This window comes from Tursiops truncatus, chromosome 6 (genome assembly GCF_011762595.2).
Source record: "Tursiops truncatus isolate mTurTru1 chromosome 6, mTurTru1.mat.Y, whole genome shotgun sequence".
Taxonomy (NCBI): domain Eukaryota; kingdom Metazoa; phylum Chordata; class Mammalia; order Artiodactyla; family Delphinidae; genus Tursiops; species Tursiops truncatus.
Window position 1 is genome coordinate 54,107,802 of NC_047039.1, and position 144,179 is coordinate 54,251,980.

The 144,179-nt window shown below is 36.1% G+C and overlaps 1 long non-coding RNA gene across 1 annotated transcript; it reads left to right on the forward strand.

Moving 5' to 3' along the window:
* The first annotated feature begins 12,843 nt into the window (after positions 1–12,843).
* LOC141278972 (uncharacterized) lies at positions 12,844–100,853 on the forward strand. The gene is made up of 7 exons (XR_012332499.1): positions 12,844–12,958; positions 44,627–44,741; positions 77,951–78,007; positions 94,262–94,343; positions 96,618–96,698; positions 98,548–98,675; positions 99,453–100,853. It is a non-coding gene; the product is annotated as an uncharacterized lncRNA (long non-coding RNA).
* The last annotated feature ends 43,326 nt before the right edge of the window (positions 100,854–144,179 follow it).

Sequence of the window (144,179 nt, forward strand, 5' to 3'; positions counted from 1 at the left end):
GTCAAGTAGAGTTCATTCTTTTTACATGATGCCATTCGTCTTTGAGTGCTTCTTGCCTAACAACATTTATCAGTTTTATTTGCATTTTTTTCGTGCCAGAGAACTATATTCAGCTGTATCTTCAAAGCGCGGGCTTTCTCTAGCTGCAGTGAGCGGAGGCTACTCTTTGTTGCGGTGCATGGGCTTCTCATTGCAGTGGCTTCTCTTGTTGCCAAGCACGGTCTCTAGGTGCACAGGCTTCAGTAGTTGTGGCTTCCAGGTTCTAGAGCGCAGGCTCAGTAGTTGCGGAGCATGGGCTTAGTTGCTCCACGGCATGTGGGATCTTCCTGGACCGGGGCTCGAACCTGTGTCCCCTGAATTAGCAGGCGGATTCTTAACCACTGTACCACCAGGGAAGCCCAGAGTCCTAGTTTTTTAAAGTGTCAAATGGCTGTTGCAAACCAAGACCTGGGTGCTAGGTGTGCTAATTGCTCTTGGAATATCATAGCTTTTAGAACTTTTCAGTGGACAGATGTAGGATATATTTTTTAAATAAGTTTTATATTTTAGAACACTTTTAGATTTACAGAAATATTACAAAGATAGTACAGTTGTTATAAACTCTGCACTCAGTTTCCCTTAAAATTAACATCTAACTTTAGTATATGTTATAATTAATTACTCCATATTGAAACACTGTTATTAACTAAAGTCCACATCCTGTTCAGATTTTATTAACTTTCATTTAGTGTACCTGTTCTGTTCCATGATCTCATCCAAGATACCATATTGCATTTACTCTCATGTCTCCTTAGGCTTCTCTTGGCTGTAAGTTTCCAAGGCATTTCGTGTTTTCAATGACCTTAAAAGCTGTGAAGAGTGCTGTTCAGGTATTTTATAGAAAGTTTCTCAGTTAGAATTGTCTCAATTAGAGTTAGAAAGTCTGACGTTTTTCTTATGATTAGACTAAGGTCACGGGCTTTTGGAAGGAAGACCAGAGGCGACGTGCCATTTTTAGCACATCACATCAAGGGTATGTAGGATCCTGACATTGTTGCTGTTAACCTGATCCTCTGGTTGAGGTGGTGGTTTGTCAGGTTTCCCCACTGTCCAGTTACTCTTTTTCCTTATTTCTATACTGTACACTTTGGAGAGAAGTCACAATATGAAAGCAACACTTGAAGATTGTGGAATGAATTTCCACCTCCAATAAGGCAAATTAACTACATAAATTAGATTTCATTCTGCACTGGAAATTTGTGTCTTATCCCTCATTTGCTTCTTTCCTTATTCAACAACTTATTTATAGTAGTAAATATTCATGAATATTTATATTCTACTTTGGGTTAGAAGGCAATGCTTATATATTTTGTTCAAATTGTTTGGGAGATCTTTCAGTTGGTTCTGGTTCCTTAAATTCCACATTATGTGGAATTTTGTTTTGTTTTTAGAACTCTTTTTGGCACCACAAGATTTTTTCCAGGCTCATTTGGTATATTTCCTGCCTTAGTCCTAGAATCAGCCATTTATCCAAAGTTCTAGTTCCTTATTTTGGAGGTTTGGAGTTTGGACTTAGAAACCAAAATCTGGGCAATAGGTGAAAAGATGATTAATTTCATGTATCAACTTGACTGGCTTAAGGGATAACCAGATAGCTGGTAGAAATATTTCTGAGTGTGTCTGTGAGAGTGTCTCCAGATGAGGTTAACATTGAATGGGTAGACTGAGTAAAGAAAGACCTTTTCCAATACAGATAGATGTCATCCAATTCATTGAGGCCCTCAATAGAACAGTAATGCAGAGGAAGGGTAAATTTGCTCTCTGCTTGAACTGGGACATAAATCTTCTTCTGTTCTTGGACATTGGTTCTCCTGATCCTTGGACATTTGGACTTGGTCTTACTGACACCATTGACTTCCCTGGTCCTAGGGCCTTTGAGTTTAAACTAGAACTACACCACCAGCTTTCCTGGGCCTCTAGCTTGCAGATAGCAGATGGTGAGACTTCTCAGTCTCCATAATTGTGTGAGCCAATCCCTCATTTTAAATCTCTTTCTGTATGTCTATGTATATCCTATTAGTTCTGCTTCTCTGGAGAACCCTAATACAGGTTTAGTTAGTAAACATAGTTAGTAATATAGGTTTAGCTTAGTAAACCCTAATATAAGTTTACTCTTTGCTACTGAGGTATCTTTAGGCCCCCTTATCAGTGTCAGTGCAGGAAAAATATATATGCGTATATACTAACCTATGTATATATACATATCTATATTTATAGAGACCTTATGTCACCATATATATCGATATTTAGCTAATGGGATACTGATGTGTCCCATTCTAATTTATTACCACTTCATTCATTTTGGTTCCTTCCTGTTGCTTATCTCTAAGCTACCACTACAAAAGTGAGGAAACTGTTTTTTCATCATCCACCTTCCATTTACTTTAATTCTAGTAAACATATGTATTCAGAATTGTTAACTCATACCTGATGGGATATACCTTTTTCAACTCAAGTTCAGTGATTTTGTATAGTTTATTTTTCCCCCTGTAGTTTTCTAGTCTCCACTCATTTCCGAGGTTACTTACCTCAGAACATTTCCCCCACCCCATTCAGTGAGGTTGCTTCATATATTTGTAATAAAGTTCAATTGTTTTGTCACATTCTGCATTCCATTCTGGGAGTCACTGACCTACTAAATTATTATTTTTAAGATTTTTGAGTATTAAGGTTCACACTTTGTGCTATGTTGATAAATGGATTTTGAAAAATGAATATTGTCACTTATCCAAAAATATAGTATTATACTTAATAGATTCACATTCCTAAAAACTCCCCGGTGCTTCATATATTAAACCCTACCTCCCCTTTCCCCAAATCCCTGGCAACACTGGATTTATTGTCTATGTAGTTTTGGCTTTTCCAGAGTGTCATCTAATTGGAATCAAAGTGTATAGCCTTTTTAGCCTTTTACTTATAAATATGCATTTAAGATTCGTACCTTTTTTTGTGGCTTGATTGCTCATGTTTTTATCACTGAATACATATTCTATATTTTGGATGTATCACAGTGGATTCTCCACTTATCTACTGAAGGGCATCTTGGTATCTTTTATTTTTGGCGGCTGTGAAAAAAGCTGCTGTAACATTTGCATGCAAGTTTTGTGCAGACATAATTTTTCAAGTCATTTGGGTAAACACTGAGGAATGCAATTAATGAATCACATGTTAAATGTATATTTACCTTTGTAAGAAACTTCCAAATGCTCCCAAAGTGGTTGTACTATTTTGCATTCCCACAAGTAGTGCATGTAACTGTTCCTTCACTTCTGCACCAGAAATGATATTATCAGATTTTTGGTTTTTGGTTCATCTAATAGGTGTTTAATGATATCTTGTTTTAATTTGTAACTCCCTAATGGCATTTTATGTATAGAATCTTTTCATATGCTTATTTGCCATCTGTATGTCTTCTTTGGTGAGTTCTCTCTTCAGGTTCGTTTCTATTTATTTGGGTTCTTCCTTTTTCTTATTCAGAGTTCTTTTGTAGTTCTTTATTAGATATGTGTGTTTTGACAGTCTTTTCTCCCAGTATGTGGTTTTTCTCTTCATTCCCTTAACTGTTTTTCACAGAGAAAAGTTTTCACTTTAAGAAATCCATCTATCAATTTTTTTTCATGAATTGTATTTTGGATACTTTATCTAGAAACTCATACCCAACTCCAAGGTCACTTAAATTTTCTACTGTTCTCTCTCCTAGAAGTTTTGTGGTTTTGCATTCTTTTATTTATATTCTCTATTTATTTTTTGTGAAAATTGTAAATTCTGAGATTAGATTTATTTATTATATTGGTATTATTTTATTATCATTATTACATATCAATATTTAATATTCCAGCACCATTTGTGGAAAAAACTTTTCTCCATTGGATCATCTTTCTGTGGGTCTGTCTCTAGGCTTCCTATTCTGTTTTATTGAATTATGTATCTATTCTTTTGCTAGTACTATGTTGCCTTGATTACTGTTAGAGGAGGTCATTGGGAGGACATGACCACTGGTTGACCAAGAGCTGAACCCAGGCAATAAGAGACTCCTTACCCTTTCTCCTATAGTTGGAATGTACATTCTGCCCACCATTCCCATAGCTGGACCTGTATCAAAAACATAGACTTGAGAAAGTGCTGCTGAGACCGTGTGGACTGAATATGTTACTGAACCCAGTTAAAGTCTCTATATAAACTTTTAAGATTCTGGTGGGTGGGTGCAGAGATATACTCATCTTGCAGTCACCCAAGATAAGCCTTGTATGCAAGTTCCCTTGTTTACTAAACCTGCCACCTACCAATCTGGAGTGGGTTTCCTCTTTCTTAGGTCTCTCCTTCCCCTTCGTGTACGGGGACCAGTTTCAGATTTCACCTGGGGAACGCACACGTTTTTGAAACAACAAATACTGCAGTTTTATATTAAGTATTGGAACTGAGTAGTATGAAATCTCCAAGTATATTTTTCTTCTTTTCCAGTATTGTGTTGATTATCTTAGGTCCTTTGCATTTCTGTATTAACTTAGAATAAATTTCTCAATATCAACAAAATATCTTCCTGAGATATTGATTGGGATTGTATTGAATCTATAAGTCAAGTTGGGAAGCATTGACATTTTTAACAGTACTGAGTCTTCCAGTTCATGAAATATCTTTCCATTTATTTAGATCTTGCTTTCTCATTAGACCTCTATAGTTTTTTACATAATCTTTACATAATTTGTTAGATTTATACCTAATTATTTCTCTTTTTTGGTTCTATTATAAATGATATTGTATTTTTAATTTCAGAATTTGTTCATTGTTAGTATATTGTACATAGAAAGTAACTGACTTTTGTATAATAACTTTGTGTCCTGTGACCTTGCTGTACTTGATTATTACTTCCAAGAATTTCTTTGTTGATTCTTTGATAATTTCTACAAAGATTATCCTGTCTGAGAACAAAGACAGTTTTATTGCTTCCTTCCCAATCTGTATACATGTTATTTCCTTTTCTTAGCTTATTGAACTAGGCAGAACTTCCAGTACAAGGTTGAATAGAAGTGTTGAGAGAAGACACCCTTGGCTTGTTCTCATCCTTGGGGGGAAAGCATTAATGTTTCACCATTAAATGTGGTGTTTGCTGTATGTTTTTATGGATGTTCTTCAGCGAGTTGAGAAAGTTCTTTTCTATTCCTAGTATGCCGAGTTTTTATCATTAATGAATATTGAGTTTTATCAAAAGTATCTTTATGCTTCAACTGTCAATGTGGTAGATATTATACATTGATTTTTGAATGTTGAAACAGCCCTGAATACCTAGAAAAAGCTGACTTTGGTGTAGTTTATAATTGTTTTAAAATATTACTGAATTTCATCTGCTAACATTTGGTTGAGAATTTATTGCATTTACTTTCATGAGAGGTGTTAGTCCATAGTTTTCTTTTCATGTCATAAGTCTCATTTGGCATTAGGTTACTGATTGATGAATTCATAGAATGAGCTCGGAAGTATTCCTTATGATTCTATATTCTGGAATATATTGTGGATAATTGGTATCATTTTTTCCTTAAATATTTGGAAGAAATCACCGGTGAAACCACTTAGATGGGATGCTTTGCTCTTTAGAATGTTACTGGCTATTAATTCAGTTCCTTTAATAGATATTGGCCTATTTGGATTATTTATTTTTCACTGTGGGTTTTGGTAGTTTGAGTCTATCAAAGATATGTTTCATTTCATCTGAGTTATCAAATTTGTGAGCATAGAAGGCTGTTGAAAATTTTAATTATAATAGTGGATTTGTCTATTTTTCCTTGAATATATATGTTTTTCCTCATGTCTTTTGTCTCTCTGTTGTTAGGTGTATAGTCATTAAGGATTTTAATCTCTTCTTTTTTTTTTTAACATCTTTATTGGAGTATAATTGCTTTACAGTGGTGTGTTAGTTTCTACTTTATAACGAAGTGAATCAGCTCTACATATACATATATCACCATATCTCCTCCCTCTTGCATCTCCCTCCCACCGTCCCTATCCCACCCCTCTAGGTGGTCACAAAGCACCGAGCTGTTAATCTCTTCTTGAATTGACGTGTTTATCACTCTTTAATGTCTACCTTTATCCCTAATGACTTTCCTTGCTCCAAAGTCTAATTTATCTTAAATTACTATGGCTACTCCAGATTTCTCCTGATTAGCATTGGCATGCTATACCTTTCTCTAACACTTTTCTTTTAACCTATATGAAACTTCATATTTAAATTGGATTTTCTGTAGGCAATATATAATTGTGTCTTTTTAAAATTCATTCTAACAATCTCTGTTTTATAATTGTATTAATAGTATTTAGACCATTCAGATTTAAAGTGATTAATGATTTAGTAAGACTAATACTACTATGTTTGTAACTGTTTTCTGTGCCTTGTGTTAGTTCTTTGTCTGTTTTCCTTTTGTTTTCTGCCTAATCTGATTTGACTTAATATTTTATATTATTTAACTTAATCTCCTCTCTTAGACTATTGGTTGTATTACTTTCACTATCCCTTTTTTTGCGTGTGTGTGGTTCCCCTGTAGTTTACAATATACATTTTTACTAATCTAATCCACCTTCAAAAAACACATACTGCTTCTCTTGTAATGGGTGTACCTGATAACAAAATATTCTCAATCCCTTCCTGCCTCATTCCTTATGGCATTTAGTCATTCCTTTCACTTATCCATACCCTATAATCACACAATACATTGTTACTTGTTTTACTTCAAAGAAGCAATTATCTTTTAGATTATCTTAATTAAGAATAAGAAAAACAAAATATTTTATTTATATTTAATTCTTCCATGACACTCTCTCTTTCTCTGTGTGGATCTGAGTTTCTGACATATATCCTTTTCTTTCTCCGTGAAGAACTTGTAACCTTATTTGCAGGACTGCTCACAATGAATTCCCTAAGTTTTGTTTAAAAGAAAGTCTTTGGACTTCCCTGGTGGTGCAGTGGTTAAGAATCTGCCTGCCAATGCAAGGAACACGGGTTTGAGCCCTGGTCCAGGAAGATCCCACATGCTGTGGAGCAACTAAGCCCGTGAGACACAACTACTGAGCCTGTGCTCTAGAGCCCATGAGACACAACTGCTGAGCCTGTGTGCCATAACTACTGAAGCCTGTGCTCCTAGAGCCTATTCCCCAGTAACGAAGAGCAGCCCCTGCTCACCACAAATAGAGAAAGCCCGAGTGCAGCAACCAAGAGCCAATGCAGCCAAAAATAAAAAAAAAAAATTTTTAATTAAAAAAATATGTCTGGGAATGTTTTTAAAAAAAGGTAAGTCTTTATATCTCCTTCTCTTATGAAGGATTAGCTTGCTGTGATATATATTACTCTACTCTTTTCTTCTTTGTATGGTTTCTGATGAAGAGTCAACTGTATAAAAAAATCTCCCTGTTCCTCTATAATTAAGATAATGCTTTTTCAAGATCACTGATTCTTTCCTAGGCCATGTTTAGTATACTGAAGGGCTCATTGACAGCATTCTTCTGTACTGTTACAGTGTTTTTTATTTCTAGCTTATTCTTTTGATTCTTTCTTAGAATTGCCATCTCAATCCTTACATTTCTCATCTGTTCTTGCATGTTATTTATTTTTTTCCATTAGAGTCTTTATTATATTAATTATAGTTATTTTAAATTCCCTGTCTGATATTTCTAATATCTGTGTAATATCTGTTTCTGATGTTTTTTTTGTGTCTTCAGACTTTGTTTCTTCTCAACTTTCTAGCATGTCTTTTAATTTTTATATTTTTCTTGAATGCCAGGTGTGATGAAAATCGATTGAGGTAAATAGCCTTAGTGTGAGCATTTATGTCATTCTGACTAGGAGTTGAGGTGTTTATAATGTTTGTTATACCTGTAGGCACATTTGAATTCCTAGCCTATTCCTGCTTTGGTCTTCCCTGTTGTCTTTGAGCTTCCCTAAGAACTACTTCTTAGATGGAGTCTTGTAGATCTTTACTGTAATCCCTGTTACTGTACAGGCTCTCTGCTGGTGTGGTGATCAGGTATGGGGAAAGAAAAGCATTCTATAATATTATGATTAAATCTCAGTGTTATAATAGAACTGTGCCCTGAACTGTGGTTTTTAATAAGTATTTCTTAGCTCCCTTGCCCCACCCTCCATGAGACATGAAGGACAGATATTTGGGGAAATATTCTCTCCGCAAGTCCAATAAGGCTCTGACAAGGTCATTTTTCCTTGGAGAGTAGGCCTTTGTTATGGAGAAAGCTCTAACCTAGTTCACAATGGTTACTTTCCCCCTTCCTCTGACAAACTGATAATGGGAATGGCAGCTCTTCACCACAAGAATCTGGTTGCTTCCTTGGAGATAAATCTACAGAAGTTTCTGCCCTCTCAATACTCTAAACCCCAGGAGTTTCTCACCTTCACCCTCATGCTGGTCTATATTCAGACTCCACCAATTCTTCAAAATGTCCTTTTAACTCTCCCTACCAATCGTAATGGCTCCAGCTGTTTCTTCCCCTGGTAAACAGCTGTGCCTCCTTCGATTTGTCTGTCTTTCTGACTTTCAAAGTGGCAGTTAGCCTTTGCACCCTCAGTCCTCTGGTGAGTCCAAGATAGGTCATTGATTCTCAATTTGCTCAGCTGTTTCTGGCTGTAAGAAAGAGAGTAAAACTTCCAAGTTCTTTACATATTGAAGCTTAAACCAGAAATCCCTTGATGTATATGTTTTAAAATCTGGGCTTTAATTAATATTTCCAATTTAAATACGGTATGCAACATTTTTCATACCTTTATTGATTTTACGTTTATCTTTCTTTTGTCTAATATGGAACATTTCTTTGATTAGTAACATTATTTCATAAGTATGTACGGATGTATGTTTTCCTATGATATGCTTAATAGAATTTTAAAATTGTAATACTAACATTGTAGTTTAAGATTCCTTAGTAATTCCTTTTGTCCTTAGAGTATGCCCCACAAAGAGTATTTAGTCAGTGTACTGTATTCAAATTTATTACAAAACACTTATTGTCTTTTCGTAGTTATGTTAACTACCTGATATATAGTCCTGTTAATTTTTTCTGTTTTATTTTTCTTTGGTTAAATTTTTTTAGGCTTAATTTTTCCTTAAAAATTTGAAATTTATAGTTTTAATATGTAAAACTGACATGGTCCAAATATAAAAACTTTGAAAAAATGGTATATTCAGGGAAATATTACTCCATTTGCATCTCCTTAGCTCTGTCCTCCCCATTAACAAATCATTTTCAGTATTTTGTACTTTGTCCTCTTTTGTGAGAATATATATTTTTCATACTGTCCCTTATATTTTAAACTATTTTAGCAAACTATACAATGTATCTGTAACCTGCATTTTTAAATTAAAAAATGCTAGAAATAAACCCACAATGAACATCTTATTTCTTTTTATAACTAATTAGTTCTTTTAACTGTGATAAGTATGTGTGTATTGTAGTGTACCCAGCTAGTTACCTATTATGGTATTGAAATTGCAGATTTTTTCCAATCTCTGCTATAATATGTAACGATATAACAATATACTTACATATTATATTGTTTTATATTTACAGAATTGAATCAAACTCTATTTAATAGAGGTTCTAACATTTTGAAATATTCCCACAGCATATAAAATTCCTCCTTTCTACAACCTGCCAACAGAGGATGTGTTTGGTCTTTCTGATTTTGTCAATCTGATAAAAGAGAAATGGTGTCACTGTGTAGTTTTATGTATTGGTGTTATTATTATGTTAAACATAATTTCATGTTCCTAAGGACCATTTTCTTTCCCCCAGTTAACTTCCTTTTGCCCTTTTATTCTGTCAACTTGTTCTTTTTTTCTCTATTTATCAGAGCATTTTACATAATGGGACTTTGACTATGATATCAGTGGAAAATATTTTTTAGTTCTTCCTTCTACTACTGATTTTTCTGCAGTTCCATTTTTATTGTTTTTATTTTTAGGTTGGTGGTACACCAGAAACTAACACAACATTGTATTACACAACATTGTAAATCAACTATACTTCGTTAAATAAATAAATGAATAAATACTGGAAGGTTCCATGAGCACGTAAAAAGTAGCTGGATTTTCTACTATCTGAGTTCAAAATTAGATGTTTCAGTAAGAGCCTCTTTATTGATTGCTATTCAGATGTTTTTCATCTTTACTCAATATTGTATCAATTTTATCTGAAACAAAATAGTGTGCTGGAAGTATAGTAAAAAGTGCTCCTGGGATCAATATTTACTGACAGAAATGGAAACAGCCAGAATAGGCCAAGGAAGTAGTTGAGCTGTCATGCAGTCTCTACAAAGACTTCAGCCAGCAAACCTAAGGGGAGCACTGAAGCTGGGATGGGCCTTCAGAGTTCTCCCATGTTACATCCGTGGGTCAGGCATTTATATTCTTACATTGATGGGTCTCTGGATGTCGTCTGTCACCAGAAACAGGGCTTTTCTTAGGAGAGCCAACTCTCTCCAGCCAAGACAATTTCCAGAAAGGGCTAACAACTGGGAGTTGGCAACTGGCAGCATTCCAAGCAGCTGAGGGAAAGGTCTCTCAATCCTGAAGAGAGTTTCTGGGCAGTTTCTGTATCTTCTTCCTTGTATATCTTCCAGTGTCTTCTTTTTGAAGGTGGCTGCAGATTTTTTAGTGCACAGCTACCAGCAACTGTTATCCATTCATTGTGAGTTATAGTTATTATACTATAAATATATTATTATTAAATATGTATTCTTTTACATTAGCACCATGCACTTTCTTCTTAACTTATATATGATTATTTTTATGCATTTCAATGTCCTCCATGTTGTACACTAAACAAGTATTTTTTTTTACATCTTTATTGGAGTATAATTGCTTTACAATGGTGTTAGTTTCTGATTTATAACAAAGTGAATCAGTTATACATATACATATGTTCCCATATCTCTTCCCTCTTGCGTCTCCCTCCCCCCTACCCTCCCAATCCCACCCCTCTAGGTGGTCATAAAGCACCGAGCTGATCTCCCTGTGCTTTGCGGCTGCTTCCCACTAGCTATCGATTTTACGTTTGGTAGTCTATACATGTCCATGCCACTCTCTCACCCCGTCACAGCTCACCCCTCGCCCTCCCCATATCCCCAAGTCCATTCTCTAGGAGGTCTGTGCCTTTATTCCTGTCTTACCCCTAGGTTCTTCATGACATTTTTTTTTTCTTAGATTCCATATATATGTGTTAGCATATGTTATTTGTCTTTCTCTTTCTGACTTACTTCACTCTGTATGACAAACTGTAGGTCCATCCACCTCACTACAAATAACTCAACTTCATTTCTTTTTATGGCTGAGTAATATTCCATTGTATATATGTGCCACATCTTCTTTATCCATTCATCCGATGATGGACACTTAGGTTGTTTCCATCTCCTGGCTATTGTAAATAGAGCTGCAATGAACATTTTGGTACATGACTCTTTTTGAATTATGGTTTTCTCAGGGTATATGCCCAGTAGTGGGATTGCTGGGTCGTATGGTAGTTCTATTTTTAGTTTTTTTAAGGAACTTCCATACTGTTCTCCATAGTGGCTGTACCAATTTACATTCCTACCAACAGTGCAAGAGGGTTCCCTTTTCTCCACGCCCTCTCCAGCATTTATTGTTTCTAGATTTTTTGATGATGTCCATTCTGACTGGTGTGAGATGATATCTCATTGTAGTTTTGATTTGCATTTCTCAAATGATTAATGATGTTGAGCATTCTTTCATGTGTTTGTTGGCAATCTGTATATCTTCTTTGGAGAAATGTCTATTTAGGTCTTCTGCCCATTTTTGGATTGGGTTGTTTGTTTTTTTGTTATTGAGCTGCATGAGCTGCTTGTAAATTTTGGAGATGAATCCTTTGTCAGTTGCTTCATGTGCAAACAAAGTGGAAGCAAAGCTATACAGACAAAATCTCACACAGAAGCATACACATACACACTCACAAAAAGAGGAAAAAATAATAAATCTTGCTCTCAAAGTCCACCTCCTCAATTTGGGATTCATTGTCTTTTCATGTATTCCACAGATGCAGGGTACATCAGGTTGATTGTGGAGATTTAATCCGCTGCTCCTGAGGCTGCTGGGAGAGATATCACTTTCTCTTCTTTATTCTCACAGCTCCCAGGGCTCAGCTTTGGATTTGGCTCCACCTCTGCGTGTAGGTCGCCTGAGGGCGTCTGTTCTGCGCTCAGACAGGACGGGGTTAAAGGAGCAGCTGACTCGGGGGCTCTGGCTCACTCAGGCCGGGTGGAGGGAGGGGTGCGGATGTCAGGCTAGCCTGTGGCTGCAGAGGCCAGCGGAAGTTGCACCAGCCTGAGGCGCGTCGTGCGTTCTCCCGGGGAAGTTGTTCCTGTATCCCGGGACCCTGGCAGTGGCGGGCTGCACAGGCTCCCGGCGGAGGAGGTGTGGAGAGTGACCTGTGCTCGTACACAGGCTTCTTGGTGGCGGCAGCAGCAGCCTTAGCGATTCATGCCCGTCTCTGGGGTCCGCGCTTTTAGCCGCGGCTTGCGCCCGTCTCTGGAGCTCCTTTAAGCAGTGCTCTTAATCCCCTTTCCTTGAGCACCAGAAAACAAAGAGGGAAGAAAAAGTCTCTTGTCTCTTTGGCAGTTCCAGACCTTTTCCCAGACTCCCTCCCGGCTAGCTGTGGTGCACTAACCCCTTCAGGCTTTGTTCACGCGGCCAGTCCTCTCCCTACTTATCCAACCAAAGCCCAAGCCTCAGCTCCCAGCCCCGCCCACCTCGGCGGGTGAGCAAACATCTCTGGGGCTGGTAGTGCGGGTCGCCACTATCCTCTGTGCGGGAATCTCTCCGCACCCCTGTTGCTGCGCTCTCCTCCGCGGCCCTGAAGCTTCCCGCCTCCGCCACCCACGGTCTCTGCCGTGAAGGGGCTTCCTAGTGTATGTAAATTTTTCCTCCTTCACACCTCCCTTCCACTGGTGCAGATCCCGTCCCTATCCTTTTGTCTCTGTTTATTCTTTTTTCTTTTGGAAAAAACGTGGGGAGTTTCTTGCCTTTTGGGAGGTCTGAGGTCTTCTCTCAGCGTTCAGTAGGTGTTCTTTTCCACGTGTAGGTGTATTTCTGATGTATCTGTCTACACAAGTATTTTTATTACTGTTTTATACAGTCAGTATTTTTATTAAATTTACAACTATGTGAAAACTTTCTATTAATCATATATATTCTTTATCTTCAATCTTTGTTCCAGGTTACATTTCTTTCTGAGTGAAGGATAGTATTTTCCATTATCTTTAGAGCAGGTCTGTTGCTGGTGAGTTTTCTTTATTTAGTTTGCCTGAAAATGTCTTTATCTAGGCTTCATTTTATCTTTAAACTCTTGAAGCAAAGGTAATGTAATTCTATAGTGTTCTGGTGTCCATTCTTTCTTTTGAGAAGCCAACTATCACTTTATTGATATTCTTTTCAAGTTCCTCCCTGAGCCTATCACTGAACCCCTTCCTTTCAGATTGTGGTCTTTGGCTTTTATTTTTAGCAATTGTCATATTGTCAGACTTCCTCTGTGACAGGAAGTGTATTTTATTAATATTTTTGAAAACCTTTCAGCCGTTATCCCATTTGAATTTTGCTTCTGCCTAATTCTCACTCTCATCTCCATCAGGAACACCAAGAACATGTCAGTTAGAGCTTTTCATGCTATTAAATAGGTCTTCTATATTCTTTCCTGTATTTTCCTTCTTTTGTTTATGTATTGTGGATATTTTCTTTAAAACCATAATCAGTTTTACAATTTTTTTCATTTAGTGGTATCTAATCTGGCATTAATCTACCCACTAGGTTTGCAATTTCAGTACTTTTTAATCTCTATAATATCCCCAACTTATTTTTTGAACAGTTAAAATTTTTTTCTGACAGAATTCTTGGTACTCTGTTTTTTATTTGTGAAAATAATAAGCATAGTTATTTTGGCCTGTGTCTGCTTTCTTCATATTCATTCGTGTGACTTATTGTTTTTATTTTTTGTTTTATATGTATATATTTATAGCAATTTTAGGTTTACAACAAAACTAAGAGGGAGGTACAGAGATTTGTCATATATTCCCTGCCCCCATGCATGCATAGCTTCCCCATTGTTAACATCCCCTACTAGAGTGGTACATTTGATAAAATTGATGAACCTACCTTGACACACTATAATCACCCCAAGTCCACAGTTTACCTTAGGGTTCACTCCAGATGTATACATTATATAAGTTTGGAGAAAAGTTTAATGTCATATCCATCATTATAGTATCACGCAGAGTATTTTCACTGTTCTAAAAATCATCTGTGTTCCACATATTCATCCCTCCCTCCTCACTAACTGCTCTTGGATTTTCTACGTAGACAATCATGTCATCTGCACATAAAGACAGTTTTATGTATTCCTTCTAAATCTTTATACCTTTTCCTTCTTTTTCTTGCCTTATTATATTAGCAAGCTCTTCCAGTACAATGTTGAAAAGGAGTGGTGAGAGGAGACATCTATGCTGTACCTGATCTTAGTGGGAAAACTTTGAATTTCTCACCGTTAAGTATGATCTTAGCTGTAGGGTTTTTGTGGATAAATTATCAAATTGAGAAAGTTCCCCTCTGTTTTTAGTTTATTGAGAATTTGTATTATGAATGGGTACTGGGTTTTATCACATGCTTTTTCTGCATTTATTGATATGGTCATATACTTTTTCTCCTTTAGCTTTTTGATGTTATGAATTGTATTAATTGATTTTCAAATACTGAACCAGCCTTGCATATATGGAATAAATCCCACTTAGTCATAATGTATAATTCTTTTTATGCATGGTTGGATTTTATTTGCTAAGATTTTTTGAGGGTTTTTGCATCTATGTTCATGAGCAGTATTAGTCTTTACTTAGTTTTCTTGTAATGTCTTGTCTGCTTTTAGTATTAGAGTAATGCTGCCTTCATTAAATGGGATAAGAAGTATTCTCTCTGCTTCTATCTTCTGAAAGAGATTGTAGAGATGATATAATTTCTTCCTTATATATTTTTTTAATTAACCAGTGAAGCCATCTGGACCTGGTACTTTCTGTTTTAGAAGGCTGTTATTGATTCAATATCTTTAATAGATATATACCCATTAACGTTGTCTATTTCTTCATGTGTAAGTTTTGGCAAATTATGTCTTGCAAGGAATTGGTTCATTCTAAGTTATCAAAATTTTCAGCATAGAGTTGTTCATAGTTTTCCTTTAATGTATTTTTAATTACCATAGCATCTGTAGTGTTGTCCTGTTCTTTATTTATGATATTAGTAATTTGTATCTTCTTTTTTCTTCATTAGTCTGTCTAAAGGCTTATATACTATACTGACCTTTCCAGTGAACCTGCTTTTGATTTTTGTCTAATGCTGCTGGATAAAGTTTTCAGTAAAAACCACAAAAGGCAGAAAAAGATTGGAAGACATTCATTTCTAATTTTTATTATTTTTTTCTTGTGCTTACTTTGGATTTAATCTGCACTTCTCTTTTCGTTCTAAGGTGGAAGATACTTCTTATCTAATAATATGTGCTCAGTGTTATAAATTTCCCTCTATGAACTGCTTTCACTGCATTCTACAAATTTTGATAAGTTGTGTTTTTATTTTTATTTAGCTAAAATCTATTTAATCTCTTGATATTTCTTCTTTGACCTATGTGTTATTTAAGAGTGTGTTGTTTAGTCTTGAAGTAGTTTGAGATTTTCTCTGTATGTCCAGAATGGCATCTATCTTAGTAAATGTTCTGTATGAACTTGAGAATAATATGTATTCTGCTATTGTTGGATGAAGTAGTCTATAAATGTTTATTATATCCAGTTGATTAATGGTGTTGTCGAGTTCAGCTATGTCTTTACTGATATTTTGCCCACTGAATCTGTCCATTTATTTCCAAGAGGGGAGTTAAAGTCTCTACTGTAATAGTGGATTCATCTGTTCCTTCCTGCAGTTCTATGTGTCCAGTTTTGGCTTCACATATTTTGACACTTACCTTTTAGGCACATAAACTTCAAAGGTTGTAACATGTTTTTGGTTATTTGATCCCTTTCTCATTATAAAATGCCCCTCTTTTTCCCTGTTGACTTTCCTTTCTTTGAAGTTTGTTCTATTTGAAACTGATATAGCTACTCCCACTTCCTTTCGATTAGTGTTAACAAGGTACATCTTTATCCATCCATTTACTTTTAATCTATACATGTATTTATTGTTAATAGTGGTTTTCTTGTAAATGAAATATATTTAGGTTTCTTTTTTGATCCACTCTTAACAATCTCTATCTTTGTGCATTTAGATCACTGATGTTCAAAGAAATTATTAAGGTAGTTGGATGCATATCTACAATATTTGTTAGTTTGCTATTTGTTGCCCTTGTTCTTCTTTCCTATATTTGTCTTCCAATTTTTTTCTGCCTTTTGTGGTTTTAACTGAGCATTTAATATGATTCCATATTCACTCCTTTCTTAGCATATATGTTATACTTTTTTTCCTCCTTTTTTTAAGTGGTTGCCCTAGCATATACAATATACATTAACATCTAATCCAAGTCCACCTTCAAATAACACTATACTACTTCACCAGTAGTACAAGCACATTTTTATAACAAAATAATCCTAATTCCTTCTTCCCATATCATTGCTGTCATTCATTTCAATTATATATACTTGTGTAATAATATATAAATATATATTCATGCATAATTTAATACATTGTTACTATTATTTTGAACAAACTTTTTTTTTGCGGTACATGGGCCTCTCACTGTTGTGGCCTCTCCCATTGCGGAGCACAGGCTCTAGACGCGCAGGCTCAGCAGCCATGGCTCACAGGCCCAGCCGCTCTGCGGCATGTGGGATCCTCCCGGACCGGGGCACGAACCCGCGTCCTCTGCATCGGCAAGCGGACTCTCAACCACTGCGCCAACCAAGGAAGCCCGAACAAACTGTTTTCTGTTAGAAAAAGTAAGAAGAAAAAAAGTTTGTATTTTACATTTGCTTATTCTCCAGTGCTATTCCTTTATTTATATATATCTATGTCTCACTGATGTCATTTTCCTTTGTTGTAAAAAAAAATTTTTTTAACATTTCTTGCAAGGCAGGTCTAGTTGCCACAAATTTTCTCAATTTTCGTTTGTCTGACAAGTGTTTTATTCTTTATTTTTGAAGGATAATTTCTCAGGGTACATAATTTTGTGGGTTTTTTTGTTGTTTTTGATTTTTTCCTCTGAACTATTTAAATATTTCGCTCCATTCTCTACTTGCTTGCATTTTTTTCTCTAGAAATGTGGGATGTAATTCTTTGTTTCTCTATAGATAAGGTTTTGTTTTGTTTTCACTTCCATCTTCTTTCAGGATTTTTTCTTTATTTGTTTTCCAGTATTTTGAAACTGATATGCCTAGGTAGAGTATTTTTGACATTTTTCCTGTTTGGCATTCTCTAAGCTTCCTGGATCTTTGGTTTTGCATCTGACATATACCTTTTGTGGTTGTCTTACTTGTAGTGGATATTCTGTTATTTTTTTGACCCTTTTTTTTTTTTTTTTTCAGTTTTGGAGGTTTCTATGATGAAATGCTCAAGGCCAGGGATTCTTTCCTTAGTTGCAACCACTCTACTAAGCCCAGGCCAAGGCATTCTTCATTTGTTACATCTTTACAGTATTTTTGATCGCTACATTTCTTTTTATTTTTTTCTTAGGATTTACATCTCTCTGCTTACTTTATCCATTAGAGCCTTTAGCCTATTAATCATGGTTGTTTTAAATTCCTGGTCTTATAATCCTAACATCTCTGCTATGTCTAGTTCTGTTGCTTGCCCTGTCTCCTCAAATTGTATTGTTTTTGTGGGGGGGGGGGGTTGGTTTGTTTTTTGATATTCCTTGTAATTGTTAATAGCTGGACATGATGTACCAGGTGAAAGGAACTGCTCCAGTTAGACCTTTAGTAATATGGTGATGAGGTATTGGGGGAGTGGAAGTGTTCTCTAATCCTATGATTGGGTCTCAGTCTTTTAGTGAGTCTCTGTCTCTGTACTGTAAGCTACACATGTGCTAGTCAGGTTTTTTTCCCCTCCTTAGTGGGACAGGATGGCTAGAGTGCGCTGAAATTGGGTAGCCTCCTAGAGCTGGATATTTCTCTTACCCCAGGTCAATTAGTCTCTGATAATACCCCCCTGATTAAGATCTGGTTAATTAGTTTCTCCTGAAGGCCGACCTTATTAAGAGGAACGGAATGCCCTGGTGTATTTCAAAATAGTTCCCTTTCCTCTCCCTGTGCTGGAAACACAAAGGGATTTTTGTCAGATATTCACTGAGAGAACCTAGTTAAAGCTTCAAAAGTGTGGAGAGCTCCCGATCACTGGGTCCCTCTGAATTTTTTAACACTCAGTGTAGTCAGTCCCCGCTGAGCCTCCAGGAATTTGTCAATTACAGTTCTCATTTCCCTACCAGTCATTGGTTATCGGCATGTTTCTTCCGTGTTGTGATTTTCTGTAATTGCCTGTGTTTCCAAATTTTAGGCAGTGGTTTGCTCTGTGTCCTCACTTCTCTTAAGAATGTAAGAGTGGTTGATTTTCAGTTTGCTTAGCCTCTTGTTAGGACAGCTTGTCAACTGCTAAGCCTCAAACAGTCTGGGTTTGGGTTTATAAACGTTAAATTATTAAAATTTATAAAAATGTGTATGTAAGTAGCTATGAAGGCCAAAGAGGACAAAACTCAGAACTTTTTTTCCTTATTCAGCATTTGTAATACATTTGACAGCTACATATAATTTGAAAGATGAGAAATTATTTTAAAGAAATGGAAGATAGTGGTAACAACATTTTATTTCCTTTTATGTTTCAGATGTAACACAGTAGAATTAAAAGTTCACAGTTTGGAATTTGGGGGAAATACTCAAATGCTAGAATAAGAGTCTCTTACACATGCACACACACACAAGAAAATCAAATTTGGTAGAAATGCAAGCATGGTCAAAATCTTAAAGAGTAGAAAAGAATTTTTTTCAGAAATCTAAGTTTCACATCTCTCTGGCCAGTTGGCCCAGCTGACCCCTGGTCCCCACTGTGAAACCCTCTCCAGGCTGAAGCCAAGAGCGAGGCACCAGGGGGGCAGGGCAGGCAAACACTCTCAACCCATGCATGGCTGACCCCAGCCCTTGCCTATAAACTTATGCTGGGAAAAGACCCCTCTCCCCATCTCATCCTCCTTTTTCACATACAATGAGCTCTCCACTCCCCTCCCTGCGGCCTTCTCTGAGTCTTGTCTCCCAATCTGGTCGGGAATCTGTTTGCAAGGGAAGCAGTATTTTTTCTTTTTTTTTCTTCTTTTTTTTTATTGGAGTAAAATTGCTTTACAATCTTGTGTTAGTTTCTGCTGTACAATTTGTTGTTCTGTATATAAGACTGCTCTTATAAACCTTTGATGTTTTGTTACCGTAGACAGATTCTTTCATATTTATTTGTAAGATTTAGGTCAAATGCTAGCTCTCAGTCTCTTATTCTCCCTGTGACCCCTGTGCTGTTGTTCCAGTGCCTTATTGTTCTCAGCCATTACTAAAATATGTAATCTGACTTCCTGCCAGAAAAAAAATGTATTAAAAGTAACTGGTGTTCTTAAAGTCCAGTGGAGATTGCAGAAGTAGGAGCAGAGGAGAATTGAAGCATTGAGACAGAAACTTTGATTAAATACTTTGCTCTCCTAATATCAACTAATATTTTTATACAAATAGTCTAATATGACAGAAATAGTAGAAAAGTGTGTTCAGGGTTGGAAGAACTATTGATTTCTGCCCATATTCTAACCTTATTATAACATGCAAGGAAATTTCTGTTGAGTCTTTATGTTAACTCGTCCTCCCCAAGGGAACTGTGTGTAACCTGATTGATTAGAATGTGATCTTTAGTAAAATGTGGCCAACTTTTACTAATTTGTTTCAAAGAAGGATCTGAAACACCCTTTTTTTTATCACCTCCTTCACTCAAATATAACATTCTCTCTATTTTGTTCTCTCCTGGACTGGACACAATCTCCCTCTATCTATACTAATCACAGCATTCCTGAGGCTCTGGGTGGTAAATTTGATCTACTATTTTATAAGGGCTCTTGATAATTCAAAGGCAAGATTTATGGTGAGGACTTAGGCAAAGTAAAAGGTATAATTTGCCTCATCCAACTGAGATTTTACAGAGCCTCTTTCATATGAGGTTACCTGGTTTTTACATGGATTAATAGAGTTGATAATTGTTTCCCATTTGATTATATGCACTACATTACAAAAATTTTGAGGAGTCCAGCGGTGATGTCTCAGAATACCTGATATTTATAGTTGGAATGGCTCTTTGAAAGACAGTAAGAAAACATTATATCGAATTTGTTTTTATCTTAAAAGGAAACACTTAAATGCATATTCATTACAGATGTTGTAATTAGACTTAATCTATATATAATATTGGTGATACGGACTGCAGAATTTCATGTGTTGTTTTTTCAGTGTAAAGCTGCTATTAGCTATGGCATAAATAGAACGATTTTAATGATTTAATTAAAATTGCACTTGAGTTGTTGAGTTTTCTTTCTTCTTCCTCAATGCTCACAGGTTTCTTGGTATTTCTAGTGGAGCTTTAATTATACACACCTGTTTGTCAGTATTATTTACCTTAGCACACACTATGTCTCAACATCAACATGATTGCCTTTAAGTGGGATGCACTTTTAAAAAGTCCAATATGTCTTAAGATAAATTTCCAAATATTTTGGATTCTTTTACATTCCTGAAGTGAGATTTCCTTTGTCACATTTCAGATTATCTCAGTGAGCACAGTTTGAGGACAGAAATGCTTTCAGTGTTAAAGTACAGTTCTACAAAACATCATGTAAATTATTTCTCATTCCAGATATTCATGATAGTATACCATTGACGTAGAAATGACTATTCTCAAGTTTCTTTATTCCTGATGAATTTTGTGATTTAAAAAATGATGAAGCAAATAGACTTTATCAACCTAAAATAAATGAGGACATTTAAAAAAATTCTCCATGCTTTTTCTTGTGATACACAAGATGTTTTCAAAGTGTTTATGTTACAGGAAAGAATAAAAATGTGAGGAGGTAGAAAATGAATATGTTTATTAGATTTAATTTAATTAAACGAGCAGTGGCCACATCAAAACTGTGATGTGTGTACTTTTTTTTGGATACTGTTCAGTGTAAAACTATAATTGGACCACAAGACAAAGGGAGGGATTTGGGGTCCAGTGCAGCCAAATCAGCTCCTGATAAACTTTCTCAGTTGGATGGACTTGAACCAAGAATTTAGACATCTCAGGTACACTTTTTTAAATTATTCAATTTATTTAAACTAAAAAAAATTTTTTTAAAGTAGTTCACTCATTTCTCCCACCCAACTCCCCATGCCCCGTATCTGGCAACCACCAATCTCTTCTCTGTATCGCTGAGCTTAGTTTTTTGCTTTGTTTTATTTTTAAGATTCTCCATTTAAGAGAGATTGTACAGTGTTGTTTGACTTGTGTCACTTAGCATAATGCCCTCAAGTTCTATTTGTATTGTCACAAATGGCAAGATTTCATTCTGTTTTTAATCTGAATTAAAAAATGTGTACTTCCAAAATTAATGAACTTAGTTTTCTCTGAGACTGAGAGGACTGAACTGACAGTTTTGAGTTTTGCTTGAGATCACTTAAAATGTCACTCAGAAATATTCCCACAAAAGAAAGAAAATGCACAGGGAAGATTAAATTCACACAGAGAAAAGCCACTGAAATAAAGCCTGGCATGAGAAGTTATTTATTTTAAATATTATATCTTTATATTGAAATATGATGTGAAATTTGTGTTAAAATGGTGAAGGGTGAATCAACATTGATAGCCAGCTGAGAAAAAGAAAGGATTGTAACATATTGATGGTCCCATAAAGTTCAGTTAGTAACATCCCAGTTTTAAAAATGTTTGAAATCTTTGCTGAGTGTCAGTTAAATCTCTAAGAAAGATACAAAACCATCTCATAGAAAAAGGGAGACTTTCAAATTAGCCCAAGCTGAATATAGTCTGAATAGATATACTAAACAAATCTGGGAAAAAAATGTACTCAGAAGGAATGTCCCTCAGCTGCTGAAGCAAAAGAAAGGCAGAACTAATTTGTCAGAAGCAAAACAAGGCTGGTAAAGAATATCAGACCCTTTTTCTGCAGTGTCTGCAGGTTCATTGCACAGATCTTGCTTACTTGGGAAGAGTAGATTTCATTTGTGGGACAGATTATGTGTATTATGTAATGGCTTGGTCTGCTATATTGACTGGCTTCTATTAAAATTCAATTCATCAAATTTGTCACATTTCTTTTTTAGCTAACAAGAGCAAGTCTCCACAATCTGATCAGTATATAGTTAACAAACTGCTGACGTTAAAAAAAGAAAAAAGGCAACATAGGGAAAAATCAAACTTGCAAAAGAAATCAAACAACTTATGGTATCTATGGAAGGAAACTAAAGTAATAGAAGAGCTGTTTCCCCATGTTAGCTATTATGAAGTTTTTGCTAACACAAAGTAAAGAAGATACATTTCAAAATTGATGTAGATTTATGTATCCTTATGTTTCTTCAATTTAACTTATATTTGTACCAGAATTACACAAATTCTTACGTAAGTCTTTCCATTGCTCTTGCTTTCCTCCCTACATGACTATTTCCCAGAGGTAGACTTTTAGCCACTTCTTTTGGCATTTATCTCTCTGTCTCTAGACAACATGTTTATAATTTTAGTGCTTTGTATTTTAGATTTAGGTATTACGTAGGCACTTACCACTGCTTAAGATAAAAATATAACTCTTTGTCCATTACACCTCAATAATATATATACACATAGGATATGTATAACACTATCATGTTAAAATTATGAATGAAACCATGATATGCATAGCTGAGCCATGTGGCATACTACTTGGCACATATGACATGTGTGTCTATGTGTGTGTTTATTTAGTAGAAATAATAATTACATTTCTTGAGATACAATGCTAAACTCATTCTTGAAACAAAAATAATTGTGAGTTTTTAAATTTTTTTAATTTTTGGGAAATTTTTTAAAATTTTTTAAATTTTTGGGGGGAAAAATACTTTCACAAATGCACTTATATGTAAGTGTATTTGTGAAGTATTTATGGCTATGATAAATGAAATTTACCAAGTAAGAAGCATATTGCATAGGGTCTACCTTTTTTGTTTGTTTTGGTTTTTTTTGTTTTGTTTTGTTTGTTTCTTTTGCGGTACGCGGGCCTCTCACTGTTGTGGCCTCTCCCGTTGTGGAACAACAGGCTCCGGACGCGCAGGCTCAGCGGCCATGGCTCACAGGCCCAGCCGCTCCACGGCATGTGGGATCTTCCCGGACCGGGGCACGAACCTGTGTCCCCTGCATCGGCAGGCGGACTCTAAACCACTGCGCCCCCAGGGAAGCCCCGAGTCTACCTTTTTAATATTGCACTGCATTAATAATTTTCTCATTTCAAATACTCACCTTTATCCAGTCAACACAAATATCAAATTTATACATTTTATACAATATATTTTTGACTAAAGATTCATAAATTTATTGATGAATCTTTTCTATCAAATGTTAAAATTTTAAACACTATTAACTTTTACATATGTTACAATTTGTGACCTTTGAAATGATCTGAAAATTATTTTAACTGATTTTTAAAAGAGGAAAAAACAAAAGTTCTTACTCTTCATAACCAAATATTTATAAATATGTTTGTAGGAGAAATTTTCTCCCTCTCAAGACAATTATCTGGTCTTAGTCTCCATACAGTAGTTCTATTTAGCATTTTATTTTTTAGAGTTTTTCCAAAGAAACTTTTCTATAACATATATTTTTTTCCCCTTGTTCCCTTAATGAATGTAATATTTTCCCACACTTAAAAACTATTTGGTATTACTCTTTCAACATTTAGCCTCTTTAGCATTAAATCAACATTTAGTATTTCAAGCAAGCATTATCTTATTAATAGTATTATGAAGAGTGTTATATAATTATTTTTCAGTCTTCAGCGGGCCAAGAATTAAAGGTACAATTTGTAATTTAATAAATTTAGCCAAATAATTTGGCTGTTCACTTATTATTATGTAACGTGTTTGGCTGTTAAGATAATTTCTTTGGTTCCACGACGAGATTATAGAATTTAATAGTTCTCTCTAATTGTCCAATCATTATACCTGTATAAAGTCAAGAAAGTATCTTATATGGGGAGTAACCTATTTTATTATCTAATAGACCCATTGTTCATTGATATGATTAGAAAAAATTGTACAATTATTTAACAGGTGATGTATTTTTTAAAGAATACATGATACAGGAATAAGCTTTTTTATGGCCAATATGCTCTCTGATGTGAGGGGGAAAAAAGTATTTTTCCTTCAGAGATAGAAAGGTGATTATAATAGCTTCTCTACATAAAGAATGTAAAGCTGGATTAAATTTTTAGGTGAGCAAAGCCTAAATGTGATTAATAATCAAGTTGGGAAATTTGTAATCTGATGGAGTGGAACACACCCTAAAATAGATGAAGTTGTAGAGAAAATTAATGGTCACACAGAGGAATAAGTTTATCAGCCCAATAAAGATTTACACTTGACACTTAAAATAATTTAGCTCTGATAGATTAGATATAGATTTCTAATCCAGGCTGCCAATTTTGACAAATTCCTTTGGATTTAATGGAAAAGTCACTTGAAACTGTAATGACAAAATTTAACACACTTTAAGAAGAAAGTGTAATTAGTTCAGTAATACATAATCTTTACTTGGTAAGTCAGTGGCCACCATGTTGTCATATAAACCTTACTTTTTCTGATGAATTCAATCCACTGTTGGTTGACTCTGTGGGTGCAGAACACATGGATATATAGTGCCGACTGCACTATGCCATTTTATGTAAGGGACTTGAGAATCTACGGATCTTGGTGTCCCCAAGTGCCTTGGAACCAATGTCCTCCGGGTAACAAGTGGCAACTGAATTTTTATTTGCAAATGATGTTCTCCACTTCTTCCTTGCAGAGTTCTTTGTAGCCATTTTTTTAATTTGAAAAAGCTAATTTTCTTGCTCAAATTTCTAATACATTGATTTTTTTTTTCTTTTTTTTGGCCAGCAGAATCTCTGTTCTGATAGGGACATGTTAACATCTCCCACTATAGCCCTGAATTTCTCGCTTCTCCTTGTAATTTTGCCACTTCTTGATTTTTATATCTGAGAACTCTATCATTGACAATATTCAAGGACTAGTTGTTTTTTTATATAGTTTGCCTTATTACTGTTGTTTTCATGGTTAACTTCAAGTTTATGTGTACTTATAACTTCTAACTTATATTCTGATATTAAAATTCTATTTGGTCTCAAACTTAAACATTCTTTTATATTTTACAAGCACTGTTGTATTTATGTAATAGCAGCCATCTATGTACCTTGTTTAAGAATGAGATAAAGTGCATGGATGTATGTCACCAAAAGCTGAAATAAGTTTTATGAACATTTTATTGAAGTAAATACATAACAGAAAATGAACATACAGCTGTATACTTTGATGAATTTTTCACTAATCAAACACACCTGAGCAGTCAGGACCCAGTTTAAGACACCTGATGTTACCAGCTGTAGAAACATAGCTCATGCTCCCTTCCAGTTAATACCAGCCTCTTCCTCAAGGGCAACCACTTATCTTAACTGCTAACAGCATAGATTTCTCTTTCCATATTTTTCATTTTATGTTAATAGAAGCATGTAGCAAATGTTATTTGTGTTTGGTTTCTGTTACTTAGTAGTATGTTTGTGAGATGTGTCCATGTTATAGACTGAATGTGTCCTCCCAAAAATTCATATGTGGAAACCTTAACCCATAAAATGACTACATTTGAAAATAGGGCCTTAGGAGGTAATTAAGATTAAATGAGGTCAAAAGGGTCGGGCTCTTTTTCTATCGAATTAGTGTTCCTCTAAAACAAGAAACCAGAGAGCTTTTGCTCTCTCCACCATGAGAGGACACAACAGAGCAAGAAGAGCACTCTCACCAGAAACTGAATCCTGAGAAAACCTTGATCCTGGACTTTTCAACTTCCAGACATATTAGAAAATCAGGTTTTGTTGTTTAAGCCACTAACAGTCTGTGGTCAGCCCAAACTAAGAGAATGCATATTGTCATGTAAATTTAGATTGTTATTGCTGTAGATTATTCCATTATGTGAAATGCCACAATTTATTCCCTTGATGATGCATTTCAGTAGTTTCCAGATTTTAGTAATTATGAATCATGCTTCTATGAGCATTTTTGTGCATGTGCACTGGTAAAGAAAAGTACACATTTTTGTTTATATATGCATGAATGAAAGCTGAGTCATGAGCTATGCATTAGTTCAGCAGAGGACTCTTGTTTGTCCATATTCTCACCAAACTTGGTATTATCTCTTTCACTTTATCCTCACTGGTTGACATTAACAGTGTCATCATGAATATTTGCATTTTCTTGATGAAGAATGAAGTTTGGTTTATTTTCATATATTCAGTGACTAGATATCCTCTTTTGCAAAATGTCTGTTCAATTACTTACCAATTTTGAGTTTCTTACTTATATTCTCAATAGTGACATTTGTTGCATTTGCAAATATCTTCAATCACCCTATGGGTTGACTTTACTCAATGCTGTTTCTCTTGATAAATAGACATTTTTAGTGTTAATATAGTTACAGAGGTAATTTTAAGTTAATGATAATATCTTTTGTGTGATAGTAAGGAAATATTTGCCAAATCCAAGGTATCAATATGCATTGCTATGTTTTCCTCTAACCTGCTCTGCTGTTTTAACTTTCATATTTGCATTTTCCCTTCTTCTTGAATTTATTTTCACTTAAAATGGGAGTACGGATCAAGACAGTTTTCTTTTTTTCCATTTGAATATCCATTTGACACAGGCAGTTTATTGAAACATAACTCATTTCTCTACTTTAGTGTTGTCATAATTAGGTGAACATTTATGTATGGGTAGATTTTGGAAATCTCTATGATATTCTGCTGGTGAGTTTGTATATCCCAGGGCAATGCAAACACTACACTTCCTGATTAATATATTTTATAATAGGTCTTGGTATCTGGTGGTGTAAGTTGTATAGTGTTGCGCTACTTCAAATCCCTGTGGCACTTTTACCCTTAGAGTTTACAAATGAATTTAAGAATCAGCTTTTAGCACCTCCCCAATCCTTCACAAATCTATGAACACACACACAGACAGAGCTATGATTTTGATTGGGGTTGTATTATATATATGGTTTGCTCTGGCTAAATTTGAAATTTTATTCAGTTTCCCCTGTCCTTCAATTTTTTAGTTCATTAATTTTACTCAGTAATATGTTTCCACATGATTTTGGTTTTGGTGTATCATTACAAGCACCATATAACTTTGTTAACTTTTACATTTTTGATCCATGTTTACTTTTTAAATTTTTGAATGTTTCTTTACCTTTGTCTTTTTTTTTTAATTGGAGTATGGTTGCTTTACACTGCTGTGTCAGTTTCTGCTGTACAGCAAAGTGAATCAGCCATATGTATACATATATCCCCTCTATTTGGTTTTCCTTCCCATTTAGGTCACCAAATAGCACCGAGTTCCCTCCGAACCTACTGTATACACTAGGTTCTCATTAGTTATCTACTTTATACATAGTAACGTATATTTGTCAATTCCAATCTCCCAATTCATCTCACCCCCCTCTTCCACTTTGGTATCCATACATTTGTTCTCTACATCTGTGTCTCTATTTCTGCTTTGCAAATAAGATCATCTATACCATTCTTCTAGTTTCCACATATGTGTGTTAATATACAATATTTTTTCTGACTTATTTCACACTGTATGACAGTGTCTAGGTCCATCCACATCTCTGCAAATGACACAATTTCGTTTCTTTTTATGGCTGAGTAACATTCCATTGTATATACGTACCACATCTTCTTTATCCGTTCCTCTGTTGATGGACATTTAGGTTGCTTCCATGACCTGGCTATTGTAAATAGTGCTGCAATGAACATTGGGGTGAATGCATCTTTTTGAATTATGGTTTTTTCTAGGTATATGCCCAGTAGTAGGATTGCTGGGTCATATGGTAATTCTATTTTTAGTTTTTTAAGGAACCTCCATACTGTTCTCCATAGTGGCTGTATCAATTTACATTCCCACCAACAGTGCAAGAGGGTTCCCTTTTCTCCACACTCTCTCCAGCATTTGTTGTTTGTAGATTTTCTGTTGATGCCCATTCTCACTGGTGTGAGGTGATACCTCATTGTAGTTTTGATTTGCATTTCTCTAATAATTAGCGATGTTGAGCATCTTTTCGTGTTTGTTGGCTATCTGTATGTCTTCTTTGGAGGAATGTCTGTTTAAGTCTTCCACCCATTTTTTGATTGGGTTGTTTGTTTTTTTGATATTGAGCTGCATGACCTGTTTGTAGATTTTTGAGATTAATACCTTGTCACTTGCTTCGTCTGCAAATATTTTCTCCCATTCTGAGGGTTGTCTTTTCATTTTGTTTATGGTTTCTTTTGCTGTGTACCTTCCCTCAACTTTGATTCTTGACGTATTCCCTCTCTGCCTTTCATTAGATAAAATTTTAATTTCTCTTGTTTCCCTTTCTTGATTCATAAACTATAGATTATATGTTTATCATTTCATTGTTTTAGTGCTCCTCCTTAGATTTTGTTAGAAAATATACTCTAACTTCAAAAAGTTAGTTATTTAGCATTAATACCCTTCTTTTGCCCAGATTTTTTTTAATGTTCTTGAACTCCCCATTGAACATTGCTCCAAATTGCTATTCTTTTAGATGGTATTATATATCTCTCTAACACAAAATATGTGAATATTATTATCATATAGTAAATAGTTAAATAAATTTAAAATAGATTTTTTAAGTTTCTACGGCTTTTATTTATTCCCAAGCCTTTCTTTTTTCTTCAGTTGACATCATGATGAACTATATTGCATAATATGTGTTTAAACTGAGATTAGTGAGTGGTAATGTATTTCAGCTTTTATATATAAAATTTTATTCATCTGTCTTCACTCATATGGTAATTTGACTATGTAAAATCCTAGTTTAGAGTTATTATTCCTCAGCATTCATACATATTTTTCAATATCATAGAGAAATTATATTTCCAGTGAGAAAACTCTTCCCTGTATAATTGTTCATTTGAAGGTAGTCTGTACTATGTCTGAACCGTTGATAGCTTTTAAGAGTACCACTTTAGCTTTCCTGTTACTCAATTATACTATAATATGTCTTGGTTTGAATGTATGTATTAAACTCGTTTGGTATTTGAAGTACATTTTTTTATCTGCAAACCTATGTGTTTCCACAATTCAAAAAAGTTTTCAAAAATAATCTTTTCCAAAATGGTTTTCTTTTATACTCTATATTCTCTTTTTTTTTTCTGGACTACTTCTTAGAATATTCAACCTTTCCATATTACATCCAGATATTTTACTACTTTTATAATTTTGTCTTTCTGTACAATGTTATAAGTGCCTTCCTTTGTTCTATATGTAATTTACTAATGTTCTCTCCTCAACTGAATCCAGTCTAAAGTTCCAGTTAAATATTTGTTGTGTATTTTATTCCCACATTAAAAAATTTTTTCCAGGTATTAACAATTTGCCTTATTTTACCTATTTGCATACTCCAAGTATACACATGTACATATACACACATATGTATTTAATTTTGTGTATTAACCTCATGTGCTGCAATCTTGCTATAATAACTTACTAATTACAGGAATTTCTTTACTGATTCTTTTGGATATTCTACATAAACAATCGTATGATCTGTGAACATAGTTTTATTTTTTCCTTGTTAATCTCTATACCTTTTATTTCCCCTTCTGTCTTATTGCATTAGCTAAGGCTTCCAGGATGATGTTGAAAAACAATAGTGACAGAAAGACTTTCCTTGCCTGTTCCTGATCTGATTAGGAAAGACTTGAGCTTATCATTATTAACTATGATATTAGGACTGTAGGATTTTTGTAAATATTCTTTATCATTAAAGAAAGTTTCCCTGAGCTCTAGTTTACTGAGAATGTTTATTATGAATGTGTGATAGATTTTTGTCAAATGCTATTCTGTAACTTTTGGTGTGATCGTGTGTTATTTTTTCTTCTTTAGCCTATTAATATGATTAGTTACGTTAATTTTTGAATGTTGAGCTAGTCTTGCATACATGGGAAAAATCCCAGCTAATCATGGTGTATAATTCTTTTGATTCATTGTTGAATTTGATTTGCTAATATTTTGTTGTGGATTTTTTGCAACTGTTTTCATGAGATATTGTTTGTATTGAGTTTTGTTTTTATAATATCTTTATTCATCCCTATTGTCGCATATTGCAGAATGTCGTTCCTTTTAAGTTTGAATAATATTTCATTATGTGTATATATAACACATTTTCTTTTTACATTCATCTACTGATAGACATTCAGGTTTTTGGCTATTATGAATAGTGCTGCAGTGAACATAGGAGCACTAATATCTCTTTGAGATCCTGATTTCATATATTGTATTTTGGATAAATACCCAAATGTGGAACTGCTGGATCATGTGGTGGGTCCTTTTTTCTTTTTATTATTTTTGAGGAACTTTCTTACTGCTTTCTAGAGCAGATGCACCATTTTACATTCCCACCAACAGTGTATAAATGTTCCAATTTCTTCACATCCTGCCAACATTTTTCATAATTGCCATCCTGAAAGGTGTGAGGTGGTATATCATTGTAGTTTAGATTTGCATTTCCTTGATGATTAGTGACAGTGAGCATGTTTTCATATTCCTGTTGGCCATTTGTATGTCTTCTCTGGAGAAATGTCTACTCGAGTCCACAGCCCATTTTTAAATGTTGTTTGTTTTGCTATGGATTTATAGCACTTCCCTATATATTTTGGAAATAGATCCCTTATCAAATATATGGTTTTGAAGTATTTTCTCTCATTCTGCAGGTTGTCTTTCACTCTTGATTATTTCTTGTGCTGTGCAGAATTTTTTTATTGTTTGACATAGTCCTACTTGTCTATTTTTGCTTTTGTTGACAGTGCTTATGGTGTCATATCTATCAAAGTATTGTCAAGATCAATATCAAGGAGATTTTTCCCTTCGTTCTCTGGAGTCTTATAGTTTCAGGTCTTGCATTTAAGTCTTTAATCCATTTTGAGTTGTTTCTTTGTGTATAGTAAAGCATCAGTCCAATTTCATAATTTTGCATATTCCTATCCAGTTTTCCCAGCACCATTTATTGAAAGACTCCCCTTTGCCCACTGTGTATTTTTGGTACCCTTGATGAACAGTTGACTGTATATGTAAGTAATTATTTCTGGGCTGTCTGTTCTGTTCCTTTGGTCTATATGTCTGTCTTTATGCTGGCACCACACTATTTTAAGTACTGTGGCTTTGCAATATATTTTTAAATTAGAAAGTGTGATGCCTCCAGCTTTCGTCTTCTCTCTCAGATTGATTTGACTACTTAGGGGTCTTTTATGATTCCATCTGAATTTTAGAATTGCTTTTTTTCTATTTCTGCAAAAAAGACTGAGATTTTGATAGGAATTTTGTTGAACATGTAGATTGCTTTGGGTAGTATGAACATTTTAATAATATTATGACTTCCAATCCATGAATACATGATGTATTTTCATTGTTTGTGTCTTCCTTAATTTCTTTCATTAATATTTTGTACTTTTCAATATAGAAGTCTTTCACCTCCTTAGTTAAGTTTATTTCTGAGTATTTTATTCTTTTGATGCAATTTTAAATGGGATTGTTTTCCTAATTTCTTTTTTGGATAGTTTCATGTTAGTGTGTAAAAACATAGCTGATTTTTGTTTGTTCATTTTGTATCCTACCATTGTAATGAATAAGTTTATTCTGATATTGTAATTTTTTTGAAGTCTTCAAGGTTTTCTATATATAAGATCAGGTCATCTGCAAACAGGAACAATTAAGGTTATTGTGTAACAAAAATTGGTCCATTTGGCTACCTTTGAGAGAGAATGGCAACTGAACCCTTGGGAGAAGCATGGAGATGACTCTTGTGAGGAAGGAGAGTGATACAATGGTAGCTGGAGAGAGAGATGAAGTCACACTTCAAAATAAATTATGGGTTAAATCTCAAGAGAAATTAAAAGTATTTTATCAAAATAAAAATTAAACTGATCAAAATTTGTGAAACATAGTGAAAACAGTACTTGGGGGAAACTTAGCACTGAATGTATGTGTAATAAAACAAAAATTCAATAAGAGCACTTTAAACATAAAGCAAGCAGAAGGAAAATAAATAAAAACAGCAAAAATCAATAAAATTGAAAATGAAAAAAATAGAGAAAAGTGAGAAAGCCAGTTTTTTAAAAAGATCAATAAAATTAATAAATTTCTACTTTGGCTAACTAAGAAATAATAGAAAACACAAATTATGAATATCAGAAATAAAGATTAGGTCATCATTACTGACTTGTGGATATTAAAGGATAACAAAGAAATATTATGAGCACATCTATGCCCATATATTTGATAACTTATATAAAGTGGATCAATTTCTTGAAAGATACAAACTACCAAAATTTATGCAAGGAGAATAGATAACTTGGATGTGCTTATATCTATTTAAAACTTGAATCATTAATTAATAACATTTCACAAAAGAAAGTACAAAGTCTAAATAATTCTATTGGAAGGAAAGAAAATATTTTCTTACGTTTCAAAGATTTTATTAATTCATTAATTAATGAGGTAACTAGTAGATGTTACAACCAGTTCATAGGAGAATTTTAAAAACATACATATTAACGTCTTTCAGGAAGGCTGAAATGATTTACAAAACAGTGATCAGTGTCCTTAGGGTAATTTTTTGTGTGTCTCCACCAGACACAATTTGTATTTTTATGGACAAGAAACATTTTATTCCTATTAGTGTTCTACAGATTTCATAGATTTAAAATGGCTCAAAGTCAATGAAAGGCAGAGATAACTTGGAAGGGTACACTCAATGGGACAGTAATCATTTTTGCCCATTTCAGTGTCTTCACAAGTTTTCTGACACCTGCTACCAATGAATGGGGTAGAAGCTCTTTAAAAAAGCTAAAATTAGTTATAAAATATAAAGTTATATTTTCTTCATATATTTTAGAAGTAATATATACATTTTGCAATCTTAATGAAATCACCTTCCAAGGCTAGTACTAATGCCTAACATTAACATCCATCTGAACAGTCCCGCATTAATGCACTGCAGAACTGAATGTGATTCACTTCACCCAGATCTCCCAGAACCTGAAGCATTAATGTGCAGAGGCCCTCCTGCCAGTACTGCCAGGATCCTAACTCTGATGAAGTGAGAAGAATAGCTCTACCCAATTTAAGTTCCAATCTCATTTATATGAGGAGACACAAAACCATAGCTCCTCAGGTTTACAACATCTTGGAGAATGGCCCTTTTGTTTAAATTGTATTGCTTTCTCCCTAGGATTCAAATTTAGGACCCGTAAGATCCAGTTCAATGGTCATATGAGTGACAGGGAACAGAAAAGAGATACAGATTTTTTGATCTTCTTGAAAGCCTGCTGTTTGTGATATTATTATATCCATTCATCTACCCATTCATTCAGCCTTCTAATCTCTAATACTAGGGTAATTTTAGTATTAAAGCTGTCATAGGGAGAAGCTTATCACAAATTAGCAGAAGATTCCCAAATCCTATCATCTGATACCTTTCCAGGGAGGTCTGTCTACTGATCCAGGGAATCAGCATGGTATCTTGTAGAGGTAGCAGGGTTCTGGGGTGAAAGAAACTCAACTTGTTAGTTCTCGTTCTCTTCAGGCACATTATCCTTTGTAAAATAAGGGGATTGATTACACAACTTTATGAGATTATTGTGATAATTAGGGATGTATTTGACAAATAATGTTCAATCGCTGAATGCAGATTCCTTTACTGCCCCGTATCATTAAGGTAGGTCTCCTATTCAGTTCAAGTGCTGGTAATACGTAACTCTCTTCCTCACACTTACATTCTTATTTTATTTCCAATAAGTTATTCATGAAAATTTTATGCTCCAGTTCATTTTAACAGATGTACTAGAATAATATCCTTTATCTTGGTATAATTATTATGATTAATTTGTTATAGTAAGTATAATTATAATAATGTTATAAGCACTGTTAACCTTTTTATAACTCAACTCTTTGGGCTATAGTTAATTTTTCTCTACTTTTTCTGTACACTCATCATTAAAAATTTCCTCTAGTCCTATAGTATTATTTTTTGAGGTATCTGAACCAATCATTTAAGAAATAAATTATTTCTACACAATCTCTGCCAGATATTAGAAGCAAAGGAAATACTTGCTAATGCAACATTTGAAGCCATCATTGTCCTAAACAAAATCAGATGTACACTACAAGAAAGGGAAACTGCGTACCAATATATCTCATGAACATAGATTCAAATGTTCTTAACAAAATATTAACAAGTTGAATCCAAAAGTGTACATTTTAAAATACATATTAATTTACCGACACTCCAAATTATTGCTTGTCTCAAAATCATTCTTATTTTTCCCTCAAAGGTATACATGTTTGCCTAAAATAATGTTATGAGAGTGAGGAAAACAACAAAGATGACAAAATAAAAATTAAATATTTCCTCACTTGTGGGTAAGTTTAAAATACCTAATTTTTCTAAGACTTTTTAAAGCAATTCAGTAAACTTATTTGCCACTAGAATAAAGGTCAAATAATTACTGCTGTTCTATTTGGTTCCATGATAATTCACTTTAAAAAACCCCATGAACATAAATTATTAACAAACATGACTTAGGGATCAAAACATCTAAAAATGCTGTTAAACTTTTGAATTAAATGATGTGTTTAGAAATTGATAAAAACACTTTTGCATATACTGAATAAAGGAAATTTTAGTTATCATTATCTTCACAGGAGGTTATCAGGGGCATTTTGCTCTAAGGAAACTGATGTTTATTAAGCATCTGTACAGGCCTCAGGAGATACATTTATAATCATTATAACTTACTCTCCCCACCAAGCCAATTAGATAATATCTCAAATGCAACAGAAGAGGAAATAGCAACAGAAGAGAAAATAGTGGATTGAGTATATGTCATAAAGTCACACAACTAAGCATAGGGTAGTAATGATAACTTAGAAATAATAGCATCAAATGAGAGTTTGGTTCCATTTAATAATGGAGATTTGGAGATAGCATTCAATGTCGAGGAATTATGACACACAGTTTCTTCTGAATTAAAGCTTTTTTGATTTGGAATGTTTTCAAATACAAGCAACAGAATATTTGGCTCATGGTTGCTTAAGCAAATAGCATCTTCCCTCTCCTCTCTCTCCCTCTCCCTCTCCCTCTCCCTCTCCCTCTCCCCTCATTGGCATATGCATGCATGCATGCATGCATGCATGCATGCGTACGCACACACACACATACACACACACAAAGAGAAGGAGAGCAGTCCAGGGCAACTGAAGATGTTTAACAATATTCTGTGGAAATTGGCTCCTATTTTTCCATTCTACCATCCTTATGTGGAATCATTTTGCTCTTGGCCCCTCGGTCCTACACTATATTAGACATTATATTTATGTTCAAGGAATGGAGTGGGTGCAAGGGCAATGAAGCCAAGGTTTGGCCTGCTTAGTCTGTTTTTGTTTTGTTTTGTTTTGTTTTAGTAAGGAAAGCAAAATCTGAGAAGCTTTACTAAGCACTATCACCTGCTACTTCTTTTTTCTTTTTATAAATATTGGCTTACAGCACTGTGTGAGTTTAAGGTGATCAGCATAATGATTTGACTTATATACACCATGAAATGATTATGATAATGATATTTGTGGTCTTTTTGATGATAGTCATCTGACAGGTGTGAGGTGGTATCTCATTGTTGTTTTAATTTGCATTTTTCTGATGATTAACAATGTTGAGCATCTTTTCATACGTTTGTTGGCGATCTGTATGTCTTCTCTGGAAAAATGTCTACTCACATACTCTGCCCATTTTTAGTCAGATTGTTTGTTTTATTTATGTTGAGTTGTGTAAGTTCTTGTAAATTTTGCATTTGAACCCCTTATGAGATATATCATTTACAAATATATTATTTCATTCAGTAGGTGGCATTTTTATTTTGTTGATGATTTCCTTCAGTGTGCAACAAGCTTTTTAGTTTGATATGGTCCCATTTGTTTATTTTTGCTTTTGTTTCCTTTGCCTGAGAAGACATATCCAAAAAAATATTACTAAGACTCATGTCAAATAACTTACTGCCTAAGTTTTCTTCTAGAAGTTTTATGGTTTCAGATCTTATATTTAAGTCTTTAATGTACTTTGAATTTATTTTCATGCATGGTGTGAGAGAGTAGTCTAGTTTGATTCTTTTACATGGAGCTGTCCAGTTTTCCCAACACCATTTTATTGAAGAGGTTATCTTAGCCTCATTGTATATTTTGGTTCCTTCATCATAGATTAATTGTCTATATGAGTGTGAGTTTATTACTGGGCTGTTTGGTTCCATTGATCTATGTGTCTGTTTTTGTTCCAGTACTATACTGTTTTGATTACTGTAGCTTTGTAGTGTAGTTTGAAATCACAAAGTGAGATAACAACTTTGTTCTTCTTTCTCAAGATGGTTTTGGCTATTGGGTTTTTTGTGTTTCCATATTTTAGAATTATTTGTTCTATATCTGTAAAAAATACGATTGGTATTTTGATAGGAATTGCATTGAATCTGTAGATTGCTTTGGGTTGTATGGTCATTTGAACAATACAGATTCTTCTAATACATGAACACGGTAAAGTTTCCATCTGTTTGTGTCATCTTCACTGTCTTTCATCAGTGTCTTATAGTTTTCTTAGTACAGGTATTTTATATCCTTAGTTAGATTTATTCCTGGATACTTTACTCTTTTAGATGAGATTGTAAATAGAATCGTTTTCTTAATTTTTCTTTCTGGCAGTTACTTGTTAGTGTTTAGAAATACAACAGATTTCTGTATATTAATTTTGTATTCTGCAACTTTACCAAATTCAGTGATGAGCTCTAGTAGTTTTCTGGTTGCATCTTTAGAATTTTCTATGTTTAGTATCATGTCAACTACAAGCAGTGGCAGTTTTCTTTCTAATCTGGATTTCTTTTATTTCATTTTCTTCCGATTGCTGTGGCTAGGACTTCCAATACCATGTTGAAGAAAAGTGGTGAGAGGGATCATCCTTGTCATGTTCCTTATCTTAGAGGAAATAATTCATCTTTTCACCAATGGCTGAGATTTTTATCTGTGGAGTTGCCGTATATGGCCTTTATTTTCTTAAGGTGTATTTCCCCTATAACCACTTTTTTGAGAGTTTTTATCATGAATAGATGTTAAATTTTGCTGAAAGATTTTTCTGAATCTATTGAGATGATTTTTATTCCTCTGTTGTTAATGTGGTATATAGAATTTATAAATTTGCATATGTTTAACCATCTTTGCATACCTGGGAGAAATCTCACGTGATCATGGCGTATGATCCTTTTAAGGTATTGTTGAATTTCATTTGATAATAGTTTGTTGAGGATTTTTACATCTGTTTATCAGTAATACTGGTCTGTAATTTTCTTTTTTGTACTAGTTTTGCCTGATTTTTGTATCAGAATCATGCTGGTCTTGCAGAGTAAGTTCAGAAGAATTCCATGCTCTGCAATTTTGGGGATTAGTTTGAGAAAGAGAGATGTTCACTCGTCTCTGAATGTTTGGTAGAATTCACTTCTAAAGCCATCTGGTCCTGAACTTTTGTTTGTTGGGATATTTTTAAATTACTGATGAAATTTCATTATTGGTAGTTGATCTGGTCATATTTTCTGTTTTTTCCTAGTTCAGCCTTGGGAGATTTTACACTTCTATAAATTTGTCCACTTCTTCTAGGTTGTCTATTTTATTGGAGTATAATGGTTCATAGTAATCTCTTAAGATCCTTCATGTTTCTGTGGTGTTGATTGTAACTTCTCCTTTTTCATTTCTGAATTTATTGATTTGGACAACCTCTCATTTTTACTGGGTAAAGATTTATCAATTCTGTTTATCTTTTCAAAGAATCAGCTCTCACTTTCATTGATCTTTTCTATTGTTCTTTTAGTCTCTATTTTATTTATTTCTGCCCTGATCTTTATAATTTCTTTTTTTTTACTAAGTTTAGGTATTAGTTGTTCTTTTTCTAGTTCCCTTGAACTAGAAAACTAGTTCCAGGTTTTGAACTGGAACTTGAACTAGTTCCCAGGTGTAAGGCCTGGTTGTTTATTTGAGATAAGCTTGTATCACTATAAACTTCCATCTTAAAATTGCTTTTGCTGCATCCCATGGATTTTTGAATTGCTGTCTTTGTTTTCATTTGTCTCCATGTATTTTTTATTTCTTCTCTGATTTCTTCAGTGATTTATTTTTTGTTTAGTAGTATATTGTTTAGCCTCTACATGTTTGTGTTTTTTTGCTTTTTTTTCTTGTAGTTGATTTCTAGTCTCATAATATTGTGGTTGGAAAAGATGCTTGATATAATTTCAGTTTCCTTATATTTACTGAGAATTGTTTTGTGGCCTAGCATGTGAGATATCCTAGAGAATGTCCCATGTGAGCTTGAAAAGAATATGTATTCTGCTGCTTTTGGTTGAACGTTCTATTTACATCTATTAAGTCCAATTGATCTAATGTGTCATCTGAGGTCAATGTTTTATTACTGATTTGTCCATCGATGTATGTGGGATGTTAAAGTTCCCTATTATTGTGTTACTGTCAATTTCTCACTTTATGTCTATTAATATTTGTTTTATGTACTTAGGTGCTCCTATGTTGGGTGCATTATGTTTACAGTTGTTATATCTTCTTCTTGGATTGATCCCTTGATCATCACATAATGTCCTTCTTTGTCTCCTGCTACAGTCTTTGTTTTGAAGTCTATTATGTTTGATATAAGTATTGCTACCCCTACTTTCCTTTCATTTCCATTTGCATGGAATACCTTTTACCATTCCCTCACTTTCAGTGTCTGTGTGTCTTTAGATCTGAAGTGAGTCTACTGTAGTCAGCATATACATGGGTCTTGTTTTTGTATCTATTCAGCCACTCTGTGTCTTTTGATTGGAGCATTTAGTCAATTTACTTTTAAAGAAATTAATGCTAGGTATTTACTTATTGCCATTTTGTTGATTGCTTTTGGATTGTTTATGTAGTTCTTTTTTATTCCGTTCTTCTTTTGTTCTTCTTCCCTTGTGATTTGATAATTATCTTTAGTATTTTGTTTGGATTCCTTTCTCTTTTTTGTGTGTGTATCTATTATGGATTTTTCGTTTGTGGTTACCATGCAAATTTATATAGAGCAGTGTGTGTGTGTGTGTGTGTGTGTGTGTGTGTGTGTGTGTGTGTGTATGATTATTTTAAGTGGCTCATGTCTTAAGTTCAAATGCATTGTAACAACTCTGAATCTACTCCCCTCCCATGTTTACTGTTTTTGACATCCTATTTTACAGCTTTTTGTTTTGTGTATACCTTAACTACTTATTGCAGATATAGATGACTTTACTACATTTTTCTTTTAACCTGCCTACTAACTCTTTACATGCTTGATTTACTACTTTTGCTGTATATTTGCCTTTAACAATGAGCTTTTTTCTTTTATAATTTTTATTTTTATAGTTGTGGCCTTTCTTTGATTAGAGAAGTCCCTTTAACATTTCTTGTAAAGCTTATTTCCTGGTGTTAAACTCTTTTAGCTTTTGCTTGTCTGTAAAACTTTTGATCTCTCAATCAAATCTGAATGAAAACCATGCTCTGTAGTGTGTTCTTAGTTGTAGGGTTTTCCTTTAAATCACTTTAAATATATTGTACCACTGCCTTCTGGCCTGCAGAGTTTCTGCTGAAAGTCAGTAGATAACCTTATTGGAATTCCCTTGTACATAACTTGTTGCTTTTCCATTGCTGCTTTTAGTAGTTTATCTTATTTTTTTGTCATTTATTTACAGTGTGTCTTGGTGTGGTCCTCTCAGCATTGATCATGTTTGGTACTCTCTATAATTCTGGGAACTGGATGTCTGTTTCCTTTCCCATGTAAGAGAAGTTTTCATTTATTATGTCTTCAAATATGTTCTCGGCTCCTTTTTCTCTTCTTTGCCTTCTGGGACCCCTATAATGTAAATATTAATAGCTTAATGTTGTCCCAGAGGTCTCTTAAACTGTCCTTATTTCTTTTTATTCTTTTTTTTTTCCTGTTTAGCGTCAGAGATTTCCACTACTTTGTCTCCCAGATTGCTGATCTGTTCCTCTATATCGTCCAATCTGATGTTGATTCCTTCTAGAGTATTTTTTCTTTCAATTATTGTATTCTTCATTTCACTTTGGTTCTTTTTTATATCTTCTAATTCTTTGTTAAAAACATGTAACTTCTCATTCTGTTCATCTAATCTTCTCCTAGGTTCTTTAAGTATCTTTATAATCATTACCTTGAAGTCTTATTAGGTAGATAGTTTATCTTCTCTTATTTTAGTTCTTTTTCTGGGGTTTTATCTTGCTTCTTCATTTGGAACATATTCCTCTGTCACTTCATTTTGCCTGATTTGCTGTTTTTATTTCTATATATTTGGAGGTTTGTTTGTGATTCCTGATCTTGAAGAAGTGGCTTTGTGTAGAAGATATCATATGCATCCAAGCAGTGAACTCCCCTTTTGTCACCAGAGCTATGTGCTCCAGCTGTGCACCCTCTGTGGGCTGCATGGGTCCTTCTCTTGTGGGAGTCTGAATACTGTGGGTGGTCTGGTATGTGTGGCAGGCCCCCAGTTTGTTTGGTTGCCAAGTCCTGCCTTGTGCTGAGGCTGCTGGTACACAAGGCCAATTCATGAGGTAACTCACTGCAGAGTCCCGAGGGTCACAGGTCTATTGCTGGTCCACTGGTGGGCAGAGCTGAGTCCTGGAATGGATAGTTGCAAGGCTGGATTTCCTGGATCTAGTGTCAGCCTGCTGGTGTGTGAGGCCAGTTCCTGAAATGGCTGTCTATGCAGTCTGTGGGGCTCAAATCTGGTGTTGGTCACTGTTGAGTGGGGCTGGATTCTGGGGCAGCTGACTGAGGGATCCAAGGTGTCTTGAAGTTGGTGTTGGCTTCCTGGTGGGTGGAGGTGGGGTCTGGGGGGGATTCCAGGGCTGGTGTTGGCCTACTGATGGATAGGGCCAGAGCTCAGGGGGTCCCTGGGCTAGTGCTGGCCTGCAGGTAGGTGGACTGGGTGCTAACATGGCAGGCTGCAGTGCTGTGGTGGTCTTGGAAATGGTGTCTACCTGCTGGTGGATGGGGCTGTGAATCAGGTGATCCTGGGGCTGGTACCTGTCCACTGGTGATAAAACTGGGTCCTGTCACTCGTGCTGGCCCACTGGTGGGTGTAGCCAAGTCCTGTGGTCTCTGGCTGATGTCCTAGGCCCTGTGATGGATGGGGCTAGTTCTTGTGGCCACTGTGGGCTCAGGCAGTCTTAAGACAACTGGCCTGCTGATGGGTGGGACTGTTTCCCCATCCACTAGTTGCTTGGTCTGAGCTATCCCAGTAATGGTTCTGACAGGTTGGTGGGCAGGGCTGCATTCCAGCACTAATAAGCTAGGGGGAGAATTCCAAAATGGTGTTTGCCAGCAATAGTATCCTCTTAGGAGAACAAGCTCCAAAAACTGGCTGCCACCAACGTCTATGTCTCCAGGGTGAGCTCTAGTTGCCTCTCGCCTCTCTGGGTGTCTCCCCAGAATCAGCACATGGGTCTGACCCAGGCTCCTTTCAAATCATTACTTCTGTCCTTGGTTCTGGAGCATATGAGATTTTGTATGTGTCCTTTAAGAGTAGAGTTTCTTTCCCCCATGGCCTTCTGTATCTCCCCAAAATAATCCCTGCTAGCCTTCATAGCCACATGTTCTGGGGGGATTGTTTTCCTCGTACAGGACCCCTGGGCTGGGGAGCCTGATGTGGGCCTCTTGCTCCTCATGCCTTGGAGAGAACTTCTGCAATTTTAATTATCTTCCTGTTTGCAGGTTGCCCACCCAGGTATGTGAGACTTGACTCCACTGCATCGCTGCCCCTCCTACCTGCTTCATTATGGTTCCTTCTTTATATATTTAGATGCAGGTTTTTTCTAGTCCTCTGGTCTTTCTCATCAATATTTTCTCTGTAAATAGCTGTAAATTTGGTGTGTCCATGGGAGGAGATGAACTCAGGGTCTTCTTACTCCACCCTCTTGGCCACTCTCACCTGCTACTTGTTAATACATGAATATTTGGAGACAATTTTCCATGAGTCTCTTATGATTTTGCATGTTTGCAAAGGCACCAACAGTGTTTTTTTACATAAAATCGTTCAAAGGTATTTATGGAGGAAATAGCTTTGGGAAGTAGAATCTCCCAGCAGAGCAGAGGGCACGTTTGTGTGTTATCCAATAAAATCAATATAATATTATATCTACTTCTGGGATAAAGGACAGTCATATTTGATTGCAGCTTTTATAAAAGGTTGAGGTTTCCTAGGCTCAGAGTGCCTCTTCTGTAATGCAACCCACTGTGTGTTCTGGGTTCTCTTGACTATTACTGTATTGCCTGTAGGAGCTGAGGCTTGTGGAATCTGTGAGAATGACTCTACCTTGGCACCCTAGCAACCTTGCACATTTCTATGTAGACCACATAGGCAAGACTTGACTTCAACTTGACTAAGTCTTTGCGGAATGCCCTGTGATCCTCCTGCGACATGAGATCACGATGTTTGTGAAGAACTGTTAAAAGGCCATTTTCTACTTGCTTCCCATTTCCCCTGGGATACTGTCATGAGACATTTGTTCTTAGTCTTCCAGTTTCTGATGAGCTATGAGACTGTCTGCATTGCCTCCTTAGGGTACTGCTGCAGACTCTGAGACTGCTTAGCTACAGCATGACATCAGGTCCTCTGCAAAAGGGGTTCCCAACACTCATGCTGTATAGTCATGTCATCTGTTTCCTTTTGTTTCAGTGCTATCCTAAGGGACAGATGACATATACACAGGCACCTTTACTTCTCTTTCTTTTTGATACCTATGTATGTGATGAACAGTCATAATTTTAAAAGGGCTTTCCCTTTTGTTATTGGGCAAGTTTTACAGCCTTGCATTGGTAAAGAATCAGTACAAGAAAATGATACTCTGACTACTGCTATTTTGTGAAAAATAATTGTCCTTTTTCTTTGATCCAGAAGATTTGTGTCTTCTACCAGCATCCAATAAACTGTGACAGGCACATTTGTTAGTTTGCAAATAGTGTAAACTATCAGATCTTTCAGAGTTCTTGATGAGGATACTGACTAGAATTGTGTCATGGATATAACCCCAGCTGGATGATGGCTGGGAAGAAATGATTGTATACATAGCTTGAGTTCCCACCCAACAACATCTACCATATAAAGCTAAACTCCTAAAAATATAACAGAAGATATCAATATAAAGGCCCAATTTTAACTAGTTGCATACTTAAGACCTAGAGTAAAATTCATAACTTGTCATAGTCTCCGTAGCCAACCTACTCCTATAGTTTACTTATCTCTTTGCTTGAAGCCTTTTTTTTTCTTTTAAATAAAGAAACCCTTCTTAAACTACATAAATAATTGACTGTTTTCAATGAACAGAATCTAGAGGGGATCAGGAAATATGTCTCAGAGCATTTAAAAACACTTTGGGTTCTTTCCTCTATACTTAGGAAGTCATTATCGGTTGAAGTTGGGAGCACTTAAACTGTTTTCAAGTTTTAAAATACAGATGTTAAAAAAAAATTATTAGTTTACAAAACGATCCTTTTAGGAGTTGAATGTTATTCAGTGCTAATTATAACTTTTAATGATGGTAAAGTGCCCTGGGAGACTTTAATGAAGATTGCAAGACTACATTTCTACTATAAATTTTCTTTTCCCATACACAGAGTAAGGATAAAGAAAATGTGTTTGAACACCCAAAGGACAGAGCTAATTGCATAAAGTTCACTAAATGTTAACAGTTTCCTAGTGACCCAGGAGTCACGTAAGGGAATCACAAACACGTGTTCTGAGAAATCTTTGGCAGAATTAGTTCTCTGGAGTTTAAAAAAAAGGGCTGAGAAAAATTTAAACAATGATATCTCTTGCTTAGCCTGTAATAGATGTTACTTAAGTCAAAAGTACTGGGAAGAGACACTATAATCTGTGATTCTATTAGGGTAACTTCCTGCTTGTTTCTAATTGACTTGCTGAAAACTGTGGTTTGCCAACAGTATACTTCTAAATTAAAATTGTTCACAAAATCTCAAAAGCCAGGGTCATTGGCATTGTAAGTTATATAATTAGTAGTCAAAGTACTCTTCCCTGAAAACATTATTTCTGGACTTAAAATACTTTATCTGAATTGCTTCATAAAATGCTTCATTTGCACTCAGTCATTTAACATTTCTTTCTGCAATTCTTTGCTCTCTTGTGGTTCCTGCAGTTCAAGAGGCTAAGTGGTGCCATTTCTCTTAATTCTTGTCGGATGTGAGCATCATGTTACAGACGGAAGAATAAAGTGTTCTTCCCTTTGGAACTAGAGCAAGGCCCTTTGCAAGGTAAGTTATCTCTTCTACAGAATTAAATGGCTTATCAAGTTAAGTAATTTATCTCTAAAGCTGATCACTTCAAGTAAGTAATGTTTATCTCTTGCTTTATTTCACCATTGATACTTAAGATCACAGATGGGGTTTCGATTGTTTAAAATATCCTTAGGATATCCCAAAGAAGTTTCTGTGGGATAGAAACTTTCATTTTAAATCTATAAAATTATATTGGTGTTTTTGGAGGAAAGGAGAACATGATTTATGGATGTGTCAAATGGGTGTAAAGAAAAATGTCTTCCATATTCAAATATTAATCCATCTGTGAATCCTCACAGAGATTAAAGTCCAGACTGGACATGACCACTAATTCCCAAAAAAACAAAAAAAATGGTTTTATCACTACAAGTGCTCTTGGCCTTGTTCTTGTAAGAGGTTTCAGGCATTTTGTCAATTTTCCAAATCAAACCAACAATTACAATACAATAATGGTCACAATTTAATGCAGACCTAATTGCCAGGAACTTCTCTAAAGCCCATCCCATACTCCTGGGCATATATCCAGAGAAAACTATAATTCAAAAAGATACATGCACCGCAGTGTTCATAGCAGCACTATTTACAGTAGCCAAGACATGGAAGCAACCTAAATGTCCATTGACAGATGAATGGACAAAGAAGATGTGGTTCGATACATATTGTGAAATTTTTTGTTCTAGTTCTGTGAAAAATGCCAGTGGTAGTTTGATAGGGATCTCATTGAATCTGTAGATTGCTTTGGGTAGTAGAGTCATTTTCACAATGTTGATTCTTCCCATCCAAAAACATGGTATATCTCTGCATCTATTTGTATCATCTTTAATTTCTTTCATCAGTGTCTTATAATTTTCTGCATACAGGTCTTTTGTCTCCTTAGGTAGGTTTATTCCTAGATATTTTATTCTTTTTGTTGCAGTGGTAAATGGGAGTGTTTCTTTGATTTCACTTTCAGATTTTTCATCATTAGTGTTTAGGAATGCCAGAGATTTCTGTATCCTGCTACTTTACCAAATTCATTGATTAGCTCTAGTAGTTTTCTGGTAGCATCTTTAGGATTCTCTATGTATAGTATCATGTCACTGTAGTGAGGTGGATGGACCTAGAGTCTGTCATACAGAGTGAAGTAAGTCAGAAAGAGAAAAACAAATACCGTATGCTAACACATATATATGGAATCTAAGGGGAAAAAAGGTCATGAAGAACCTAGGGATAAGACGAGAATAAGGACACAGACCTTCTAGAGAATGGGCTTGAGGATATGGGGAGGGGGAAGGGTAAGGTGTGACAAAGTGAGAGAGTGGCATGGGCATATATACACTACCAAACGTAAAATAGCTAGTGGGAAGCAGCCGCATAGCACAAGGAGATCAGCTCGGTGCTTTGAGACCACCTAGAGGGGTGGGATAGGGAGGGCGGGAGGGAGGGAGACACAAGAGGGAAGAGATATGGGAACATATGTATATGTATAACTGATTCACTTTGTTATAAAGCAGAAACTAACACACCATTGTAAAGCAATTATACTCCAATAAAAAGGTTAAAAAAAAACAATGGTAATAAATACTCAAAATTCGTTATCTCCTTATTTTACTGCATTTTACTATAGGTTATGCTCTTCAGGTTTTTACATCTATTGTGTTTGTGTAGTCAAAATACTACAAAATAGTGGGAAGTAGAACACTTCTTCCCAACTCTGTATTCAGGGACTTCATATTGGAAGCTTGAACTCAGTCACGATGGTAGTATAACACCATAGAAATCAGCAAACGCTACAAATCAGGACTTGATATATTGTTTTGTCAATTGTTTCTAGACTTAAAAAAGGGATAGAGAAAATGCTAATAATGCAGATTAAACTTAAAAGTAGGTAATGTCTATAGCCATAAAAAAGAAAAGAAAAGAAAAAGAACATGTGGTATATATACACAATGGAATACTACTCAGCCATAAGAAAGAATGAAATAATGCCATTTGCAGCAACATTGATAAACCTAGAGATTATAACACTAAGTGAAGTAAGTCAGACAGAGAAAGACAAATACCATATGATATCACTTATATGTGGAATCTGATATATGACACAGACATACTTAATTACAAAACAGAAATAGACTCACAGACGTAGAAAACAAACTTATGGTTATCAAAGGGGAAAGGGGGTAGGGTAAATTAGGAGTTTGGGATTAGCAGATACAACTCCTATATATAAAATAAATAAACAACAAGGACCCACTATATAGCACAGGGGACCGTATTCAGACTGTAAAAAAAAAACCATAATGGAAAAGAATATATGTATACATGTATAACTGAATCACTTTGCTATACACCAGAAACTAATACAACATTGTAAATCAGCTATAATTCATGGGAAAAAAAAGACTGTAATAGTGGACTAGATTTGTGAATTGATCCTTATATATAAATTGCACATTTCACTTTCTATAATTTCTGCATTTATAGTAAAGTATGAAAATTGAGATTTTCTATACTTCAAGCAATTCATTTGCTACAATTAATTTCAAAAAAAATCTAAAATAATGTCTGGAGAGCTCTTCCTGGGCTGTGTAGGATAACTTTATCACTGAGTATGTGGTCTATGATAGGCAGGTTTTCCATAAAAAATTCGTCATTCCAATGTCATGAAAACCAGGAAGCAGGCATAATGATAGTTGTACGCTATTTAACTGCTCTATTTCTTTTTCATTTTTTTTTCTTTTGGTTTTCTGAGAACAAGTGTGGAGAAACTGTGACTATTGATTAGGGGTAAATGTCAACATCCTTTTATTAGTCTGATGTGTAGACAGACGATTGTATATGGAAAAGGTAGGCTTCCTTGAGAAATTGTGAACAAAGTCAAAAAAATATTATTCCAATTAAATGTAATTGATTTAAATTATTCTGTAATGATATATTTATAAACAATATTTACACAGATTAAGAAAACTATTTTATTCTTTCACTCCTCTTGAAATTCTGACATGATGATTTTATAACTTGCTTTAGTTAAAACTAAATGTTGTTTACAAAATTTTTTCAAGGTTAACATACTGGCAAACCTATCAGTTTTTAGAAAATTCTATGGATAATCATAGAATGCAAGACTAAGAAATCTATGAAATATAATTTGTATGATGGAAACTTTTGTTTTCTGAAAGCTTCTGTTCACTACCTATTGTATCATATTTGATGATGATGAACACCTACGATTTCTAGAAAATGACATAAAAGGCACTCTTCCTTTTTCATTATATTGAGGGCATTCCTATAATTTTCCTTCTTTCTTATAGTTTTATTCCTTTACCTTCTTACCAACTCCAAAGGTGTTTTTTCATTTGCTTGTTTACTTGTTGGGTTTGTTGCTCTATGTGTTTGTGTTATTGTTTTTATCATTCCTCTCATTAACTTTATTCCACCTAAGTGTGCTACAAAGTCAAAACTAATTTTCTAGATTCCATCCTAGAAAGCTGACAACATCCTTTTAGTCCTTTGTGGGTATTTTAGGTTTTTCACATTCATCAGAAAAGAGCATTTACATATATACCCTATTATATTTAAAATAGATAACTAACAAGGACCTATTGGATAGCACGGGAAACTGTACTAATATCTTGTAACCTATAAATGGAAGATAATGTAAAGAAAAGAATATACATATATATGTATAATTGAATCACTTTGCTGTATATCTGAAACTAACACATTGTAAATCAACTATATTTCAATAACAATTTAAAAAAATAATATACAAATACCTTTTTCTATGTAATATATACCATGTATCAGAGCATAACTTGATGCATTTCTAATTTTAAAGACTCCCTGGACTTCCCTGGAAGTGCAGTGGTTAAGACTCCATGCTTCCAATGCAGGGGACATGGTTTCAATCTCTGGTGGGGAAACTAAGATCCCACATGCCACACTGTGCAGCCAAATTAAACAAAACAATACAAAGAGACTCCCTTTTCCTCAGGAGTAGAATGAAATAAAAAGAGGAATATAGAAACACAGCCCTATCACACTCAAATGATTAGAAGGAGACCTTCTCTTTGTACTCAGAATCTAAAGGTAAAGAAAAAGAGCTTAACATTAACAGTGCTCTTCTGCATAGCTTTTTAATTTTGTTTTCTGGAATGGGCTGCACTTGATAGGCTAAAAATAAAGTATGGCAATATTTCATTATTTTCAAATGTGTTCTCTCTGATTTTACTGTCCCTAGTCATAAACATATATCAGAAGGTATTTCTGTAATTAGAAAAAAATTGGGTTTACTTATTAAGACATCCAGTAGAGTCTAATAGATATTTTCTAAAAACTCAGTCTCGAATACCAGGCCAATAATTTGCCTTTCCACAACTCAGTTCTTTCCTTTGGTTCAGGAATCATCAGTGGCAAAGGAGGAGTGGTCCACTCTGCAATATTCCCTTTCCACCCCATTTTCCCTTCTTATTATTCTAGGGTCTTGGCTGTGAGAGGACAGAAAGAGAGGTGCTAAGGTTATTTTATTTGCCTGTTGCTGTATTAATTATCTCTTTGGATGATATTTTCTGGCCATGTGCCTGCTGTTGTTGCAGACACTCCTGTGGTTGCTTCACTGCATTTATGTTTACTTTTCAACCCTCTACAGTGACATACTGCCCAATTCTGTGACTTGGGACATGACCTCCCCCATTGTGATCTGTGACAGCACCCTCCCTCTCACTGTATGTTCTGTGGTCTGCCACACAGAATTTCTTACTTCTGAAGTTCCTCCACCCTGGTAACCCCTCCTAGGTTGGGTCCCTTCATAATGACTCAAGCCTTCCATTTCCGTGGACTTCACTTAGTCCATAGAGTGCTACACATCCTAGTTCTGCTAAATGGTCAAAGTACAAATTTCCAAATGACAGTCTCTTTATTCCATGTTTGCAAACTGTTGCAGCTTGCATTTAGTCTTTATATTTTTCACTTGATAAGCAGAACCAGCAGCTGTGCTCACACAATTCCCAGCTTCCAGGGTACAAATATCCCTCTGTACTCAAAAGTCTCTCACTCTATATGGTGGGCCGAATAATGACCCCCTCCCCAAAGATATATATGCCCTAATTCTCAGACCTTGGAAATGTGTTAAATTATGTGGCAGAAAGGACTTTGCATATGTGATTATATTAAGTATCTTGAAATGGATAGATTATCCTGGATTTTCCAGGTAGGCCCAGTATAATCTCCAAGGTCCATGTAACAGGGAAGCAGAAGGGTAGAGAAGGAAATGAGACGCAGGAAGCAGTGGTTGGAGTGTTGGGGACAAGGAATGCCAGCAGCCTGTAAAAATAAAAAAAGGCAAAGATATTTCCCCCTATAGCCTGCAGAAGGAATGAAGCTCTAGAGATACCTTGATTTTAACCCTATAAGACCCAATTTAAATTTCTGACTTCCAGAACAAAACAATAGTTAATTTGTGTAGCTTTAAACCACTAGTTTTTAATTTGTTGCAGCAACAATCGAAAACAAATACACTAAACTATTCAAGAAGCTATATGAAGATGGTTCTCTAGTTTCTGCAGCCCAGCAATTCTGTAACTCAAGACTGAAATCCTGGCTTTCCTTCTTGAAAACTATATATATATATACCCATGATTTGGAAAGTAGAGGAGAAAAGTCAAAACACTCTCATAAAATTTATCAGTGAATCTCCTTCTGAATTTCTGGTCTTAAGTTTGATGGAGTGATAAAGATTAAGTTTCCAATTTCATCTGTTCTCTCCCTTGGTGATTCTGGCATAGATGTGTATCACACTTCTCAGTAATCTTAGGATGTGTGTAAATCAGATTCCCAGCAGCAAATAAATGGCACATTCAATATTTTTCATAAAGAGTTTAATAACAGGACAACTGACAAGTGTGTAGAAAGAGTAAAGAAAATCATAAAAGGTGGTGCAGAACCCTGAGGCTCTGACACCCTTATCAAATGAAGAGGAAGAATTTATCAGAAACTAGAGAAGAAAGTTAATGAGAGGCTGCCTTGAGAAGGGATGTGACCTTCCCTTGAAGTTGCAGTCATTCCAAAGTGACCCACACACCTTCCTTTCTTATACTTTCCATATCTGCCAGTGTCCCCCATTGGCTAAAACCAAACAGGAGCCAGAGGGCAAAAGAATCCAGTGTTTTTCATGTGATGTAGAGAGATGAATGGAGAAAGATGGAGAAAATTGGAGAGCAGTTATTGATGAGCAAATGAGAGACATCTCACACAGAAACCTTGTGAACATGTTTTCCAAGCTTTAGGCCTTCATCCAAAATTCTGGAGAATAGGAAAATCATGGTTCGACAACATGTAACAAATAATTACATGGAATAGGAAATGTAATAGAAGTATAAATGAGTCACTAAGGACACACAGAGGGGAAATTAAACTCCATTTGGAGATGCAAGATAGGTCTTTTTAGATTAAAAAACATTTGTCATTTGCAGTGATTATATACAGCTGTACTTCAAATGGATCATAAGAAGGGGATCATTTTATAGAAGAAAGTTTCTATTAGACCTCATGACTAAAACAGAAAATAAAGTATGAGATGCCTTGACTTTTTTATTTCATTCCTGACATTTCTGGCTCCAAATAAAATTGTATTATTTTAATGCTTCTAAAGAGGAGAGTCTGACTCCACTTTTGACACTTGAATGCTGACCACTTTTAGACCCCACTCCTCTCTTCCCCTCTTGCCCCACATGTGGACAAGCAAATAATGCCTGCTTGTGGCCTCCCTTACCACTGATGAGAAAGTTCAAACCATGGGAACTGCAGCCCACAAACCCTTCAGCCTGCTCCCCCTGCACAACCACAAGGAAAACCAAAGCCCCTCCGACCATTAAGCCATTTCTGACCAGCTTAAATGACTGTTCTTCTCTTCAAAAAAATTTCCATATATAAGTAGAAAATCTTTTCATATCCCATTAGTGTATGTGTGGTGTCATCGTGTGGACACATTAATTATGGATGGAATAGAGGTAACTCTTGTGCTCTGGGGACAGCCTGCAAAGCACAATAGTAAAGAGAAGAATTGGCTTAAAACCTTATCTTTAAAAAGATAAGTGATAAATTTTAATTAAATATATGCTTTAATGAAAGAAAATCACTAAATAATAATTGGTCCTTTATTCATCTGTGAGATATGCAAGAGACTTAAACACACTCTTTAACCATTGTACTGAGAATCAAAATTGTAATCCCATTTATTCATTCCATGTTTCCAATTACCGAATGCTTAATCAGCCTTGTATGTCCGAGATCTTGCCCTCACACCTGGCTATCCCATCCATTTACTCCCCAGCCCTTCCTTGTTCTGATATGGTGCCAGAAATACCGTCTTTTTATCTGCTCTTCAATGGAGTGGTTAATAATTCAACTTTCTTTGCTAAGGATACCTAAACTCTCTCTGCTAATTGCTCACTTGTTTTATGGTAAGGTCAGGTTCATTATAAAAGCAAACTTGATTCCTAAATGACATGCTGAAACGTGGGTAAGGAGTCAAGGAATGGGTTAGATTTTTTTTATGTATGTAGACCTCTGTTTAAAACTGACACGACCCCAGCTATTTTGACAGCTACAAACTCAATCACAATATTTTTCTGAGTGAGAGCAATCCTGGGCCATCTGCTTCCAACACTGACTTCTTTCCCAACCTCTAACCCTTACCATATCAGGTCCTCCTTCCATTTCCTTGTATGTTAGCTTATGCTAACTTCTATTGCTACACTGTTTACACTCTAGCAGTCTGAAAGTTTGAGGGAAAATGATGCTTTGGACCTCTTGCACTAATGCCATTGTAAAATGGTCACTTTGATTACTAAATTGCTTTTCAGACCTATGAAAGTCATCTATTCCTTTTCTCTTTTTCTTTATTTTTTCTCTGGGTTCTCATTTTTAACATAGGAACAGTAGCCTTACTTTACGTCAGCAAACTCTTGCTTGGTTTCACTGGTCAATATTATTACAGTGTTTTGAACCCTTTAAAGATTCTATAACGGTTGGTGCTGATTTTTAATTTTATGTCCCACAAATGGACACAGTTCATGTTATTTTCACGGAAGATATCTCATGGTATTATAATTTAAATTACTGCAAGTTTTCCCATTTCTTTCCTATAGTAGAGTTTGATACTCAGTTCTCATCAATGACAAGTAATGAGACTGAAAATGTGAATTCATGTTAAATGATCATCCTGCTTAAGAGTACCAGAGAACATCTCACATAAATCCCATTGCCTTATATATAGCTCAAAGGTGTAAATAAGATCAGGAAAATGTATTCCATGAAAGCCAAAAGAAGACAATTATATAGTGAGGAAATTTAGCTCTACATCAGAAGCACACAGGATATGAAGAAGAATGTTTATGTAATAGGTGTTCAAATACACAAATATTTGTGAATAATGGAAAAAGCCTTTCTAGAATTTTTGTTCAGTAGTATAAAATGTGGAAAAAAAACTGAAACAATCTATTTGTTTATACTGAATTTAGTATAAGGGAATTTTTTTTTAAAACCCCAATAAATCCTTATTTAAATAGTTCAAACAGCCATTCCCAGGATTTTAGGAACTTGCATCTCCTCTCTGTTTTATTACAATGCCTAATCCTTTTTAAAAGCTATATCAGCTTTTCCTATTTTATAAATTGAAGTGAATAAAAAGTTCACTTTACAAATAGATAGCTACTGGGAAGCAGCCGCATAGCACAGGGAGATCAGTTTGGTGCTTTGTGACCACCTAGAGGGGTGGGATAGGGAGGGTGGGAGGGAGATGCAGGAGGGAGGAGATATGGGGATATATGTATATATATAGCTGATTCACTTTGTTATAAAGCAGAAACTAACACACCATTGTAAAGCAACTATACTCCAATAAAGATGTTAAAAAAAAAAGTTCACTTTACAAAGTTCCCTTCAGGTAACTAGATATATCTTAGTGGGTCCCAAAATATGATTTAAGAACATACTATATGAAACACTGAAAGTCTAATGATGAAGTTATTTGTTTCTATTTTCTCTCAATTCTTTTTTTTAAGCCGATTGTTTTGTTTTACTTTTATTTTCTTTCTCAAACTCACTTATTTGCAGTGAAGTAACAATTCTGAAGGTGGCCTTTCAACAGTGGCTTGAAAATGTATAATATCAGGAAGCTTAATAATTCAGCAGAGCAGAAAACATTCCATTAATTCTCACAGAAAAGGAAAACAACAACAAAGTTTAGCGAGGGAAGTTTTTCTTATAGGAAGCTATTAGAAATCTTTTCTTGTTGATGAAACTTTACTAATTCATTGGCAGCTTTCTTAAATTAATCTGATATCATGTGTTGGCAAAGAAGAACACCTTCAGAATTATAGTTTCTAGAATATTACATATGTGTATATATAAATATATGGAATTTTATTTTATTAATACAGACTATAAACTCAGTTAATATAGTGCCCTTGCTTTTGTTTTATATTCTTTGTCATGAAACTGCCTTGTACTAGAATGAATGCCTCATATATTTGGGTAGTTAAATAGATGGGCTGCTTCATCTTGACCTTTGGAGAGGCTGTACTAAATTGGGGGCTCATTTCATTGCTTTTACCATTTACAGCCCTGTCTTCCAATGGCAAGGGTGTTCAAATGTTTTCTAATCATGCACGTACCTTTACCAAAAGGTCAGAATACTAAAATGCTATGTATCAGGGATGGAAATTATGTTTCATTTCTCCCATACAAGAAATTCTAATTAGAAGTGCACTACATTCATTCTCTTGGGTCAAAGTTGGCCATGAGTGTCATAGCACTGCATTGAGGACTATAGCACACACACACACACATACACACACACACACACACACACACAGAGCAAGCAACATATGCTCTAGACCTTTATTGACAATATCATTTCTTTCAATATTTTGTACATTTTTTCATGGACTTTGAAATACCCTTTCAGACTGTTCTTCAGAAGGTCTTTACTGCACAGCTAAGAAAGCAAACCAAAAAAACATTACGTTATTTTGTGGGTCAACTCTGGAGCTCATTTCCCCAAAGGAATATGCCATTCTACCATTCTACTCAATTCCACAAAACAGTAACAACAAAATCTGAGCAATATATATCTGTATGCTGGAAGCAAAGAAGAGCAAGTCCCCAGCCCTGACAGGAGGTTGATCAGAACACAATCTTGGAGAAAGCTAGGCATAAGAAACATTTAGAAGGCAAAATGACACATGCACTAAACAGAACAAGAAACTTGCTGTGTAAGCATAAGGGAATAATAGATTTATTTATTTACTTATAGCTACTTACCTTATATAAACCTCATTTCTCTCACTTAAGACTAAATTTTTGAAGATTATTTTATAGATTGCTTATCTGTCACATTCTTCTTATCATTCGTAAAATATTTTCTTGTGTAGCTCTACCACAATTTGTTAAGCCTCTCCTTACTGACGAATATGTATGTTGTTTCAGCTTTTTACTATTCTAAAAACAGAGTAAATGCTGTATGTGTGTGTATACACACACATTTGCATGCATGTGCCTATATTTGTGTAAGAAAAATTTCCAAATTTAGATTTGCTATGTCGACAGCTAGATGACTTAAAAATGTGTGAAATATTGCCAGATTTCCTTCTGAGGATATTGAAACAAGTTAGGTTTCAACCGATGATTAATAAGTGCATTTCTTGCACTTTGGCTGCTAATGTCTACTCTTATCCATTTGATCTTTGTCAGTATCTTAGGAGAAAGTTATTAGCATACCATTCATAATATGTACACACACACGCACACACACACGCACACCCACACCCACTATTGTGCACTTTAGAAAAAACAAATTTGTCTTCCAGTACAAAACTATTCATTGTCTAAAGTTTACCCTCCCAGGTTATGAGGTTCCACTTCTATGCATTAACTTTGAGCTATTGTGTAACTTCCAACTCTGTAAGTTGTAGGTAACTGGGAGATATGTAGATTCTGTCCTGTCTACTAATGATTTAATTGACTTGCCACTACCAAAAATTACCTTTGTCTTAATATTCCTTTCTTCCATATTAATTTAGGCTCTTTTTTATTTTTCCTTTGAATCAGTTAAAATATCTGCCTAGTTCTGTCATATCATTGAGTAAAACAAATGTTTTAACCCGGTTCATATTTATATTTCTATGTGAGTCATGATTTTATCTTCTTATAAAAATTACATTTTAAGAGTATACAGGTATACAGATATGCCATATAGTGTATGTGTGTGTGTATACACGTATCATACCTATCTATCCGTATCTATCTACCTATTTATAATTATGCATATTTTAATCATTTATGTCAAAGAAACATTGCACTGGATGGAGTTAAACAGGCAGGGAAGACTTTAAGATTATAGAAGTAGGGATAAAAGCTATTGCAATAGGGGAGAGGGTTTAACTCAACTCCATTGAAAGAAGAGGTTAGAGTGTTTTTAAGTGCTAGAGTCAGATAGTGAAAAAGTACTGCCCGGTGGACATTAGGAGGAAATTTGGTCTATGTGATTAGGCCCACCTTTGTTTGCAAATTTGTGCTTATTGAAGTTAAGCCCCTACCGTCCCATAGAGACTAGGAGATAGAGGCCCTAACTTTCTTGATGATTTCAATGGGATGGTTCCGAGGTCCTTGAGAACATTCCTCAGGTGTGAAACTGATTAGAGGCTGGAAGAAATTTTACATCTGAAAGGAGCAGGGAAAGAAAATACAGTATGATGTTTTCTAGAGTAAATGCTCTAGGACAAGGGAATTCAGGGACCTAGGGTCAGGAAGGAGCTGTCTAAAGTTTAGTCAAGCTGAGGAAAACATTAAGGCAAACTTGGTCATTTGTCAAGTTTCACACAACAAGCTAATAATAAAACTTAATTTTGACATGGCTCTCTGAATTTCTTTTCAGTACTCACCCTTGTTGCTAACATTCGTCATTCTCTTCCACTGCCCAGCATTTGACCTCCATTTCTGTTTTGACAATTCTGCATCTCCCATCACCAAAGCTGATAATACTAGTTCTTTACTTTCCCAGCTTTTCATGTTTGTAAGACTTAGCATATTCTGAAGGTTGTACAAGTCAGATATGTCCGTCCCATGATCTAAATCACAACGGAGGTGAACACGCAGGGAATTATCATAACCCATCTTAGGAAGCATGGCAGCAGGAGCCACATCTAACTGCAAGTGGGTATGGTAGCAGAAGTACTAGCTGAGGCAATTAATGCTCAGGAGGTGGTACAAGCTTTCAGGAATAAATTCAAGGGTTATTTGGCATTATTTTTAGCATTTCTCTTAGATATGACCCCCAAAGTTCGTTCTTTTGTTCTTCAAAAACTTGAGTCACTTACCTCTTTTAATAATTCCCTTACCTGCTTTAGTTAGCTAGAGTGTGTTTCCAGTTCTTGCACCTAAAGTGCCAAGGCTATTCTGCTTAGCAATTGCTTCCACAGCAATAAGATGGTAACAAATTTACTCTTTAAGGAGGAAAGAAAAAGAATCTATATACCCTCCTTTATATATCATTACCTTAAGGGAGGTAAATCCAAACACATGAATTCTAAATTTTTTTGTTTTATTTAACACATTTAGTTTTTGTGATTTTTACTTTTTCAGAATGAATTTTTTTATCTTGCTTTTATAGGTAAATCCTCTAGTTATATTTACTAAGGAAATAACAAAATGCCAGTCTGCATTTACTAGTCTATGAGTTGCTCCAATTTGTTGGCATATTTTCAAAATGCAAAGGACATGAGATTTTTAGTGGAAAGCAAAATTGTTCACACTGTTGGCCCTTGTCAGATGAATACTTCAAGTGAAAACATTCAGGCAAGCTTCAAAGTTGTAACTATGAGTAATCCTCCTGATGACTCAGCCATTTAGCACTTACTTGGTTTTCTAAAGAGCCAATAGAGAGACTATTTGAAAGGAATGCACCTCTTCCTTAATTTTATTTTAATTACCTAAGTACCTAAGAGGCTTCAAAACATTGACCCATCTATATTACCTAGCTTGAACTCTGTCTGCACCACTATAAAATGCTTCTCTTTGCAGCATTTGTTTTTCTGTTGATTTTTAATTTTTTAAATTTCAGTAAATTATGCATAACATAGAATTTACCATTTTAATCATTTATAAGTGTACAGTTCACTGGCATGAAGTACATTCACATTGGTGTGTAACTATCACTACCATCCACCTCTAGAACTTTTTTCATCTTGCAAAACTGAAACCTTGCACTTTTTAAACAATAAATCTGCATTCTCTGTTCCACTCAGCCCCTGATAACCACCATTCTACCTTTTTTCTCTATGAATTTGACTATTTTAAGTACCTCATATATGTGCGTACAGCATTTGTCCTTTGTGACTGGCTTATTTAACTTAGCATAATGTCTTTAAGGTTCATGAATGTGGTAGCATGTCTCAGAATTAATTTCCTTTTAAAGTTGAATAATCTTCCATTCTATATGTATACCATACTTCGTTTATTCATTCAATTGTCAATGTACACCTGGGTTGCTTCCACCTTTTGTCAATTGTGAATAATGTTGCTATAAACATGGGTATAAAGATATCTGTTTATGTCCCTGGGTTTAGTTATTTTGGATGTATACCTAGCAATGAGATTACTGGATCATATGGTAATTCTACTTTTAGTTTTTAGAGGAACTAACTTACTGTTTTCCATAATGGTTGCAACATTTTAAAATATTCTCACTACCAGTACACAAGGGTTCCAATTTCTCCACATCCTTACTAATACTTGCTATTATTACTTCAAAAACTAATAAGCATTCTAATGAGTATGACATGGTATCTCATTGTAGTTTGGACTTGCATTTGCCTAATAATTAGTAATGTTGAGCACCTTTTTATGTTCTTTTGACTATCTCTGTGTCTTCTTTGGAGAAATATTTATTCATCTTTGATTATTTTTAATTGGACTGTATTTTGTTGTTATTGTTAAGGTTTAAGAGTTCTCTATATATTTGGATACCAGTCCATATTTGATATACAATTTACAAATATTTCCTTCCATTCTGTGGGTTGCCTCTTTACTCTGATGATAGTATTCTTTGCACAAAAGTTTTGAATTTCGATGAAGTCCAGTGTGTCTATTTCTTCTTTTGCTGCCTATGCTTTTGGTGTCATATACAAGAAATCATTGTCAAGACCAATGTCGTGAAGCTTTCCTCTTATGTTTTCTTCTAAGAGTTTCATAATTTTAGCTCTTGAGTTTAGGTTCTAGATCCATTTGAATTCATTTTTGTATATGATGTTATGTAAGGATCCAACTTGATCCTTTGCATATGGATATCCACTTTTCTCCAGCACCATTTGTTGAAAACACTGTTCTCTTTCTCAAGATTGTTTTGTCTACTTGGGGTCCCTTGAGATACCCTATAAATTTTAGAATGGAGTTTTCTGTTTCTGCAAAAACATTCTTGGGATTTTAATAGGGATTGCATTGAGTCTGTAGAGTGCCTAGAGTAGTATTGGCATCTTAACAATATTGATTAAGCATGGAGTGCCTTTCCATTTATTTATGTCTTTAATTTCTTTCAGCATTGTTTTGTAGTTTTCATTTTACAAGTCTTTCACCACTCTGGTTGATTCCTAAGTATGTTATTCTTTTTGATGCCATTGTAAATGGAATTAAGAAGGCTAATTTTATTCACTTTGAGGATAGACTTGTAACCTTACAGAAGTTTTGTATTTCTAAGGTGTCATGAAGTAAATGGCAAAATTGGAAATATAATTCAGATACTCTGCTTTCAACTCCAGTTCATTTTCTGTTACCTTCTAACACTAAATCCTGAAATATTATTAATTTTATGTACGAGAAAGTGGTAGTTGAAATATTAGTCATTTAGCATTAGGAGGACACTAATGATGTAAAGTACTCCAAAATTCTGTGAATTTGCTACAAAGAAACTTTATGAGAGAATTCTAGTAAATTTTCTACATGGTCAAAGTGTTGAAGCAGAGTTCAAAACAAATAAATGACCTAGCCAAGTTCATATTGTAACTTTGAAGCCCAAATAAATTAAAAAGGTAAACAAATTAACCCTGTGAATGAACTCTGTGGCATCATCTGAAAATCGAAGACAGAATTTGAAAGCTAAAATCCAAGCTTTCTAAAGTTGAATACAGTATGTCCCTATTGATAAAACCCAAATGTTTTCTGAACGATACAATCAGGTATTATTGCCTTCCTGGCTTGAGAGTTTATTAGTTATTGCTGGAATGTGAACAATTAATACTACTGCAAATATGCAACATCACAATATAATTGATTTTATTTATCTCAATACTCAAAGTAATAATATGCAGCTCAATAATAAAAGCATATTAGGAGTAAAATCTTTAGGACTTCCCAGAACCTATTAGTGACTAATGAAATGTGTTTTAACAGTTATTCTGTTTGTTATAAATAGGATATTAATTGTCATCTATGAAATTATCAAATATTTCTGTAACTGATCAAATGCCATGTTTGCAATTGTTTGGTGAGAGTTTTTCTTAGTAAAGCTGGCTGGAAATTAAATTGGTCTAAATTTTGTGAATGTTAACATGGTAATATGAGTGAAGAGCCTCCTTAAAATCCAGACTCTATCTGACTAATAATTTTGTAAAAGAAAAATATAGGAATACTATATTGATTTCATGAATTGTCCATTGAAGGAACCATATTGAGTTCTTTATAATAGCATAAATTGGAAACTCAAATTTTGAAATAGACTACTATGCTATTATTTAAAACAATGCTGCTGAAAACATTGACAGGATTAAATGGTAAAAGTATAACTTCAAGTAAAAAAAATCAGGATGAAATAATACATAACCAGATTATCCCATTTTGTGAAATAAGCTAAAACAAACACACCACATACTATGAACACCCACATGAACACACACTGGAGGGAACAGAGCTGAAGGAAACATTTAAAAATATGAATGCTGATTATCTTTATATATTAGCATTACAGTTTATAATAATTTTTAAAGTAATTCTCTTTAAAAATTTGTTTTTAAAAAATCACATCTTATGTGACGATCTAAAATTTTATATTTATATATTTTATAAGTGAATCCTTTATGTTTAAAAGTAAATCTTACCGGGGGAAAGGGTGGAGGGAAGGGATAGTTAGGGAGTTTGGGATTGACATGTACACACAGCTATATTTAAAAAGGATAACCAACAAGGACCTACTGTATAGCACAGGGAACTCTGCTCAATGTTATGTGGCAGCCTGGATGGGAGGGGAGTCTGGGGGAGAAAGGATACACGTATATGTATGGCTGAGTCACTTTGCTGTGCACCTGAAACTATCACAACATTGTTAATTGGCTATACTCCAATATAAAATAAAAAGTTAAAAAAAATAAAGCTATCACAAAATAAAATAGAAAAAGTAAATTTTTCAAATTTTGTCTCAGAAAATCAGCAAATCTTTTCATATATTATGTATAGTCACTTTATAGCAGTTTTCCTAGTAAATGAATAAAGTGTATATTTTAAAAATAAGGGCACATTTTCTGACAACATAAAACACACAAAAAGCATATGTTTAATCCTCTTTCCCCATCTAATTATTTCTATTCTGCCTTAGTGTTTTTCTTTAAGGTTAGTTTGCTACATTGGCAATGCCTGTTTTCATACTCTTTCTTTAAATATATAATTTTTAAGAGATGAGCAGGCATTGTGCTATTTATTTTCCACATTGAATACTTTTGTTGATAGTTAATAATTCACCAATTGTGGTTTCTCTCTGTGAAGGGGGTTTTGGGATTTCCCTGAAGGACTGTAACAGCGGTCCCAGGATTCAGTATTTTTAAATTGAGGTTTCTGTACTATCCATGCAGAATGGAACTTCTGAATATTTAACAAGGAGAACTGATAAGCTGCAAACTGAAGTAAGCTTTCTTCTTTTCCCTAAATAGCTTTTTAAAGGTTTTTTTTAGTATATAATTAATTATCTTTCTTCGTGTCATATTTAAATTTAGGGCCAATCTGAGAAAAAAGTAAAGTATTTGAGGCACTTCTGTGTATGGGGAGAGGGGAAATGGAACAGAGATTAATTAGAAACAATTCAGTGAATCTTTAAAACAAATTATAGTCCTTGGATATTGTTGACTGAGGCAGGCCTCATTCAGATGGAGTCTGTTACTCCAAAAGCAAATAGAAAACTGGATGCTAAGGAAATGATCACAAGCTGGAATTCTGAATTAACTGCCATCCTTAAAGTTCCAGAGTAAATGTCTGAAATTTTGTAATTTTGTGCACAGCAAGACACTTCACAAAATCAGCATGTGAGAGCTAGACAGGAACTCAGGCATCCTGTGTTTTTCTTGTAGATATGGAAACTGGGGTTCAAGAAAATAACCTGCATTCTTTAGCATTAGCATTCTAAAGAAAAACAAAGTTTTATTTACAACTTATCTTTGAAGTTTAACTATAAATCTTTATGAACATAATCGTTGTTGTCCCCGAGAAAATTATATCTTACTTGAGTCAACTGAGATACAGGCAGTTACAGCAATAGTTATTCATTACCATTTCAGTTCTATCTCAGTATCCAAATTGAAAGGCAAAGCATAAACGACTGCTTGTGTTTGAGGAAAGAAGCACTCGTCTGAGCAACTCTTCAGAGACCAAATATACAAACTGACAACGGTCAAACCATATGTACAAAACAGAACTCTGACCCACAGTCTGCAGCAACCAATTTTAGCAACTGTAGACTAAAAACAGTCAGGACTTGGTCCTTAACTACTAGCTTTCCTAATCATTTGCTGTTACTCCAATTTAGAACCAATCAGAGAAAAACAAATATGCTCCCTTACCCAATCACATAGGACGTCTCCTCTCCAGCTCACCCATGCAAACAACTTCCAATCAGAGCATAAGTGAAGCCTTCCCTTTTTTCCACTATAAAGCTTTTATACTACCCTGCCTGCATTTGAGTCTCTCCCAAGTGCAAACAATGATGGCTGACACCCTTGCTTTAGCAAACTCTTAATAAATAGCTTCTGCGTGTTCTCATTTGGGTGGTCTTTGCTTATTGCCACAATATATTTAAATGACCAAATAGTTTATTGTCTAATTGTAACCACTGGTGAGAGTGAAATAAAAATGAGAGTGAAATAAATAAAATGTTATTAATAGAAACCTCAGTATTCTAGATATAATCTAGGAGTTTCTGGATAAATTTGGATGGTTAATCTGATCCAAGAAAAACAACCAGAGACAGAGAGCAAACCCATATTGTGCTTGATTAGATGGGATTAGACATCTCTCTTCTCCTTTTTCCTTTTCACCAATTCTGTTTCTCCGTTCTTTCCTTTCTACAAGTCCCTAGCCCTCCTTTTCTTAGAGTCATTATGTATACTTTAAAAACAATCAGCTGTTTTTACGGAATAAAATTAGATAATCCATTATGACATTAAAATCTAGTTGTATCAACCATTTTATTAACAAGATCAATTCATTTGTTAACAACAAAAGTGTTTGCAGTTAACTTTTTTGGTAAATATGGAGTTGGTAGAGTCCAATCAAATAACAAGAGTGAGAAAAAGGTGAAGAGAGAGAAATGAAGAGAGAATGATTTACAATTGTTGTATGAGTGTGTGTGTTAAAGTTGGCCACTCCCCTTTTGCACTTTGAGCTCACGGTAATGGTGCATTTCTATTATTTTACTTTATTTTGTTTTCTATAATTCCTTTAGACTACATTGAAAAAAAGGGATAGACAAATATTTATGCTCTTACTACTTAACCATGTGAATCTTCTCCCACTGTTTGTGGTAATAAAAAGCTAGCCATACATTATTGCTATAGCACATGTTTGAGTTAATGAGGAGATGATTACTGTCTAAATAGCTCATTCCTGTTAACTTCTCTATAGTTCTCTTCAATGCAAAGGTCATCAGCACATTCTGAGATTCTAATTAGTTACAGGGCTGAGTTTTCCAAAAGCATCAGGATCAGCAGGAGGAACTGCCAGGGTTTGACTTTTCCAGAAATAAACTCCCCTTAATTAATCATTGTATATCATAGCAATTAAAAGTTGGGAACAGGGACATCTGAATGATTAAGCAGAGTACAGCCACATGGTGGTTAAGTTGAACCATGATCTGGTTTCATTCCAACTTAGTCAGGATTTTTGGTTTATTTTATCACTTGTACAGACACGAAGTGTTTACCTCTTCAAGATATTGCAGGATACTCAGAATAATTTATCAAGCAATATATATAAAATGGCCATCACCAAAGAGCAATTCCATATTTTGTACCTTTTTAATGTATCAAAATGTCAATTATTCTGCAGGAAATAAAAGTCAATTTTCAAATACTTCCTGTCTGTACTAACAGTTATTTGTTGAAGAGAACATGTCTTCTCTATGAATTTTCTTGTTAGCCTACATAACATAAATTTGAAGCTATAATTGGATTATGAATGGAGTAACTAAAGGAAAGTGGTGTTTTACTGTTACCAAGCAATACTGGAAAAAAAGAGGAAATTAACACCTCACAGAGATTTTATTTCTCAAAGCTTTTATAGCATTGTTAAGAGCCTAGTTATGCCAGGCTCCAGCATACAGGCAGGATAATTCCTGTTTAATAAGAGAATGGCTGATTTATCCTAAACTTGAATAGTAAAATACAAAAGGACAATCCCTGTCAGGCACTTGTCTTGACACAGAGGTATTCTTCATAATTGTCATTGTACTGCAAAGATCTGAAAGCTGATGTATTTCTACTGCAGATATTCTCAAGCAGCACAAAAAATACCTTATCCTTTATGTATTATATTATTAGAATATACAGAAATCTGCAAGATTCTGCCCCAAGTCCTTATTTACTGCAAAGATGCTGTTTCCATATTTAGCACCAAGCATATCATAGAAGAAATCTCACTGTTAAGTCAGCCTTTTTGATAGTTTATTTTTCCCTGTTGGCTTCTAAATAGTTTCAAAACGTAAAAGAAAAATTAAAATTTAGACATTACAGGTTAGAGAATATTGCAGATGACAGATTTTATTCTCTTCTACAAGCTGGCACAGCTCCCACAATGTGGGAGCTTTTGCGGTCAATACTTAACGCATTTTGGACCAACTTCCCTTCTAAATTATACCATGAGCAAATCACATTAACTTTTCAAAACTATCCAGTTAATTCAAGGTCAGGAACCCCTGGTATTTATTGCCTGATACAGCATGGTCGGGCACACTGGCAGGCACACAGTCAGTATACTGTCTGAGAATTGAAAGGGAATTTAGCAAGTAATGATTTATCTCCCACTCCATGCCCCACCCTCCAGGGAGATTTAAAATTCCATAATATGATTTTGGAGGATCCTTGCAGGTCTCTAAATGGACTCAGACTACATATATTTTATGAAGTAAGTAATATTGATTTTTAATGAGAGATATGACCTTTCTTCTCTAATGTATCTGAGATCTTTCAAGATTTTCATCCTCAAAAGCGACAGATATACTTCAAGGAGATATTAGGTTCAGACTGTTTCAAAAATGAAAACTTGCCATCAAATGGATATCCTATGACCTTGAGTCCATGTATACACTTTTCAGAGTATGTAATTTGATAAAGCTTTGTTTTTGCTATTTATTGAATAGTATTGGTAGCTAAAAGAGCTTCCTAAAATATGTGGTGTTTCATAGAGTTTAGGAGCTGCATATTTTATTCCTTAGAGTAAGAAATGAACAAAAAAATGTGTGCTTAAAAGCAAGTTTTTGAAAACTGAAATTATTCTCTTACAGATTATATTTTATAATCCAGAGTTTTTAAAAAAAGATATGCATGCATAGATCATTCTATCAAATATATATAAATGCAATTTTATTTCTTAGATAGTTTATCCTTATATGAAGTTAATAAAAATATTTTTCATTCCTTAGAACAAGAAATGAAAAAAATGGCTTAAAGGCAGTATTTAAAAAAATTGAAATCTGTAATATGTGTATATATTAATCTATTTATTCACTTATCCACCTGTCTTTGTTTTTAGAATTTCTATTTATGTGTGATAATCTGGCACTTCAGTGGGCTTTGTATGTCTAGATGTGAGTCTCTTTTCTTTCGTGCTTATCAACACTTGATGAGACCATTCAAAATAAAGACTCATTTATTTACTCAACTCTTGCAAATAATATTCTTTCTTTATTTTTCCTATTCTCTTTTTCTGGAACTCCTTTTATTCACATGTTAGAGAGCTTGGATTTATAAATTTTGCTTTTTATTTTTACTTATTTCTTTTGGTAAGACACACTCATGCCAGACTCTAACTCAATGCTAGTGACACAAATATACAGTTAACTGAAACGATTCTGTATCCAGTAAAGATAGTTATTGTAACAACATCACATTTCTGCTACAGTAATGACAATTTCTGTGGTAGCAGTAGCAGAAGTTGTGGCACTATCAAGCTCCCAGGGCAAATGTGTCAATAAAACACGTTATTATGTCTACTAGTTTCCTTTATGGAACAGTTATACAACCAGATTTTAGACTTTGTTGTTTTTTAGCTCACCGTAGGATTTAATAGCTTATCAGATAATTCTGTGAGCTAACCAGTGTTCTTTAATAAATTTATGTTTCTGATGAAATCAGTGAGAAACTGTTTCCATTCTTCACAATCATGAACATTGACTTTTTCAGATGCCAACGCCTAGTGCAGCCCTGTACGTCTCCCTAAGTGCTTCAGTGGATATGAGTGATTTTGTCTATAGAGTGAAATAGGAAAGAGTCAGTTTCCCTGATACAACTATTGAGTAAACATACCTTCAATAATTCCCTTTCAGCAACTTTTTCAGGCTGAACTGTATGTATGTAACACCTTGCCTAGAGCCTCTGGGGTTTCACTGATAACACCAGCCCCACTTCTTCAGAAGTTACTGATGGATGTGGTCTAACAGGAGCTTCCTTTCTCTACTTTGTTTTCCCAACTGATGCCTATCTACCAGTTTTTTTTTTTTTTTTACATGCAATAGTTTTATTTTAGACATGCAAGGAAAGGTATTTCAGAATCTACTAGTTTAAAGCAAGCAGCTGTGTACAAATAACAAAAGAAGCAACATCTTGTTACAGCTGGGCACACAGCATCCAAGGCAAACAGGCATAAGACAATGCATATTTATGCAGCATTAAAACCAGATGAATGACATGTTGTAGGGCTAGGGGAGGGATAGAGGCCAAAAAGGGAAACAAGAGACCTATGTTTCCCAATGCTATCAATGTATAATGCTAAATTTCTCATTTGACCGCCCACCCAGGTGCTTCAAATGTCATGTAATACAGTGAGAATGGTAAGAATGGAAACAACTGATCTGCATACCTGCCTAATACACATTTTCACAGGTCTTCTTTCAATGGTAAATCAGTTTGAGCATCTTTTGAATGTATTGTTTAATGATAGGTTACTGAACTCGGGCTTTAATCTCTCTAGACATAAACAATGAATTATTTGGTAATTTCCCCTTTGTAATAATATATGTTGCATGTTTTATTAAAAGTATACACAAAAATGATCAATATTAAAGATTTTCATATTCAGAAATATGAAACCATATTTAACAAATCATTAAGTATCTAAATGCAGACTTAATTATAAAAACATAACTAGTAAAATATTAGTATTTAAACAATATTAGAATCTTAACTATATAAAATAAAGCTCATATTAATACTTTGAAAGGATTACTTACTATTGAACAATAGATATTGCAGAAGAGACTTTTCTGACATAGCTTTCTAATAGTTCTTAAAGGGATTGCTTGATATTGTATAGCACAAATGTGATTCAATAAATGTGGCATTATAAATTTCTTAGAAACTGTGAAGGTTTTACCTTAAATATTATATAATCGTACAGATTTCACTTGTATTATTTCCAAATACACTTTTATGTGATACATTAGGAAACATTTGCTCATATAGACTATACAGAAAACATGAACTCTCCTGTTCATGTAACCTCCTCTACAGTCTTCTTTGCAATTTTATTTTTTCTTGTATTTCTAAACAGTAGTGAGGTTCCAGATGAGTTGGGCATTGTTCAGTCCACCATCATGAACCAGATGTCACGGCAATTATTTTAGAAATAATCATATTGCATGGTTAGATGCCTACTGAATTCACTTCCCAACACATCTTCCAAATATAGATTCCTGTCTTTAAGATCTCTATTGTGCTTTGTACATCAGTTTTCGAAGAAAGAGGAAGTAGGAACTTAACTCCTCCAAATGTAGTATTGAGTTAAGAAAAGAACAAGTATGGAGTGATGATTAAGCCTATAAGAAGGTAAACTTAAGAGCAGATATCACACATTGCCCTTATATCTCACAGGATACTGTCATCCATCAAAAGATTAATCCTGCTGACTCTGTATTTTGATTGTCAAAAGCTTTTGAAATCTATACCATCTCTAATCATAAAAATTCAGTCACCTTTCCTGAATTTACCACTTGACATTTAGTAGATTACTTTGCATTGAGTCTAGTGATAAAGTTATGTCAAGAAATGATGCAAAAATTACCCTATCCTGTTATTTTAGATTTTACGACGATGAGGTGAAGAGTGTAAATATGGTTATAATTGGAAAAACTGCCCCTTTGTGAAGACCCTGTGAAGCCCATTGGCAGGAAATGTTGGTCTTGAATTTAATCAATAATAAAATAACAAAATTTACATAGTTTAAAATTCAATATTTGTATAATTTGTAGAAACTGGCAATTATGTAAAAAATAGTCCCTGAATTTAACCAAAGGGGCTCACATCCATAAATAAACATGAAAAAATAGAGCAACAAGGATAGCTTCTTAGACCCAGCACAGATACAGAATATGGCCTGGAATTAGCTGGTTTCAGGGAAATTGGTTTTATTTATAGAACTGAAGAATGTAAGATTTCTAAATGTCACTTAGAATTTATCATTTTATTATTTCACTTAGCATATTCATACTATAGGTAAATTGTGTCCCAGGATCTGTCCTCAAAAACAAAAAAGTGGAGTGTGGTTAAATAAATTACTATTTTTCATCATTAAAATAATAAATTCATATTTACTCAGAAAAACATGCTAAAGGAAGAAAAGTAGGTTTTCAAAATCAGACTTTCAATGTGATCCTATTTTGGCCATATATGTTACTAAAGAAAAAAATTGGAAGAATATCTGGTGACTATTAGTAGTTTTCATCTTTGTGTGGTAAATTAATAGGTTATGATAATATTTATTTTGATTTTTAAATTTTTATACAATAAATACATATTATTTATAAAATAAGATATAATGCATATTTTAAATGTTACATTTTGGTAGAACCCCAGGTGGCTTCTTCCAAGTTTATTTTTTCATGTCTCACCTTGTCTGCGTCTTTTTTTTTTTTTTTTTTTTTTTTTTGCGGTACACGGGCCTCTCACTGTTGTGGCTTCTCCCGTTGCGGAGCACAGGCTCTGGACGCGCAGGCCCCGCGGCCATGGCTCACGGGCCCAGCCGCTCCGCGGCATGTGGGATCCTCCTGCACCGGGGCACGAACCCGTGGCCCCTGCATCGGCAGGTGGACTCTCAACCACTGCGCCACCAGGGAAGTCCATCTGTGTCTTTTTGATTTAGGGTTTTGACCATTTTGGCTGACAATCCTTGTGAAAAGCAGTACTCAAAGGCTAGTGTCCCATTTGTTAATTCACACTGTAGATAAAGCCAGTTTTAATTTAATAGAACTTTACTAGTATGACATGGAAGGAGAAATTCTCTCTTGGGATACTTGAAACAGAATCATAAGGAGTTCACAAATAGTAAAAGTCGCCAAAACAGGTAAATTTGAAATTCCCACAGTCCATCTCACTAATCTTAATCCTTAAATTTTCTAGTCCAATCATGAAAACAAACTCCAAAACTTCTTTTTCAAGGGTAAACATGAAAGAGTGGTAAATGTGCAAATTTTGTGTTTATGGTTCCACGTATTACCAGGTTGTCTCTATCAACAGTATATCTCTTAATTAAGAGAGATTCATGACATAAGCTGTTTCACTTTTTTAAAGGAAATGGAATTTCCATGAATTGGCTGCATAGTCTTGGTATATATTGTGCACTTATAGGGAAAGAAAGAGAAAAGAAAAATCCAACACATTTTTTAAATCTATCAAAAATATTTACTTTCCATAATACTCAAGAATTGATGTGTTGCCCTATTCCACCTGTAACTACAGATTTTTTTTCCAGTTTAAAGATGACTGCTGCATATAAAAGAAGTATTTACGGTTATCCTTTATTAGAAATAACTAAATTGGAGTTTTGTGATATAGACTTAATTATGGTGCTCTCTAAAGATTCTATTCTGGCATTGAATGCACAAAGAGAAAAAGTATAAGAAGTATTTTTTTCCTTTTTAAAAAAGTGGTATTAATAGTATAGCAGAACCGAAAAAGATAATTTTTCTGATCATTATACATTTCCTGCGTGGTAATATTTTTAGTACCTTGCCTTTATATATTACAATAGTTATATTTATTGGCTAATATGACTAAAAGTAAAGGAGCCTATATACTATCTCAATTAGGAATAACATGATTAGTGTTAGCCAAATTCTGGATGAATCCATTCTAATTTTATCATTCTACGAATTTTGTTGCAGAAATATTATTACTGGACAAGATCATAAGCTTTAGAATCAAATTTATGTATTTCGAGTCACAGCTCTGAAATCAACACTTAATATGTGTATAATCTTGGGCAGCTAAACTCTCTAAAATTCACTTTCTTCTGTAAAAACTGAGAGGAGAATAATGTCCCAAGGGTTGTTGTGAAGACTAACTTAAATAAGTTTTTAATGCACTTTATACAGTTCCTGACAGATAATTGTTTGATTCACTCATTTATCAAATATTTTTCTGAGGTTAGTTTGCGCCAGTCACTGTTTTAAGGCAAAAGAGAGGACCAAATAAAAGTCTGCTTTTATAGACCTCACATATTAATTGTGGGAAGATGAACCTATAAAGTATAATGTATAAAATAGTAGATAACCAGTGCTACAGAGAAGAAAGCAAACAGAGCCAGGAAAGTGAGATAAGGTATCTATGTAATTTTAAGCAGAGTAGTCAGAAAATACTTCACAAATAAAGTGGTATTTGAACAACTGTCTGAAAGAAGTAAATAATATTCTTTATATTTAATTTTTAAAATATAATGGTCCGTATATTTTGACTTGAAAATTCTGAGGAAACACAGAGAATCAACTCTTTTCTGAAATTTCCTATTTGTTTTCTTATTAAAAAATTTTAAATATGTATATATAAATAAAATTATCCACAAATGTCTCAATAAACTTGTCTCTAACACTCTACTTTATGATATATATTATTCTGTTTTTGATTCAGACCTCTTTTTTTTTAACATCTTTATTGGAGTATAATTGCTTTACAGTGGTGTGTTAGTTTCTGCTGTCTAACAAAGTGAATCAACTATACATATATATATATATATATACATGTGTATATATATATATATATATATATATATATATATATCTCCCCATTTCTCCTCCCTCTTGTGTCTCCCTCCCACCCTCCCTATCCCACTCCTCTAGGTGGACACAGAGCACCGAGCTGATCTCCCTGTGCCATGCGGCTGCTTCCCACTAGCTATTTTACATTTGGTAGTGTATATATGTCCATGCCACTCTCTCACTTCGTCCCAGCTTACCCTTCGGCCTCCCCATGTCCTCAAGTCCATTCTCTACATCTGCGTCTTTATTCCTGTCCTGCACCTAGGTTCTTCAGAACCATTTTTTTTTTTAGATTCCATATATATGTGTTAGCATACAGTATTTGTTTTTCTCTTTCTGACTTACTTCACTCTGTATGACAGTGTCTAGGTCCATCCACCTCACTGCAACTAACAATTTTCTTTCTTTTTATGGCTGAGTAATATTCCATTGTATATATGTGCCACGTCTTCTTTATCCATTCCTCTGTGAGTGGACACTTAGGTTGCTTCCCTGTCCTGGTTATTGTAAATAGTGCTGCAATGAACATTGTGGTCCGTGACTCTTTTTGAATCTCAGGGCATATGCCCAGTAGTGGGATTGCTGGGTCGTATGGTAGTTCTATTTTTAGTTTTTTAAGGAACCTGCATACTGTTCTCCATAGTGGCTGTACCAATTTACATTCCCACCAACAGTGCAAGAGGGTTCCCTTTTCTCCACACCCTCTCCAGCGTTTATTGTGTGTAGATTTTGTGATGATGGCCCTTCTGACTGGTGTGAGGTGATACCTCATTGTAGTTTTGATTTGCATTTCTCTAATGATTAATGATGTTGAGCATCCTTTCATGTGTTTATTGGCAATCTGTATATCTTCTTTGGAGAAATGTCTACTTAGGTCAGACTTCTTACTAAAAATCTCAACACTTCCTCTGTGGAGAAGCATTTCTAAATGCAAATGCCATACATTTCCTTATTGTTCTTTGATTCTTATCAGAATTATACTTATGCATTCATTTTATCTCTGTGCTCAATCATTTTTCTTCTTTAATTTTCAAAAAGTAAGAAAATAGGAATAGACAGTACATTAATCCTTAAGGAATTAACATATCAGAGACTGCGTGTGACAATTTGTAATGTGTTTCCACAGTGTCGACAGAGACCCTTCAGAGTATTCACAAATTAAATAAAAATTCAAGCCACCCTAACATTAACATAGAAAGAAAATAGGTCTACATCTATATTTTGTGTGCTGACTCACACAAAACTCATCCTCAGTATATCCTGAGGCTACCTGCTGGGATGAGTTTTTAAAAAGTGGGAGTCTGATGCCACAGTTTTATATTCTTGAACCTATTCGAGGGCAGTAGCATGGTATTGGTAGAGTTGAGACTGAACCCAAGATCCTAAAGTTGTAAGTCAGCGCTTTACCACCATACCAGGCTTCCTGTAACATTATGATTTCCATTGATAAGCTTGAGATCTTAAGCACTGACTGAAAGTTAAAGCACTGAAGTGATCTGTGAAAAAACTACTTGTACCAGCTGGGTATGTAGTACATTCTCAGACTTTCACACACTCCATGCAGGAACGTTTTTTAAATCTTCTCAGGAAATAAGTTGATGTGCCTTCATCACTTCAGAGATGAAAGAATCACAATATGCATTTCTAAGTCATAAACGGAGAAGGTGATAGACTTACATTCAAGCATTTCTACTCTCCCTGTACCTTTTTGTAACCTGGATATAAAGGCAAACATTCTAAATCTCTACATATATGTACAACTCAAAAAGTAATTGTGAAGCTTGATATTTTATTGAAAAAAATTCTGAATTTTTCCCACAGAAAAGAAGAATAGTTCAAGAGACTATAAAAATAACATGGTAATGGTCTTGAATGTCCAAAATTCCTCTGAGTGAACTGGATTCTGAGCTCACATGTCTTATGCTTAATTTGATTCCACCTCTCCCCACCCTCACCCCAAGTGTCCACATTTCTAACATTCAGAGTCATGAATCTTTGCAAACTGATGCCTGACTACATTTTTAGTGCTCTTTCACTCCTTATAGCCATAGTTCGATTTTGAATTGTTTTTGGAGGAGATATGCTGCTCAGTTGTTGGGGAGGAGGGGGTGTTACTATGCCACCTTAAACAACAAAAACACACACATACACACACACACCTCTCACTGCTTGTTAGATGCTTTCAATGTCCCAAAAAACATATTATTATTTAAATTGTGTATAGAGTTTAGTTAATTCAATGACAGCAAAAGGTAAGCATTTTTCTTCATTTTGTAGATAGGAAAATTGAGTTCTTACATATATCTCAGTATGTTTGGTTAGAGTCAAGATATGAATCTAATGTGTGTTTATAAAAGGTCAGTGCAACTCTGCCATATTGACTCTCCGTTCTTTAAAATTACATAATTTTATATGTTGCTGCCTTAATTTTTTTAATACATAATATATTTTTAAAAAGTTTAAGACTTAAAAAATGAAAATAGCTGTTAGTATGATTGTCCATCTAAGTAAATTTTAATTTTGGATAAGAATCCTTGGATGCCGCCAATGTTCACAAACTCTAGCTAACCAATGCACACAGACATGATAGGAAGATTGGTTCCCCAATCTCATAAAATACACAGGAAGCAAAAGGGGTTAGGCAGTGAGAGCATAGGCCACAGGAGTATTCTGGATAGACAGAGTACCACTGGTTCTGCCACTACTATATAAATGCCACCACGGACAGCACCCTCGACAAGATGCTTATTGTTATAAACATCCTGTTCTCATTCCTGATTTTTAAGTGGAAAACATTCAGCCCTTCACCATCAAGTCTGAAGTTAGCTGTTGGTGTTTCATAGATTTCCTTTACTCTTGAGGAAATTACCTTCTATTCATGTATATTTTACAGAGACTTGCTTTCAGGAATTGATGTTGGATATTCTCAGATGCTTTTTCTTACATTTTTGTAATAACCGTATGGATTTTAATTTTCAGTTTGCTATTATGGTGAATGACACTGATTGATTTTTCCACTATTAAATCCAAACCTATGTTCCTGGTATTAAACCGCACTTGATTATATTATCCTTTGTATATATTGCTGGATTTAGTTTGCTAAAACTTTGTTTAGAATCTTTGCTTCTGTGAATATTAGTCTATAGTTTTCTCTCATTGGAGTGTTTTTGTCTAAAATTGGTATCAGGGTAAATCTTGCCTCAAAGAATGTGTTGGAAAATATTTCCTCAGCTTCAACTTTTTCTGGAAGAATTAGTGTAGAATTGGTAGAATTCCTTACATAAATATTCTGTAGGATTCATTTGCAAAGCATTCAGAGTCTGATGCACAGTGTATTTCAATCTCAGATGGGAATTGCTGTCTTAAGTCTTAAGCTCACCTGGCCTGCCATGCCATATTAACATTCGTATCTCAGACACCTTCATTCCTAGGTCTGCTTATCTGAGACACTGGGATGAAGTCTCCCTCAGTTACCTCCCGAGGTTTCTTTATGTGGAGAGGATGGGGATGGGAAAACCTTAAAGATAATCTTCCCCCCTGTACTGGATATGTCTGTATTCCTATAAAAATTCTTCAGCCCTTTTCTAAAATGCAGTTGCATTACTTAAAACAGGGTGATCCTTTTTGATCCGGATTTTATGATTTATTAGGCCAATCCAAATGACCGCTCAGTCTAGGGTTAAGTGTTTCTCAGTAATAAAGCAAGACCTTCTTGAGTATTCTACCCATTTCCTTGAGAAATTCTCAAGTTTTTTGCGGGGGTGGGGGGGGGAGAACAGGCTCTATTCCTGGCCCTGAGTGCCTGACGCTGTTCTCTAATATTTTCAGAAATTTTTACCCTGCTTTTGGTAGTTGCCTCACATATATTCACTGATTAGTACCTCCTGATCTATGCATATCTCCAGAATTCTCTTTCTGTTCAGCTCTCTCTTCCTCAGCCCTCTTCCTGTGAACTCTAACCATCTTGATCTCTGTGGATCTCTTCTTCTTTCCTCATTTCAGAGTATCTACCAGGCTACATCTGAGTTTCTTCCACCAGTATTTCAGCCTGTAAACTCTCTCAAGGCAGTAGGCTGGGACAGTCATAAGGTTCCCAGGCTTCTTCTGTATTTCTCATGGGTCACTATTCATTATTGTCTGAGGTTCAGCATCTCTAAAACTACAGTTTTTTATATTTTGTCTAATTTTTTTACTTATTTCAGGCATAGGGTAAGTCATGTCCTTGTTATTACATCGTTGGAAAAAGGAGGATTCTCATTTAAATGGTTTTAGTATTTAAAATGTAAAAGGATATAGCACAAAAACACTCATTGTCATTTCTGTTTTATTTTTAAATTGAAATATAGCTGAGTTACAGTATTATATTAGTTTTAGGTGTACAACATAGTGATTTAGTATTTTTATAGATTATATTCCATTTAAAGCTATTACAAAATAATGGCTATATTTCCCTATGCTACACAATATATCCTGGTCATTTATTTATTTTATACATAGTAGTTTGTACCTCTTAATTCCCTATTCCTATTTGTCCCTCCCCCTTCTGTCTCTCCTCTGGTAATTACTAGTTTGTTCTCTATATCTGTGAGTTTGTTTTTGTTTTGTTATATTCCTTTGTTTATTTTTTAGATTTCAAATATATGTGATATCATACAGTATTTGCCTTTCTCTGTATGACTTATTTCACTAAGCATAATACCTTCTAGGTCTATCCACATTGTTTTAAGTGGCAGAGTCATTGTTGTAAGTGGCAGAATTTCATTCTTTTTTATGACTGAGTAATATTCCATTCTATATATATATCTATATATCTATATATCTATATATCTTATTCTTAAACCAATCATCTTTTGATGTTTGGGTTGCTTCCATACCTTGGCTATTTTAAATAGTGCAGCTATGAACACTGGGATGCATGTATCTTTTCAAATTACTGTTTTTGTTTTCCTTGGAGATATACCCATGAGTGAAATTGCTGGATCATATGGTAGTTCTATTTTCAGTTTTTTGAGGAACCTCCATAGTGTTTTCCATAGTGGCTGCACCAATTTACATTCACACCAACAGTGTACAGAGGTTCCCTTTTCTCCACGTCCTTGCCAACCTTTTTTATTTGTAGACTTTTTGATAATAGCCACCCTATGTCTTTTGATTGGAGCATTTAGTTCATTTACAAATAAAGTGATTTAGTTTTAAATTTAATTAAGATTTAAATTTAAAGCCATTAAAATTTACATAGTAAAGTATATATCTCTGAATTTACCTGTGTATCTCTTCTTCCACCATTTAAGAATTTATACAAAGATTTAGATATAGGAGAGAAAAATCAAAGCTCGTATTAGGCAAGGAGTTTGTATCGTCAGGTCAGAGGTCAGATTTTTTTAGGCTAATATAAAGAAAGTATGATTTAGAAGGTGTGTTGATAGTCCTGATCCAGAACGAATTGATTGAAAGGTGCTGTGCAGTTGGTAAAATATTTTGATACGGGACAAATATTGCTCAAACTATACTCTCCAACTTGGTAGGTAATTTTGAGACTAGTAAAGGAAAGAAACCAAAGCAGTTCAGATGTTAAATAACTCTATCATTTATTAAAATAAATGCCACTCATTATTATAAGATATACAGTATTTCAGAGGGTGCTTGATAGAACACTGAATATTCTAATATCCACTGTTTGGGCTTGTTTTGATTGTCCCTGGATAACCAATTTAAAAGATGACAATTATTAGAAGTTAAATTATTACAAGAACACTGGTTAGCTCATTTAGTTGGGTGAGGCCAATTTAGTTAATATTTAGGCCCTTGGATAGATATTGCTAACTTATCAATATCTGAGCCTCCTGTGCTTTGAGGCACATACAGGAACACATTGACTTGAACGCTTCTAGTTTTACATGGGCCTCTGACTAGTTCTCGACAATATGGCAAATGAAATGATGTGTGTTGCTTCTTCTTCAAAGTATTTAAAGTTCAGTATGAGACTCTCTACATCTCTCATGTGTTATCAGGAAATCGTAAAGAAATCCTTGGTTTAACATGGTAGGGTCAAACCTTGCAGTAATACGTAGTCAGTTCTAACTAATATAAACTCATATGCTCTAAAACTGTGATATGGTCACATATAAGATGATATTAGTATGTAAATGTTTTAAATATGGTTATAGTCAGTGTAAATCAAAAGTCATAATTTTAATTAATACCTTGAGTAGTATATAAAATTGGAAATCTATTTGTTTTCATTTCTGCATAATGGAGAAACAGTCAAGAAATGTTTGCTGTAACATCTTTAATTTATACTCTTCCTGACACTTAATGTTAATATATACAATCCTATAACATTATTTCCATTTTTAGTGAAAATATCAATGCTGCCATTCATCTCTCAGAGTGTTCTGTGTTGAGCACACAATCCATGTTTTTAATTGGGAAGGTGAAGATGTTATCACTACAGAGAGGTTTTTCCCTAGAAAAGTAATATTAAAATTAGTGATTTTATCAATTTGGCTTGGATTTAGCTCTGTGTAGCAGAAAACCTTACTTAAAGTGGTTTAAAATAGAAATTATTCATTTTTGTGAATAATCAGTTCCAGTCGACTTAATGATGAATTGATTGGTATCTCTAATTCTGTTATCCTTTTATTTTTATCAGTAGAATCCTGCCACAACTCTGAACAATAAGGCATCATTCAACAAAGGCAGAATGGAGGTAAGTGTGTGTTGGAGGGGTGGGGGAAGAGTGGCATCAACCATTTCTGATCCCTCTCCTCAGAGATTTTTTCGAACACTTTCCCTTTCTCTACCCCCAAAGTTTTCTATCCATTATTGCCCTGAAAATTATGCCTATTCCCATCCATAGTAAGACTGGAAAAAAGAGCATTTACAGTTCCTGGACTCGTTTTTTTTTAATTGATATATAATTGACCATAACATAGTGTTGTATAACATGTTGGTGATACATTTATATATTCCAATATAATTACTACGGTAACATTAGCTAACACCTTTATCATGGCACACTTTTATCATTTCTTTTTTGGGTTGAGAAGAGTTAGTCTCTTAGCAGCTTTAAAGTTTATGATATAGTATTGTTGACTATAACCAGTATGTTGTGCATTAGCTCCCCCGAACTTATTTACCTACTAGTTGTAAGTTAGTACTCTTAAAACAGCATCTCCCTAATTCCCCCAGCCCCTTGTCACCTCATCCCCATTTCTCTGTTTTCACAAGTTCAGTTTTCTTTGAGATTCCACCTATAAATATTACCACACAATATTTCCTTTCTTTGTCTGACTTACCTCACTTAGGATGCCTTGAAGTTCCATCCATGTTGTTGGCAAACGGCAGAATTTCCTTCTTTCTCAGGGTTGGATAATAATTCATTGTATATATACCACATCTTCTTTATTCATCTGTAATTGGACCCGTAGGTTGTTTGTATAGCTTGGCTAGTATAAATAATGCTGCACTGAACATGGGTGTGCAGATATCCCTTCAAGGGATATTGATTGAAATTGAAATTGATTTCAGTTTCTTTCATTATATACCAAGGAGTGGGATTGCAGGATCATATGGTAATTAAATTTTTAATCTTTTGTGGAACCTCCATGGTGTTCCAATAGTGGCTGCACAGTTTACATTCCCACCAACAGTGTTCAAGGGTTCTCTTTTCTCCGCATCCTTACCAACATTTGTTTTTTTAGGTTTTGTCCCTGCAGGTTTATTGAGATATAATTTTTATATATCACTGTATAAGTTTAAGGTATATGTCATAATGGTTTGACTTACATATAGTGTTAAATTATTTACTGGTATAAGTTGATAGTTAGCATCCATCATCTCATATAGATACAATACGGAGAAGACAAAACAAGAAAAAATAATTCCTTGTGGTGAGAACTCTTAGGATTTACTCTCTTAACAATCGTCATATATACGATACAGCAGTGTTAACTAGAGTCATCATGTTGTGCATTACATCCCTAGTACTTATTTATGTTGAAACTGGAGGTTTGTAACTTTTGACCACCTTTCTCCTATTTCCCCTCTCCCTACCCACTGCCTCTTCTGGTGACCAAAAATCTGATCTCACCTTCCTTTTTTTTTTTTTTTATGATTCCACATATAAATGAGATCATACAGTGTTTGTCCTTCTCTGTCTGACTTATTTCACTTAGTCATTCTTGGCTCTGTCATCATAAATTAATTGACTGTATATGTGTGGGTTTATTTCTGGGCTTTCTACTCTGTTCCATTGATCTATGTGTCTGTTTTTGTGCCTATACCATACTGTTGTGGCTACTAAAGCTTAGTAATCTAGCTTGAAATAAGGTATTATGATGCTTCCAATTTGTTCTTTCTCAGGATTGCTTTGGCTATGGGAGCCCTTTGTAGTTCCAAACAAATTTCAGGATAGTTTGTCTATTTCTGTAAAAAACATTGGAATTTTGGTTGGGAATTCATTAAATCTATAGATCACTTTTGATCATTTTCAAAATATTAATTCTTTCAATACAGGAACATGGATCTTTCCATTTTGGGGGGTCTTCTTCAATCTCTTTTTATCAATGTTTTATCATTTTTAGTGTGCAAGTCTTTCACCTCCTTGGTTAAATTTACTTCTAAGTATTTTTATGCTATTATAAATGGGATTGCTTTCTTAATTTCTTTCAGGTAATGTGTTGTTAGTGTACAGAAATGCAATCAGTTTCTGTATGTTCATTTTGTATGCTGCAATTTTACTGAATTTATTAGTTCTAACGGTTTTTAGTAGAGTTTGTCATCTGCAAACAGAGAAAATTTTACTTCTTCCAAGCAAATATGCATGCCTTTCATTTTCTTGACTATTCTGGCTAGGACTTCTAGTACTATGTTGAACAGAAACTTTCTAGTTCCTGGAAACGTCAAGTGAGTTTGAGATTTTTCTTGTTTCTGAATGTGTTTATCAATATAAACTTCCCTCTCAGAAATCCTTTTGCAACATCCCATAGGTTTAGCTATGTTATGCTCCCATTTTTGTTTGTTTCAAGATATTTCTTGATTTGCCTTTTAATTTCTTATTTGACCCATTGGTTGTTCAGGCTTATATTTTTTAATTTCCACAGATTTGTGAATTTTCCAGGTTTCCTCCTCTGATTGGTTTCTAGTTTCATATCATGTGGTCAGAAAACACACTTAGAATGATCTCAATTTGTTAAGACATATTGTGTAAAGATCACCTCTCATGTGATCTTTCCTGGAGAATGTTCTGTGTGCATTTGAGAAGAATGTATTTTCTGCTGTTGTTGGGTAGAATGTTCTTTATGTGTCTGTTAGGGCATTTCATCTAAAGTATCATTCAAATCCATTATTTCCTTATTTAATTTGTCTGGATGATCTCTCCAGTGTTTAAAGCCAGGTATTGAAGTACTCTACTATCATTGCATTGCTGTCTCTTTCTCCCTTCATTTCTGTTAATGATTGTTTAATATATTTAGGTGCTCTGTTACTAGAGAGTATGTGTTTACTGTTATCTCCTTCTGATAAATTGACCCCTTTATCATTATATAATGACCTTCATTGTCTCTTATGATGGTTTAACTTAAAGTCTCTTTTCTCTGAAAAGTATAGCTACCCTATTCTCTTTGGGCTTCTATTTGCTTGAAATATCTTTTTTTCATCACTTTACTTTCAGCTTGTGAGTATATTTAAAACTGAAGTTCGTCTCTTGTAGGCAGCATATAAGTGGGTCTTGTTTGTAATGCATTCAGTCTTCTGTGTCTTTTAATTGGAGAATTTAAACCAGTAATATTTAAAGTTATTATTGATAGATAAAGACTTCCTATCATTATTTTGTTCACTGCTCTCTGATCGTTTTGTAATTCCTTAGTTCTTTTCTTCCTTTCTTGCTAATTTTTTTTCTGTTAGTTGGTGATATTTTGAAGTGCTTTGCTTTGACTCTTTTCTCTTTACCACTTGTAGGTCTATTTTAGGTTTTTGTTTGGTGGTTACCATGAGTCTTTAATAAATCAGCTTATAGGTTTATAACCATCTATTTTAAGTTGATAACAAATTCATTGCACAAGAAAGTTTTACCCATTTACTTGCCACCCCCACAGATTTTTAAATTTTTATTTCATTTTGGAGCATAGTTGATTAAAAATGGTGTGTTAGGTTCAGGTGTAGAGCAAAGTGATTCAGCTATACACATACATGTATCTATTCTTTTTCTAATTCTTTTCCTATTTAGGTTATTACAGAATATTGAGCAGAGTTCCCTGGGCTCTACAGTAGGTCCTTGTAGGTTATGTATTTTAAATATAGCATTGTATACATGTCAATCCCCAACTCCCAATCTATCCCCACCCAATTTATGTTGAGTTCCCAATTTTCATCTTTTTATATTGTTTCCATTAATATAATATTGGAGATATACCTATTTTCAAAACTTTCTTCTGTTGACCTATATGGTAGATTTCAAAGTGACTTATACACTACCATGGCAGTATGAGAGTATTTTGAATTTGACTACGTATTTACCTTGCCAGTAAATTTTATATTTTTGTATGTTCTTGTGTTACTAATTAGCATATTTTTGTATTACCTTGAAGATCTTTCTTTAGCATTTCTTGTATGGCACCTGTATCTGGATGGACATCTGTCACCCTGGATTTAAGAAGTTTTTAGCCATTATTTATCTGAAGTTTCTTTCCCTTTCTCCCTCTCTTCTCCTTCTGGGACTCCCATAATGTTTCTGTTGATCTGGTCCCAAGCTCACATAGGCTTTCTTCATGCTTTTTCCTGCTAGTTTCTTTATTTTCCTCTGATTAAATGATATCAGAAAATGTCTTCAAGCTCACAGATTTTTTTCTATTGCCTGATTGAGACTACATTTGAAGCTGTGTATTGAATTTTTCATTTTATTTATTGTATTCTTCATCTCCAGAATTTATTTTTGTCTCTCTTTTTTATGAATTCTATTTTTTATTGAATTTCTTATTTCAGTCATGTATTCTTTCCTGAGTTCATTGATTTGTCTATCTGTGTTTTCCTGAATCTTGCTGAGCTTCTTTAAAATTGTTTTCAATTCTTTCTCAGATAATGTGCAGATTGTATCCTTGGGTCAGTTGTTGGAGTATTACTGATATCTCTGCATTTGAGGACACATTCATCTCTTTCAGTCTTTGTGGATTGACTTTAGTAAGGAAAGACATTCACCTGGAGGTGGCTGTAAGGGTGCTAGCTGGGTGGGATGCAGCATCTTTTGTTCCTGGGAAGTCACATTGGCATAGTCCCCATGCCACTCTGCTGGTTGAGATGGATGTTGGCCAGATGGTGGGGGGGTCTTCTTGACCAAGGCTGCAGAGGACGTGCAGGTCAGAATGGCAGGTAGGGCTATTCAGATCTTCAGATGCTGAGGTCTTCCTCTTCTCTCCTTTTTTTTTTAATTTTTTTTTTTTTTTTTTATGTTCGCCCATGGGAAGAGGTTATATCCAAGGGGATCCTTCTTGGAGAATGGGTTGGCATGCTGAAGCTCAGAATCCACAAAGCAGTATTGGAGCCAGGATCCTAGCATCAGGCATATGTGGAACTACCACAGTGCCTGGGTCCTGATGCACAGGTGCATTTGCTATGACTGTGGCACTCGTGTTTAGGATAAGGGTGTGTGCAGATGTCCTGTAGAACCAATACCTGGGTTTCAGGGGATTACCACTGTGAATCCAGCTGGTGAGGGTGGGGGGATTGCAGCAGTGTCACATGCCCTGGGATGAGAAGTTGCAGTGGTGACTTGGACCCAGAAGGCAGGGTGCAGTAATAGCACTGCTGGGGGACAGTAGTATGTCAAAGTCACAACTCTGGTCCCAGGGGTCAGTCACAGGATAGCAGCAACACAATTCACATGGTAGTCTGTTAAAGCTACAGGTCAGGACCTGGGGTGCTGGGCATAGAGCAGTGGCAGCATGGCTCTGGTAGTGACAGTTCGGAGCCACAACTTAGGACCTGGGGGTAGGGTCCAGAATGGTGGCAGCTCATTCTCAGTAATAATGTGTCAGCACCTCAACCTGCCATGGGGGTAGGGCTCTGGGTAGTGGCAGCTCCCCTGGCAAGAATGGGTCACAGATGTAACCTGGAACCCCAGGGGGTGGGGCTTAGGGCAGCAAGAGCCCTTCTCAGCAATGACAGTTTAGCATCTCAATCTTGGGTGAGGGGTGGTGTTCAGGGCAGTAGCAGCAGCCTTGACAATGGCTACTCAGAGCTGCAACCTGGAAAGTGGTCGGTGGGTGGTAAGGAGGCAGCAGCATAGTCCTGATAATGGCACTTGAAGCATGACTTGGGACTCAAGGAGTGAAGCCCAGGGCAGCAACAGCAGCTCCTCCAATAAAGATTTAGCACTGCAACCTGGAACCCAGTGGATGGGGCTGAATCGATTGTGATTCTGTATTATCTCTGTGATCCTCTTAGTCTTTCTATTTTTATCAGCAGAACGCTGACACAACTCTGAAAATGAAGGCGTTATTCAACATAGGAATTAAGAATGGAGATGTGTTGGGGGCCAGGGTAGGAGTGATATCCATCCTTTCTGATACCTCTCATTGGAGATTTTCCAGAACCCCTTGCTTTTGCACCCCACCCCAAACTTTTCTATATATTACTGTCCAGAACAGTATCAAAAACCTACTCACAGCTGTAATAATGCTGGAAATAAGAGCATTTACATTTCCTGGCTCTCTTCTAAAAGCCAGTAAGGGAAAAGTTGGTTGGGACATGTTTTCTGATCAGTCAAGTTAGAATATCTGCTGTAACTATTATTCAAACATTCATATGTCAGTCTCTGTAATAGACACCATTTAATCTGCTGGAAGCCATTCAGTGTGAGAAGTTTTACCTGGTTGCACAAATGGGCAGAGGCTTAAAGAATTTCTTGCCCAAAGATACTTGCCCAAAGTTACTTGCCCAAAGTCACAGAAAGTGTAATGTATATTGATGAAGAGCCAGTGACCTCCAATACTAAAATACTATTTCAAACTTTAGCTCTCAAGTCTCAAACTTTAGCCATATTGGAATACAGAGAGTTTCTACTTAAAGGAAATTTTATATATACACGCCACCTAAAACTTAGTGTATTGAAGTATTCTTTTTCTTAATGTACTATGCTAGCTCAAGTAGGCTTATCATGATCAAAACAAAATTTTAAAAATCACATTATTAACACAAAAAACATCAGACCCTCTTGCTGTGGTACTCATGAGAACTTCATTCTCTGACCTTTAGGCAGAGTAATAATATATATTTCTTCAGGGTTTTTCAGTTTCCATCATGATCAGATCATAGCCACATTTCAGTCATAGCTATTCTATCTCTTATTGCAGGTCCTTCATAAACCTATTTGTCTGCTGTATTAGTTTTTCTGCAAACTCAGTTAAGCTTATACACTGAAAATTGCACTTCTAACACTACTAAGTATTTCATCTCTCTTCATACAACAGCTGCTTGGGTGCTAGTGTCATTTAGGGTTTCTCTCAAGTCTAACCCAGAAAAGATGCATTCTGAAGATTGATCTTTGGATTCAATAGTGTTTGAACAAAAGACACTTCCCGTGAGCACGCTAAACTCAAGGAGTAAGTCAACTTAGGTGGCCAATTATCCATTGTGTAAGAATGAGGATAGGAAAAGTATGAATCCTATACAACATGATCTCGGAAGAGTAAGAAAAATGCCTTAACCAAGCAAATATCTCTTATTTGTGAAGGGTTTTTTATAGACTGATCAATACTTACAAAGAGATGTTAGTTTCTTTTGTTCTGAACTGGCTGATAATGTTCATAAGTCAACGAGAAAATCACTTAGTGCAAATCTCTACACTGTTTTAATATCCCACATTTCCACATTTCCCACATATTGATTACAGATTTTTGGAACTGGATAATAACAACATGAGCATTTGGACAGTATCATGCAGCTGAAAGTTTCCAGCACTTGTACACAACCTAAATCTCAATTCCCTTTCCCTTCCAGCCTCATTCATTACTCAATCAATGTATTTTTGACACTATTCACTTCCCTTCTTTTGACCTTTACACGTGTCCATCGGAATTCTTCTCTCTCCCTCATTCATTACCAATATTGTTTATTGAACACATAATATGTGCCAGTTATTGGGCTAAGATTTAAGTATAGAGAAATAATTTAAACAGGAAAACTCACACATGGAGGAGGAGGTTTTAGGTTCAGTTAAGTGTCATAAGTGAAATCATAAAGGTTTGTATGAGGTACCTATGGGGTAAAAGAAAAAAGTACTCAAGTAGTTGTAGAAGAGAATCGATGAGATATTGTATGGGGATAACAAATGATCTGTGACTTACTCCTCTTTAAATTTTCCTAGGTTTATTGAAATATAATTGACATACAACGTTCTGTAAGTTTCAGATATACAGTAAATTAATGTAATACACATGTGTTAGAAAATAATTAACACAGGGTTAGTTAACACCTCCATCACCTCACATAATTACATTTCTCTTTTGTGGCAAGATCATGTAGATTTACCTTTTTGCAACTTGCAAAAATATAACAGACTTATTAATTAAAATTACCTGCAGTATATTAGACATCCAAAATGTGTTTGTCTTATAACTAGAAGTTTGTACCCTTTGACCAATCTCTGCCATTATCCCCAGGCAACAACTACTCTAACCTCTGTTTCTATGAGTTCTTTGTTTTTGTTTTGTTTTGTTTTGTTTTTAGATTCTATATGTAAGTGCTGGTATATTTTTCTTTCTCTGTCAGACTTATTTCACTTATCATAATGCCTTCAAGGTCCATCTATGATGTTACAAAGAGCAGTATTTCATTTGTTCTCATGGCTGAATAGTATTCTATTCTTTTTTATCCATTTTTTCATTGATGGATACTTAGGTTGTTTCTATATCTTGGCCATTGTGAATAATACTGCAATAATCATGGGAGTTCAGATAACTCTTCGAGATCAACTTTTTATTTCCTTTGGATATATATGCCGAAGTGGGATTGCTAGATCATATGGTAGTCCTATTTTTAATTTTTTGAGGAATCTCCATACTATTTCCATAGGGCCTGTACCAATATACATTCCCACCAGCAGTGCATAAGGGTCCTCTTTTCTTCACATCTTTGCCAACACTTATATCTTGTCTTTTTGATGATAGCCATTCTAACAGGTGTGAGATGATATCTTATTGTGGTTTTGATTTGCTTATCTCTTCTGATTAGAGATGTTGAGCATATTTTCATGTACCTGTTGGCTCTTTGTATATCTTCTTTGGAAAGATATATATTCACTTCCTTGTCCCCTTTTTAAATTGTATTTTTTTTCTGCTATTGAGTTGTATGAATTATTTACATATTTTGAATATTAAACTCATCAGATATATGATTTATAAATATTTCCACCTATTCAATAAATTGACTTTTCATTTTGTTGATTGTTTCGTTTGCTGTGCAGAAGCTTTTTGGTTTGATGTAGTCCCACTTATCAATTTTTGCTTTTGTTGCTTGTGCTTCTGTTATCATATACAAAAATCGTTGCCAAGAGCAATGTCTCAGATCAGTTTTGCTAAAGGAGTTTTATGATTTTAGGTTTTATGTTTGAGCCTTTAATCCATTAAGAGTAAGGTTTTGTGAATGGTGTAAGATAGAGGTCCAATTTTACGTTTCTGCATATGTTTATCTAGTTTTCCTAAAACTATTTGTTGGAAAGACCATACTTTCTACATTTAGTATTCTTGGCTCCTTTGTGAAATGTTAGTCAATTGAATATGCATGGGTTTATCTTGGGGCTCTTCATTCTGTTCCACTGGTCTATGTCTATCTTTATCCCAGTATTTTACTTGTTTATTACTATAGCTTTTTAGTATAGTTTGAAATGAAGAAGTGTGATGCCTCCTGCTTTTTTCTTTCTCAGGATTGCTTTGGCTATTAGAAGTCTTTGTGGTTACATAACAAATTTTAGGATTTTTTTTTTAAGGAAAAATACCATTGGAATTTTGATGGTACTGCATTGAGCCTATAGATGGCTTTGGGTAGTGTGGACTTTTAAACAATATTAATTTTTCTCATTCCTGAACATGGGCTATCTTTCCACTCTTGTGTTTTCAACGATTTTCATCAAAGGCTTGTAGTTTTCAGCGTACAGACCTTTCACCTCCTTGTCTAAATTTATTCCTAAGGATTTTTATTGTTTTTAATGCTATGAAAATTGAATGAGATTAGTTTCTTTCTTTCTTTCTTGATGGTTCCTTGTTGTTATACAGAAATGCAACTAGTTTTTGTATACTGATTTTGTATCCTGTAACTTTATTGAATTTGTTGATTAGGTCTTACAGTTTTTTGGTGAAGTCTTTAGAATTTTCCATACATAAGATCATGTCATACACAAATAGAATTTTCTTTCTTTCTTTCTTTCTGTTTTGATTGTCCTTCAGATATTTTTCTTGCCTGATGGCTCTGGGTTGGACTTCTAGCACTATATTTAATAGGTATGGTAAGAGTGGCACACTTGTCTTATTACTGATCTTAAAGGAAAAGCTTTTAATCTTTCATTGTATGATGTTAGCTGTGGGATTGTCATATAGTACTCAGGTATGTTGATTCTATACCTTTTAAAAATCTATTTATCATAAAAGATGTATTTGTCAAATGCTTTTTCTGTATCTATTGAGATGATCATACGATTTTTATTTTTCTATTAATGAACACATTTATTGATTTGCATATGTTGAAACAACCTTGTATCCCAGGGATAAATCCACTTGATCATAGTGTATGAGTCTTTTAATATGCTATTGAATTTGGTTTGCTAATATTTCATTGAGGATTTTTACATATATAGTAATCAGGTATATTGGTTTGTAGTATACTTTTCTTCTAGTGTCCTTATTTGGCTATGGAATCAGGGCAATGCTGTTCCAGTGAAAGGATTTTAGGAGTGTTCCCACTTCTTCAAGTTTTTTGGAAGAGTTTATTTAAGAAGAATTGGCATTAGTTCTTCTTTAAATGTTTGGTAGACTCACCAGGGAACCATGTGGTCCTTGGCTTTTCTGTCTCGGGAGGTTTTTGAATACTCATTCAACCTCCTTACTCATTATAGGTCTATTCATATTTTCTATTTCTTCATGATTTAACCTTGTGAGGTTGTATGTCTATAGAAATTCATCCATTTCTTTTAGGGTAATCAAATGGTTGGTGTATAATTATTCATGATAATATCTTATTAACCTTTGTATTTCTATGCAGTCAGTTTTAATGTCCCCCCCCTTTCAGTTCTCATTTCTATATATTTGAGGGTTTTTTCTTATCTAGCTAAAGGTAGTTAATTTTATTTATTGTTTCAAAAAACTGGTCTTAAGTTTTATCTTTTCTTTGTTTTTGGTCTCTTTTTCTGCTCTGATCTTTCAGGGTCTAGATTAGTTTGTTCTTGTTTTTCTAGTTCTTTGAGGTATAAAGTTAGGTTGTTCAGTAGACATCCTTCCTTTCTCTCAGTATTGCTTTACATTTCCCGCTCAGAACTCCTTTTGCAGCATCCCATGTTTTGATATGTTGTGTTTTTATTTGTGTTGGTGTCAAGATACTTTTGATTTCCCCTTTGATTTCTTCTTTGACTCATTGGTTATTCAGGATTGTATTGTTTAATTTCCACGTACTTGTGAATTTTCCTGCTTTCCTCATTATTGATTTGTAATTTCATACCATTGTGGTAGGAAAAGATACTTGGTATAATTTTAATCTTCTTATGTTTGCTAAGACTTGTTTTGTGACCTATCAGGTGACATATTATGGAGAATGCTCCATGCGCACTTGAAAGTGTATTCTGCTGCTATTGGATGAAACGTTTTCTTGTCTGTTATATCCACTTGGTAAAGTCTATTTCAAGTCCACCATTTACCTGTTGATTTTCTATCTGGATGATCTATCTATGTTGAAAGGTAGATTGACATTCCCTACGATTATGGTGGTGGTGTCTATTTCTCCCTTCAGAGCTGTTTAGTTGCTCAGTATATTTAGGTGCTGCAGTGTTGGGTTCATATATATTTATGCTATATTCTCTTGTTGAATTGACCCCTTTACATATCCTTATCTGTCTCTTGTTACCATTTTTGGTTTAAAATCAATTTTGTCTCTTACAAGTACAGCTATTCCTACTCTTGGTTTCCACTTGCATGCAGTACCTTTGTTATCTCTTCACCTGGAGCCTATAAGAGTCAGCCTTAAAGCTGAAGTGAGTCTCTTTAGGTAGCTTATAGTAGGGTCTATTTTGTTTTTAATCTCTCCAGCCACTCCATGTATTTTGATTGAAGAGTTCAATCCCTTTACATTTAGAATAATTATTGATAGGTAAGCCCTTATTAACTGTTTCAGGCTATAGGTAGATCTCTTGCTGCTGCTTCTTGCTGCGTTTCTTTGTGATTGGTGATTTTCTATTGTGGTATGCTTCAACTGCCTTCTATTTATCTTTTATGAATCTACTGTAGGGTTTGTTTTATGGTTTCCATGAGCCTTACAAACAATGTTTTATAACAGCAGTCTGTTTTATCCTGACAACAATTTAAGTTCAATTGCAATCAAAACTTGACTTTTTAACACCCCCTTTTGTGTTTTTGATGTCACAATTTACATCTTTTTATACTGCATATCCATTAACAAATTGTAACTATAATTATTTTTATTGAATATATTTGACACATAATATTGTGTACATTTAAGGTGTAAAATATATACTAATTTGATATATTTATATAATGTGATATCATGGCCATTCTTGGCAATTTAGCACCTTTATCACGTTACATAATTATCCCTTTTTTAGTAGTCATAATAATTAAGTTCTAGTCTCTTTGCAGGTTTGATAAATACATATGATATTGTGGTCTATATTCATTATACTGTGCATTAGATCTCTACAGCGTAGCTGTTACTCATTGCAAATTTGTACCCTGAAACATCATCTGTCTTACCCACTCCCACCAGTAATCACTATTTTACTCTGTTTTTACAGGTTTGACTTTTTTAGATTACATATATTATTGATATCATACAGTACTTGTCTTTTCTCTCTCGGACTTATCTCACTTAGCATAATGTGCTCAAGGTCCATCCAAATGGACCAAAAGGTGTGTACCTGTAGCAAATGGCAGGTATACACACACAAACACACACACACACACACCACATAACGTCTTCTTCATCGTTTATCTGGCAGTGGGCATTTAGGTTGATTTCATATCTTGACTATTGAGACTAATGATGCAGTAAACATGAGCGTGCATATATCTCTTAGAAATCCTGTTTTCATTTCCTTTGCATATACCCAGAAGTGGTATTGCTGTATCATACGGTAGATCTATTTTTGAGGAAACTTTATATTGTTTTCCATAGTTGTTGGATCAATTTATATTCTCACCAAAGTGAACAAAAGATCCCTTTTTACCAAATTTTTTCCAGCACCTGTTGTGTCTCTTCTTCTTGACGGTAGCCACTGTAACAGGTGTGAGGTGATATCTCATTGTAAGTTGGATTCACATCTCCCTGATGATCAGTGATGTTCCGCACCTTTTCATGTGCCTGTTGTCCATTTGGATATCCTCTTTGGAAAAGTGTTTACTTAGTTATTCCGCCCAATTTTAATCAGGTTGTATATTGTTTTTTGGTTGTTCTTATTGAGTACAGTTGACCCTTCAACAATGTGGGGGATAAGGGCACTGCCCCTCTGCATAGTGGAAAGTCTGTGCTCTGCATAGTGGAAAGTCTGTGTATAACTTAGAGTCGGTGCTCCATATATGTGAGTCCGCCATATCCACAGTTCCTATGCATTAATGGGTTCAACTAATCATGGATCGTGTAGTACTGTAGTAGTTACTACTGAAAAAAATCCATGAATAAGTTGACCTGCACAGTTCAAGTTTCAACTGTATATGAGTTATTTATATATTTTAGAAATTAACCCCATTATCCATTATATAGTTTGCAAAGCTTTTCCCTCATTCGGTACACTGCCATTTTATTTTGGTAATTGTTTCTTTCTCTTGCTTTGCAGAAGCTTTTAAATGGGATATAGTCCCATTTGCTGATTTTTGCTGATGTTATTTGTGCTTTTAGTCATATCCAGAAAATCTTTGCCAAAAACAATATCAAGGAGCTTCTTCAACACATTTCCTTCTAGGAGTTTTAGAGTACCAGGTTTTAGAGTACCAGGTCTTACGTTTAAGTCTTTGATCCATTTCAAGTTAGTTTTCATAAGTGGCGTGAGATAGTCATCAAATTTCATTGTTCATCATGTACTTACCCAGTTTTTCTGCACCATTTGTCAAAGAGATTCTTCTTTCCCCAGTGGGTGTTCTTAACTCCCTTGTCAAAATTAGTTGACTCTGAGGACTCTATTTTATTGCATTGGTCTATGTGACTATTTCTGTGCCACTACCATACTGGTTTTAGGACTATAGCTTAGTAGTGTACTTTGAAACAGGAAGAGTGATATATCCAGCTTTGGTTTTATTCTCCAGATTGCTTTGGCTATCTGTGGTTCCATAGAAATTTTAGAATTGTTTCTTCTATTTATTTCTCTGAAGAATTCCTTCGGTATTTTGATGGAGCTTACATTGATGTGTAGATATTATGGATAATTTCACAATATTAATTCTTCTGAGCCATGAAGATGGGATGTCTTTCCATTTGTTTGTGTCTTCTTCAGTTTCTCTCATCAATGTCTTCCAGTTTTCAGTGCACAGGTCTTTAACCTTTTTGGATAAATTTATATCTGTCTGGGTATATTTTTCATGCTATTGTGAATAGGGTAGTGTTTTTCAAAAGTTTTTTCTGTGTATAGAAATGCACCTGACTTCTGTATGTTCATTTTGTACCCTGGAACTTTACTACAATCACTGCTTAGTTCCCACAGTCTTTTGGTTGAGTTTTTGGGGTTTCTATATATAAAATCATGTCATCTGCAAACAGTGACACTTTTCTTTTTCTATTGGATGTCTTTTATTTCTTTGTCTTGCCTAATTGTTCTAGCTAGGACTTCCAGTAGTACATTGAACTGGAGTGGTGGGAGTAGACAGCTTTGTCTTTTTCCTGATCTCAGAGAAAATGCTTTCAGTTTTTTCTCCAGTGAGTACAATGTTAGCTGTGGTTTTGTGATATATGGCCTTTAGAGAAAATGCTTTCAGTTTTTTCTCCAGTGAGTACAATGTTAGCTGTGGTTTTGTGATATATGGCCTTTATTATGTGGAGGGATTTTCCTTCTTATACCTAGTCTATCAAGTGTTTTTATAATGAAAGAATGTTGTATTTTGTCAAATGGTTTTTCTACAGTTATTGAGATGATCATGTGATTATCTTGCATTGTACTGGTGTGATTTGTGTATTTTGAACCATTCTTATATCTGAGGGATAAATCCCACTTCTTTATTGTTTATGATCCTTTTAATGTGTTCATGAATTGGTTTGCTAATATTTGTTGGGAATTCTCACACCTCTATTCACTAGGGATATCGGTCTCTAGTTTTCCTTTGTTGTGATGTCCTTATCTGGCTTTGGGATTAGGGGAATACTGGCCTCATAGCATGAATTTGGATTTTTGGTTGAGTTTCAGAATGGGTGGTGTTAAGTCTTCTTTAAATGTTTCATAGAATTTGACAGTGAAGCCAGCTGGTCCTGGTTTTCTCTATGTCTTCCTGATTCAGTTTTTATAGGTTGTGTGTGTGAAGCCCATCGCCTCTAAAGTGGGTTCGGTTCAGATGTTTTCTTGATTTTCTGTCTTGGTGATCTCTCCTTGCTCACAGTGGGGTATTGGAATCCCCTGATAGTACTGTATTGTTTATGTCCCCTTTCAGACCTGTTAGTATTTGGGTGTTGGGAGCTTATATATTTATAATTATTGTATCTTGTGTTGTATTATCTCCTTCCTCATTATATAATGACCTCCTTTGTCTCTTGTTACCATTTTTGGCTTGGAGTCTATTTTGCTCGATATAGATATCACTATGCCCCCTTCCATTTGCTTGGATTATTATCGTCTTCTCTTTGGGCCTTTGTGTGTCTTTAGAGTTTAAATTGGTCTCCTATATCCAGCACATAGTTGCATCTTACTTTTTTTAAATCCACTCAGGCACTCTATGCCTTTTGATTGGTGAGTTTGATCCATTTACATCAAGGTTGATTATGGATGTGTAAGGACTTACTACTGCCACCTTATCTTTTGCCTTCTTCTCATTTTGTGTCTTTATCCTTCTGTTTCAAACTACCGTTATAAATTTTTGGGTTTCCATGGTGATTTGCTCAGTCACCCCTATTTTTATGTCTTAGGTCTCTCTATTTTCGCTTTGTGGTTACCAGGAGGCTTACATAAAACATCTCATAGGTAAAACAGTCCTTTATTCTGCTGATAGCATCTTATCTTCATTTGCCTGCAAAGGTTCCACTCTTTTACTCCTCCCTTTTTCTGTATGTGATTTCACAAATTATGGCTTTTATGTTATGAATTCAGTAATATTGTAGTAGTGTATTTTAATGCTTTTTTTCCTTTAACCTGTTTGGTATAATTATTTAACCCACTGTTGTCAGACAGTCATGGTTTTCTAATTCCGACTATTACCCTTTTCAGTGTTCTATGTTCTTTCATTTTTTGTGTGTCTCTAATTAGTGCCTTTTTGTTTCTGTTTCAAGAACTCCCTTCAGCATTTCTCTCAATGCAGGTCTTGTGGTGGTGAACTCCCTCAGTTTGTCTGGGAAAGCCGTTATTCCTCCTTCACATCTGAAGGGTAATTTTGCCAGATAAGAGTATTCCTGGCTGGCAATTTTTCATCTTTTAATACTTTGGATATGTCATTACACTCTCTCCTAGCCTGTTGCTGAGAAATCTGTTGGTAGTCTAAATGGGGGATCATTTTGTAAGTTACTTTTCCCCCCCTTTGGCCACTTTTCTTTATAATTGATTTTTTTTTTTTTACAGTTTCCTTATGATGTATCTTGAAGAAGGGCTTTTTTATCCACAAGGCCAATAGAATGCCTTAGTATGTCCAGTTCCTTCTTTGGTAAGTACTTAGCTATTATTTGTTTAAATAGACCCTCTGCCCCCTTCTCTCTTTTTACCTCTGGTATACCCATTATTATCATTATCTTGGTTTTCCTAATTGAGTCTAATAGCTCTCATAGAATTTCTTCACTCTATTCAAATCTTAGTTCTCACTCCTCTTCCGTCTAAATCATTTCTAAATTCCTGTCATCTACTTCACTTTCTCTTTCTTCCATCTGATCTCCTCTAGCACCGATGCATTCTTTCTTATAATTTCAATTATTGTGGTAAAGTATTCCTTCTAGTCATTAATTATATTTGAGTTTTTTGAGTTTTCTTGTAGCTTGTTGAGTTTCTTCAAAACAGCTATGTTGAGGTATTTATCTGTTGGACTGTAGTATTCCATATCTTTGAGTTCAGGTGCTGGAGAATAGTCATTTTCTTTTGGTGGTACCATGATTTTTCCTAGTGTATCATTAACTAACTGTGCCTTTGCTGTAACATGTAAAGTAGCGAACACCTTTCTTAGTTACAAAAATCTTCGTTTCCTTAACATGCTGACAAAACAAAACTTCCTTTTATTTACCAGAAGGTGGTGATATAGCCCAAGTTTTTGACTTCTCACTGGCCCAGACTGTCCCTGCTACTACACTTGGGAGAGTAGAGTACATATAAAAACGAAAGGTATTGCAGAGTTGCGGGACGTGTGGTCTTAGCACCTGGGGCTTTGAGGGTCCCCAACACACCTGTTAGTGGAGTCTCTGATTGATTGCAAGACTCTCAGAGGTCTCTTGCTGGATCTCCTGCTGAAATCCTGAGCAGATAGCAGGTAACACTTTCCTTGAATGTTTTCCTGTCTGCCTTCTTTCCTCTCCCTCTCCCAGTCAGTCACAGAGGCCCCTTCTCAGAAATCTGCATTCTGCCTGAGAGGAACCTCCAGCTATAACGTTTGCAGGTGCTTGCACTTTTCACTTCCTCTGCCAGAGAAGTAGCTGCTGTCACTGCTGCCACCATTGCACTCACCAAGTGAGCTCTGGGGAGAGGGGTCTACTCCGGCCATTCCTCCCTTTGTCTGCCTCCAGACTTGTTTCTATCCTGCTCAGCTGGTTTGCCAAGTTCTTCTGTCAGACTGGCGAGAGCACCACAAATCCCCTATCTCCCATGAGTGTCTTCCCACTTTTGTACTCTCCAGATTACGTTTTTCCTGTGGTGGTACTTGAGGGTGAGGCAGGCTCAGGACTTGGAGCTGCAGCATCTTTAGACGTCCACTGGGTGATCTCTCAGGTGTCCTGGTGTACTGTGCAGAGGCCGTTTGGTTTGGTTATGGACGTAGACGTCCAGTTAGTTGTAAATCGAAAGAAAGAGAAAAAAAGAAAAACATTTCATGCCATGATGGTGACATCCAACTACAGCTATTTTGATACGTTTGTTCTTTAACCTTTATATTAAAGTAGTTAATGATATTAGAATAGTTAACGTATCCCTAGATTGAAATACTAGAGTATTGTGAATATGACTATATGCTTACCAGTGTATTGTATATTCATGGTACCTTCAGCTTGATGAACTCCTGTCGGCATTTTTTGTAAGGTAGGTTTAGCGTTCATAAATTCCCTCAGCTTTTTGTTTCTTAGGCAGTTTTTATCTCACTTTCATTTATGAAGGATATGTTTGCTTGGTAAAATAGTCTTGGTTGGCTGTTTCTCTCTCTCCTGGCCTGCAAGGTCTCTACTGAGAAAGCTGCTTGATACCCTGATAGAAGTACTCTCGAATACCTTAAAAAATTATCTTTCCTTTAAATCCTTTCTTTGACTTTTGACTGGTGTTTTAGCATAATGTGTCTTGGAGAAGATCATTCTGGGTTAAAGTTTGGGGGTCACCTATTAGCGTCACATACTTGGATGTCCAAATCCCTTCCCAGGTTTGTGAATTTCTCAGCCCTTATTTCCTTAAAGAAGTAAGTTTCTATCCCTTTCCTCTTTTCCTTCTGGGGCTCTGCTGTTATCTTGATGTTGTCCTGTAAGTCCCATAGACGTTCTTTTTTCTTTTTTCTTCTCTGATTGGACAATTGATCTGTCTGCTGTTGAAAACTCTGTTGAATTCTTTCATCCACTCATTGTATTCTACAGCTCCAAAGTTTCTGCTCAGGTCTTTTTTACGTTTTCTTTTGGTGGAACTTTTCATTTTGTTCATGTACATTTTTTCTGTTTTTATTAAATTGCTTACCTGTGTTTTCTAATAGCTCTCTGACCATCTTCATAATAATTACTCGAATTCTTTATGTCCCTTGTAGCCCTGCATAGGCATCAGCACATTTGAAGCAGCAGTTACCTCTTCCAGACTTCATGGATCCAGACTTCATGGACTGACTGTGGTAAGAGAAGACTTTTACCTGTGGACAGAAGTGTGGCTTAAGCATAGTATGAGCCTGACTCAAGTGGTGCAGGGCTACAAGCGTGGGGTGTGTTTTGGCATTAGATCCGGTGGTTTGCAACATCTCAGGCCTCTGTGGTGCACAGAATCAACAACTGTGGTAAGCAACGCAGTGGGGTGGGTCCTCAGTGGCACCTCTTAGTTCAGCAGCTAAGAACTGGGGCAGGCAAATGGTGGTGTCCAGAGCCAGTGTGTGCACACACTCAGCTATGGGGGACAGCTTAAGGGGCCCACATCATTGGTGGGACCAAAGCATACAGCAACGATTGGGGCCAACTACAGGCTCACTGGCAGCTGCAGGGGCCCTGGCTATAGGCATGCTCTCTTGTGGGTGGGTGGATACTTTCTACTCCTGGACTTGCACGGGTGCAGAGGCTTGTCCAGAGTGCATGCCAGGTGGTCGGCAGTAGGCGTTCTAGACTGGTGTCTTACACAGAGCCCTGGGCTGACGTCAGCAAATGCAAATATCTGTGGGGTAAAATAAGAGAGAGGGTTCTCTTTGGGGTGACCTTGCTGGCCCCTTTAGTATCGTCATCCTATAGAGCAGGTCACTGTGATCCACCATCACTCCTGCTGCATGGCTGCTATTGGTAGCCACCGTTTTCTTTCTTGTTGCTAGTCATCTCTATATATCTTGGCTTTGCTAGCTTGCATGGGGTGAAACCATAGAAAGACCTTCACTGGGTGTCCCAAAAGCCTGGGGAAGCTAATTACTACTCACCATGCTCTTCCTTTTGCAGCAAACTCTTTCTAGATGGGAAGTTCCCTCTTGGGTCTAAGCAGTACCAGCTTGGTGGAGGGATGATGCAGGCAAGATGAAGCTGTCTCCCTTCTCTATTTAGTCATGCCCTTCTTCTGGTTTTCTGTTCTGCTGTGTTGCTTTTATACACGGACTCTGGAGCTCTTTGTGGATAGCTGTTTCTTTGTTGATCTTTGTCAGGGGACAGAGGCCTGGTTCTTCTGCATCTCCATTTTGGTCTTTAGCCTATAATTTATTCTTGAAGAAGATGAAAAGAAAAAGTGTTTACCAATCAAAAGGAGTAACCTGAGAATAGGATGCAAAGTATGAAACTGTCTAACATGTTTGATCCTGATGATCAACATTCTATCCAGAGAGCTTTGTATAGTTACTGAAAAGATAACCAAATTTGCAGTATATCTATCTACTTTACTAAAGAAAGACAACCTTTTTTGCAGAGTTACACACTTTATGCTTATATTTGATGTAATATTTTCTTCAGAAATCTTTTGTATTTAATGCTGACAACTGGCTTTATATTAAGGCCACAGAAAACATTTTCATCCCTTTTTCAGATATCATTGCATTTATCTGTACTCAGAGCACTATCTTTCAACTCCGTTGGCCTTCCTTTGAATTCTAACACAAAACCTATTTGGGGGCTATTGCCTATGCTGTTTCTATGCCTTGAATGTTTGTTTAGCTCCAGAATTTTTGTACATCTAGCTCTTTCACATTCAGTTCTTCTCACCTTATTATTACCTATTTCAGATCACTTCCCTCATGATCCAAGTATATGCAACTCTGACATCTCCCAGACATATCATTTATTTATTCTTAGTTGATAATCTTCATAGCACATCACTATCTGAGATTTAACTTATGAGTTACATTTTCCTTCCCCCTCTTAAGCACAGGAGTCATAAGAGTAGGAACGATGGCTTCCCCATTTGCTATTGTGACTCCAGCAACCAAAATAGGACCTATGATGCACGTCTCTTCCCAAACCCTCACAACTCCAATTTAACCTTCTACTTGGGCTCACTGCCAGCTTGGTACCAGTGCAACCTCAGCTCTACAAGACACCCTCTGTTTGGAAGACAAACAGAAGATCTTTCCTACTATGTTTGGAGTCAGCACCACAACATTGAGAGAGCACCTCAAGGCATAAGAAATGGGGTAAGTTACTACAACATTGATGTGGGAACCTGCAAAGTCTACATGCATTCTGTATAATGTGTCTGATGGCCCTGGACCACTATAAAGGAACTGGCATTATAGCCTGAGGCCTACTGTCCCCAGGCTGAGAGACTATTAGGAGACTCGACTCAAGTGTCAGGCAGCCTCTTCAGCAAGGGTTCCTGTTTCTACCCAATAAGCTGGGGAAAAAACTGCCTTCTACCCAACACAATGTCCTTCAATAACTATCTCAGACTTTAAGCTGGCTTTGTAGGCTAACAAAAGCATAGTAGAGTCATTAAAAAGTTTCTTCATCAACCAGAGAGAGAAAACTCAATCCAAAAACAGTGTGCACAGTACTAAAGAAAGAAAGAACTGGCGCTGATTGATAGAAGACAAAATTAGATACAGAAGATATTAGGAAATGTAAGTGGAAGGCCAACTGGCCCGAGGCAGGGGACCGCAATGCCTCAGACCGAAACTCTCTGGACCACCCAGTTCCAGGGACTGACCTGGGGACTTTCCACCCGGCCCAGCCTTCCTGCCTTTCGAGGGGCGGGACTAACGGTCCCAAGACTCATGCAACCGGCAACGGATATTGCCGGAATACCCTGCTCCCTCCCAGAGTCACCGCACCCCTTTCCCTTCTTCCCGTATAAAATCTTGCCCAACCCTCGCCCGGGTGCGACTTCTCTGGCCCCTTGTTCTCGGACCAGTGAACCTCGCCCGGGAGCGCTCCCTAAGAAAGCTCACTTGAAGCTTTCCTCTGTTTTGCAGTGCCGTTTGTTAAGATCCAACCTTACATTTGGTGCCGAAACCCGGGAGGGGTACCAAGCCCCGCGGGTTACCGCGCGGGCCGCTCCTCCCCCAGGAGACAACCAGGGAACCTCTACTCATCCACCCGATCCGGCAGAAAACGGGGTAAGTCCCGCTCCCTTGTTCCTTCCGACTCACAGAGTCCCTGCCCACCAGACTCCCTGTCCTTAATTGCGGCCGCGTCAGGGACTCCTCCATCCTCTCTCCGGGCCTTGGGCAACTGTGGAGACGTCCCAATCGCCCTCCGACCTGCCGTGAATTGGAGACCAGGGACGCCTCTCTCCCTCTCCATTCACTCAGGGACAGACTGGGGGTCATGGGAACTTCACAATCAAAACCAGATCCTAAGACGCCCCTGGGGTGTCTCCTAGCCAATTTTACAGCCCTCGGTTTCTCCCAAGATCTCCGTCGCCGACGGCTTATTTTCTATTCCACTATGGCCTGGCCACAGTATCCTCTAGACAATCTCTAGACAATCAATCCAAATGGCCTCCTGAAGGGACTTTCGATTTTAACATCCTCCGTGATCTGGATAATTACTGCCGCAGGGCGGGCAAATGGTCCGAGGTCCCCTATGTTCAGCCCTTCTGGTATTTACGCTCCCGCCCTTCCCTCTGTGTCGATTGTTCCACTTTCCAGATCCTTCTTGCCAAACAGACAGCTCCTACATTCAAGCCCCTAATTTCCTTTGACGATGACCCTCTCCACTAGCCAACCCACCGGAATCTCCCACCTCTCCCCCTTCCAGAGCTCCTCTCCAACCTACCCTGAAGCGGTCCCTCCTCCTCCGGAACCGGCTCCGGCCCCTCCAACTGCTCCCCCGCCTACCCTCAACGGTTTCTCCTCCCACGCCCTTTGCTTCACCAGTGGTGCACAAACACGCTCTCACAACTCCCAAGATCCAAATGCCCTCTGAGGGCGGTAGCAGGAGCGGAAGGATTAGTTAGAGTTCATGGTCCATTTTCCCTCCAAGATCGCTCTCAAATAGAAAAGCGATTAGGCTCCTTTTCTGCCGACTCTTCCCGCTACATCAAAGAATTTCGCTAGCTCTCTCAAGCTTACGATCTAACCTGGCACGACATCTTTGTGATCCTATCTTCTACTCTGACCCCTGACGAGAGGGAAAGAATTCAAACTGCTGCCCGAAACCATGCAGATCAGGTTCACCTTACCGACAACTCCATGCCTGTCGGAGCGACTGCCGTACCTGGCACCAATCCAGGCTGGACTTATCAGGATGGCCAAGATGGCCACCGTAAACGTGACCTCATGATCCAATGCCTCCTGGCTGGCATGAAGGCTGCTGCTCATAAGGAAGTGATAACCCAAGAACCCAACGAAAATCCAGCTATCTTTCTCAATCTCCTTACAGAGGCCTTAACTCTCTACACCCGGCTGGATCCCGACACCCTGGCAGGGGTCCACGAAAGGCAACCCTGCCGGGGGCCTGCTTCAATTGCAGAAAAGAAGGCCACTGGGCTCGCCAATGTCCCAATCCCTGACCTCCTTCTAAGCCCTGTCCCAGCTGCGGGCTAACGGGCCACTGGAAGAGTGACTGCCCTACGACTGGCCCTCCCTCAGCGTCTCCATGCAGGGGGCAGGCCGACCCAACAGCATTACCACTCGAACTGCTGGGATTGGCTGACGACTGATGGCGCCCAGACTCGAAGACCCCCATCACCCTCGCCGAGCCCAGGGTAACGCTACAGGTAGTGGGTAAGTCCATCTCTTTTCTGGTGGACACGGGGGCCACCTATTCGGTCCTGCCTACTTACTCCGGGTCAGTTTCTCCTTCCCACTCCAGACCGGTCCACTCCCATGTCATATCGAAGGACTCCCTTTTACTCATTCTTTCGTAGTCATACCATCCTGCCCAGTTCCCTTGCTAGGCTGAGTTCCCTTGCTAGGCCGAGATGTCCTTTTCCACTTAGGGGCCTCCCTGCAGCTGGTTAGACTTGACCCTAAGGTCCCCTCCTCCCAACTCCTGCTTCCTCTTCTCGGCCTGTCTCTAGAACCCTCCCCCTCCTATTCCCCCTCTTCCAATCACACCGAACCCAATCAATCCCCAAGTCTGGGATACTTCTAAGCCCAAGCCCATAATAGCAACACACCATTCCCCCGTCCTCATCCACCTAAAGGACCCCTCCAAATTTCCCATCTCTGAGACTCACCTTAGGGGCCTACAACCTATTATCACCAGAATCCTAAACCAGGGACTCCTTATCCTCACTGACTCTCCCTGCAACACCCCCATCCTACCTGTCTGCAAGGCTTCTGGGGATTATCACCTGGTCCAGGACCTGCGACTAATCAGTGAGGCCATAATTCCTCTCCCCCCAGTAGTACCAAACCCATACACCTTGCTCTCCCATATCCCCCCATCCACAACCCACTTTACGGTTCTGGATCTCAAAGATGCCTTTTTCACTATCCCCCCCTACATCCCGACTCCTATTTCCTCTTCGCCTTTACCTGGACGGATCCAGATACTCATACTTCCTTCTTCCCCAGGGCTTCCGCAACAGTCCTCACCTCTTCAGTCAGGCGTTCGCACGGGACCTCACTTCCTGCTCCCTTGCCCCCAACACACTCCTTCAATATGTAGATGAATTCCTCCGTTGTAGCCCGCCTCTCAAGACAACACACTGCAGATCTTCTCAATTACCTTGGCTCTCACGGTTATCGGGTCTCCCCAGCCAAAGCTCAGTTTTCTGTATCTTCTGTAACCTACCTGGGGCTCCACCTTACCCCTACCACAAAAGGTCTAACAGCCGACCGCACCTGGACTACCCGTGAACTCCAGCCTCCGGAAACAGCGGAACAAATTCTCTCCTTTTTGGGTCTTATAGGATTTTTCCGACACTGGATCCCTAACTTTGCTCTCCTTGCTAAACCCTTATATCTAGCCACTAAAGAAACCCCTCAAGGACCCCTCACCTCTCCTTCTGCCGTTCGACAGGCCTTTCTCATCCTCCGTAACGCTCTGATATCTTCTCCTCTCCTTTCTCTGCCCAACCCAAACGGACCTTTTCACCTTTTTGTGGATGAACGGGCCGGAATAGCCACTGGACTCCTTGCCCAGCCTGTAGGGCCTTCCTACCGCCCCGTGGCTTACCTCTCCAAACAGCTAGACCCAACCATGCAGGGATGGCAACCATGCCTTCGGGCCCTAGCAGCGGCAGCCGAACTGACCAAACAAACATTCAAACTGACTCTGGCCCACCCACTAACTGTGTTTTCCTCCCACCGGCTGGTCGACCTCCTAGGCCACAAGTCTCTCTCCCTCCTGGGCCCCTCCCGCATCCAGGAGTTCCACCTACTAGTCATTGAAAACCCAGCTATTTCTCTTGATCTCTCCCCTCACCTGAACCTGGCTTCCCTCCTGCCTATCTCTGGCACCAGGACCTCCCCTTCCCACTCCTGCCCCCAAGTCATAGAGGCCCTCAGCCCGCCGAGAGAGGGGCTCTTTGACACCCCCTTCGTAGATGGCAGGTCAATACTCGGTCCTGACGGATGCCAACGGGCAGCCTATGCAGTGGTAACTATCTCAACTATTATCAAGGCTAACAGCCTCCCAGAAGGGACAACCTGTCAAAGAGCTGAACTGATAGCACTCACGCAGGCCCTCGACCTCTCTAAGGGCCAAAGGGCCATCTTTCTCCCTATGGTCGCAGGCATTTCCCTTGCCTCCTCTCTCGTTGCTGCAGGCATCAGGGGAGGAGCCCTAACACACAGTGTCTCAACATCCCGGGACCTAGAACAAACTCCAGCTAGCCATCAAGGCTTCTGCCGCCTCCATCACCTCCAGCACCAGATCACCTCAGTAGCCCTCCAAAATCAACAAGCCCTGGATCTCCTGACGGCTGACAAAGGAGGTACCTGCCTCTTCCTACAGGAGGAATGATGCTATTACATCAATGAAACAGGACTCATTGAAGACAACGTAAACACCCTCCATCGCTTAAGAACTCCAACGCAAACACCAACAGTCCGCCTCCCCAACTGGTGGCGATCCACCCTCTATACCTGGCTAACAGCAATCTTAAGCTCCCAGGTGCATGGAGGAAGTCTCTAGGGTGGCCACAAACCACATGCTCCTCCGTCCTTACACCTTGCTTCCTACAGAACCCCCCACTGGTCTCCCCTAAGCCTCGGACCTCTGGTCGCCCGACTCCCCTTTCGACACCCCCATTCAGCATGAAGTAGCCAGAGATCAGAACGCTGCCCCATTACACCAAAGATGTAAGGCCAACTGGCCTGAGGCAGGGGAACGCAATCAGATTCACAGGTTGCATCAGACTGAAACTCTCCGGACCACCCAGTTCCAGGGACTGACCTGGGGACTTTCCACCCAGCCCAGCCTTCCTGCCTTTCGAGGGGCGGGACTAACGGTCCCAAGACTCATGCAACCGGCACCAGATATTGCCACAATACCCGAAGAGACCACCAAATAAGGAATACCCTGCACCCTCCCAGAGTCACCACACCCCTTTCCCTTCTTCCCCTATAAAATCTTGCCCAACCCTCGCCCGGGTGCGACTTCTCTGGCCCCTTGCTCTCAGACCACTGAACCTTGCCCGGGAGCGCTCCCTAATAAAACTCACTTGAAGCTTTTCTCTGTTTCGCGGTGCCATTTGTTAAGATCCGACCTTACAGTAAGTAGCTCAAACAAAGCTTTCTAAGAATAAAAAAATATACCACAGAAAATATCTTAAAGCAATGGAGGAAAAATCTAAACATGGAGGTTGCAAGAAGTAGAAAATAACAAAATTGGAGGATAGTTCCAATACTCAGAAGTTAAAGAAGAAACTCAATAAATGAGAGAGATGCAAAGAGTACATAAGTAAGTAACAGAATTGTCTATTATTAAGACATAGAAAGTCCAAAATCTATACATTCAAAAGCCATTAAAGGGAAACTAGAAAGGAAGGGAGGAAGAATAGACTTAGCTTAATATATAATACTTCCAATACTAATGTATTTTAGTCATTATCTCAAAGAAAGGGGACGAGTTCAGTAGACCACAAAGTATGGAAAAGGAGGACCTGATATTAATGAACTCTGGGTATACTGTTTATACATACGTATGGTTGTGTAGGAAGATCAAGAACAGAAAGGATCAAAATTAGAGACAAGCCATTTTCTTGACTCATAATCAAAATTAGAAATACATAATAAAAATTTACCCTCTAAAAATATGACCTGGAAAAAAATAAAAATTTACCCTCTAAAAATATGACCTGGAAAAAAATCTAAACTGCTTGAAAATTAAGAAAAAAATGAGCCAAAACTTTAATGGAAATAGAAATTCAAATAGAAATTACAAAATAACATGAAAAAAACTCCAGGATTTTTGATGATAGGAGATACTCCCTTTTCAAGCAAGTGACCCCTTTACCAAATAGGCATTTCACTTATCCACATCAGTCATAAAATTTGTTATGTAAAGTTGTGTTGTGCCTGAGAAAAATTACAAATGTCTACATGTCATGAGCCTTTGCAATTGCTAACAGAGTCAACAACAGGACTGGTAAATCCTCAATGCCAAAGATCTAGTGGTTATCAAAATATTCACACCAGAGTATGTGAGAGAAGAGAGGGCCTGACCATGATAATTGTGCCCCATGTGGACCTTTGCTGGGAGACAAATTCCGTAGGGCATCAACATTCATTCCCCAGGGTGCTGCTCATATGTTGTTGGTTACTACATGCTTATATATAAGTAGATCGATATAATAACATCAAGTCAAAATATTTTCATTTTAATAAGGAGCTTACTCAAATTATGGAAATAAATACAAGAACTTCAGACAACAATGGCCAAAGAGATCTCTTTCTTACAAGAAGACTTTTAGAAAACTACAAATAAGTGTTTGTTAGTGGGCAGAGGCTCAGTCAGCCTATTCACATCTATTGTCTAAAACATATTTCACCAGAGTGTTAGACGAGCCTAAATGGTAAAATGTTGAAGAAGCTGAAAGATCATCTGATGAATGCTGTTATCAATATGCAATCTTTCTGTGATGTAAATGTGGAGATAGAAATTAGATACTGAGGAAAATATTAAAATTAATGTTGAGTCCTGGTTCTGATTTTTTTAAAGTGTTTTCATGAGGTTCCCAAATGCTCTCTTAATAGCCTCTTACGATTTGGTTACTCTATAGTGGCTCTGAGGCAGAGAATGTAAAATAGTGACAGACAAAAGAGAAAATGAGTCACTAAGGAAGCTGACACCTCATTCGCTTTAAAAAAATTTAGTCTGCTTTTCCATGAATACCATTAAAGCCCAAAGAAGACTAAAAGGTCTTGTCACATTCCAGGCGGTGAAAGCAAATGAAATAACCCAACTAGTTCAAAAATGCAGGCTTTACCAGAGCTGAATCAAGACTAATTTAACAACCTAGTAAGGATCTATAGGCCACCTGATATATTTTTTTTGAAGAGGAATTGATTTTTCATATATTTGAGCAGTTTAACCTCCTGTAATTCATAGCAAATTTCAAAGCAAAACTATCTAAACGTAAAGCTGACCAAGTAAGCCTCTGTTACCTACTATGTGCAGAGCAATGTAGGAACTAAACTAGGAAAGACACACATATATACAAACAAGAGAAATTTTGATTGAGGAAATAAATTGTATGAACATAAAACAGCCAGAGAATGTAAGTAAATGTGAGAGTGGAAAATGTTCAATGCAAATATAATTCAAAACCAGAAAATAGAAACAAGGAAAGCCATTAGTATAGAGGCAAAAGAACTGGTCTCGGACTAAACAAGACAGTATTCAGTTATCTTCTACTTACTTGATGGATGACCTGGTCAATTCAAGAATCTTTCAATCCCAGTCATTCACACACTAAGGGCAAGTAATAAAATCTGCCTCATAGGTTTGATGGAGGGATTTAATGAGGCAACAAATATGAATTTGGCTTAAAAATTGTTAAGTTTCCAATAAAGTGAAAAGTTTTGCCAGGAAGAGTCATTTTACTCTAGAGTGGATATTGCTGTTCTGTTTACATATATAGTTCCAGGAGATAACTGGGCAGGGCCTTTTTACATCATCTCTTTCTACAGCTTCATTTTAGAGATAATTAAACTGTGGCCCACAAAAATTAAATTTTATGCCTAAGTTTTTTTAAAAGCTCCTGGGACACAGCAATAAGTGAAAACATGTAGCTGTTATTATTTCTCAAATTTACTTAGCAGGTTTTTGCAGAATTAACACTTCATTCATTTTTCTGACATTATAGGTACAGAGAAAATTCATACCCCTACCCCTTGAGAAGCTCAACTTCTCTATTCATTGTCCTCTGGCCTAACGTAATATAATAACTGTATTTTAATGGTGTGGTGGTAGAAATAGGAGATGAAAGGTCACCCAGTTTAGAAATATATGCCATCACATGTCTAAACAGACTCTGAATTTAGATTTCATTACAATACTTTTCAGTTAGATAAAAACTATCCTTTTACATGTAATCTAGAAATTCCTCTTGCCACTGAAATCATAGCCTTCTATTTTGTTTTTAATTTCTTAGTCATGGGCAAAAATTATTTAAAGCAAATTGCATTATGAAAAAATAATGTTCATAATGTTATTCTAATTTTCAGATGATGTTTGCTTAAAAGACCACACCTGTCTGCTATTATTAATAACTATGCTCTAATAGTCATAGATTAGACTTTAATTATATAACTCGGAAATCTTGGGGGTAGCTATCAAGATGGCGGAGTAGTACGACATGACCTGTATATATGCTGTCTACAGGAGACCCATGTCAGACCTAGGGACACATACGGACAATGAGGTGATGGGAGAAAGATTTTCCATGCAACTGGAAATCAAAAGAAATCTGGAGTAGTAATACTCATATCAGACTAAATAGACTTTAAAGACTGTTACAAGCGATAAGGATGGACACTACATAATGATCAAGGGATCAATCCAAGGAGAAGATATAACAATTCTACATATTTATGCACCCAACATAGGAGCACCTCAATACATAAGGCAAATGCTAACAGCCATAAAACGAGCAATGGACAGTAACACAATCTTAGTGCAGGACTTTAACACCTCACCTACACCAATGGACAGATCATCCAGACAGAAAATCAATAAGGAAACACAAGATTAAATGACACATTAGACCAGATAGACTTACTTGATACTTGTAGGATATTCTGTCTGAAAACAGAAGAATACACTTTCTTCTCAAGAGCACAGGGAACGTTCTCCAGGATAGATCACATCTTGGGTCACATCAAGCCCTGGTAAATTTAAGAAAACAAATCATATCAAGCAACTTCTCTGACCACAATGCTATGCAGTTAGAAATCAATTACAGGAAATAAATGTAAAAAAACACAAACACATGGAGGCTAAATAATGTGTTATTAAGTAACCAATGGCTCACTGAAGAAATCAAAGAGGAAATCAAGAAATACCTAGAGACAAATGATGATCGAAAACCTATGGGATGAAGCAAAAGCAGTTCTAAGAGGGATGTTTATAACAATACAATCTTACCTCAGGAAATAAGACAACTCTCAAATAAACAACCGAACCTTACACCTAAAGCAACTAAAGAACAAATTAAACCGAAGGTTAATAGAAGGAAAGAAATCATAAAGATGAGAGAAGAAATAAATGAAATGGAGACAAAACAATAGCAAAGATCAATGAAACTAAAAGCTGGTTCTTTGATAAGATAAACATTTAGCCAGACTTAGCAAGAAAAAAAGGGACAGGACTCAAATCAATAAAATTAGAAATGAAAAGGAAGTTAAAACTGATACTGCAGAAATACAAAGGATCATAAGAGACAACTACAAGCAACTATATGCCAGTAAAATGGACAACCTAGAAGACATGGACAAATTTCTTAGAAAGGTACAACCTTCTGAGACCAAACCAGGAAGAAATAGAAAATATGAACAGACCAATCACAAGTACAGAAATTGAAACTGTGCTTTAAAAGCTTTTGACAAACAAAAATCAAGGACCAGATGACTTCACGGGCAAATTCTATCAAACATTGAGAAAAGAGCGAACGTGCATCCTTCTGAAACTCTTCCTAAAAATTACAGAGGAAGGAACAGTCCCAAGCTCATTCTATGAGGCCACCCATCACTCTGATACCAAAATCAGACAAAAATATCACACAGAAAAGAAAATTACAGGCCAACATCACTGATGAATACAGATGCAAAAATCCTCAACAAAATACTAGCAAACGGAATCCAACAACACATGAAAAGAATCATACACTGTGATCAAGTGGGATGTATCCCAGGGATGCAAGGATTCTTCAATATCCACAAATCAATCAGTGTAATACACCACATCAACAAATGGAAGAATAAAAACCATATGATCTCAGTAGATACAGAAAATGCTTTTGTCAAATTTCAACACCCATTGATGATAAAAACTCTCCAGGAAGTGGGCATAGAGGGAACCCACCTCAATATAATAAAAGCCATATACCACAAACCCACAGTAAACATCATTCTCAAAGGTGATAAGCTGAAAGCACTTCCTCTAAGATCAAGAAGAAGACAAGGATGTCCACTCTCACCACTAATATTAAACATAGTTTTGGGAGTCCTAGCCACAATAATCAGAGAAGAGAAAGAAATAAAAGGAATCCAAACTGGAAAAGAAGAAGTAAAACTGTCACTGTTTGCAGATGACATGATACTCTACATAGAAAATCCTAAAGATGCCACCAGAAAACGAATAGAGCTCATCAATGAATTTGATAAAGTTATAGGATACAAAATTAATGCACAGAAATCTCTTGCACTCCTATACACTGACAACAAAAGATCAGAGAGAGAAACCAAGGAAATAATCCCATATACCATCACATCAAAAAGAATAAAATGCCTAGGAAAAACCTACTTAAGGAGGCAAAAGACCTGAACTCAGAAAACTATACCATACTGATGAAAGAAATCAAAGATGACACAAACAGATGGAGAGATATACCATGCTCCTGGATTGGGAGAATCAACATTGTGAAAATGACTATACTACCCAAAGCAATCTACAGATTCAATGCAATCCCTATCAAATTACCAATGGCATTTTTCACAGAACTAGAACAAAAAATTTTACAATTTGTATGGAAACAAAAAAACCCCTGAATAGCCAAAGCAACCTTGAAAAAGAAAAATGGAGCTGGAGGAATCAGGATCTCTGAATTCAGACTATACTACAAAGCTACAGTAATCTAGACAGTATGGTACTGGCACAAAAACAGAAATATAGATCAATGGAACAGGATAGCAAGCCCAGAGGTAAACCCACGCAAATATGGTCACCTTATCTTTGATAAAGGAGGCAAGACTATACAATGGAGAAAAAACAGTCTCTTCGATAAGTGGTGCTGGGAAAACTGGACAGCTACATGTAAAACAATGAAATGGAAACTCCCTAACACCATAGACAGAAATAAACTCAAAATGGATTAAAGACCTAAATGTAAGACTGGACTCTATAAAACTCTTAGAGGAAAACATAGGCAGAACACTCTATGACATAAATCATAGCAAAATCAGTTTTGGCCCACCTCCTAGAGAAATGAAAATGAAAACAAAAAGAAACAAATGGGAACTAATGAAACTTAAAACATTTGGACAGCAAAGGAAACCATAAACAAGATGAAAAGACAACCCTCAGAATGCGAGAAAATGTTTTCAAATGAAGCAATGGACAAAGGATTAATCTCCGAAATAGACAAACAGCTCATGGAGCTCAATATCAAAAAAACAAACAACCCAATTTCAAGACGACATACAGATGGCCAAGAGGTACATGAAGAGATGCTCAACAGAACTAATTATCAGAGAAATGCAAATCAAAACTATAATGAGGTATCACCTCACACTGGTCAGAATGTTCATCATCAAAAAATCTACAAACAAATGCTGGAGAGGGTGTGGTGAAAAGACAACCCTCCTGCACTGCTGGTGGGAACGTAAAAGGTACAGCCACTTTGGAGGACAGTATGGAGGTTCCTTAGAAAAACTGAAAATAAAGCTACCATTGATCCAGCAATCCCACTCCTGGGCATATATCCAGAGGAGACCATAATTCAAAAAGATACATGCACTGCAATGTTCATTGCAGTACTATTTACAATAGCCAGGACACGGAAGCAACCTAAATGTCCATCAGTAGAGGAAAGGATAAAGACAATGTGGTACATATATACAATGGAATATCACTCAGCCAAAACAAATAACGAAATAATGCCATTTGCAGCAACCTAGATGGACCTAGTGATTGTCATACTGAGTGAAGTAAGTCCTAAAGAGAAAGACAAATATCATACGATATCACTTATATGTGGAATCTAAAAAACAGTGTACAAATGAACTTATCTACAAAACAGAAATAGTGTTAGAGATGTAGAAAACACACTTATGGTTACCAGGGGGTAAGGGAGGCAGGGATAAATTGGAAGATTGGGATTGATATGTACTATATATAATATATATAACTAATATAACTGTATACCTAATAAGACCTACTATATAGTAAAGGGAACTCTACTCAATAGTCTGTAATGACCTATATAGGAAAAGAATCTAAAAAAAGAGTGGATATATGTATATGTATAACTGATTCACTTCACTGTACACCTGAAACTAACACATTGTAAATCAACTATACTCCAATAAAAATTAAAAAATAATAATATCTACATGTGAAATGATTCTCACAGAATATCTACTGAATGCTCGCAGAAGACCACAGACTGCTGAAAGGGCAAGAAACTCGGCACATAACCAGGGAGGAAAAAAGAAAGTTAGAAAGGAATTGGGATGGGACTTGTGGCCCTGGGAGAGAGCTGTGAAATACGGAAAGTTCCTGCCCCCTGGGTAGCCCCTTAGCTGGCTAGGAGATTGGCCTGGACAGAAAGGGAGCTTCAGATCCTTGAGGGAGAGCACAGCAGCCAGTTAGTGGCAGCCAGAGCAGAGCAAGAACTGCACAAATGGTCAGTGTCACCACCCTGCAGTCCCCAGCCTGACTCACTCTTCTGGAGCGGGCCACATGCTGGAATTTGGGACTTGGAGATCAGAAATGGGGAGAGGACTGGGGTTGTCTGTGTGGAGACAGACTGGGGATGCTGGAATCCAGTGTGACCACAGCTGAGCTTTACATGGAAGAAGCCGGGGCTGCCTTAGAGGTCAGTTGCCATTGTTTGAGGGGTGCATGAGGGGAGAGGCAGGACCACGTTGTAGTCTTTTTCCCTGGGTGCACTCGCTCCCAGAGGGCAGGAGGACACTGCCTGAACAGGCTCCAAGGGCTGTCATTAGCCACTACCCGTGCCCACCTGGACCCTGGGACTGGTCACAGGCCCCCCTCCACCTTCCTCCCGGACCCTTGGAGTGATCACAGGCAGCCGCCACCCTTGTGGAATACTGGAGTGGTCAGGAGCCGCCGCCCACCCAAACTCCAGGAGTGGTCGTGAGCCACCTCTGCTCCCATCCCATACTCCGGTGGTGCACCTGAGCTGCCACCTCAGCTGAGAACCCCAGAACTGGACACCAGCCACCACATCTACATACCCCTTAGCAAGGGATAATGACCAGCACATGCTAAGGAAAGAGGCGGCAGATATACATAGTGAAAATAGTCCTCGCACCAAATATACTAAACTCACAAGCTACACAGGGATGCCCGCACATATAAATAGCCCTCCAAGGCCATGGTAGATAATTGTTTCTCCTAAACTCACAGAATAAGAGAAATATAAGTAAAATGAAGAAGCAGAGGGACCACTTCCAGTTAAAACACCAAGAGCATTCCCCTAAAAGAACAAACAATGAAGCAGACCTCTTCAGTCTGACACTGAATTCAAAAAGGGGATAATGAAAATACTGAAAGAATTAAGAAAGACTATTGACAGAAAGGCAGAGTTACTGTAAAAGGAAACTAGAAAGAGGAACCAAGAAAAATTAGAAAACTCATTTGCAGAGATGAAAACCGAGCTAAAGGCTATGAAGAGCAGAATGAATAATGCAGAAGAATGAAAAGTGACCTGGAAGATAGAATAATGGAAATCACTCAATTGGGACAGAACACAGAAAGCCAAATAAAAAAAAAAAAAAGAAAGCAATATAATAGACCTATGGGATAATAATGAAGTGTGCTAATCTACACATAATAGGGATTCCAGAAGAGGAAGAAAGAGAAAAGGGGATCGAAAATGTATTTGAAGAAATTATGGCTAAAAACTTGCCAAACCCAAAGAAGGAAACAGATATCCAGGTACAGGAAGCATAGAGGATTGCGAACAAGATAAACCCAAACAGACCTACACCAAGACATACTATAATAAAAATGGCAAAAGTTAAAAATAAAGAGAGGATTCTAAAGGCAGGAAGACAAAAACAAAGAGTTAAATATAAGGGAACCCCCATAAGGCTATCAGCTGATTGGTCTACAGAAACTTTGTAGGCCAGAAGGGAGTGGCAAGGTATAGTCAAAGCCCTACAAGGGAAAAATCTGCAACCTAGGATACTCTACCCAGCAAGATTACCATTTAGAAGAGAAGGAGAGATAAAGAATTTCTCAGACAAGCAAAAACTAAAAGAATACAGCAATACTAAACCTATCCTAAAGTAAATATTGAAAGGTTCTCTGGGATTTCCCTTTAAGTGATTAAGACTCCACACTTCCACTGCAGGCGGCATGGGTTCGATCCCTGGTTGGGGAACTAAGATCCCTCAGGCCATGTGGCATGGCCAAAAAATAAAAGGTAAAAGACAAAGAAAGGTCTTCTCTAAATAGAAAAGAAGTAAGAATCTATAGGAAAGAGAAAATTACAATTGGAACATAAATCACTTAAATAAGCCAGAACAAAGATTAAAAAAGAAATCAAAAAGGTTTTCTGTGAAAGTGATGATAACCACAGTGAACAACAAAAGATGAACATGAAGATGTAAGAGGACATCAAAATCAAAAAATGTGGGGGAGGAGAATAAGAAAATCAGACTTTTTTTCCCAGAATGTGTTTGAGCCTATGTGACTACCAGTCTAAGGCAAGTAGATATAGGAAGGGGTTAACACACTTGAAAAACAGGGTAACCACAAATCAAAAACATACAACAGACTTACAAAAACCAAAAAAGAAGAGAACATAAATATAAAACAAAAGAAGATCATCAAGCCACCAAAGGAAAAACAAAGAGAAAAAGGAAGGGACAAAGAAGAAATATAAAATCAATGGGAAAACAAGGTTTCAAATGGCAATAAATGCATATCTATCAATACTTACCTTAAATGTCAATGGACTAAATGCTCCAATCAAAAGACAGAGTGGCAGATTGGACAAAAAAAACAAGAGCCTACAGTATGCTGCCTACAAGAGACCCACTTTAGGGCAAAGGACACACATAGATTGAAAGTGAGCAGGTGGAAAAAGATATTTCATGCAAATGGAAATGACAAGAAAGCAGGGGTCACAATACTCACATCAGACAAAATAGACTTTAAAACAAAGGCCACGGAGAAAGAGAAAGGACACTGTATAATGATAAAAGGATCAATACGTGAAGAAGGTTTTACACTCATCAACATATATGCACCTAATATAGGAGCACCCAAATACATAAAACAAATACTAAGAGACATACAGGGGAAAATTGACAGGAATACAATAATAGTAGATTAACACCTCACTCACATCAACGCACATGTATTTCAGACAGAGAATCAGTAAGGCAACAGAGATCCTAAATGATAAAATAGAAGTTAGACTTGAGTGGTATTTTCAGGACACTACATCCCCAAAAAAGAGAATACACATTCATTTCAAGTGCACATGGTACATTCTCTAGGACTGACCACATGGTAGGGCACAAAACAAGCCTCAACAAATTTAAGAGTGTAGAAATTATCTCAAGCATCTTTTCTGACCACAACAGCATGAAACTAGAAATTAACCACAGAAAAATAAGTGCGAAAACAAATGATTATATGGAGACTAAACAACATGCTACTAAAAAACCAATGGGTCAATGATGAAATCAAAGAGGAAATTAACAAATTCCTTGAGACAAATGACAATGAAAATACAATCATACAAAATCCATGGGATGCAGCAAAAGCAGTTCTTAGAGGGAAGTTCATAATGAAATAGGCCTTCCTCAAAAAACAAGAAAAATTTCAAATAAACAACCTAACCTACCAGTTAAAAGTATTAAAAAAAGAAAAACAAAACCTAAAGTCAGCAGAAGGAAGGAAAGAATAAACATGAGAGAGGAAATAAATAAAATAGAGATTCAAAACATAGAAAAAAATAACAACACTAAGAGCTGGTTCTTTGAAAGGATAAACAAGATTGAGAAACCACTGGTCAGGCTCACCAAGAATAAAAGAGAGAGAACCCAAATAAATAAAATAATAAATGAAAGAGGAGACATAACAACTGTCACTGCAGAAATACAAAACAACCGTAAGGGAATACTATGAACAATTACATGCCCCAAAATTTGACAACCTAGAAGAAATGGACAAGTTTCTAGAAACATACAGCCCACCAAAACTGATTCAAGGAGAAATAGGTAATTTGAACAGACCAATCACTAAAAATGAAATAGAATATGTAATTAAAAACAAACAAACAAACAAAACACACTCCCTACAAACGAAACTCCAGGACCAGATGGCTTCACAGGCAAATTCTACCAAACATACAAAGAAAAACATACTGATCCTTCTCAAACTCTTCCAAAAGATTGAAGAGGAGGGAACACTCCCAAGGCATTCTATGAAGCCACCATCACCCTGATAACAAAATTGGACAATGACACCACCAAATAAAGAAATTTACAGACCAATATATTTGATGAATATAGATGCAAAAGTTCTCAACAAAATATTAGCAAACCAAATCCAACAACACATAAAAAAAAAATCATACACCATGACCGAGTGGGATTCATCCCAAGTTCACAAGAATGGTTCAACATATGCAAATCAATCAATGTGACACACCACCTCAACAAAAGAAAAGAAAAACCACATGATCATCCCAATAGATGCAGAAAAAGCATCTGTTAGAATTCAACATCCATTCGTGATAAAAACACTTATGAAAGTGGTTACAGAGGGAAAGTATCTCAACATAATAAAAGCTATCTATGACAAACCCACAGCCAAAATAATACTCAAAAGTGAAAAGCTGAAAGCCTTCCCACTAAAATCTGCAACAAGACATTGCTCACTCTCACCACTTCTATACAACATAGTATTGGAAGTCCTAGCCACAGTGATCAGAAGAGAAAAAGAAAAACAAAAGGTATCCAAATTATAAGGGAAGAGGGGAAGAGGTAACATTGTCATTATATACAAATGATATGATACTATATAGAGAAAACCCTAAAGACGCCATACAAAAACTACTAGAATTGGTAAACAAATTCAGCAAGGCAGCAGGATACAAGCTTAACATACAGAAATCAGTTGCATTTGTTTACGCCAACAATGAAATATCAGAAAGGGAATGCATAAAAACAATATCTTTTTAAATTGCAACCCCCCAAAATAAAATACTAAGGAATAAACCTCAGCAAGGAATGAAAGACTTACACACTGAGAACTATAAAACACTAATAAAGGAAATTGAAGATGATTCAAAGAAATGGAAAGATATCCCATGCTCTGGGATTAGAAGAATTAGTATTGTTAAAATGTCCATACTACCCAAAGCAATCTACAGATTTAATGTGATCCCTATAAAATTACCCATGACATTTTTTACAGAACTAGAACAAATAATCCTGAAATTCATATGCAACCATAAAAGACCCAGAATTGCCAAAGCAATCCTGGGTGGGGTGGGGGGAGGAAACAGGAGGCATAACCCTCCTAGACTCCAGACAATATTATGAAGCTACAGTAGTCAAAACAGCATAGTATTTGCACAAAAACAGACATAGGGATCAATGGAACAGAATAGAAAGCCAAGAAATAAACCCACACACCTATGGTCAATAAATCTTAGACAAAGGAGGCAAGAATATACAATGGGAAAAAAGACACTCTCTTCAGCAAGGTGTATTGGGAGGGTTGGACAGCCATATGTCAATCAATGAAAATAGAGCACACCCTCTCACTGCAAACAAAAATAAACTCAAAATGGCTTAAAGACTTAAACATAACACATGACACTATAAAACTCCTAGAATAGAATGTTTTGCCTATATTCTCTGACATGAATCCTCCCAATATTTTCTTAGGTCAGTCTCACAAGGGAATAGAAATAGAAACTAAAATAAACAAATGGGGCCTAATCAAACTTACAAGCTTTTGCATAGCAAAAGAAACCATCAACAAAATGAAAAGACAACCTAAAGAATGGGAGGAAATATTTGCAAAATGATGTGACTGACAAGGACTTAATTTTCAAAATATACAAACAGCTCACACAATTCAACAACAAAAAACCCCCAAAGAATCCAATAGAAAACTGGACAGAAGACATAAAGAGACATTTTCTCTAAAGAAGAAATACAGATGGCCAATAGGCACATGAAAAGATGCTAAACATTGCTAATTATTAAAGAGATCAAAACTACAATGAGGTACCACTTCACACTGGTCAGAATGGCCATCATTAAAAACTCTACAAATAACAAATGCTGGAGAGGGTGCAGAGAAAAGGGAACCCTCCTACACTGTTGGTGGGAAATTAAGTCAGTGCAAACACTGTGGAAAACAGTATGGAGGTTCCTCAGAAAACTAAAAATAGAATTACCATATGATCCAGCAATCCATTTCTGGGCATATATCCGGGCAAAACTATAAATCAAAAAGATAGGGCTTCCCTGGTGGCACAGTGGTTTAGAGTCTGCCTGCTGATGCATGGGACACGGGTTCGTGTCCCGGTCCGGGAGGATCCCACATGCCGCAGAGCGGCTGGGCCCGTGAGCCATGGCCACTAAGCCTGCGCATCCAGAGCCTGTGCTCCGCAATGGGAGAGGCCACAACAGTGAGAGGCCCACGTACCGCAAAAAAAAAAAAAAAAAAGATACACGCAGCAGTAGTATGTTCATACCGTAGTTATGTTCATAGCAGCAGTAGTCACAATAGCCAAGACATGGAAACAACCTAAGTGTCCATCAACAGATGAATGGATAAAGAAGATGTGGTACGTAAATACAATGGAAAACTACTCAGACATAAAAAATAATGAAATAATATAATTTGCAGCAACATGGGTGCAACTAGAGATTATCATACTAAGTGAAGTAAGTCAGAAAGAAAAGACAAATACCATGTGATATCACTTATATGTGGAATCTAAACTATGGCACAAATGAACCTATCTATAGAACAGAAACAGAATCACATACATAGAGAACAGACTGGTAGTTGCCAAGGGGGTGGGAGATGGATGGATTGGGACTGTGGGATTAACAGATGCAAACTGGTATATATAGAATGGATACACAACAAGGTCCTACTATATAGCCCAGAAAACTATATTTAATATCCTGTGATAAACCATAATAGAGAAGAATATGAAAAATAACGTATATACATGTATAACTGAGTCACTTTGCTGTATAGCAGTAATTAACACAACATTGTAATTCAACCATACTTCAATAACAGACACTTCATATGAAAAATAAATTTGGAAATCTTGCAAAATCTATTTGAAGATTTTCATATCTCATTATTCAATTAAGTTTTGCCTTAGCCAAAGTTTACAAATCCTATTAATTCTATCCAAAAATGGCAGGAATCTCTTGTGATTCTTTGTATTTTTATGTTATCAACTGTAATTCTCTTTTTTTATTTATAATTTTATTTATTAGAGCACTCTCACTTTTTTCTTGGTAAGTCTAGCTAAAACTTTTTCTATTTTCATTATCTTTACAAAAAACAGCTCCTAGTTTCATTGATCTTTTCCATTGTCCTCTCAGTCTCTATTTCTGCTCTGATTTTTATTATTTCCTTCATTCCACTAACTCTAGGGTTTATTCTTGTTTTTGGCGGGTTCCTTGAGGTGTAGAATTAGGTTTTTTTACTTGAGGTTTTTCTTGTTTATTGATGTAGGCATTTATCATGATAAACTTCCCTCTTAGAACTGTGCTTGCTGCATCCCATAAGATTTGGCATGTTGTTTCCATTTTCATTTGTCTTAAGATATTTTTTTTAATATCCCTTTGATTTCTTCTTTGACCCATTGGATTTTCAAGAGCATGTTGTTTAATCTCCATGTATTTATGAATCTTCCGTTTTCTTCATGAAACTAATTTCTAGTGTCGTAACACTGTGGTCAGAAGAGATATGTGGTATGACTTCAATCTTCTTAAGTTCAAGACTTGTTTTGTGGCCTAACATGATCTATCCTGGAGAACATGTTTTTGAGAATATAGTGCTTTCTGCTACTCTTTGATGGAATGTTCTGTATATGTCTGTTAGATTCATCTAGTCTAAAGTGTAAATCAACTAAATGTTTCTTTATTGATTTCTGTCTGGATGATCTATCCATTATTTAAATTGGAGTATTGAAATCTGCTACTATTGTTATATTGCTGTCTATTTCTCCCTTCAGATTTCTTAATATTCACTTTGTATATTTAGATGCTCCTATTTTGGGGTACATATTCACAAATGTTTTATCTTCGTAATGAATTAACCCCTTTATCACTCTATAATAAAGTGCCTCTTGTTACATTCTTTGGCTAAAGTCTACTTTGTCTAATATAAGTATAGGTACTCCTGCTTTCTTTGGGCTTGCATTTGCATTGACTATCTTTTTCTATCCCTTCACTGTCAGTCCACACGTGTCCTTAAAACTGAAGTGAGTCCCTTGGAGGCAACATATAGTTGGGAATTGTTTTTTCAATCCATTCAGCCACTCTGTTTTTTGATTGGAGAATTTAGTCTATTTACATTTAAAGTAGTTATTGGTAGGTAAGTACTTACTACTGCCATTTTGTTAATTGTTTTCTGGTTGGTTTTATTGCTGCATTGTTCCTTACTTTCCTTTTCACTTCCTTTGTGATTTTCTGTAGTGGTACACTTTGATTCCTTTATCTTTTGTGACTCTACTATAGGTTTTTGTTTTGTAGTTACCATGACACTTTCTTAAAAAGTCTTATACATATAACAGTCTATTTTATACCATTAACAACTTTATTTTGGACACATACTAAAGCTCTACAAACTTTATGCATCTTATGTTTTGATGTCACAATTTCCCTCTTTTTATATTTTGTATCCATTAATAAATTATTGAAATTATATTTTCAATATAATACTTTTCAGTATATACTTTTGTCTTTTAAATTTTACACTATATTTATAAGAAATTCACCCACCATCATTACCATATTAGCATATTATGAATTTAACTACATATTTACCTTTACCAGGGCGTTTTATACTTTCATGCTTCATGTTATTAATTAACATCCTTTCATTTCCACTTGAAGAAGGCTCTTTAAGATTTCTTATAAGGCCAGTGTCATGGCCTTCACTTCACCAATTTCCTTTACTTTTGTTTGGTGGAAAACTCTTTATCTCTCCTTCAATTCTGAAGAATAATATTGCTGGGTAGGTTTCTTGGTTGGCAGTTTTTTCCCAGCACTATAAATATATCATCCCACTTCATTCTGGCCTACAAGGTTTCTGCTGAAAATTCCTATGATAGTCTATGAGGGCTTCCTTGTAAGTAACAAGTTGCTTTTTTCTTGCTGCTTTTAAGATTCTATGTCTTTAATTTCCAAGATTTTAATTATAATGTGTCTGGTTTGTGTCTCTTTAGAGGCATCTTTTTGTTTTTCTTGGTATTCTGTGGGCCTCCTGGATATAGATGTCAACTTCTCTCCCCAAATTAGGGAAGTTTTCAGCCATTATTTCTTTGAAGAAGCTTTATGCCTCTTGCTCACTCTATTCTCCCTCTGGGACCCCTTTAATACATATAGTGGACCATTTGATGGTATCCCATAAGTCCCTGTAGGTATCTTCACTCTTTTTCATCCTTTCTTCTCTGACAGACTGAATTCCACTGCCCTGCTTTCAAATTTACCGGTCCTTTCTTTCTTTTAATCTAGTCTGCTACTGAACTCTACTATTCTCTTATTCAGTTGTTATATTCTTCAGCTCTGTGATTTCTGTTTGGTACTTTAAAATATTTTCTGTTTCTCTTTTGATATTCTCAATTTGTTTATGAATGGCCTTCCTGATCTTGGTGAGCATCTTTTTTTTAATTTATTTTTGGCTGCGTTGGGTCTTCGTTGCTGCTCTGGGGCTTTCTCTAGTTGAGGTGAGCGGGGGCTACTCTTCGTTGTGGTGCACAGGCTTCTCATTGTGGTAGCTTCTCTTGTTGCAGAGCACAGGCTCTAGGGTGTGTGGGCTTCAGTAGTTGTGGCACACAGGCTCAGTAGTTGTGGCTTATGGGCTCTAGAGCGCAGGCTCAGTAGTTGTGGCACATGGGCTTAGTTGCTCTGCGTCATGTGGGATCTTCCCAGACCAGGGCTCGAACCCATGTCTCCTGCATTGGCAGGTGGATCCTTAACCACTGCGCAACCTGGTGAGCATCTTTATGACCACTAATTTGAACTCTCAGGTAAATTACATATCTCCATTTCATTAAGATCTGTTTCTAGAGTGCTGTCATGTTATTTATTTGGAACATACTCCTCCATTTCTTTATTTTCCTCAACTATCTGTTTCGGTTTCTGTGCATTAGATGAAACATCCACTTCTCCCAGTGTTGATAGAATGGTCTTCTATTGGCAATGAACTTTGACAATATACCTGGCCTGTGCTGCTAATTGTCTCTAAACTTTTGTGATTGTTCAAGTCACTCCCTTTGTTCTTAGAGGTACCTAGTAGTTAAGGATTTGCTAAAGCACCAGTGTCCCAAAGGGGAGAATTACATTCAGCACCTTGCACAGGCTGATTAGAAGCTGGACCCTCAGGTAGCTGCTGAGAAAGTAGTAGCTAAGCCCCTTCCTGGAAGAAACTGGGGGGTGGGCACTTTTGCCTGCTCCCTCTGTGCTGGACTTATGTATGAAGCCACAGAAGTGGAGCTCCTGCACCCTTTAGAACTGCTTCTTGGTTTTCCACAGTCCTGTGGGACTACTAAATGCAAAACTCATTGGCTATCAGTGCTAGTGATCCAGAGGGCTGACTCTCAGATGGCTGCCACAAAAGATTTGGCACCAGAATTATGTACAAGCTCTTTACCAGAAGATATTGGCAACTGGGTTTTATTGTTGGAACTGGTTGGAGGGAGAAAGTGGAGGATGTGTTCTCCAGCTGCTCTGGTCCCTATGGAGGACTGCAGCCAGCCCCTAGATGTATGCTTAGAAAGCTGGCCCTCAGTCAACAGCTTTTAAAGAATGCAGATAAACCCCTTTCAGGGAAAGATTAGGAGATGGACATTTTTGTCTGCTCCTTTTGTGTCGATCCCTGGGCAGACAGCCAATTAAAAACTGCCTCTTTGTTTGCTACTATTATCTATCAGTATATACCATCTACAAATGATTTATACATATATATAATATATAAATATATATCATTTATACATATATGTGTTTGCAAATAAATGACATTATACATTAAAAACCATAAAGATTCCACCAAGAAACTGTTAGAACAAATAAATTCAGTAACGTTTCAGGATACAAAATTAATATACAAAAATAAGTTGTGTTTCTATACACTAATAATGAACTATCGCAAAGAGAAAGCAAGAGAACAATCCCATTTAAAATTACATCAAAAAGAATAAAATACCTCAGAGAATTTAACCAAGGTTAAAGGCCTGTACATTGAAACCTATAAGACATTGATAAAAGATACAAATAAATGGAAACATATTCCATGCTCATGTTTTAGTGAATTAACATTGTTAAGATGTCCATACTACCCTAAACAATTTATAGATTCAATGCAATCCCTATCAAAATTCCAATGGCATATTTCACTGGTATAGAACAAACTATCCTAAAATTTGTATGGACCCACAGAAGACCCCCAAATAGCCAAAGCCATCCTTAGAGAGAACAAAGCTGGAGGCATCACATTTACTGATGACAACCTATATTACAAGACTATGATAATCAAAACATTAATGTATCAGCATAAAAACAGACACACAGATCAAACGAACAGAATAGAAAGTAAAGAAATTGACCCACACATAAATGGTCAATTAATTTATGTCAAAGGAGCCAAGAATATACAGTGGGCAACAGATAGCCTCTTCAATTAATGAGGTTGAGAAACCAGACAGCCACATGCCAAAGAATGAAATGGGACCACTATCTACATCATACACATAGAACAACTCAAAATGGATTAATGAGTTGAATAACTCGAAATGGATTAATGAGATATCAGCTTAAACCTGTTAGTATGGCTAATACCAAGAGACAAGAGATAACAGGATGGCTATTATCAAGAGACAAGGGATAACAAGTGTTGCATAGGATGTGGAGAAAAAAGAACCTATGTGCACTGTTTATGGGAATGTAAATATTTGCAGCCACTATGGAAAACAGTATGGATGCTCCTCAAAATTTAAAACTAGAACTACCATATGATCCAGCAATCCTACTTCTGGGTGTTTATCGAAAGGAAGCAAAATCACCATCTCAGAAATCTATCTGCACCTCCAATCTGCCAGCACCCCCATATTCACTGCAGCATTATTTACAATAGCCAAGAAATGGAAACAACTTAAGCGTCCATGGATGAATGTATAAAGAAGATGTGGTATATATACACATATTACTTAGCTATAAAAAAGAAGGAAACCTTGACATCTAGGACACCACGGTTGGACCCTGTAACTTAGCATAACTTAGACGTTATGCTAAGTAAAATAAATCAGACCGAGAAAGATAAATATTGTAAGGTATCACTTATATGTGGAATCTTAAACAAACAAATAAACTCATTGATACAGAAAACAGGTTGGTAGTTGCCAGAGATTGGGAGTAGAGGGTAGGCAAAATGGGTGAAAGTGGTCAAATGGTACAAACTTCTAGTTATAAGATAAATAAATCCTGGGGATGTAATGTACAGCATGATAAGTATCATTAACAATACTGTATGTATATGTGAAAGTTGCTTAGAGTGTACACCCAAAAAGTCCTCATCACAGAAAAAAAAATTTAACGATTGTGGTGATGCTAGTTAACTTGAGTTAATAATTTTGCAATACATACATGTATCAAACACATATAACTAATACCATGTTATAGATCAATGATATCCCAATTAAAAAAGGATAAAAGGCATTAGGAGGTACACACACACACACACACACACACACACACATACATACACACACGTATATTAAACAATTTAAAATTTATTTTCAAGGAAAAAAAAACTGCCCTGAGAAGGTAATGTTCTACTTTGATATCCAGAGAAGGATCTTGCCGCAAACCATGGAGCTAATTTAATTGATAGAGTTAGGACTCAAACCCACATTTTCTGATCTCACTTCTAGTGTTTTTTACACTACAATGTTAGAACAGCATTTCCCAACCTGTGATCCAAGGAGCAGTGATTTCTGGAGCTGACAAGAGGAATTCCGTGAATGAAAAAAAAGGAATGGAATATTCATAGGCAATAAATTTGAAGGGTTGTTTTAACTGATTTCTGTAAAGAACAGCTTCCCAGAGTCTTTTAAAGGGCTAATGTGCATGATGAAAATACTTATAGACATAACTCTGTAAACTTGTTTAACCAGAGACCTTGCCATTTATTAACATTGCAGAAAACAGTTTCTACTAAACTCAGCTTTAGAAATGCTGTTTTAGTGGAAAAATTGTCTCCTAAATTTGAAATATCTGTATTTATGCAGAATTCTCAAAGGAAACACCCAGCAGCCTAATTTAGTTTCCTGATGTATATTATATTTCCCTTTTTTTTCCTTTACAAATAATCTAGTTCCACTATTTACAATAGCCAGGACATGGAAGCCATCTAAGTGTCCAGTGACAGATGAATGGACAAAGAAGATGTGGCACACATACACAATGGAATATTACTCAGCCATAAAAAGAAATGAAACTGAGTTATTTGTACTGCAGTGGATACACCTAGAGTCTGTCATACAGAGTGAACTAAGTCAGAAAGAGAAAAACAAATACCATATGCTAACACATATATATGGAATCTTAAAAAAAAAAGGTTCTGAAGAACCTGGGGTAGGGCAGGACAGGAATAACGACGCAGATGTAGAGAATGGACTTGAGGATATGGGGAGGGGGAATGGTAAGCTGGGACAAAGTGAGAGAGTGGCATGGACATATATACACTACCAAATGTAAAATAAATAGCTAGTGGGAAGCAGCCGCATAGCACAGGGAGATCAGCTTGTGGCTTTGTGACTACCTAGAGGGGCAGGATAGGCAGGGTGGGAGGGAGACGCAACAGGGAGGGGATATGGGGATACATGTATACGTATAGCTCTGTATCACTTTGTTATACAGAGGAAAATAACACAACATTGTAAAGGAATTATACTCCACTAAAGATGTTAAAAATATAAGAAAAAAATACCAAAAATAGACAAATAAATAAGCTAGTTTGAGATAGCAAACTAGCAATCTCAAAGAGCACAAACAATTGAATGTTATGGATATCAAAATAGGGCTCCACAAGACGGATAACAATTTTTATGAGCTGGAGAGCTATCCCCTAACTATAGCCCACATCCTGTAAGCTGATGATTATTGAAGAATCTCCTGATATTTATGTTAGTCATAGCTGTTGTACAGAGTAGCTGGGTCAGCTTTCTATAAACAACTGGAACTTGCGTCTGTCCTCAATGTTCAGTTCATGATATCTAGCTGAATGAATAAGAATATAGGGAAAAGCAACTATGATGAAAAAATTCCATTTGCTACTCCAACTAATGGGATGACACAGTTCATTCAACAAGCATTAATTTCATTCTTTGTTTTGGTTACTGTCCTAGAGAATATCTTAAGGAGTATCGTGTTGTTGCCTTTCCTAGAGGGAGTGAAAGAATTGGACTACCTCTCACATACATAAGCAGCCACTACATACCATTTATATTATTTATAAAAACAAATGACAATTGTTGGGCTCTTTATTTTACTAAGAATAATCACGAGTTCTAATATAGAAAAGAAAAAGTACTATTTTGAAGCCACAAGACCCAGGGTCAAGTTCTGAATACAGTTTGCAGTAGCCACATGTTACCCTCTCTATGCCTCAGTGGTGAAATAGTAAAAATAATGTCTGTCCTGAAACACCAATGAGATGTTTTGGAAATTAAATAAATGTGTACCAGGTAAAGTATAAAGCCCTCAAACATTTTAAATACCATTAAATATGCTTTTAACTTAAAATTTCTCTTATGTTATTGCGATTGAAAACTTTGAAGTTACCACAAGTGAGTAAAATGTATCTACATAAATTCTGTTCTATTCATATCAGCTGTAGTGGCATCAAAGTTCATAAATTGGAAAATGAATCATGATTAGAATAAATCTTGAAATACTATTAAACTATTTTTTAGATGTAGTTTAGCAAAACGTGGGGTGCTTTGCTCTGGTGTTTCATTTTATTTAATTCCATTCTAATGATATTTTTCTTATTTGGAAAATCTAATGGTAAAGTCTTTCTTGCCTGAATAGCTATTCATCTGAAAAAAATATTTTTGAAATCACTGTCTAATCCTGAATCACACAACAGTAGGTTCCAAATCATAAACATCTCATGTGGAATAAGTTATTTTCTAGGTATCAGAATTGTCTTTCAAAATACAATTTTCATGACAAATTCAAAATACAATCTACTGGAAAAACAGCCACTGCCAACACGCAAAACAAGACATTTCTGTAAAACTATGCATTATTTTTACACTAAACTCAAAGTTACATAACCTTCAGGCAACATTGCCTCAACACTGGCTAGGTACAATATGTATGTAAAAATATATCAGGATTTCCCATCAGGTAGTTGTGTGTGTAACCAGAAAAGTTGTACTATAGAATCATGACAGTATTAACTAGTTTTAATGTCTAATAGAAACATTATTCCAGCTAAATGTAATTGGTAGTATTCGTACAGAACAACTGAAAAATGACGTAATGACAAAAAGAGACAATTTCAAATAAATTTATAGAAAGCAACACCCTTAACTCTTAATTTCTTAATCCAATGCTATGGTTGGTGACCATCGGTGACATTTTGAAAGAGTCAAAGATAATACAGCATTTTACACTTGCTAGTTGTTTCTAAGGTTTTTGTTTTTTTTTTTAAAGATCTCCTGTTTAACTTTTTAAAAATAAAGTTTCTTTAATTTATGATACTGGGAAATTATTAGAAATGCAAGGAAGAAAACTAATTTTTAAATTCCTACAAACCTGAAATCATCAATACCAAATTTACACACTTTTAAACACATTTAAGCAAATTTGACATCATACTGAATAAATCATTTTATCTTGCATTTAATTGTTTTCCTACAATTAAAAGTTTTATATAAAGTTTACAATGACTGCCTGTAGTCATTTGAATATATTCCGTCTTATTTATTTATTATAAGACATTTAGTATATGTTAATTTTTCCTTTTCCTAATTAGTATGTGTGTTAAGTTGAAATATCTTCTTATCCTTTGTGAAATGGATGTACATTTGCATTATGGAGTTTATCGTTTCAGGTAAATTTTTTTTCAGTAATGCAAATACAGATAGGAAGTATTTCATTTTATACAAAACCCTATAACAGCAATCACAACCAAAGTGAAGAAAACAACCCTGAAATGTATGAATTTCATACCTTTGAAGGCATGGGAATGCCTTCAAAGCTATGAGAGTGTTAATTTTTCTCTAATGCTTCACTTTGAACTATAAGTTTCCTGGTCCAGTTGAATGGAAGTCAATGTGACTACTGGCAAAGCAGCAACTGTAAAGGATTTAGGCCAAAATGTAGCTTTTACAACATATTTTTCAAATAAATCACTTCCCTTAGAAGACTGATACAGAGGAGAATAAAAACTGAGGACCAAAAGGTAGGAATGACTTATGAAGTCATGACATTTGGGAAGTTAGGAGAGAGAGTGAACCTCCACTGAACCTCCTCTCAGGCTCTCATGTGTCCTAAAAAAAAAAATTGCCAAGGCAGTTTCATCTAACCAGCTGATTTTAAATTGTTCCTTGAGGCTGATTTTGTAAAACTTTGATATTTTATGGTTGTACAGTTTCATGAGCACCATAAATGCCACAAACCTCAGAAATGGCATATCATTTCAACAGGAACACCTCTTCTTAGAATCAGGATGAAGCTAAGTTACTGACTCCTGAAATCTTTTAACAGAATTACTCTGGCTTACATTTCACCAGACTACCTAACATGACCATTAGTACAGTATAGTATTACCTGAGTACATTCATTATAAACCTTCATTACTTAAATGTTTCCGTTATTTCTGAGCCAATAGTCTGTGACCTATTTATAGTACAGCACTTTCAGGTGTCTACTAATTTAAAAGCTTAGCAATACATCTGTGAGCACAATGAAGTTACTCTTCAGAAGGCTCTGATCATATAGGCACTGGGGACTGACACTCCAGAGATAGAACAATTATTATTTTTGTACGAGGATACTAAATACTTTTTTTAAATCTAAAATCTTACTGTTGTGAAAGGCCAGTGATTGCACAATGACCATCAGATAACACTGGAAGCGCAGAATGGACCAAAGTGTCTGGGTCTGATGTATTCTAGTACAGTTAATATGATCCATACCTAAAAACACTCAGAAGGTGGCATTAAAAAGGCATAATTTTCATTTTCATTCTTGAAAAAATAACAGGGATGCTGTTGTTGTTTTTCAAGTTTTAACATTTTACTTTTAGTATCAAATCCCTGTTTCCACATTGTGTATTTTTTAAGGGAATTGTAGCAAAGCATGTGGTAACCATAATGGATGCAGGTTCCTTTATTATAAGTAAAATCACTCCCGCTGAGATCTTAAGGACACTTCAGCACTTTCACTTTCCATGAGAGAGCAATAATTCCTTATCCTAAACCTTAGTACTGCCACTCAGGACAAGAAGACAGTCTCTAGATACACCTGTAATGTTTTCGCCAAGTTAAGCTATTCAAAAGATGATATGGATTTCACAAATACATCCTTGTGGTTTGTGTTGAGAAGCAAAGAGCTCACTCAAAAAGGCTGAAACAGGAATCATTTTAACCTCAAGCAGAAAGTTATTATCATCTCTATCTAGTATTCTAATTAAAGAATATCCAAGAGAAAACAGCACTAGTGGAGATAGTAATGAACATTTCAGATTAGCTTTCAAGTGCTGCATGTTGAAAGAATAAAAATAATGAACCTGAGGCACATCCTATAAATTCTCTAAAGTTATGTCACCATTAGTCAATATAAGTAAAACGAAGTATGAGAGTTGAGTGTCCTTAAGCTGATAACTCCAAATTATTTTGTCCTTAAATATATGAGAACAACGTACAGCTTTGAATTTTACATTAGTGAAATAGGGGAGTGAAGAGTAAAGCACAAGATAATGGACAATGCCTAGCCCTTGTCTACTTGCCTAGGAACATATGACTGAACTGGCATTCCTAGTCAATTGTCAAATAGTAGGTACGTAAACTAAGGCACAGTAAAAATCGTTTACTGGGTGGGTAATAAGAAAATCAGCAATCATAATTACCAACAACGACTGTAACAACAATTCCTCTTTATTAAGAGTCAGATCTTTGTTTAGAATTAGCCATCTCATTTAATCCTCTCAATAACCCAGCAAGAAAATAAAATTAACCACATTTTACAGATAAAATCAGTAGGTTCAGTATGTGCTCACATAACATAACTCGTAAGTGACTGGAGCCAAGATTAGACCCCAAGCCAGTCTTACTATACTTTTAATCCAAGTACACCAAGCTGATTTTTTTAAAAAAGAATAGCATTTGTATCAAAGCACACAATGTATTCCTAATTAAGTTGATGATTACATAACCCTTTGAGGTTACACAATAACTATTATTCCTATTTAGAAAAGATTCAAGACATTTAAAGAGGTTGAAATGGTTTTCAAAGCCACAGAACTGGTGACAGCTGAGACAGGATTTATACTCAAGCTTTCCAATTCCAGATATAATGTTTCAAATATTCCACCTTGGGGAATGCTTCTGAACAGTGGTTCTCAAATTTTCTTTAATAAACCTCTTATTCTTTCAAAGATCTGGGGCCTATCATGGCAAAAATAAAAGACACAATTTTCCAAAAAATAGGATGTATATTCTTGCTGACATTTTAATAATATATTTAATGTTTATGATAGGATTTTATGACATAAAAATCACAATAATGTTGGTAATTCAAATTGATTGTTGTGACTTTAAAGTATAAGTAAATGTATAGTTTAGTACTTCCTTAACTATGTAATCATATTGTTGAGTATGCATTTTACTACTATGTTAAATACATATAACAAAAGAAGTATACTGGAAATCATACTTATATTTATTATAGTAATATAGTTTCCAAATAACTGCATGTTACTATAGCTTAGTCACTGCAGTACACACTTCCTGTACTTATTATTGTTTGATCCTATGAATAACTTAGTATATAGATATTGATGTCCCCATTATCTCAAAAGTAAACTGCTGACAAAAGAAACTATGTTACTGAATGTCATACGGCAAGCAAGTGGCAGAACCAACTGATGCTCTTAACTATCACACTATACTCTGAAGGCCAAGATAGAAATCATCTATATATAGACAATGATATCTCAATACTTGGAAAGGGTAATAACTGAAACAATGTAAATTTCAAAGGAAAAATGAGTTACTATTTTTTAAGAATAGCAATTTTTGCCTTGCTGAATAGAGACAAGAAGAAGAAGCCATAAAGAATTATGTAGAATGACAATCCATTTATGAAATTTACTGAAAAATATGTAAAGCAAAACCTTCCAGAGTTGAAGAGAGAAACAATTCTACAATAGTATCTGGAGACTTCAATACCACACTATCAATAATAGATAGGACATACAGTAGAATGGTGTCAGCAAGATGGTAGATTGGGAGGTCAGACTTCATCCTCCCACAAAAATAGTGACTAAACAACTGCCCACTGATGAAAGTATCTCTGGAATAAGTCCAGATTAAAATTAAGAAGCTGAAGCAACCCAGTGGGACACCCAAACCAAGGATGGCTGCGCAGAAAAACACAGGAAGCATTTTACATCTGTCACTCCATTCGCTGTCCCAGAACAGCTCAGCACTAAGAAGGACACCCTCAATATCCTCAGCTGGACCTCCATCATGGGGAAAGGAAGGAGAGGAGGACCCCCCACCATCTTCACCCACACAGACCCCAGTGGACAGAGCTGTCCAGAGTTCATACTGCCACAACCCTCCAAAACAGGAGTCACTACTGCACAAATCCCCACCACCACCAAGAGCTTACTACCAAGAGGGATCCCTCAGCCATGATGTTACCACATCTAAGAAAATGAGAATAGGAGAATCCCAGCATACCTCAATTCACTATCAAAGAACTCAGAAGCCCTGCAAGTATGGCAGAGACACACAGCCTTTTAGTGACCAAGGACCCCTGCAATCTTCACAGTCACTGACTTCAACTGGTGGAGCTGGCCAGAGTCCATGCCACAGTATCGCCCTGGAGATGGAGCCACTTTTGCAATCCCTGGGGCCAGAGCTTTTGCACACCAAACAGACAGTGCCCTTGCACTAACCCCAAATCAGTCTGTAAAGTCTGGAAGAGGTGACCACTCATTCAAATGAGCAGAACTATCAAACTCTTAGAGGAAAATATAGGCAGAACACTCTATGACATAAATCACAGCAAGATCCTTTTTGACCCACCTCCTAGAGAAATGGAAATAAAAACAAAAATAAACAAATGGGACATAATGAAACTTCAAAGCTTTTGCACAGCAAAGGAAACCATAAACAAGACAAAAAGACAACCCTCAGAATGGGAGAAAATATTTACAAATGAAGCAACTGACAAAGGATTAATCTCCAAAATTTACAAGGAGCTCATGCAGCTCGATAACAAAAAAACAAACAACACAATCCAAAAATGGGCAGATCTAAATAGACATTTCTCCAAAGAAGATATACAGATTGGCAACAAACACATGAAAGAATGCTCAACATCATTAATCATTAGAGAAATGCAAATCAAAACTACAATGAGATATCATCTCACACCAGTCAGAATGGCCATCATCAAAAAATCTAGAAACAATAAATGCTGGAGAGGGTGTGGAGAAAAGGGAACACTCTTGCACTGCTGGTGGGAATGTGAATTGGTACAGCCACTATGGAGAACAGTATGGAGTTCCTTAAAAAACTACAAATAGAACTACCATATGACCCAGCAATCCCACTACTGGGCATATACCCTGAGAAAACCATATTTCAAAAAGAGTCATGTACCAAAATGTTCATTGCAGCTCTATTTACAATAGCCAGGAGATGGAAACAACCTAAGTGTCCATCATCGGATGAATGGATAAAGAAGATGTGGCACATATATACAATGGAATATTACTCAGCCATAAAAAGAAACGAAATTGAGCTATTTGTAATGAGGTGGATGGACCTAGAGTCTGTCATACAGAGTAAAGTCAGTCAGAAAGAAAAAGACAAATACCGTATGCTAACACATATATATGGAATCTAAGAAAAAAAAATTGTCATGAAGAACCTAGGGGTAAGACAGGAATAAAGACACAGACCTACTAGAGAATGGACTTGAGGATATGGGGAGGGGGAAGGGTAAGCTGTGACAAAGCGAGAGAGTGGCATGGACATATATACACTACGAAACGTAAAATAGATAGCTAGTGGGAAGCAGCCGCATAGCACAGGGAGATCAGCTCGGTGCTTTGTGACCACCTAGAGGGGTGGGATGGGGAGGGGGGCGAGGGAGGGAGACGCAAGAGGGAGGGGATATGGGAACATATGTATATGTATAGCTGATTCACTTTGTTATAAAGCAGAAACTAACACACCTGTTAGTGTGTTAGTAATGTTTGCTTCTTTTTATACTGTTTATCCAGTAAACAGTAAAAAAAAAAAAAAAAGAATACAAGTAACATTGAAACATGTTACTTGTATTGTAACATGTAAACAAGGAAGTAACATGAAAAACAAGGAAACATGACACCACCTAAGGAACACAATACATTTACAGTAACTGATGACAAAAAAATAGAGATCTATAAATTGTGTGAAAACAAATTCAAAATAATGGTTTGAGGAAGTTTAGCAAGTTGCAAGAGAACACAGACAGAGAGTGAAATTAGAAAATCAATATATGGACAAAAGAGAAATTCAACAAAGAGAAAAAAAGAAATTCTGGAGCTGAAGAATACAATAAATGAAATGAAAAGTATAATATAGAGATTCAGCAGCAGACATGATCAATCAGAAGAACAAATCTGTGAACTCAAAGAGAGATCATGTGAAATTATCCAGTAAGAAGAAAAAACAGAAAAAATGAATGAAAGAGTGAAGAAAGCCTACATGAATAATGGGACACTATCCTGTGAAACAATATTTGTATCACAGGAGTCCTAAAATAAAAAAAAAGGGGGTGCAGAAAACTTATTTAATAGAATGGTGGCTGAAAATTCACCAAGTCTTAGGAGGAAAATGGTCTCCAGATTCATGAAGTCCATGAAACTCCAAATAGGATCAACTGGAAGATGACTACACCAAGACACATTATAATAGAATTGTCAAAAGATAAGGACAAAGAAAAAATTTGAAAGCATCAAGAGAAAAATAACACATTACATACAAGGAACTCCTGAATAAGGCTATGATTGGATTTCTAAGCGGAAACCGTGCAGGCCAGGAGAGAGTGGGATTATATATTCAAAGTATTAAATGAAAAAAAATTGAAAATCAAGAATACTATATCCTGCAAAATTCTTTTTGAAAAAGAAGATGAGATAGTCTTCCCAAGACAATAAAAACTGAAGGATTTGATCATCATTATAGCTGCCTTGAAACAAATGTTTAACCAAATTCTTAAATTGAAAAGAAAACATGGCAAATAGCAATGGAAAATCATGTGAAAGCATAAATCCCACTAGTAATGATAAATATATAGACAAACACAGAATAATGAAACACAGTAATGGTAGTGCATAAATTACTTTTGATCCTAATATAAAAGTTAAAAGATAAAAATTTGCTAATGGATAAACAGTATAAAAAGAAGCAAACATTACAAAAACACAGAGTGTGAAGAAAGAGTAGAAATTTAGAGTTTTTGTATATTATTAAAATTAAGATGTTATTGCTTTATTGGTGTGTTACATCAGCATTCAGGGTAGTATGAGTCCTTCCTCTTTTTTCTCCTTTTTGATTAACAACTAACTGAACATTCTTAACTGAACGAAACTTCTTCTGCAAATCATACCACATACCCAGGAGATTTCTATCCACCTGTACGTCTGAAAGGGGACAGATTGAATCTCAGTGGGAACTGTGGATCCAAGGAAGCTAGTGAATCTGCCCTAACCCCACTTGCCACAATCAGGAAAAAGGGAAACTAGAGAGTACAAAACTATATAGATACCCATGGGTGAGAGAGCATTTGTGGAGGACCAGCCTGCCTGAGGGAAGGATCTGACATACAATTCGAGTGGGACAGAGACATGCTTGGATGCACAGGAGAGGGAGGGACTTGCTAAGGAGGCCCACCTCCCCAGGGTGACACTACAAGGGGATTGGCTTTTGGCAGTGGTGATATCCCCCACAGAGGAGGTAGAAAGCAAAAGTGGTGAATGACTGCCTGGCTGCCCCAGTTGTTCAGGTTGTGGCTGGAGAGACCTGATTTTTCTATAGCAGGACCCAGATTTCTGAGGAGGGACCCCAATGACTGGGAGGAGGGAAAGGAAAGAGAAGGATCCAGATAAGAATATAAAAGGGCATTAAAGGAATGCATTTCCTGCTGTCTCCTTTGGGACATTAGTTGGAGGTCCACCCATGAATGCCTAGGAGTAACCCACTCATGTTTTTCCCTCACTGGGACCATGGGTCTCCACAAAGTCCCAGGTGCTAAGCCCACACCTCCCCCCACCCTGCTGCAGGCACCGTGTGCATGCTCACAAGTACATCTTAGATAGCCAGACCAGGTAGGAGAAACCACAAACTTGAGCTATAGTGCGACCTGGAATTTGTATATTGGAATACAAAAGAAAAGTTTCTAGTAACCAAACTCTTGAATTGAAAGAACCAACGCAGACATAAACTTCATGTAAGGAGGGTGTCTGCTACTTCAAATGTGAAAGCAAAAGCGCACACCTCAAACACTATGAAAAATAAAGGAAATATTGTATCACAAAAATAAAATAATTTTCCAGCAACTAAACATAAATACACAGAATATTGTGATCCAAATGATAATAAAAGTTTCAAAATAGCTTTTATAATGAAATTTTAAAACTACATGAAAAATCAGCAAGGAAATTCAATCAACTCAGGAATAACATTAATTAACAAAAAGTTCTTTACTAAAGAGAATGAAATTATTAAAAACAATCATACAGAAATTCTAGAGATGAAGAATTCAATGAATGAAGTGAAGATTGCAATAGAGAGTATTGGTAACAGGGCAGATGAGATGGAGGAAAAAATAAGGGTTTTGGAAAATAGGAATACAGAAATAATTCAGGTAGAAGGGGACAGAGAACTAAGATTGTTTTTTAAATGAAGAAACTGAAGAAACCCTATGAGAGCTATGGGATTTAGTCCAAAAGGCATATCTAAGAATAATTGCTATATAAAAAGGGGAAGAGAGGGTGAAGGGGGCAGAGATTTTATTTAAAGAAATAATAGCTGAGAAATTCCCAAACCTGGGGAAGTAACTGGACATACAATTCCACAAAGCTAATAGAACACTCTATTATCTCAATGCAAAAAGACCTTCTCCAAGGTACATTATAATGAAACTATCAAAACTCAATGATGAAAAAGAACTTTAAAGGCAGCTAGGGAAAAAAAAATAATGTAACTTACAAATAACTACCAATAGGCTATCTTAAAGTATTGGAAGACAGAAATTGCCAGCCAAGAATACTTTATCTCACAAAGTTATCCTTCAGATATGAAGAAGAAAGAGAGCTTTCCCAAACAAAAGCAGAGGAGTTCATCGCCACTAGACTTGACTCGCAGAAACACAGAAAGGAGTTAGTTCTTCAAGCTGAAATGGAAAGATGGTAATCTGCAACATGAAAACATATGAAAGTATGCAACATTCTGGTAAAGGTGAAAATGGTATTAGAAAACTAACTATATTAGGATGGTGTGTTAGCCACTTAACTATAGATGTTAAAGAAAAAGAACATTAAAAATAAATGTAGCAACTATTATTAATGAAAACACAGAATAAAAAGGTAAATTATGACATCAAAATATAAAAGGGGATGAGGGACTTCCCTGGGGGTCCGGTGGTTAAGACTCCATGCTTCCACTGTAGGGGGCATGGGTTCGATCCCTGGTAGGGGAACTAAGATCCTGCATGCCACATGGTGCTGTTAACTAAATACATACAAAAGTAAATAAATAAACAAATATATAAATAAAGGGGATGAGTAAAAGCATGGAGCCTCTATATGTAAAACAAGGTAAGTGCTGTCAACATACAGTGGACTGTTTTGTCTAAGTCTCACGGTAACCACAAAGCAAAGATCTACAGTAAATTCATGATACACACAGAAAAAGGAATGACAGAGCATACCACTATGGAAACTCACCAACTTACATAGGTAGGCAGAGACCTAAGGAAAAAGAAACAACAGCAACACAAAACAACCAGAAGGCAAAGAATAAGATGGCAGTAATAAGTCCTTACCTATCAATAATCACTCTAAATGTAAACGTATTGAATTTAGCAACCAAAAGTCACACAGTTGCTGAATGACCCAACTATATGCTGCCTACAGTAGACTCATTTCAGCTTTACAGACACACTTAAGCTTAAGTAAAAGGATGGCAGAAGATATTCCATGCAAGGGAAACCAAAAGATAGTAAGGATAGCCATACTTACTATATCAGAAAAAATGGTCTGTAAGCCAGAAATGGTAACAAGAGAAAAAGGTCATCAAGATGGCATAAAATGAAAAATATATGCATCCAACCTTGGTAGATATATATGTACTGAACACCTAACCATAGTAAGCAAATGCTAACGGATCTGAAGGAAGAAGTTGACAATACAATTGAAGGGACTTTACTACTCCACTGTCAGCAATGGATAGATCATCCAAATGGAAAAATCAAGAAAATGTTGAAAATGAATCACACTTTAGACCAAATGGTTTTAAAAGAAACATATAGAACTGTCTCTTCAACATCAGCAGAATACACATTCTTCTCAAGTGCATGTGGAACACTCCCCAGGATAGATCATGTGAAAGGACACCAAACATGTTGTAGCAAATTTAAGAAGACTGAAATCATACCAACAATCTTCTCTTACCCCAATGTAAGAAACTAGAAATCAACAAAAAGAGGACAGCTGCAAAATCTATAAATACGTGGTAACTAAACAGCACCATTTGGAACAACCAATGGGTAAAATGAAAAATCAAAAGGGAAATTTTAAAAAATTATCTTGAAACAAATGAAAATATAAACATCAAATATGAAATGTCAAAATAGCAAATCCTATGGGATGCTGCCAAAGCGGTTCTGAGAAGAAACCATAAACTTTAAAAAGTATAAACTTTATCACTATAAAGTGATAAATACACATATTAAGAAATTAGAAAGTTCTTAAATAACCTAACTTTATATCTCAAGGTATTAGAAAAAGAAGAAAAAATTAAGTCCAAAGTTAGCAGAAGGAAGGAAATAATAAAGATGAGTGGAAGTAAGTGAGACGGAGACCAGAAGAATCAATAGAAAGGATCTAAGAGCTGATTCTGCTAAAAAGTAAATAAAACTGACAAACTTTTAGCTAGACTCTATTAAAGAGAGATGGGAAGTATGGAATGGAGAGAAAGGGAGAAGACTCAAATAAATAAGAAATGAAAGAGACGACATTACAACTGATACCACAGAAATGTGTAGGATCACAATTGACTACTATTAACAATTATATGCCAACAAATTAGATAATCTAGAAGAAATGGATAAATTCTTAGAAACATACAATTTACCAACACTGAATCAGCAAGAAATAGAAAATCTGAACAGAATAAAAACAGATTGAATCAGTAATAAAAAAAACTCCTAATACAGAAACCCCAAACAGAAAACTGTAGGACCAGACAGCTTCACTAGAGAATTACACCAAATATTTTAAGAATTAATGCTAATTTTTCTCAACCACTTCCAAAGAACTGAACTCCAAATTGATTCTACAAGGCTGTAGTACCCTGACAATCAAGCCAGATAAGGACACTACAAGCAAACTATAGACCAATATCCCTGATGAATATAGATGCAAAATTTTTCAACCAAAATATTAAACTAAATTCAAGAATACATTAAAAGTATTATACACAATGACAAAATGGGATTTATCTCTGGGATGCAAAGTGGTTCAACCTACACAAACGGATAAATGTAATAAATCACATTAATGAAATAAAAGATAAAAATTACATGATCATCTCAACTGGTGCAGAAAAAGCATTTTACAAAATATATTATCTTTTTATGATAAAAACCTTCAGTAAGTTGGGTACAGAAAGATCTTACCTCAACATAATAAACACCATATATGACAAAACCACAGCTAACATTATAATTAATGGTGAAATATTGAAATCCTTTTCCCTAAATTCAGGAAGAAGAAGCACACTCTCATCTCTCTTATTCAATGTAGTACTGGATGTGCCAACTAGAGCAATCTGGCAAGACAAAGAAATAAAAGAAACCCAAATTGCAAAGGAAGAAGTGAAATTGTCATTATTTGGAGGTGATATGATTTTATATAATGAAAATCTCAAATACTCAACTGAAAAATTTTTGGAACTAATCAATGAATTCATTAAAGTTACAGGGTATTAACTCAACATATGGAAATCAGTTGCATTTCCATATAATAATAATAAATAACTGAAAAAGAAATAAAACTACCCCATTCACAATGGCATCAAAATAATAAAATACCTAGGAATAAATTTAACCAAGGAAGTGAAAGATCAGTACAATAAAAAGTACAAGACTTTGAGGGAAAACACTGAAGAACACACAAACAAAATGGAAAGACATCCTGTGTTCATGGATCAAAAGGATTAATATTGTTAAAATACTACCAAAGCCATCTATAGATTCAATGCCATCCTTATCAAAATTTTGATGACATTCTTCACAGAAATAGAAAAAACAATCTTAAAATGTGTGTGGAACGACAAGAGACATCAAATATTCATCACAATCCTGAGAAAGAACAAAGACAGAGGTATCACACTTTCTGACTTCAACCTATACTACAAAACTATGGCATAAAAATAGACATCAACCAATGGAACAGAATGAAGAGCTCAGAATTAATCCCCCAGAAATATGGTCAACAGATATTCAACAAAGGAGCCAAGAACACACAACAAGGAAAAGATAGTCTCTTCAACAAATGGTGCTGGGAAAACTGGATACACATAAACAGAACAATGAAATTGGACCTTATCTTGTACCACATACTAAAATTGCATCAAGGACTTAAATATAAGACCTGATACACTAAAACTCCTAGGAGAGGGCTTCCCTGGTGGCGCAGTGGTTGAGAGTGCGCCTGCTGATGCAGGGGACACAGGTTCGTGCCCCAGTCTGGGAAGATCCCACATGCTGTGGGGCGGCTGGGCCTGTGAGCCGTGGCCGCTGAGCCTGTGCGTCCGGAGCCTGTGCTCTGCAGCGGGAGGGGCCACAGTGGTGAGAGGCCCACGTACCGAAAAAAAAAAAAAAAAAAAAAAAAAAAAATACAAAAAACCTCCTAGGAGAAAACTTGGGGAGGAAGCTTCACAACATCGGTCTTGGCAATAATTTTAGGTATAACATGAAAAGCACATATAGCAATAGTAAAAATCAAATGGGACTACATCAAACTTAAAAACTTCTGCAAAAATTTAACAAACCAGAAGGCTACCTACAGATGAGAAAAAATCTTTTGCAAACCATATATTGGGTAAGTGGTTAATATCTAAAATGTATAAAGCACTTATACAACTCATTAACAACTACAATAACAACAATTTGCTTGATAAATGATCAGAGGAACTAAATAGACATTTTTCCAAAGAGGACATCCAAAGGGCCAATATCACTAATCATCAGGGAAATGCAAATGAAAACCACAAGGAGATACCACCTCAAAATTGCTAGAATGGCTATCATCAAGACAAGAAATATCAATGGTTGGTGACGGTGTAGAGAAAAGGGGACCCTTCAGTACCACTGATAGGAATGTAGGTAAATTGGTGCAGCCACAATGGAAAACAATGGAGGTTTTTCAAAAAATTAAAATTAGATGTATCATTTGATCCAGCAATTCACTTCTGGGTATATACCCAAAGGATATGAAAACAGGATATCAAAGAGATATATGTATTCTCATGTTTATTGTAGTATTATTCATAATAGTCAAGATATGGAACAACCCAAGTGCCCATCAAGTGATGAATGGATAAAAAAGATGTGGCGTATATATACAGTGGAATATTAATCAGGCATGAGAAAAAGAATATTCTGCCATTTGCAACACCATGAATGGACCTTGTGCACATTATGCTAAGTGAGAAAAGTCGGACAAAGACAAGTACTGTATGATATCACTTATATGTGGAATTTGGAAAAGCCAAACTTGTGACACCAGAGGGTAAAATGGTGGTTACCAGGGGAATAGGATAGATGCTGCTTAAGGGTACTGACTTACAGTGAGTAGTAAATAAATCTTAGAGATCTAGTGCACAAAATACAGACAACAATATTGTACCTTAGTTATCAAACTTGTTGTGACTAGAACGTAAGCATTCAAGCACTAAAAAGAAATGATAATTATGTAACATAATGGACATGCTAATTACAGCTACAGTGGCAATCATATTACAATATATAAATGTATCAAATTAAAATATTATATACCTTAAACTTGCACAATGCTGTATTTCAAATATATTTCAATTAAGAAAACAAGTTAAATGCTATCAACTTAAAATAGATGATTATAACTTGAAGATATTTTATGGAAGCCTTGAACTAGTCACAAAGGACAAAATACTGTAATAGATGCACAAAAGATAAAGAAAAATTAATAAATAAATCACTACAAAAAATCATCAAATAGCAAAGGAAGACAGGAATAGATGAAAAGAGGACAAAACAACTACAAAAGAGACAAACAACAATAAACCAAATAGCAATAGTAAGTCCTTCCTATAATTAAGTTAAATGTAAGTGGATTCAACTCCCTCATCAGAAATCGTAGAGTTGCTTAATAGATCAAAAAACACAATTCAAGGATATACTATCTATAAGATATTCACTTTATCTTAAAACACACACAGGCTGAAAGTAAAGAGATGGGAAAAGATATTCTATGCAAATGGTAAACAAAGGAAGCAGCAGTGACTACACTTCTATTCAATAAGATAGGTTTTATGTCCAAAACTGTCTCTATAATCACAGGTTATTATATAATGACAAATTTGGACAATTAAACCAGAAATTTAACAAGTATTAACATACACACACCCAATATCAAAGTACTTTAATATATAAAGTAGATATTCAAGATATGAAGGGAGAAATAGAAAGCAGTACAATAATAGTCAGTGAATAAATACCCCACTTAAAATAAGTCATAGAACATGGAGGCAAAAAAATCAATAAAGAGACAGCTGATTTGAACAACATTATAGAGCAAATTGACCTAGCAGACACATACAGAAATTTCAGTCCAAAAGTAGCAGAATACACATTGTTTTCAAGCACACAAAACATTCTCAGGATAGATCATATGTTAGGTCACGAAACAAGTCTCAACACATTTAAGAAGACAGAAAGCATACCAAGTATCTTTTTGAGTCACAATGGACAAGACAGAATCTCCCAGAAAGGTACCTGTAACCTTATCTGGTGCCCCAATTTTTGCAGCAATCACCTGGGACACCTCTACATGGCCTGGCTCTGGTGGCTATCAGGGCTTATGTTCACAGTTTACAGGACTGTAAACAATGAAAAAAAGAGTCCTTAAACAGCTACAAACCCTAGGGTGCAGCAAGAGGCAACAGATCCAGGAGCTTAGTCTCTCTGTGAAGGATATCTATTAGCTAATCATAGATGCAGGGACAGGCTTCTAATTAAATATGTAACTAAGGACTGACCATAATCCCTTCTAGAGATCTCAGAAGGCAGGTGCTATCATGGAGCTCTCCCTCTGCTTCACTGTAGAATAGCAGCATCTCCCAAAGGGGAGCTCTTACATGCATCTGCTGTCCTGGCATTTACATCAGGTGTCATAGTTTTCATGGCTGCCATTCAGGGGATGCCCTTTGACCACCTGGTTCTGGTGGCCACAGCAGCTTGTTTTTTTGTCCCATAAAACTGTAACAATTGGAGACAGTTTTTAGCCAGCTACTACCCCTAAAGCACTACACAGACAACAGACTGAAACACACCCCCATTATTACTGGGAAAGAGGCTTATTTCTTAGTTCTGGAGCTTTGGCCTGAGGGGCAAGCTTCAGGTTTGGCATACACTTAGGTGCCTATGAAGCTGCTCTCAGGGAATGGCAAAGCAGATGCCATCTTTGGGATCTCCCTCTGATATCTCTGAGAAAAGAGTTTATCCAGCTGAGTGGAGATCCTATTCATTTGTGACTGCCACCTAGGGGAAACCTCTAGATTGCCTGGCTCCTGTGACTGCTTATGCTTGCAGCCCCATAGAATTGTATGTATTTGCATACCTTAAAAGCTACTGACTAAAGGTCTGGCTTCCAATCAGCCTAAATCTAGGTGCCAACTAAGATCCTCCCTTTTGGAATACTGACAGGTCTTGGCACACTCTCAACAACTGAGAGCTATTAAAACATAATAGGCTGCTGGAACAGTCTCAAAGGTTTGAGAGACAACCAGGAACTAGGGCAGGGCTGAATGACAAGGTTCATCTTCTACACAAGGCCACTTCCTCAAGACTAGGAAAGTTGTTGTATCTAATACATAGTAACAAACAGAGAGTCAAGCAAAATGAAGAAACAAAGGGATATGATCCAAAAGAAGAGAAACATAAACCTCACAGGAAAAAAACCCTTAATGGAACAGAGATAAGTAATTTACCTGATGAAGAGTTCAAAGCAATGATCATAAAGATACTCACTGAACTTTAGGAGAATGAACACTCTAAGAACTTCAACAAAGAGAGAAAATATATAAAAAGAAAAAAATGAAAGTACTAAACAGAAGTCACAGAGCTGACAAATACAATAACTAAACTGAAAAATATAGTAGAGGGGTTCAGTGTCAGTCTAGATGAAGCAGATGAAAGGATCAGTGAACTTCAAGACAAGGCAGTGGTACTCATCTAACAGAGCAGAAAATAGAAAAAAAAAAAGAAAAAAAATGAAGAAATCTTAAAGGAATTATGAGACAACACCAAGTGGAATAACATTTGCATTATAAGGGTCCCAGAAGGAGAAGAGAAAGGAGCAGAAAAATTATTTGAAGAAATAATGGCTGCAAACTTTCCTAACCTGGGGAAGAAAATAGACATCCAGAACCAGGAAGCCCATAGAGTTTCTGACAAGATGAATCCAAAGAGATCCACTCCAAGACACATCATAATTAAAATGCCAAAAAGTAAAGACAAGGAGAGAATCTTAAAAGAAGCAAGAGAAAAACAATTTGTTACATATAAGGGAACCCCCATAAAATTATAAGCAGATTTTTCAGCAGAAACTTTGCAGGCCAGAATAGATTGGCACAATACAGTTAAAGTGCTGGGGGAAAAAAATCAAATCATTATTGAGAATTGAAGGAGGGGTAAAGAGTTTTTCAGATAAACAAGAGCTAAACAGCTGATTATCACTAACCCAGCCTTACAAGGAATATTAAAGAACTTATTTAAGCTGAAAAGAAAAGGTGCTAATTAGTAAGAAGAAAACATATAAAAGAATAAATCTCACTAGAAAGGTAAATATATAGTAAAGATAGTGGATTTATCACTAATAAAGCTGGTGTAAAGGTTAAACACAAAAAATACTAAAAATAGCTATAACTATAAAAATTAATTAAGGGATACACAATATAAATAGATGTGAAATGTGACATCAAAAATATAAAACATGAAAGAGGGAGAGTAAAAATATTGAACATTAGAATGGGATCAAACTTAAGATGTTATCAAGTTAAAATAGACTGCTATAGATAAAAGTTGTTATATGAAGCCTCATTGTATCTACAAAACAAAGTCCTAGAGTAGGTACACAAAAGATAAAGAGAAAGGAATATAAGCGAGTCACTAAAAAAGTCATCAAATGACTAAGAGAGCTAGAAAAGAAGACTCAAACATAGAAGAACTCCAAGCAGCCTAAAAACAATTAACAAAATGGCAACAAGTATATACCTATCAATACTTGCTTTAAATGTAAATGGACTAAATTCTCTAACCAAAGACACAAAGTGCCTAAAT